General features: G+C 40.1%; 2 protein-coding genes across 5 annotated transcripts; both read left to right on the forward strand.

Annotated features, from left to right (window-relative positions):
* The first annotated feature begins 2,733 nt into the window (after positions 1 to 2,733).
* ECPAS (Ecm29 proteasome adaptor and scaffold) lies at positions 2,734 to 109,552 on the forward strand. 4 transcript variants are annotated; one of them, XM_047829460.1, is made up of 50 exons: positions 2,759 to 3,026; positions 10,986 to 11,089; positions 28,497 to 28,627; positions 34,588 to 34,704; positions 36,403 to 36,521; positions 38,151 to 38,300; positions 41,412 to 41,580; positions 44,468 to 44,607; positions 48,329 to 48,410; positions 50,576 to 50,695; positions 53,674 to 53,759; positions 54,009 to 54,087; positions 55,885 to 55,934; positions 56,929 to 56,995; positions 57,088 to 57,210; positions 59,257 to 59,360; positions 59,997 to 60,120; positions 61,097 to 61,177; positions 62,411 to 62,633; positions 63,028 to 63,119; positions 65,921 to 66,055; positions 66,822 to 66,984; positions 67,439 to 67,611; positions 69,219 to 69,320; positions 72,715 to 72,838; positions 78,287 to 78,432; positions 78,843 to 78,897; positions 79,720 to 79,834; positions 80,535 to 80,603; positions 83,847 to 83,964; positions 84,248 to 84,415; positions 87,164 to 87,243; positions 87,845 to 87,950; positions 88,711 to 88,758; positions 89,819 to 89,940; positions 91,813 to 91,963; positions 92,902 to 92,967; positions 94,361 to 94,450; positions 95,529 to 95,595; positions 96,415 to 96,506; positions 96,587 to 96,653; positions 96,890 to 97,081; positions 97,678 to 97,886; positions 98,694 to 98,737; positions 98,834 to 99,026; positions 102,503 to 102,641; positions 104,595 to 104,700; positions 105,150 to 105,238; positions 107,879 to 107,950; positions 109,269 to 109,552. In XM_047829460.1, the coding sequence occupies exons 2-50, from the start codon at positions 11,068 to 11,070 to the stop codon at positions 109,406 to 109,408; spliced, it is 5,520 nt and encodes a 1,839-aa protein (XP_047685416.1). In that variant the 5' UTR covers positions 2,759 to 3,026; positions 10,986 to 11,067; the 3' UTR covers positions 109,409 to 109,552. The 4 variants fall into 4 exon arrangements, with proteins under 4 accessions (XP_047685417.1, XP_047685416.1, XP_047685415.1 ...); XM_047829461.1 differs by lacking the exon at positions 10,986 to 11,089 and having other exon boundaries at positions 2,734 to 3,026; XM_047829459.1 differs by lacking the exons at positions 2,759 to 3,026; positions 10,986 to 11,089 and adding an exon at positions 3,255 to 3,645.
* Positions 109,553 to 125,288: 15,736 nt separating this feature from the next.
* On the forward strand, positions 125,289 to 127,980 carry LOC125150470 (olfactory receptor 2K2). Its single transcript, XM_047830419.1, has 2 exons — positions 125,289 to 125,399; positions 126,306 to 127,980. The coding sequence occupies exon 2, from the start codon at positions 126,311 to 126,313 to the stop codon at positions 127,286 to 127,288; it is 978 nt and encodes a 325-aa protein (XP_047686375.1). The 5' UTR covers positions 125,289 to 125,399; positions 126,306 to 126,310; the 3' UTR covers positions 127,289 to 127,980.
* The last annotated feature ends 16,199 nt before the right edge of the window (positions 127,981 to 144,179 follow it).

The raw sequence follows: 144,179 nt of genomic DNA on the forward strand, positions 1-144,179 counted from the left end.
CTCAAGGCCACTATTCAAAACCAAAGTGTGTAATAAGAATATGAAGCTATTTAGTGGGGAAAAGAAACTACAACTAGTATGAAGGGGGAAAGCAACTATGAAAAAGCTTAGAGACTTTTTATTTATTTATTTATTTATTTATTTATTTATTTATTTATTTATTTATGGGAAAAGCTTATAGCTTTAAACTCTAGTGATTAGAAGCAGCATTGTAAATTGCTATAAAGTACTGTATATAATGAGATGTTAAAGGTGTCTTTTTTTGCCTAACAATCCTATCTCTACATATTTCTGTCTCTCTATATAACATGTGACTTAGCTTATACATGTATAAGAATTTTTTATGGTAGTATTTGCTTGCAATAGTAACAAAAATTGTTGACAACCTAAATGCTCGTCAGTAGGGGAATGATTAAATATTGTCATGTACTCATCATGCAGCCGTTTAAAAGAATGAAGTAGGGGCACCTGGGTGGCTCAGTCGGTTAAGCATCTGACTTCACTCAGGTCGTGGTCTCGCAGTTTGTGAGTTTGAGCCCTGCATCTGGCTCCCACTGCTTGGGATTCTCTCTCTCTCCCTCTTTCTCTCTCAAAATAAATAAATAAACTTAAAAAAATAAAAGAATGAGGTAGTTCTTTTTTAAAAAATTGTTTTAACATTTATTTTCAAGAGACAGGGAAAGACAGAGTGCAAGTGGAGGAGGGGTAGAGAGAGGGGGAGACACAGAATCCTAAGCAGGCTCCAGGCTCAGAGCTCAGAGCCCGATGTGGGGCTCAAACCCACCAACCATGAGATCATGACCTGAGCTAAAGTCAGACGCCCAACCAACTGAGCTATCCAGGCACCCCAAGAAGAAGGTAGTTCTGAACAGACCATAGTGGTGAAGAATGATTCCCACTGCCTAGGTTCAAATTCCCACTCTACCCCTTTCTAGTTTGTGGCATTTTAGATTTGTTCCTCCATGATCTGGTGTCATTAAAAATCCCTACTTCATAAGATTGTTGTGAGAACTAAGTGAATTCAACCACGTAACCCCCCCATGTTTATTATTGAGAGAGTGAGGGGGGAAAGCAGGCTCCATACTGACAGCAGTGAGCCCCATGCAGGGCTCAAACTCACAAACCGTGAGATCGTGACCTGAGCTGAAGTTGGTTGCTCAACTGAATGAGCCACCCAGGCACCCCAACCATGTAAAACACTTTAAAACAGTGCCTGGCACAATTAGTATTAGCTATTATTGTCATTACTGGTATGGAAAAATACCTGTGATATTTTGTTTGGTGAAAAGAAAGTTACATAATAGTGTATGTAGTAGGATTCCATTTTTGTTAAAATAAACATAAATCTGTGATTTGCACGTGTGGACTTTAAAAATTTCTACATAGAACTTATGAGATGCTAGTTTTGTCTATAAGTTAAAATTGCCTAGCAAACTTTTTTTAAAAACTTATATTCTATGGGGTTTTTTTTTGTTGGTTTTAGAAGAATCTATTTGAAGTTATGAGACGTCAACATTTCTCCAAACCAATCCTCAGTGCAGCTACTTTATATATTCATAGTCGGAAAGTTTGGGTGCATCAAACAGGATTCTTTCCAGGGAGTAGGATGAGGGGATGGTGGACAGTGAGATGGGGGACAGCCTTTATTTTATACACTTCCATATTGTAGTCTTGGCAAATAGTTTGTTATGCAGTGACTTTGTGCCAACATCGAACTAAAGAGCCAAAATGTCCTCAAAAAAGGAATTGGTTAATTTAACGTGCTATGAGGTCATTAATAAAAAAAGAGTGGTGATGTAGACCTTTTTGAATTAACATGGAAGATTGTGTGTGTGTGGGGAAACTGATGCAGAACTTCATTGTTGAGTATGAGCCTATCTCTTTCCTAGTCGCTTTTGAGGGTGTAGATATGTGGCCCCAGAGCACTCGCGCCCAACTGTACCTGTTAACCACATTTTTCTCTGGGGAGAAAATGGTGGGAGAGGAAGGGATGTGCAAGAGGAAGGCCCTTCACTTTTAATTTTGTGACATTCTGAATCATTTGAAATGTTCCCAAAGATCATGTATAATTTCCTTATTAAAGCAATAAAGGAAATAGATGTCTTTAATGTCGTGTAAGTACCTTGTACTTGCCTCAGTACAAGATGTACTTGCCCACATCTGGAATGACATATAGTCATTTTTCAAGACAGTAACCAGGGCTTTATAGATTTCTTTTAGGAATAGACGCAATTTCAATCTATTTAGGGTCTTGATTTCTTCCTTTTATACAAAAAAAAAAAAAAAAAAAAGGGATCTGATCTTGTACCTAATTTGTTGTGACAGTGCCACCACTTAAAGTACAGCAATTATGCAATCCCTTAATTTGAATTGCATTTTGCGAGTGTTTTTCACGTACACGACCTCACGGACCAACTTAAGCCGTCAAGTTAAAATCGGCATATTGAAAATAAATCACTCGGGCTACCTAAAAGAACGTAGGTATTACAAATAAAAAAAAAAGTTCATGTAAGCATATATACTTGAATTTGAACTTTAAACATATAGGTTCATGTAACTTTTGGTAGGGCTTCACGGCTTTCCTTCACTCGGCCGTCCTAGTTCTGAGAGGATCGAAAAAGTACACTTTCTCACTGCCTTTTAGTGAGAAGTGGAGCCGGGGGAGCCGGGTCCCGGGCGCTCCACGCGCCGGGGCCGAGAAGTTCGCGGGAGGCGCAGGGCGGGGCTTCCTCCCGCCGACTCGGAGCCCGGCTCTACTTCTCCGAGTCCACGTCTCTTCCTCTGGACAGACGTGTTTCTTCAGGTCGGGACCGGCCAACGTGACAGCCGCAGACCTTTCAAAAGGGAGCTTGGGCCCCGCCTCGAGGATCTCCCCCGGCCCCGGCAGCGCGGGCCAGCCGGTCAGGCCCTTCCCGGACTGCGGCGCGCGGCCCCTCGGGCCCGAGCCCGCCGCCGCCTCGCCTCCGGGCGCCCACCTCGCGGCGCCGCGCGCAGCATCCCCGGCATGGAGACCGGCTCGGATTCAGGTCAGAGGCCCGCGCGTCCGTGCCGAGCCACGGCCGCCGCAGGCTGCTACGGCGCGGCGGGGCGGCTAGGCCGGGCCGCCCGCGCAGGCCGCCGCGTGCCGGGTCCGCGCGGGGAGCGCTCGCGGGGCGGGCGGCGGCAGGTGGGCAGGACGAGCCGCGAGCGAGCGAGCGAGCGCGGGCGGGCGGGCGCGCGAGGGGCCCGGCGGGGGGGCCGCTGGGAGGATGGCTCAGCTCTTTCTAAATATAAAACCGGCGTGAGTTGGGCGAGCGCGGCGCGGAGCCGCAGAGCCGCCGGGCGGGCCGGGCGCACCGGGACTCGGCCGACAGACGGCGGCGGCTCCGCAGAGGCGCGAGGCGGTGGGAGCGCCCGAGTCGCGAGCTCGCGGGGGACCGCGAGATCGACGCGTGCTGCGAGGAGGACGCAGGAGGCGGCGGCAGGCGGGCCTCGTGGGCGCAGCGCGGCCCGCGCCGAGCGACCGGAGGCGGCTCCCGGCCCCTGCCGCACCGCGAGCGGCTAGCCCCCCGCGCCTCGCGTCCGCGCCCTCCCGCTTCGGCCCCTCCCTCCCTCCCTGGCGCAACATGGCTGCGGCCGCCGCCTCCGCCTCCCAGGACGAGCTGAGTAAGTGCCACCGCGAGCCCGCGGCCGCGAGTCGGAGCCGGCGCTGCGCAGGGCCGGGGGCGGCGGCCGGGGCCGGGCGGGCAGGCCGGGGCGCGCTGCCTCCCGCCGGGTGCCGGGTTGGGTGGGCGGGCGGCGGCCGCGGGGGGCTGGGGCGCTCGGGCCTGGCGGGCGGGCGGGGCGCCGGCCGCCGGCGCTTGTAGGCCTCAGGTTTGCACCGTCACGTTGCGAAATTGAAACCGGAGCCCCGGGCGGAGCCACCTCTGCCCGCGATCCGCCCCGGCCCGGGGGTGGGGGCAGCCCAGCCCCCTGCTCGCGACGCTCGGGCGGGCGGACAGGCTGGGGGCCCAGGGTGGCGGGCAGTGTCGGCCCGTCCCGTCTGACCCCGCCGTGGCCCCGAGTCCCAACTGTTTGGGGAGTTCTAGAAATGTAGGTTTGGCGGGGAGGAAGGGAAGAAGGTGCCTTTCTGTGACACCTTAGAAATCAGCGGAAAGGTCAAGAATAGGCGGTGACCCTCAGGTGGAGCAGAAAGGACGGGAGGGCGGAGAGAGGGTCGCCGTGCTAGACGCAGGAGGAACCGCGGGGTGACAGCCGTTTCAGAAAGGAGAGCCAGCGCACACTCGACCGTAAACGGTGCAATTTTTCAGGGGCCGGCGATCTAGGTTCGGGGAGAGCTGTGGCCACCCTGAATCCCAGGCCGCCCCGCCCGCCGCCCGGGTTCACCTCGATGCTTTGTGGGAAGTGTAGTTCCAAGGCGCCGCAGGCCCACGCTGGGGTCATAAAAATTGAATTTTCCTAGAACATGTAAGATGATTTCTGATTGCGTTTGGGGGTGGTTAGATGAAATGCTTACGTTGAGCGTTTGTTTGTTTCCTCAGCGCTGCCCTTCAGTTCATGACAAAAACAAGAACGGTGTTACTTAGGGATGATGCGAGTTTTAAATGGAATGTACCATGGGCGAGGTGTCGCAAGCCTTGTGAAGTTTTTGTTGTTATAGTCCCTTCGGAATTTCCATCCGAAAGTAGTTATAAACATAATAATTTCTGTTTCTTTGGTGCTTGGCAGTTTGAAGCTACTTTTATATGTACGTGATCTCACTCTTGCCCTCATAACAACCTTGTGAAGTAGGTAGGTAGGAATTATCCTTGTTTTAAAGAGGAGACAGGTTTAGAGAGATTAAGTTGCTGCTTTGACATAAAACTGGTGTAGGCGGAGTAATGTTTGTTCATTTTGAAGTTGAAATACACAGTTGGTGTGACCCTGGGCGTGATGGAGAGTCTGAGTGGACAAGGTCTCCTGGTGTGTTCAGAGATAGACATGGTTTGAGTGACAGAGTTGATTGTTCCTCTGTCAATTCCAAGCTGGAGCACCCTTCCAGGCCTCCTGGGGAGATCAGGTCCCTGATTTTTTTTCTTCCATTTTTGTTGTTGTTGTTGTTGTTATTGTGGTAAAATACACATAACATAAAATTTACCATCATAACCACTTTTAAGTGTGCAGTTCAGTGGTGTTAAATACATTCATATTGTGCAACCATCACCACCGTCCATTTCCAGAATTCTTTTCAACTTGCATTACTGAAACTCTGTACCCACGGAACCTTAACTCCCTATCCCACCCCACCTTCCTCCAGCCCCTGGCAACCACCATCCTGCTGACTGTCTCTGTGATTTTGACCTCTCTAGGTATCTCATATAAGTGGAATCATACATGGTTTGTCTTTCTGTGACTGCCTTATTTCACTTGGCATAATGTTCTCAAAGTTCATCCATGTTGTAGTATGTGACAGTATTTTCTTCATTTTTAAGTTGAATGATACTCCATTGTGTACATATATCACATTCTCTCGTCCATTCACCTGTTGTTGGACACTGGGGTTGCTTGTACATCTTATCTGTTGTGAATAATGCTGCTATGAACATGGGTGTACAAGTATTTCTTTGAGATTATGCTTCCAATTCTTTTGGGCATTATATGCAGAGGTGGGATTGTTTGATCCTATGGTAATTCAATTTTTAAGTCTTTGAGGGACCACCATACTGTTTTCCACTGTGGTTGTATCATTTTACGTTCCTACCAACAGTGCGCAAGGGTTCCAGTTTTTCCACATCCTCACCAATGCTTGTTATTTTCTTCTGTATTTTTAAAAAAAAATTTTTTTTTCAACGTTTATTTATTTTTGGGACAGAGAGACAGAGCATGAACAGGCGAGGGGCAGAGAGAGAGGGAGACACAGAATCGGAAACAGGCTCCAGGCTCTGAGCCATCAGCCCAGAGCCCGACGCGGGGCTCGAACTCCCGGACCGCGAGATCGTGACCTGGCTGAAGTCGGACGCTTAACCGACTGCACCACCCAGGCGCCCCTTTTCTTCTGTATTTTTGAAAGTAGCCATTGCAATGGGTGTGAGGTGGTCTGTTTAAATTGTTATACTGCATGGTATCTGGGTTCCTGATGTACCACTAAACACTTAAAATCTGAATTACCATTTGGAATGGAGGACACAACTGGAAGAAGAATTGGGTATCATTCTGTATGGCTGATGTACATGTGTAGATGCACTGTGCTTCTGTATATTAGGTACCTGTTAAGGTGCTGGTAGTCCTTCTGGTTAAGGAACTTATGGTTTTAGCAGCTACTGGAAAAGTTAGGAGCAAATAATTCCAGTCCTTGCTTTTCCATTTTTGTGTTTGGTCACATCATCAATCATCAACCACAAATGTCTGTTGACTTGGTTTCTGTACTTCAGAAGAGATTAAATGCTTGGCAGCTGGTACCTTAGAATAATTTAACTTGAAATTAAATACATAAGTAAGTGGCTAAGAAGTTTCAAATAAGCCACTTTTAGTTTTAGAATGGCTATAATAAAAGAGATGGCTGATGGAAAGATGCTTTATAAGATTTTTTAAAAAGGAGCCAAGAATCTGAATATTTGCTGGTTATTATTTTTCAGTAGTAGATGAAAATAAAAGTGAACTATTGGATATCTGCATTATTTTTTCCCCTAATATTTTATTGTAAAAATCTTCAAAAATACAGAAAAGTTGAAAATAAGCATTTATATATTCACTACCTGGGTTCTGCATTTGATATTTTATTAGCTTTATCATGTATCTGTCCATCTTTCAATCCACCTTTACAATTTCACTTTATTTTTTATTAAAAAATTGTGGTAAAATACACATAACAAAACTTAATCATCTTTATACAGTTGAGTGGCATTAAGTACTCAATCCATCCTTTTTAGATGCATTTCAGAGTAAATTGGAGCTATTTGTAAACATCCCATTCAGTATTTCAGGACTAGCATTAAGTGCTTTGTGTATATTCTTTTATTTGTCAAAGTAATCCTAAGGGGTAGGCAAACTTATTATTGCTGTTTTATGTAATGGAAAACAGACTTTTTAGGTTCCCCAGGTCCTGCAGCAAATGAGTTGGAATTGAATCCCAGGTGTCTCAGACTCCAGTGTGCACTCAACCAGGCTTTAGGCTGTATTACCTCTGTGTACCATAGAGTGTTCATGTGGACAAAAAGATCTAGTCAGATGGGCTGCTAAAAATCTTAGCTGGATGTTACTATTACAATTATTTGACTACTGTTTAGCGTTGCTGTGGGGTGCAAAAGAAACACCACAGTCCACGAGTGGAATTATAATACTGCTGAGAAGAAGGAAGAATAACTGTAAACAACTATGTTAAGGACCAAAATGTATGCTTACATAATATAGATAATGCTAAAATAATGCTATCTGTGGCTCCTATGTCTGCTATTTAGAGATGTATGGCTGGTAACAGTGGGTTTCTATAGATTTCAAATCAGCATTTTCTGTTTTTGTATTTGAGGTGACATGCGTGCCATAAATTTAAATTAAATCTACAGGTGCTTTCAGTTGTATCTGCCACCGCACTTTGCAGGAGCTCCTGAGAAGCAGAACTGTTAGGTTTCTCTTTCATTTCATTTTTATTGATTGATTGGTTGATGAGTATCATTGACACATGAAAGGTAAGCAGGACAGTCTTGGGCTGGGATATCTTAGAATCTGTTATCCTTTCACAAATATCATGTAATTGTCACTTTGAGTCAGGTGATTGTAAAGCTTAATGTTTACCAAAAGCTTACCATGTGTTCTAGTCACTTTGTACATATTAAATGAATCCTTGCAGCAACCCTGTGAGTTTAGTCCTATTATTGTCTCAGTGGTGGAACTTCCTTCATGTTACAGAGTTAGGACTTCAATTCAGATTCTCTGATTCCTGTTTATATGTTAATTCCGACTGACTGCTGTATTACCATCTCTGAAAGGGAGAATATACAGTTTATAACAAGAGCAACATGTCCCCCCCTCCCCCACATCTTAATAGTCTCTGGAAGAAATCTGCTGTAGTGTATAAAATGTGGTAGTATTCTGATGTTTATTGAATAGCAATAGTAGATTTTTGGGTGAGATGCAACCACGGAGAACAGTTCTGATTGTTAAAGAGAGTTCTGAAATCTAGATTGTAAATTACTTGAGATCATAGTCTGTAATTTTTTTCTTTATATTCAGGGTGCTATAACTGTTTGGAATGAAATGAAATTCAGTGCAGAGCATGTGGGCTAGTTTTTCTTCTAATATCCTCTGTCAGTTCATGGAAAAGTTGACATTGTAGTTATATTGCAGGAGTGGATAGGGAGACTTCTGATAGAAGGAAGGAAGCATTTGTGACTTTTCACCTGGTCAGCAGTTGAGGGGTTTCATATTCTGGGCTTCATAATTATAGGGCATCCTTAGAATCTGATCTTCATTGGGATAAAGACAACTCAAGGAGTAATGGCCTGTAATCTTAAGGCACACTGACACTATTCAATTTGACCATTTGACATAACCATGGGGCACTTCACTTGCAAAAGTTGGCCAGATAATCAACATGTCAGATACCTTCTGAGAGAAGCTCTGCCAGTGCCAGGAATCCTAGTGGCTTTTAGAGGATGAGATGTGGGAAGCTGTCTGTGTAGGTGAACGTGATTCTGTGGTCATACTGAAATAGCCCTAGAGACAGCCATCCATGCAGCTGAGCTGATCTTTGTAAATCAAACCTGTATGTTTTAAATTTTGGTTACTTAGTCACATATGAAAAGTTAAAGTGAAAATAATGATATTTCTATTTTTTATCAACTTCTAATTCTTAATTTTCACCCCATTCTGTTTTGAATTAAGCTTTCAATAAACTAATATTTAATAAAGGCCAGTGTCAGTGAGAATAGTTGGCACTGGGACATTCGAACTTGTTCAGAAGATAGATGTTAAAATTGTAGGCACTTCCAGGGTGCTCAGATGGTCTGATCCAAGTTTCTGGTCTCTGGTTTCAGGCCTGGCCAGTCTCTGCCTTGATGCTTGTCATCTTATGTGGCTTGTTTTCCCCACACATTTTCCAGTTAAATAAGACTTTAAAAATTGACCAACTTCTGGTCTTGTCCTCATAGGGCTTATAATTCAGTGTAGAGACAGGTTTATATATGAATATAAATAACTCATATGAGGCATAATATGAAAAATGCCTAACACAGTTCTTTGGAAATTTCAAGTGAGAATAGCATTCCAAGTTAAGAGAAAAATAGATTAAGCTAAGACACAGAGGTTAGAAAATGTTGTGCATTTTCAGAGAAAGTGTGAGTGAGTCTGATGTACTGGAGTAGGCGTGCTATGGCTGTGTGAGGTGCTGGGAAAAGAGATAAAATTTGTAGTTTGATACTTGGCCCTTTTTACCTTTTATGTTCTTCTTACAATTTGGGATCTTGGAGAAATAATTTTACCTTTCTAGGTCTCAGTTTCCTTCTCATAAAATTGGGATAATAAGAAATACTCATAGTGTTGTTATGATTAACGTATGTGAAAATGCACTGTCTAAACAATTAAGCTATATATAAATTATTATTATTCAGGGGGGGTGCAGTAGGAGATGGAGCTGGGAAGATAGGTTGGGACCAGCTTGTGTGGGAATGCAAACATAACTAGTTTGGACTTTGTTCTGTAGACAGAAGAGGACCATCAAAGGCTTTTAAGCTGGAGTGTAACATGAGTAGATCTGTTTTATAAGGATAACAGGTGGCAGTGGCGTAACATTGATTGTAAGAATCCAGAGACCAAGAGCGCAAGACTAATTAGGAGGGTATCACCGTGGCCAAGTGAAGGAAACATAGGGTCTGAAGTGGGAGAGTGAAAGTGGATTTGGCAAGAAGGTGATATATCCTACAATCCCTAACGTAGGCAGAAATTATTGGCCAAGTAGATGAGCATTATTTAAGAGAGGGAGGAGTTAGAGATGATTCTAAGAATCTACTGGAGAGATTGCGGTGGAGTGGAGATTGTAGTATTTAGACAGATGTAGGGAGGTGGAAGTGGAGAAAAGAGAACAGGTTTGTGTTCAACAGAGTATTTGTTGAGTGAGTAAGTTGAGTTACTGGGGCGCCCATGTTATGTTGTTTGGGGAGACAGTTTTCAACAGTAACAAAACATCTGGTGTTGGAGTCAGAGATGGTTTTGAATCCTGGCTCTCCTGCATTCGATTAATGTCCTTGAACAGAGGACCTAACTTCTGGGCTTTGGTTTTCTCATCTGTAAAATGGGTTAATAACAAAATCTATTTCACAGAGTTGTTATAAGAGGGGGAAGAGATAATACATGTTAAGAACTGGGCATAGTGCTAGGCATGTGGATTCCTGTGTATAGGAACTTAGGTTCTGAAGCTTGGTAGAGTGTGGGGGTGATGGTAGAGTCATGGGAATGGACACATTGTCCTGAGGACAGCTGTCTGGTGCTATAAGCAGGGGTGAGAAGAAGACAAAGAAGAACCAGGGAAGGGGATCAGGAGTGCTGAGAGAGGGCAGAGGTTCCCAGGGTTATGAATATTAACCACTTACATCCTCAGTTGTAATGTACTAATAATGTGTACCTACTAATACTCATCTTGTAAAAATGTTATATAATTACACTTTCTTCTAATTTTAATGTAAGGCTTTGTATGCTGATGATTTATATGTATATGTACACATATACATATATAATAAAATAAATGTTGTATTGGTATTCCAGTTTTTTTAGTCTTCTGTGAATAATTACCAGTGTATTTTTTTTAAGTATTCGCCTATTACTTCTATACAATAAATTTTGTTTGTGGACATATTCCTTACTCCTTCTCCAATTTGATAATCACTGTAATTTTTTTCCTCCTCATTTTGAATTTACAAAGCAGGGCATCAAATTAGATCTTAGCATAGAAATGAAAAGTGCTTTTTTGTTTTCTTAATGGTAGCTGTGAGTATAAATCTTTTAATTGTTTTCTTTCCTGGTGTTCTAAATAATAGATTCTTTATACAATTGCATGTGTACGAGTGGATGAACGTACCACTGGTGATCCAGAGGATTTTTGTCAAGACTGGATAAACCATGTATCACATTGATTGTAGAGGTTAGTAGTTCCTTAGTTCCTTAGGATGTGTGCATTTTTTTGTAGTAGCATTTAAAAATGCATAGGTTATCAAGTAGCATTTTCCTGCCAAGATCTTCATGGGTTTTTCTCCTTTTCTAGCTATCTTAAGAGAGTTGGTGAAATTCATGTTAGTTTATATATTCCTGAAGCCTCTATTCTCTGTCATTGCACAAACATAAATTTAAAAAATCAGCAAGAGAGAGAAAAAAGATAAAACTTGAAGACATTGCTTAGCTGTGTGTACAAGGAAAAATCTATATGAGTGTTCGTTTACAAGTGGTATTGTCTGCCACAGCCACAAAAGATGATTTTACACGCTGCAGGAATATTATCCTGGAGTTAATTGTTTTATTTGTAAAAAAAAAAAAAAAAAAAAAAAAGGCGTTAAAAATGGCATCATGATAGTAATTGGATATTCCTAATTCTGCCTTTTTGACATCTACTGTGATAGAAAAGCCACTTAATTCTACTTCATTCTGAGGCTGAATCCGTACGGTGTCAGTGTCCTTCTTGGATGATATTGGATAGTCCTTTGATTGAAACTCTATATGTTCACATTGCAACTCTCTGATCTCATGAGCTCAATATCCAGTGAGTACGTGGGATTTTGTGGCTTCAACTCAGAGTTCATTTTGTTGCTGTCTTCTATTGCATTCCCCTTCCCCCAGTGCATTCTGTTTTTCAGTATGTATATTGCTGATGATGTGTATGATGCCTGAATTCATTTAGGTGGAATTTTGAGGGATAGAATGAATGGAATATTTTATAAATCAAAGTTCAACTTCAGAGTAAACTTTGGTTTATTTTTGCTATCTTCGTTCCATTTTAGAGAAATGGAAAATTGGGAGGTTGGAGGAATTGTAGAAGAGAAATGGGGACATTGTTCATTTGCTTCTAGATTCTTTCTCTGTCAGTGTTTTTGGGCCCATGACAGATGTGTTAATGAAATTAATGATCTACTGAAGGCAAGCAGTATACCACAAATGCTGGAATTTAAATAGTGACTTAAATAAGGAATATTCTAGTGTTTACACATCCAAATGAGCATTATCCTAAGTAATTAGCTGCTTTGGGTGGATCTTCACTGTCACATATTTGACTTTTATGTAGTTTGACCTCTTGCATAGTATATTGTCTCCTCTAAGCTGGCTTTCATAAGCTGAACTAATCTTTCTGTTCATCAGTTTACTAACACTGATTTCTAAGTGGACACCTGCCAGCTGCTGTTTCTGGGGGAAAGGACTTCCTTGGGAGGTGGGAGTGGTTGTGGAACTTAGTGCATCTAGAATCTGACACTTATTCATTAAATCTAGGTAATAGATGGCTTCTGTCTCATCACTTGGCCCAACCCTGCCAAGCTAACCTAGTCACTTCTTCCTTCCCTCCCTCCCTCTGTGTGTGTGTGTGTGTGTGTGTGTGTGTGTGTGTGTGTGTGTGTGTAGGGGGTAGTAGAATGTGTATGTGAGAGCAAGAGGGGGTGGCCTTGCTTTGGGCTATGCTGGGTTAAAGTAGCCTGACGTCATATGCAGGTGGCTAGGACCTCTGAAGTGGCAGGAGAAGGAAGACTCCTTTTCCCTTTCCTGCTCAGAATGTAGTCCATAGTGCATCCTGGTGCAAGGCTTTCAATATTGCACTATCTGCCTGGGCCCTGGGGGGTAAGACTGGTGGACTAGGGGACAGGAAGATGGTCTGTCTGATTGCCTTAGTTTGGGGGTAAGGGGTACCAGCAGGGACTGTGTCAGCAGCAACCTTTTGCTCTGAACCTTGTTGCTTGCAGAGATTTACATCTGTCACCCCTTGGGGCTGCCCTGGCTGGATAGGAGGCAACTCTTGCAGCAGCCATGATGGAATGGGTCCTCTCCCCACCACCCGACCTTTATTGGTGTTTACTACTGGACTTCCTGACGTTCTGCTTTTAATTTAAAAAATTTTTAAGTTTATTTACTTATTTTGAGGCGGGGAGGGGCAGAGAGAGTGACAGAGAGGAATCCCAAGCAGGCTTCGCACTGCCCAACATGGAACTTGGACTCACCAACCATGAGAGCATGACCTGAGCCCAAATCAAGAGTCGGACACTTAACAGACTGAGTCACCCGGGTGCTCCCTGACATTCTCCTTTTAAGTACGTTTGCATTTAATATGTTTTTTTAAAGGTAGAGAATGAGGGCAAACATATTTTTAAAAACTTAGGAGTAGAGATCAAAATTGAAAGCATTACTTCTTGCTGGCCTCATTTGGATTTGGTCAAGTATTAGAGTGGCATTTAGTGAATCAAAATGGCATATAGAAATTAATAGATGATGTGGACTTTATCAGTTAGTATTTGGTTAGATTTATACTTCACAGGATTGATCTACCTGAAAAGATTATTACATATAAAATCTAGATGGCAGTTAGGCTTTCCTTCCTCATCATAGTTTTATTTTTTTATTTTTTATTTTTTTATTTTTTTCAATATATGAAGTTTATTGTCAAATTGGTTTCCATACAACACCCAGTGCTCATCCCAAAAGGTGCCCTCCTCAATACCCATCACCCACCCTCCCCTCCCTCCCACCCCCCATCAACCCTCAGTTTGTTCTCAGTTTTTAAGAGTCTCTTATGCTTTGACTCTCTCCCACTCTAACCTCCTTTTTTTTCCCCCTTCCCCTCCCCCATGGTCTTCTGTTAAGTTTCTCAGGATCCACATAAGAGTGAAAACATATGGTATCTGTCTTTCTCTGTATGGCTTATTTCACTTAGCATAACACTTTCCAGTTCCATCCGTGTTGCTACAAAGGGCCATATTTCATTCTTTCTCATTGCCACGTAGTACTCCATTGTGTATATAAACCACAATTTCTTTTTTTTTTTTTAATTGTTTTTAACATTTTATTTATTTTTGAGACAGGGAGAGACAGAGCATGAACAAGGGAGGGTCAGAGAGAGGGAGACACAGAATCTGAAACAGGCTCCAGGCTCTGAGCTGTCAGCACAGAGCCCAATGCAGGGCTCGAACTCACGGACTGTGAGATCATGACCTGAGCTGAAGTCGGCCGCTTAACCCACTGAGCCACCCAGGCGCCCCAAACCACAATTTCTTTATCCATTCATCAGTTGATGGACATTTAGGCTCTTTCCATAATTTGGCTATTGTTGAGAGTGTTGCTATAAACATTGGGGTACAAGTGTCCCTATGCATCAGTACTCCTGTATCCCTTGGGTAAATTCCTAGCAGTGCTATTGCTGGGTCATAGGGTAGGTCTATTTTTAATGCTTTGAGGAACCTCCACACTGCTTTCCAGAGCGGCTGCACCAATTTGCATTCCCACCAACAGTGCAAGAGGGTTCCCGTTTCTCCACATCCTCTCCAGCATCTATAGTCTCCTGATTTGTTCATTTTGGCCACTCTGACTGGCGTGAGATGATATCTGAGTGTGGTTTTGATTTGTATTTCCCTGTCCTCATCGTAGTTTTAGTCTCAGACTCCTAACTGCAGAAGCCGTCAAAGTCCAGAGGTGGTCATCCTTCCTTCACTACCGCATCCCCCTGCCCCATCACATCCTATTTTTGTACATGTCCTATACTTAAGCTTTTCTTAGCTGTTAGGGTCCCATTTCTGAAAATGATTATTTTGGTTCCACTCATGTAAGCTTGGACGTGAAAACTACCTGTTTTCACTGGTTTATATACACGCATGTGTGTGCACACGTACACACACACACACACACACACACACACACCACACAATCCACTTTCGCAAGCATTTCAGTAATTTAAGTTAACTCTAGAAGATGTGAGTCATGGGGAAAGGCCTTGCTGTAGAGTGCTGGACTTCCTGTTCTTTCACTGGTCCTTCCTCCCTCTCCATCTTTTTCTCTTTTCCCCTCTTCCTCTCCTCTCTGTAGTAACTACTACATCATTCCTGATTTGGAGCAGACCAGTGCTGCCACACAATCAGACCTTCTGGAATTTACCCCACCTTTCTTTTTTTTCTTTTTTCTTTTGGTAACCTTAAGCACTTGTTGTTGTATTAAAATACATATAGTCCCCTTTTCCAGAAATTCTGATGTCAGATACTATAAATTGCTGCCAATCCCCTCCTTTCTCTTGCTAGACATTAAATGTATAAACTTCTAAATGACTTTTTTAATGCATGAGGAATTAATATTTCATGCATTCAACAGGTATTTGAGCAATTACTCTCTGCAAGGGCCTGAATTAAGTGCCGGTACACCAAGAAAGTTAGGTCACAGTTTCTCAACCTGAGGAGTTCTATAGAAGGACAGAGTGTATGAGTGGGTAGTCAGGTGGAATCAGATTGAAATCACACCTAGAAGAACTGCTTAGAGAAGATTGGGCAGTTACATAATGTATAGCAAAAGACAGTGAGTGCCAGGAGAGATGTAGAAGAGGTCTGTGAGAGTTTGTAGGGCCCAAATGGTACGTACAAGTTGTGGAGCATGGAATATTTGAGCTGGACCTTGAATGGGAGGATTTGGCTGTGTGGAGATGGAGAGGTAGGAGAGGTTGGGAGAGTATTCCTGATTGGGGGACTTGGTTGACCAAATAATTGGGCAGGAAAACATGGCGCACTTAAACGATTGCAATTTGGGTGGCTGTTGGGGAGTAATGGGGTACATGGTTGAGAAGGTTCTTTTGGGGCTAGATTGGCCCACTCTTAGAAAGGACTCCCTCTCTGATCTAATTATTCACACTAGGCTTGTGCTAGCTGCTAATTTTTTTAATGTGCTTTTATGAAGGAAGTACTTCTTCCTTGTCCCCCATTGCCCCTTTGACAAAGACCTTCCATTTGTATTTGGACCCAGTTGTAAGCTGGCTTAAGCAAAACCAGGGTTCTTACTATAAGGAATCAGGGAGTTTTGTGGAAGTAAGAGGAGCCTTCAAGAACTAGAAATCATCCACTTCTTCCAGCTGCTGTCTGTGCCTCTGTGACCATTCTTTCTTCAGACCAGACTTCTGATTTTGTGTTCCAAAGGATAGGCTAAAGATGCCCATGCCATATCCACTGGCTTATTCTCATAGGTCCAAGCACTCAAGGGTGGCTTGACTTTCTGGTGCCAATTCTGAATTGCTGCGGAAGGTATGAATTGAGCCAGACCCATGTCTAGTAAGCCTTTGTATCATTTCCATCCACTTTCTCTGCTTCATCAGTGCTGCAATTTAACATGCAGGCATGAGCATTGTGTTTGGAGTTGGACTGGCTTGGAGTTTGAGCCCTAGCCCTGCCACTTACTACAGTTCTGATCAACATTCTTTTTTTTTTTTGTAAATATTTTAAAATATTTTTAAAAAAATTTATGTGTTTATTTTGAGAGAAAGAGAGCATGTGCATGCAAGGGGGGGGGGAGGGGGAGGGAGTGGGCAGAGAGAGAGAGGGAGAACTTGAGAATCCCAGGCAGACTGTGCTGAGTGTTGAGCTGGATGTGGGGCTCGAACTCACTGTGAGATCATGACCTGATCCGAAATCAAGAGTTGGACACTTAACTGACTGAGCGACTCAGGTGCTGCGATCAACATTCTTTTTTTTTTTTTTTAAATTTTTTTTTTTCAACGTTTATTTATTTTTGGGACAGAGAGAGATAGAGCAAGAACGGGGGAGGGGCAGAGAGAGAGGGAGACACAGAATCAGAAACAGGCTCCAGGCTCTGAGCCATCAGCCCAGAGCCCGACGCGGGGCTTGAACTCACGGACCGCGAGATCGTGACCTGGCTGAAGTCGGACGCTCAACGGACTGCGCCACCCAGGCGCCCCTGCGATCAACATTCTTAATAAATATTAGACTGTTTCTTCATTTGTAAGTTGGAACTAATACTCCCTTCACTAAATGGTATTTTAGAGGGAGGTACTGCATTCTAGTGTGTTCTTGCAGGGTAAAGATCTCTTGAGGTTCAGCTTACGATTCTTCGTCTTATTAGATTGATGATGATGACCTTTGGCAAATCAGATCCAGAGCCTGTTTTTTTAATTATAAATGCAGACAACAGTTGTCCACCTCACAGTGTTTTTTGAGGCTCAAAAGGCCATGTGAAACTGTTTTGTGACTGTGCGGATATATATGTATTAATCAGAAGAAAATAAATACTATTAGGAAGGATATTTCCTTGTGATATTATTCCATTATAGTTTAGTATATTTCTGTGGTAACTTGACAGCTCTTTCTCAAAATATCTTATAGCTGTAGAGTATTAATTGATTTTTGGTGCAGTAGGCAGTGGTCTAGGTATTTTCAGATTTCCATTTCAGTCACAGCTTCCGCTAACCCAATTTATGATTTATAATTTAAAATTTACTTTCACATTCAGAAAAAATAATGTTCTTTATAGAAAACGTAAGCAACTTTAAAAACATTCCTAAACCTGTTACCCTGAAATAACTGTTTTCTCTTTCTGGTTCATACAAGTAATTCATGCTCATGAAGTAAGATAGTAATGACATAAAATTAAGCCAAAAAAGAATCCTCTGAAATTCCACCACATGGAGATAACCATTACCTTAAATTTAGTAACTTTTAGTAACTTTTCCTATTCTTTTTGATGGTATATGCTTGCTTTGCATACTTTGTAAGGAATGTTTTGACGTTCAAGTTGTTATGAAAAGATGATACATCTGAGGAAACAGATGTATTGCTGTTTTTTTTTTTTTTACTTTTTTTCTTTAACTGATGATGTAAGTGACAAACCAGTATTTACCTTTTCTAATCCGATGGAAAAGTTGCCTTTCTTCCTTAACTCAGAAGCCAAAGTTGCATTTTTTGGCGTAATCCAGAGAATGAGTGATTTGTGTAGATAGATTTGTCAGGAATAATTAACACGGTTTCAGAAATATCAGTGGCTACTGGTGGATAACATTGAAGTGAAGTCCTTGAACCTTTACTGGTTATTACTGTTTTGGGTGGGGGTAGAAGGAAGGAAGGGCCCTTTTCTTTGTCTTTACATAGAGAAATGAAAGGCAGGTGAATAATATGGATTAAAGAATTATTTAATGAAGAGTAAATCAGTATATTTATTTTTTCCTATGTGAATGGAATAGTAGACATAAACTAAGCTGGAAATTGTTTTTTGTTTTGGGATTGAAGAATTTCAGTGTTTTTGAAATTATTTTTTCAAAATAAGTTTTTTTTAGAAAGACTTTTTTTTATTTTTATTTTTAGCAGATTTAGGTTTAGGTTTCTCCTCCTCTGAGAAGAAAGCACAGAGATTTCCCACATAAGCCCTTGGCTCCCATCCCTCCCCCACAATTACGCAAATTACACGGCCTCCCCCATCACCATCACTCAACCAGCATGGTGCATTTTTGAACCAAGGATAAACTACATTGATACATAATCACTTGAAGTCCATGGTTTATATTACAGTTCACTCTTGGTGTCCTGTATTCTGTGTGTTTGGACATATAGCCATGATTTTAATACCATTTCTTTTTGGCACTGAAAAATATTGTTTGTACCAGTTTACTTATCCACTCACCTACTGAAGGACATCTTGGTTGGGGCTACTCACCTACTGAAGAGCTTTTAAGTGTTAGCAGTTATGAATAAAGCTGCTGTAAACATCCCTGTCCAGGTCTTTGTATGGACATAAGTTTGCAGCTCCTTTGGGTAAATACCAAGGAGTGCAATTGCTGGATCATATGGTAAGACTATGTTTAGTTTTTGTTGTTTATTTATTTATTTTGAGAGAGAATGCATGCATGCAGGTGGGGGAGGGGCAGAGAGAGAATCGTTAAGTGTGGTGCCTCACACCTGGCTCGATCTCACAACCTCTAGATTATGACCTGAGCTGATATCAAGAGTTAGATGCTTAACCAACTGAGCCACCAGGCACCCGGGACTGTTAGTTAGTTAGTTAGTTAGTTAGTTAGTTAGTTAGTTAGTTAAGTTAGTTAAAAAAAATTTTTTTGGGGCGCCTGGGTGGCGCAGTCGGTTAAGCGTCCGACTTCAGCCAGGTCACGATCTCGCGGTCCGTGAGTTCGAGCCCCGCGTCGGGCTCTGGGCTGATGGCTCAGAGCCTGGAGCCTGTTTCTGATTCTGTGTTTCCCTCTCTCTCTGCCCCTCCCCCGTTCATGCTCTGTCTCTCTCTGTCCCAAAAATAAATAAACATTGAAAAAAAAAAAAAAATTTAAAAAAAAAAAAAAAATTTTTTTTAAGGTTTATTCATTTTTCAAAGACAGAGACAGAGTGTGAGCAGGGGAGGGGCAGAGAGAGAGGGAGACACAGAATCTGAAGCAAGCTCCTGGCTCTGAGCTGTCAGCACAGAGCTCGATGCAAGTCTTGAACTCATGGACGACGAGATCAGGACTTGAGCTGAAGTTGACCTTTAACCGATTGAGTCACCCAGGCGCCCTGGACTGTTATTTTTATAAGGAGCCTCCAAACTGTCTTCCAAAGTGACTGAGCCATTTTGCATTCCCACCAGTAAATGTTCTTATTTTCATTTTTCCATATTCTTTAAGGTGCATTTTAAGCTTTAAAATTCTGGTGTTCCTTGTGCTTATCTTTCCCCCAGAGAGTTTTTCTCCAGGGCGGTGATACACAAAGTATGGTCTGAGGGTGGGAGAATTATTTTTTGCAAATAGGGAACTGTGGAAGAATGTAAATTAATTATCATTGTTATTTTACTTAACATTTCTTATCCTAGTAAGATAGGATGAAGGAAGAGTGTTCCTTATTTTTTTCTGACTGGTGACAGTTTGCAGCTGGCTTACTTTGAGCAGAACTTCCTTAGGGTTTGTTACCCTGGAGTAGAATTGCTAGAAATTTGTTTTCAGAGATTGTATGGGTGTACACCCCATCAACAGTGAACTCAAGTATCTCTTGGTTTGTTTCCAGGTTTTGCCAACAATTGGTAGTTAGATTGGTAGTTAGATTTGCAGAGTTTTCTGATGTGAAAAATACGATACTGTATCTTACTGTGTTAATTTTGCATACTTCTGACAAGTGTAATTGAACATCTTTATATGTGTTGTTTAGTCTATGGGTCTCATCTCTGAATGGCTTGCTTATATCCTTTTTTATTTGAAAAATTTGGATTAATTTGCTTTTTCTTGATTTGCATGTTTCATTCTGTATTCAAGTCCTTTTCATTTAAAAACATCATTATTGGGGCGCCTGGGTGGCGCAGTCGGTTGGGCGTCCGACTTCAGCCAGGTCACGATCTCGCGGTCCGTGAGTTCGAGCCCCGCTTCGGGCTCTGGGCTGATGGCACAGAGCCTGGAGCCTGTTTCTGATTCTGTGTCTCCCTCTCTCTCTGCCCCTCCCCCGTTCATGCTCTGTCTCTCTCTGTCCCAAAAATAAATAAATGTTGAAAAAAATAAAAATAAAAACATCATTATTTATAATGTATCTTTTTATTTTATGGTGTGTTTTCTGATATTTTAAAATCTTAACCGATTAGTCTTTTATGTTTTGTGTGTGAGTTTTAATTTTCCCTTCTCAGTTTTATTTTAAAATCTTTAAAATCCTGGGGCACCTGGGTGGCCCGGTCGGTTAAGTATCCGACGTTGGTTCAGGTCATGAGCTCATGGTTCAGGAGTTTGAGTCTCCAGTAGGACTCTGTGCTGACAGCTCAGAGCCTGGAGCTTGCTTCGGATTCTGTGTCTCCCTGTCTCTCTGCCTCTCCCCCACTCATGCTCTGTCTGTCACTCTCTCACAAAAATAAACAAACATTAAAAAAAATTAAAAATCTTTAAGATCATACTTTGTACATATGTCATTAATCTACCTGCAAGGGATTTTTAGGTTATTTCTTTTCTGTATAGGTAGACAATTTTTTTCCAGTTTTCATTTGACTAGTTTGCTTTTTCTTTCCCTAGTTCTTTAGATGCAATACTCAGTTTTCTCCTTATTTTTATATACTGCCTATCATTTCCTTTTTTGGATTCTCTTTCCTTTATCCTTAAATGCTATTGTCTTTTAAAAAATCTTTTTGTTTAAGGTTTATTTATTTTGAGAGAGTGTGAGCGAGAGGGACATGGGCAGAGGGAGAGGGAGACAGAGAATCCCAAGCAGGCTCCACAAGCGGGCTCCACACTGTAGGTGCAGAGCCTGATGTGGGGCTTGAACTTGTGAACTGTGAGATCATGACCTGAACCAAAGTTGGACATTTAACAGACTGAGCCACTCAGGTGCCCCTAAATGCTGTTTTCTTGAGCAATCTGTCTCTGACTTTCTATTATGTTCTTTCAGCATGCAACTAGCATATCCAAGTGTGGTAATCCTGTGCTACATCCTTGCCTTTTCCTTCTTAACTCTGTTTTTCCATGGCCACTAAGCTCTGACACAGACTGAGGTTTCGGTAAATATTTGAAAGGGTGCGTGACTGATCTAGCCAGAGTAGTTAGTGCTTCACAGTGGAAATGGGAGGGTACTGGGCCTTGAAAGAGGAGAGAATTTAGATGAGCTGGGAGAAAGAGGAAGGGTGAATTGCACCTTGACACATTTGGTATTAGCTTTTGATTCATAGTGTTGAGCTTTCTCTAGTGTTTTTTTTCTTTCTTTTTTTTTTAGAGAGAAACAGGGCTCGTGTGTGAGTGGGGGAGGGAAAGAGGGAGAGACAATCTTAAGTAGGCTCCACACTTGCTGAGCATGGAGCCTGACGTGGAGCTTGACCCCATGACCTCAGGATTATGACCTGAATTGAAATCAAGAGTTGGTTGCTCAACCGAGGGAACCACTCAGGCGCCCCTTTCTCGTGTTGCTTTTTGACCTTTGAATTTGTACATTGTTCCATATTGTCTTGACTACCACTTGAATGAGACAAAGTCTCATGATCTTTTGGTGATGCTCTTAAACAGGGCTCCCTGTGTATGATGTAGTATATGTAGCATAGGTCCTTTTAGAAAATGGGACTATTGTTGCAGACAGTTGCACAGTGTAGGCAAGGTTTTTTCGACCGAAGGTCAGAAGACCTCATTCTAGTTCTTGTGCTGCTGCTAATTACCTCTGTGAACTTGGGTGAGTCCCTAAAACCCACTGTTTTTTATGCTAGTCTTTCAGTCCTCTCCAGCTGTGAATTCAGTAGAAATCTTTCTTTGTAGTACACGTTTCAGGGTGATAGTTTCGTGGGTGTTTATAATAATTCATTAAACTGTACACTTACATTTTGTGCATTTTTGTAAGTGTTTAATTTACATTGAAAAAGATTTTAAAAACCCACAGAAAGGGGGCACCTGGGTGGCTCCGTTGGTTGAGCGTCCAACTTCGGCTCAGGTCATGATCTCACGGTTCCTGAGTCTGAGCTCCGCATCGGGCTTGCTGCTGTCAGCACAGAACCCGCTTGGGATCCTCTGTCCCCCGCTCTCTCTGCCCCTCCTCTGACTGTTCTCTTTCTCTCTCTCAAACATAAAACTAAAACCTTAAAAAAAACACACACAAAAAGACTAGGTTTCAAAAAAAAGAAAGACTAGATTTCTTACATCCATGTGCTACCCCCCGCCCCCCAAAAATTCAAGCTCGATTAAAGACTTGAATGAAAAAAGCAAAATCATAAGGCCAGGAAGAAAACATAGATAAATATATGTGTCAGAGGTCTCCAAGGCCACCCCAGCTTCAGTGATTTGTTAGGAAAATTCACAGGACTCAGCATATATTTGTATTCATGTTTAAGATTTATTACAGTGAAAGGACACAAAGCAAAATCAGCAAAGGGAAAAGGCACATGGAGCAAAGTCCAGAGGAAACCAGGTACAGGCTTCCAACAGCCTTTTCTGGGGAGCCCCAAAGGATGTGCTTAACTCCCTCTAGCAATGAGTTGTGACAACATGTGTGACATGTTGTCCACCAGGGATGCTCTTTAGAGACTCTGTGCTGAGGGTTTGTATTTATTGTTTATGTATATATGTGTGTATGTAATGTATTTATGTATTTTTGTTTTATTTTTTTAATTTATTTATTTTTTCAACGTTTATTTATTTTTGGGACAGAGAGAGACAGAGCATGAACGGGCGAGGGGCAGAGAGAGAGGGAGACACAGAATTGGAAACAGGCTCCAGGCTCTGAGCCATCAGCCCAGAGCCCGACGCGGGGCTCGAACTCCCGGACCGTGAGATCGTGACCTGGCTGAAGTCGGACGCTTAACTGACTGCGCCACCCAGGCGCCCCTGTATTTTTGTTTTATATAAACTCCTTGCTACACATGGGGCTCGAACTCACAACCCCGAGATCCAGAGTTGTATGTTCTACTGACAGGCATCTAGGCACCCCTCAGTGCCGAGAGCTTTTAATCAGTGCTGGGTCATGTTGGCATCTTCTGCCTAACACGTACCAAAATTCCAGATTTCAAGAAAGAAAGCAGGTGTTTGGCATAAACCGTATTGTTTGTGTGAAGGGTTTAGGCACAGTGAACCACTCTTATCCGTTCTAGGAATGGAGGGAACTGTCCTGAAACCCATTTCCAAATGCTCAGTCAAGGGCCAGCCTGGCAGGCAGGCATTTCTAAGGATAGCAGTCTCAGGCCTGCTAACACTTTTCTGCAGAATATACTATTTTTTATAATCTTGGAGTAAAAAAGGCATTTCTAAGTATGACTAGAAGCTCCAAAGCCATAAAAGGAAGGAAAGGTAAATTTATATTTAAGAACCTAGATATGAAAAGCAAGTGCTATAGAGTCACAGGCATACTAGGAGAAAAGTATTTATGATGTGTGGGAGAATGGAGGAGATTTTTTCCCCAATATATAAAAGCTTTTACAAGTCATCAACTCAAAAGAATAATGAGTAATTTGCTGAAGAAGATATTTCAAAAGACCAATAAATATTTGAAAAGATACTTTACCTTAGTGATAAAATAGGTATGAATTAAGACAACAGAGTGATCTTTTTTCATCTACCATATACAGCTAAGATTGACTACTTATAATCTTTGTAAAGTTGATTACTTAGTATAGGAGTGAGCATAGGGAAATTGCAACTTACATACGTTGCTGGTGGTATAAATTAGCACAAAATTTTCTTTTTAAATTGTTTTAAATTTTATTTCAAGTATAGTTAATGTACAGTGTTATATTAATTTCAGGTGTACAATATAGCAATTCAACACTTCTTTTTAAAAAAATTTTTTTAATGTTTATTTATTTTTGAGACAGAGAGAGAGACAGAGTATGAACGGAGGAGGGTCAGAGAGAGAGGGAGACACAGAATCTGAAACAGGCTCCAGTCTCTGAGCTGTCAGCACAGAGCCCGACGCGGGGCTCGAACTCACTGGCCGTGAGATCATGACCTGAGCCGAAGTCGGACACTCAACCAACTGAGCCACTCAGGCGCCCTGCAGTTCAACACTTCTATACATTAGTCAGTAGCACAGGGTATTTTTCCAAAATCTGTTAAACCTGACGACACTCCTACCCTTTGACTTAGCAGTTCTGTTGCTAATGTTTTAGCTTACTGAAACCTGTGCAAGTGCACAGATGTATGGGTAGGAATGTTCTCTGGAGTATTGTTTGTGGTACTATAAGGCTGGTAATCGCACAAATAGAGTGTTAGTTAATTACATTACTGTATCTATAGACATAGTTGCCATGTAGCCATTATCAATTAGATTTTTATTTAGTGCTACAGAAAGATAAAGTTTTATACATATCCAAACATTTTAGTGTTCTTTGGTATTTAAAACCTGACCTGAATGGATTTATGGTTCCTTATAATCTTTGATTATCCTACTGAGTATGAGTGTGTGTTTTATTACAGAATATGAATGTATTTGGTTGTAGGTGCTGCTCTAGAACCCACTGGATGGGTAGGGTTATTTGAAATACAGTATATACACTATGTCACTATATATCATTCTAAAATCTGAAAAGTTCTGAGACATATATTGCTCCAAAGGTTTCTAATAAAGGATTTGTGTTAATCAAAAGGAAAAAAAAGAGGGCAAACTGTAAAATACTGTATGCCATATTCCAGTTTTTAGGTTAAAATAACACGAGTGTATGAACAGGAAATACTAGTGCATAAGCTGTTCTCCACATTTAACAGTGATTATCTGAGGTTATTGCAGTTCTTTAATTTCTTCATAAGTGAAAACAATTTGGATGAGTTTGTGTACAATATGTAATGTAACTGGAGAGGATGGAACTTGCTTCTGACTTGGAAGTAGTGTTTGTCTTACCTCAGATACTGTTGTGGTGACCTGAAGGATCTCATTTCCTGCAACTAAAAACTGAGTCTGTGTGAAAGATGAATTTAAGTTTTGGATTCCTTTTGAATTTTCAGAACTTTTGTTTACAATCCTTCTTGTTTCTGAATAGACACTTTTTGGGTCCCAGGCCTAATTTACTTTCTTGAGGTTGTTTCCAGGGTTGAGGGTAAGGGCACAGAGTTCACATTCTTTCTGTGCCTCTAAAAACAGGATTCAGGGACCATACTATTGCTAAACCTTTACTTTTTATTTTGTTAACTTTGACAGGTTGATAAATTTAGTTCTTGATTATATCAGCACTTATTTACGTTTCTTTTCATAAAGCTTGAACATGATTAATTCCCTTTTATTTAAAGTGTGGTGTGTAGCTACAGATGACATACAGGTGTTAACACCGATCCCAAAGGCTGTAGGAGGCTGTTACTCTTCCTCAGGTGCACTTGGCCTGTGTTGGAGGGACCCCACATGATGTTTGGGGCTGTTTTTGGCATTCCCACGTTGCCATCATAAGTAATTTTATTGCATTTAGGAAGCTCCATTTTATATTCTAGTGAGGAAGAGAGAGAAGTTTAAGGCACTATACTGGGAATACATAGGAAGAAACCAAATGGTTATGTGAAAAATGAAGGAGACCAGATATCACTTGGTTTTTTAAGCCTTTGTTTGGTCCAGATTCTCCAGGTCAGTTTGTTAGGAAGAATTGAACTTTCTGCCTTCTTCCACAGAACAGTTTTTCCGCAGTTTCTGTAGCTAAACTCTGCGGGCAGTTTCTTCTGACCCTGGTCTGTAAGGTGCCAGGCAGAGCCTCCTGTAACTGGCACAAATATGCGGAGTGAGCTCCCTGTTCCTACAAACTCCTTTCACTGCATAGAATCATCTGGTCTGCTTATATTTCACAGTCATCCTGCCTGCTTTTCCTTGCTTCCTTCTTCCTTATTCTTTTCTTCCTTTGTTAGTCATTTTAAAAGCTAAACTTGAGACTTATTTGGATTTCACCACTTTTCCCCATTAATGTCCTCTTTCTGTTCCAGGATTGTACCCAGGGACCACACTGTTTAGTTGTCCTGTCTCCCCAGTCTCCTCTGGTCTGTGACAGTTTCTTAGGCTTTCCTTGTTTTTCATGATCTTGAAAGTCTTGTGCAGTACTGGCCGGGTGTCCTATAGAAGGTTTTCCAACTTGGGTTTTTCTGTTGTTTTACTGATAATTAGATGGAGAGTTTGGGTTTTTGAAAAAACATCACAGAGGTGAAATGCCTTTCATGTCACATCATATCAGGGATTGTGATATCCATGTGACATCACTCATGTTAACTTTCATCACTCAGTTAAGGTAATATTTATCAAGTGTTTCCACTGTAATTTTCCTCTTTCCTTATTCTGTTCTTTGGAAGCAAGTCACTAAATCTATTCTACCCTCTCAAAGAGGGTGGAGGCAGATATTAAGCTGTACCTCCGGCAGGGGGAAGTATCTACACATAAATTGTTTGGTATTATTTTATAAGAAAGTCATGTTTCTTTTCCTCAGTGAATTTAATCATTTAATCATTTATATCATATGGATTCACGTACATTTAATTTATGCTTTGGGTTTAATACAATACTGTGTTACTTATTTTGTTCCTCAAATTATTCAGCCTTGGCCATATTGGAACTCTTTTGGGGTGGTTCCTATAGACCTTTGATATGTTCCAGGCCTCGTTTTCTTCCTAATGTTACAAGATACTTCAGGTTCATCATGCTTTTTTTCACTGCTCCAGCCTTGGAATTAGCCATTTTTTCAAAGAGCCTGGTTCCTTTTTTTGAAGAATGGTGTTTAAAAACCAAGATTTGGGTGCAAGGTGTGCTTGCTGCTGCCAGGGTGTCATTGCCTCTAGGTTCTGTGTGTGTGTGTGTGTGTGTGTGTGTGTGTGTGTGTGTGTTTAAAAAAATTATTATGGAAAATTTCAAACATATGCAAAAATATAAATTCTTAGTATCTATCATTCAGCTTGTACAGTTATCAGTTAGTGGCCAATCTTGGACAATCTTGGTTTCATTTATATGGCTTCTCCTCATTTTCCTCACTCCTCGGCCCCCAATTATTATTTTTTATGAGTACTAAAATGAGGCTGTTACTTTATTTATTTTTGTATTAAGGTATACAACATGATTTGATATACATGTACATGTGAAATGATTATTGGAATTAACATATCTTCTCATGTAGTTACGTGTGTGTGTGTGTGTGTGTGTGTGTGTGTGGTGAGAACATCTGAAATTTCTTTCTTAGCCAATTTCCAGTATGCCCCTGGTTATTTCAAGTAAATCCTGTCAACTATGTTATTTTATCTGGATGTTTCAGTCTTGATATCTGAAAAAATAAGGACTCTCTTAAATAAAAATTTTAAATTGAGGTATAATACAGTAGAAAGTATGAAATTGTAGAGCGTGGTGAATTTTTATCAATGTATATATTTCTGTAACCATCACCCGGAATGAGATGCAGGACATTTCTAGCCCCCTAGAAGTCCCCTTAATCACCACTGGTAATTTTTAGAAGAACCTTTAAAAACAAACATAAACCACATTCCCATTATTATACCTAAAAAATTAACAGTTAATTCCTTAAAATTAGATATCCAGTCGTTTGCAGTTGGTAGGTTCCCCTGTCACTATTCCTCCTCCACCTTGTACTGTACTGGTTACTTGTTCAGTACTTTGTCACAGCCTGGGTTTTTCTGAGAGCGTCCCCTTGGTATTTTTTTTTTTTAACGTGTTTCTCTCACAGTGACTTTCATGGTTGCAAATGGTCTCTCACATTCTGGTTAGGTAATGCCAACACAATAATGGGCAGTGGTGCTGTCTTTGGAGAAACTGCATCATCAGTAAGATGGTTTCTCCAAATATATATTATCCCTGGTATCTGATTAAAGTTCTCCTGTTTCCCTCTGCTGGCTAACTCTAGAACATTTCTTCAAAAGTTTTGTATTTCTGTAGAAAGAAGGAGTAACTTTGTATATAGGAGAGACTTTTGTTATTCTTGGCTTTGTTTTTCCTCCTTCTAGAGGTTAAATGACCGGGGACAGTTGTAAGAAAGTATAATTAGCTGGTAAACCTTTTTAGTGCTTCCCAGCTGGGTCAGAGTCATCTACCTACTAGTTGTGATTAATTATGACTGAAGGATCCTCCAGTACAGAAAAAGGATTAAGCTATGAAAATACTTAGTTTTGGTTGTGTTTGTTTTGTTAAGTTCTTCTTTTTTTCTTCTTATAGATCAGCTTGAACGGGTCTTTTTACGACTTGGCCATGCTGAAACAGATGAACAGTTACAGAATATTATATCTAAATTCCTTCCTCCTGTTTTGCTCAAGCTGTCCAGCACCCAAGAAGGAGTACGTAAAAAGGTATGCATGTTGGGACAGTGGTGGGAATTACATGATGGGTAAATGGTACATATAGGAAGTGAGTTTTCTGTTCCCATTATTGAAATCTAGGTTCATGATCCAAATCTGGCCTTTCAAGATGGAAAGTAAGTCTGGGACCAGCTTACGTGATTTAAAATAGCTTTTGTATGCTAAGCACAGCTGAATTTAGTTTCACCTGTACACTGGCATGAGTGCAGTGAAATAATTGAGATAATTATTCTAAAATATGTGGGGGCTTGATCTAAAATCCATTGTCTTGATTCCAGTATGAAAGGGGGGAATGGGCCAAAATTGTTCTTTAATCAGTGGCTAACTGTGAATAAAACCTTCATTAAAATTAAGCAAAATAGTTGTTTTAAACACCAAGATATTGTTGTGTAGCTCCTGTTTTAGGATTCTGTAAAGTATTGTTACCAAAAGTTGGGTAGCCATCATAGCAAGATTTTCTTTCTTTCTTTCTTTCTTTCTTTCTTTCTTTCTTTCTTTCTTTCTTTTTTTTTTTTTAAGATTTTAATTTTTAAGTAATCTGCACACCCAGTGTGGGGCTTGAATTTACAATCCTGAGATCAAGAGTCATATGCTGTACTGACTGAGCCAGCCAGGCACCCCTCAAGATTTTTTTAACCTAAATGTTCTACAGGGAACATTTGCCCCCTTCATTTTTAAAATAGTTCAGTCTTCTGGTGTATGTATGCTAGACCTTCAGGTCTTTGAGCTGTCATTGGGTTTCATCCCTTGGGCCGCTCTGATTGATTGGCAATGGGTTCTTGGAGGTCTGCCCTAAGAGGGATTCTGAGACCCAATTTGGGTTCATTGGAGAAAGAGTATCTTTAAGAATGTCTGTTATGTTTGCAGGAAGGAATAGGGCATTCTTGTCATGTATTTGACATGCCTGTTGTTAACACTGCCTTGCTGAGATAAATATGTATTTGATCCTGTCACTGTCCTATTTAAAACTCTTCTGTGGCCTTCTGTTACCCTCAGCATAGCAAGGTATGATAAAAGGCACTTCATGAGTTGGTTTCTGCTTTCTTATTTAGCTCCATCAGTCTCGTTATTCATTTGGCAAATCCTTACCAGGTGCCTTCTACCGTATATGCCAAGTGTTAGGGACATAGTGAATGAAAGAAACATGTAGTTGGGAAGACCAGCATTAAACAGGCAAGGGGCGCCTGGGTGATGCATCTGAATTTGGCTCAGGTCATGATCTCACTGTTCATGGGTTTGAGTCCCATATCGGACTCTGTTGACAGCCTGGAGCCTGTTTCAGATTCCGTGTCTCCCTCTCTCTCTGCCCCTCCCTGCTCATGTGCGCGCTTGCTCTCTCTCTCTCTCTCTCTCTCTCTCTCTCTCTCTCTCGCTTTCAAAAATAAACATCAAAAAAAAAAAGTAAAAAAAAACAAAACAAAAACAGGCAAGTAGTAACTAGTTATAAATTGCAATAAATGCCAAGGTAGAAAAGGGTTCTGGGGTGCCAGAGTAGCTCAGTTGAGCATCTGACTTCGGCTCAGGTCATTATCTCACGGTTCTTGGGTTTGAGCCCCACCTCAGGCTCTGTACTGACAGCTCAGAGCCTGAAGCCTGCCATATCTCCCTCTCTCTCTGCCCCTCCCCAACTCATGCTCTGTCTCTCTGTCTCTGTCTCTTTCTCTTAACATTAAAAAAATACTAAAAAAAAAAAAGAAAAGCATTCTATGAAAGAATATGTTTGAGGACTTGATTTAAACAGAATATGGGGCATTAGGAAGGGCTGTGTGGTGTGTAGCCAGACAGAGAGATGGGGAGACCGTTGAAGACATGAAGGCCCTGTGCAGGCATTCTGAGTGGGAACAGAGTATGACGCCTTCAGGGAGCTGAGGACCACCCGCTGCATCTAATGTTAGGAGTGATAGGAGGTCAGGCACTGGGGAGAGGAAACAGTGATTCCAGTGGGCAGCGATTTGAAAGTTCATGTATAAATAATTTTAATATGTGAAATTTTGTGATTGATGAAAACTTGTATTGACTTTCAGTTGTGTAATTTTGGGATTCCTTTCTATGTTTTGTGGTGCACATTCGATTCAACCAGGATATCCTGCAAGGTAGCTGGTAATTTGTGGATAAACTGAATGAAAGAGAAATTAAAGTTTTAGATTTCTAGTGACATGTCCTTAGAGTACATTTGCTATTTTAAGGAAAATGAGTTTTGTTATGTAGGTTCTACTTTATAGCCAAATTTATGTTTAAACTCATTGGAATAGCTAAAGATTAAAGACTGACCATACCAAGTCCTGACAAGGTTGTACTGGAACTCTCACAGATTGCTGGTAGGAGTGTAAATGAGTATAACCACTTTGGGAAACTGTTTGGAAATATTCTGAAGCCGATCATATGCATACTCCATGACCAAGCATGGTCATAACAAGCAAGTTATATATAAACTCAGTCCGAAGTTTATATATAACAGCACTATGTATATATGTGCACTAAAAGCATATCTAAGAATGTTCATAGCAGCATTATTCATACTAGGCCAAATTGGAAATTATCTAATGTCTATCAGTAGGAGAGTAGATAAATTATGGTGTTTTCTTTCTTTTTAAAAAACATTTTTTTAAATGTTTATTTATTTTTGAGACAGAGACAGATCATGAGTGGGGGGAGGGACAGGCAGAGAGGAGAAACAGAATCCAAAGCAGGCTCCAGGCTCTGTGCTGTCAGCATAGAGCCCGACTCGGGGCTCAAACTCCCAGACTGTGAGATCATGACCTGAGCTGAAGTTGGACGCTCAACCGACTAGGCCACCCAGGCGCCGCTCTTTTTTTTTTTTTTTTTGGTTAATTTTTTTTAATGTTTATTTTTGAGAGAGACTGAGTGCGAGTGGGGGAGGGGTAGAGAAAGAGGGAGACACAGAATTCGAAGCTGGCTCCGGGCTCTGAGCTGTCAGCACCGAGCCCGATGCGGGGCTTGAACTCATGAACTGTGCAATCATGACCCGAGCTGAAGTCAGATGCTTAACTGACTGAGCTACCCGCGCACCCCTACTTGTGGTATTTTCTTACCAGAGCAATGAAGGTGAACTGCAGCTCTGAGCGACAACATGAGTGAATCTCATATATGGTATAGAATAAAGCATATTCAGACACATGGGTTCACCCTATGTGTTCCATTTACATAAATTTAAACATGGTGTTTGAAGTCAGGACAGTGGTTACTTTTGGGAAAGAGGGGTTGGTGAGTGGAGGGGCATGGGATACAGGGTTTTTATGCTTCTGGTGTGTTTAGTCTATGAAGTTGGGCCATGCCTACTCTTTGGGCCATGCCCTTTCAATTGTGCACTTTAGCCATATGTTATACTTTAGTTAAAAGTTATTAATGAATAAATGAATATAAATGAATGAGTAATAAGAATTGGTATGCACAGGACACTATATACCCAAGGCTAGTGATTCTGTAGGTTTACTGATAGGTTAACTGTTACCTAGTTGGCCTTGGGGAAGGACTGGCTCAGTTGTTTTTTTTTATTTTTATGGGTTTATAGAAGATTTCAGATAGTGGATAACTAAACAGGAAATTAACCAATATTTAAGATGATGATATTGTTAGAAGAAAACTAGTCATTAATTCATTTAAAGTAAAAAGAAAAGATAAAAAAAGAAAGTGCAGGGTGCCTGGGTGGCTCAGTCAGTTAAGCGTCTGACGTTGGCTCGGGTCATGACCTCATGGTTGGTGGGTTTAAGCCCCGCATCGGGCTCTCTGCTGTCAACTTGGAGCCTACCTCAGATCCTCTGTTTCCCTTTCTCTCTGTTGCTCCCTCTCTGTCTCTTTCTCTCAAGAATAAAATAAACATTAAAATTTTTTTGTAAAGAGTGTGTGATTGTGGACATGATTGTCTGTCACTAATAATGATTTCCCAAGAGTCCTTCTAGGAAACAGCCTAGATTAGATCGCCAGAAGAGGGCTATTGCTTTTAGGCTGCTTCCTCCTGTTTCTTTTCCTTGTTGGTTAGCTGTATCACAGGTCTGGACAGCTAGGAAGTTTGGATGAAATATGTGTGGTAATGCATGTTTCTAGGTCTCTGTAAGGTATCAGTGGTCCCAAGGATGTCTCGTGGAGACAGGCACTTTAGATGAATTGAGCTCAACTGCCAGTGTTGGGAGGGGTTAAACAGATGGGCTCTGGAGTCACATCCTGACTGTGCCACTTAGTGGCTCAGTATCTCCTTGGACAGGTTACTTCAGTTCCCTGAGCTTCGGCTTCCTCACCTGTGAAATGGGAATGACAATACCACTTCTCTGGTTGTTGTGAGAATCAGATGGGAAATGCAGAGTGCTGTGCACAAGTGTGTTCTGTGTAGAAACTGCTTGATGAATGTCTCGTATTTCATTATTGTCATTCATTAAACGGACATAGATTATAGATTTGTTGTCATTTTTTAAATATAATTTTTAAAAAATGTTTATTTTTGAGAGGGAGAGACAGACTGCGAGCAGGGGAGGGGCAGAGAGAGAGGGAGACAGAATTTGAAGCAGGCTCCAGGCTCAGAGCTGTCAGCACAGAGCCTGATGTGGGACTTCGACCCATGAACTGTGAGATCATGACCTGAGCCGAAACCAGATGCTTAACCAACTGAGTCACCCAGGTGCCCTGATTTGTTGTTTTTCTTAAAATTCATATTTCATTATTGCTCTAGATTCATTGGAACTTTTGTTGCTGCTGGGAGAAGTCCTACAACTCCCTTTAATACTTGCCTTGAGGCTGGAGCACAAATTTCAGAAATGATGGAGAGTAGTGTGGGCCTGGTCCTCCAGAATAGATACCTTAACTCTTTGAGTCTTTCTTAGGTGAGACTTTCTAAAAATGTTATTTTTCAGTGCTTAGTTTCTTCTCTCTTAGCAAGATAATTTCATTGTTAGAGTAAGATCGGGGCCATTTGACTCAAGCCTCTTTTTTTTTTTGCTTTCCACCCACAGGGACTATTGACTTGCAGACTTCTCTTTCTGCTCTTTCCCCACTTGAAGGACAGAAAGCTTGTTATTACTTAAAGCTCTTTAGTAGAATCAGATGATCTTCAGAATAAAGTAAAAGTTCTCTATCTAGCATTTTACCTGAGTCGTTTTATAATCTAGGCCCTACTTTTATCCTCATCAATCTGCATGTTAGATTGTGTTACATTCTTTTGGACCTCTGTTCTTCTTGTAACTGATTCTCTTCTTGGAAATTCATCTGGTTGTCAGCATTTAGTGTTCCTGTGACTTCCTCTCTAAGTCCTCCTTGATTTGGCAGAGTTTTTCTTTTCAGGAAACTCACAGTATCTTGTCTATTTCTCTTTTTGTCATGTTCACAGTGTATGTCAGTCCATTTGACTGCTGTAACAGAATACCACAGACTGGGTGACTTAAACAGCACTTTATTTCTCCCAGTTCTGGAGGCTGTGAGTCTGAGGTCAGGGTGCCAGCAGGTCCGTCTCCTTGTGGAGGGACCTTCCTGGTTGACAGAGGCAGCCTCCTTGCTGCATGCTCAAGAGGGGAAGAAAGAGAGAGGACTCTAATCCCTTCATCCCCTTGTTAGGACACCAATCTCATTGCGGGGGACCCCACCCCCATGATGTTAGCTAACTCTAAGTACCTCCTAAAACCAGAAAACTGGGGATTAGGGCTTCAACAGATGAGTTTTGGGGAGACACAAATGTTCAGTCTGTGGTGTAGGGTGTTACAGTCATTTATTTGCAGGTCTTTTGGGGAATAGTGCCTCAGTATAGGCTCAGCTGGGATCCCAGCCTTGGGGGGCACAGCATTTTGGAACAGGACCTTGATATTGTAAATTCCCTTTCTGGAATGTTACATTTATGTCTTTTAAAAGAACAAAGTAGCTGCTATTCATCAAATTAAGTAATGTTGGAAAAATGAATTTGTTTCAAAGGTATCAATAATTTTGATTCATATCTTTCTGTATCTTAGGTAATGGAACTGTTGGTCCATCTGAATAAGCGTATAAAAAGCCGCCCCAAAATACAGCTCCCGGTAGAGACACTATTGGTTCAATACCAGGACCCGGCTGCAGTTTCCTTTGTCACAGTGAGTGTTCTTTTGGAATGTTGTCTGATGTAAGTTTTCTCTCCTAACACTTACTAGATGCCATCACTATATTGGCAAGTTTAGAACCTCACCTTAGACTAATTCTAAATGGAATATGCGATGTTTTCCTTTAGATGACACACTGTTTTTCCACTGAAATGGTAGGAATAGGATAAGGCATGGTCATTTCCATGGGGCAAAGGAAGGTTGGTGAAATGACTTGTCAGGTATGCTGGTATATAAAGGAATGATTGGATTTTTTTTTTTTAATGTTTCTATTTATTTTTGAGACAGAGAGAGACAGAGCATGAACGGGGGAGGGTCACAGAGAGAGGGAGACACAGAATCTGAAACAGGCTCCAGGCTCTGAGCTGTCAGCACAGAGCCTGACGCGGGGCTCGAACTCACGTACTGTGAGATCATGACCTGAGCCGAAGTCGGACACTCAACCGACCAAGCCACCCAGGCGCCCCAGGAATGATTGGATTCTTAGCAGAAGCTTGTGTGAGACCAGTCTGAATAGAGAGAAGAAAGGGTTATGTAGCATAGGCATGAATAAATGATAATAGAAGAAGGAAACGAAAGGGTAAATGGCAAGGATAGGAAGCTGAATTTTTAAAAATTCTGTTTCTGATATGTTCAGAAAGGTATCCTTTTTAAAAGTGAAGTAAACTGAGCCTGGTAAGAAATACTCCTATTAAATTGTTGTCTTCATGAAAAGTAAATGTATAAGAGTGTGGATGCCATGTGATGTCAGATGATCTCTTCCTGGCCTTGTTGTTTCTAGCTTTGAGGCAGAATCTATTGGGTCTTATCTAACATCTGGATTCCAAACCTTGGGAGCCATGTACTCGTCCAGACATCTTTCTGTGCCTACTCTGTACATACTGCTTCATTACAGATGTCCCTTTCTTTAAGTAGATAGGAACATTAGGTACCAATAAAACTGCCAAAGAGAATGTCTTCAAAGGAATAACCTTATGAAGCCTCCTTCATAAAGTGAAGACTCCTTCAGAAAAGCAAATCTTTAATTATGCGTGGATCCAGATACGCATTTATAAGTTTGCTTACAGTGAGGCATTCATACAGATTATAGTAATACAGACATACCCACAGCACTCAGTTTGCCTTGGTTCATCATTCATTGGTCAGTTGTCCGGGTGAGGAACCAGAGCACTGCCATGTACTGAGGAGGCTGTAGTAACTGACCAGTTGGGAAACAACAGCCTAGGATTTCACAGTTGGTCTCCTCTTAGCTTCAAAGGATTAATGCTAATGTGTAGCCTGTAGGTTCAGATTGGCCAAATGCTTACTTTTCCTTTTCAGCGAACATTGCATATTTGAGTGCTTTATTCCCCCCACCCCGCCAACTTTATTGAGGCATAATTGACAAATAAAATTTTATGTATTTAAGGTGAAAAAATGGAATGTTTGATAGATGTATGCATGAGTACTTTCGATTAGGTCATGCTCCCTCACGTGAAGCACATCTTAAAGCAAGCATTTTGACTAAATAGGGCTGGAATTCTTCCTGAAATATACTGGTTGATCAAGCTGTAATAAACACGTGGTAAATGTATGCAGAGAGAATGTAATTTCTCTGTTATGACAGAACTCCCTAAGTTATCAACCGTGTGTTTTCTTTGAAATCCCAGAGTATTTCCTTCACACTCACCTGCTTTTCTCTCATTGCATTAGAATTTTACTATAATTTATGTTAAGATGGGCTATCCTCGCCTGCCAGTGGAAAAACAATGTGAACTGGCCCCCACGCTTCTTACTGCCATGGAAGGGAAGCCTCAGCCACAGCAGGATAGGTACGGTCTCCTCAGTTATCTTACCTCTCACCTGCATGAGTCTACAGCTACCTTTCAAAAAAACAAAGTCGCATGTTTTGTTTTACTTGGGCTAATGTGAAGGCTTGAGCTCTTTCAGGTGACAAATAATTGAATTTCCTGTGTTATTTAATTGTTACTGTTTTGGTAATTATAAAATTTCTTGATGTGAGCATATTGAAAATGTGCAGAACTAACAACGTGTTTCTCAATCTAAATGCATTTATTTTGTTAATTATTTTGAAGAAGCTAATTTCACGTGATTGCACAAATTAGTTATAAAGTGCTTTTCATCAAAACATTTTGGAGGGTATGACATCTTAGAGCAGTTTTCTTAAGGAACAGATCACTTGTTTATATTAATATGGGAATTGGAGGGGTGAAAAGGTTTAGATAACACACTTAGTGTCCAGGTTTGGCTCAGAGTTCTGTAGGGTAGCCTGGTTGTAGTGAGCATCGTCAGGAAGAGCACAGAACTGTGGAGGAAAGATGGAGTTAAGTGGTGGTTTTACTTTACTTTTTAGAGTGTGTATATTTTTAAAAGAGAAACTGTAATCCACGTATTTACAAATACAACTGATAAACAGTGCAAGCACTCTTTGAAGTTTTCATGTGTTTTTTTTTTTTTTTAATTTTTTTTTTTCAACGTTTATTTATTTTTGGGACAGAGAGAGACAGAGCATGAACGGGGGAGGGGCAGAGAGAGAGGGAGACACAGAATCAGAAACAGGCTCCAGGCTCTGAGCCATCAGCCCAGAGCCCGACCCGGGGCTCGAACTCCCGGACCGCGAGATCGTGACCTGGCTGAAGTCGGACGCTTAACCGACTGCGCCACCCAGGCGCCCCCATGTGTTTTTAAGAATAGCAAAAGGTGTAATGAAAGAATTACGGAAGGCGTGTTACATAAATTCACACAGTGGACGTTTATTCAAAATATTAAACCATTGCTTTTTATATTTTTAGCTTTAAAATAACTTTTTTTTTTTTTAAATTTTTTTTCTTTTTTTTTAAATTTTTTTTCAACGTTTTTATTTATTTTTGGGACAGAGAGAGACAGAGCATGAACGGGGGAGGGGCAGAGAGAGAGGGAGACACAGAATCGGAAACAGGCTCCAGGCTCCGAGCCATCAGCCCAGAGCCTGACGCGGGGCTCGAACTCCCGGACCGCGAGATCGTGACCTGGCTGAAGTCGGACGCTTAACCGACTGCGCCACCCAGGCGCCCCAAAATAACTTTAATTAACTATGGAAAAGAAAAAAAATATTGAGGGAACATGTTGTAAGTTGAACTACCTAAAGTTTAATAGAAAACTCTTTTGGTAACTTCAGATACTAACACTGAGGTCATATTTTGTACATTTGTTTCTGGTGTTTTTGGTGATGAGCCAGGTTGGCTAAATGGCAGTCTTTGCCCAGTATACTGAAGTTTCAGTAGCAGAACAAGCTAGGCTAGCCCCTGGGTTTAGGACTTTGTAAATTGGTGGTGTTGAAAATGCATGGCCCTTGCTACACTTGCCACTTTATGTTATATGTTTTTTGTTTTGTCTGTTATTTGCATGTTATAAAAACCTTATTTTTAAAGTAGTTGCAATAAATGTAATTGTTTTTTCAGCTTAATGCATCTTTTAATACCAACCCTTTTTCACATGAAATACCCTGTTGAATCATCAAAATCAGCTTCTCCGTTTAATCTTGCTGAGAAACCAAAGACTGTGCAGCTGCTTTTGGACTTCATGCTAGATGTCCTTCTGATGCCTTACGGGTAGGTTAAGAAATCAAAACAAAGCAGCCTTATTAGTAACTGCTTTTACTGTGTGGAGTGAAGTACTCTTTTAAATGATTCACCTTTTGCTTGAAATTGGATATGTCTCAGATTTTCATGTTTGCTGCAGCCCTGACCTCTGCTAAACCCCAGCTCCGCTGCTCATTGACCTCACAGGTGTGGACCTGCTGTAACCATTTCGGGCTCAACCTGTCCAAGCTGAAATCAGTTTTTCCCCATAAAAATAGATCCTTTTCTTTAATTGCCATCAGTGCTGTGATGGTTCTCATAGCTGAGTCGGTATAGTTATAAATTGCCTCCAGCTTTCCTTTTCCTTTTAGCTAATACCAGTCCCATAATTCCCCCTCTGTGCTCCCTGATGCATCCTGGAACCGCTCTCACCGCTGCCTGCTGCCATCTACTTTCGTCTCTGTTCAGCTCTTGTCACGACTTTCTCACCAGCTGCTCTTCTTCAAAACTGTCTACACTGCCAGAAAGGTCCCTGATTTTTATGCGCGCCTCTTACCAGTCACACCTTAAAGTCCTTGGGCTATCGTTTTCCAGTCGTTACTACTCATGCATTTGATGCGCTCTTATGTGTCCTTGCCTTTCGTGTTTTAAGACAGTACAGTTCTCTCTGCTTAGAATGCTTGCCCATCAAAAAAGCAGGGAAGAAGGAAAGAAAGAAAAAGAAAACAACAGCCAAAAAAACTGCTTTGAAAAAGCACCTCAAACTAGCTTAGACGTCAGCAGTGTGTGTCTCTGGCATGAATTTCTTTCCCTGGGCAGAGGATGCCATTTTCCGTGTCCTTAATGACACTCACATCCATCTGTATCACCACTTTGTGTATTTATCACACTGCTGACACGTCTGTCTTCCCTAATGGATTGGGACTTGTTAAAGCCAAGAGCTGTTTTACCTAGCTCTGGTCCCTGGCACAGTGGCCCAGGTTGTGATCAGCTTCTGGCCTAATTATTTTCTTGCTTCCAGAGATATTGATCTAGAATGCTGCTTTTCTTGTCTCTTCGCTGATCAAGAGTAGAACATATACTATAAGCTTACCGTGCAGAGCCCCATATCAGCTGTCCCTCCATCCAGACACAAGAGGGTTCGTGCTGTACGATTTCCTTCCTTTCCAGTTTACTTCCTTCCCACCCCTCTTGTTTGGTGGCTTTATTTTTCAGACCTTGAAACACTTCCACTACCTCTATCTAGTACCTGTCATACCATTTCTTATTTTTCGGTGGTTTCTTTGCCCTGTGATATCATGTCAAACGCTGTTATATGTGTTATTATCTCAGCTTGCTCCAGATGGCAGGGACTCAACCTCACACCTCTTGGTATGCTTCTGACTTGTGCTTAGGATGATGTTTTGCGTAATGTTAGCTGTTTGGTAATTATTGATTAATTTACTGACCACCACCAGTCTTGCTTATAACTTAGAAATAAATGAAAACCTCCTTTTTATAATTGTTAAATCAGGAGGCAGCCAGAATTGGCAGGTGATGATGGCTTTGGTAAATAAACTCTGAAATCCAAATTTAACTTAGGCACATGATGTACTCAATCCAGTTTTTCTTACCAAATCCAAATTTAACTTTGGCACATAATGTACTCAATCCAGTTTTTCTTACCAGTGAGAATTTGCCTTATTTTTATAAAAATATTAAAGTGGTTCCTTAACAGGTTTTTTTTTGTTTTGTTTTGTTTTTTATTTAAAAGAAATTTTTTTTTTTTAACGTTTATTTGTTTTTGAGACAGAGAGAGACAGAGCATGAATGGGGGAGGGGCAGAGAGAGGGAGACACAGAATCTGAAACAGGCTCCAGGCTCTGAGCTGTCAGCACAGAGCCCAACGTGGGGCTCGAACTCACAGACCGTGAGATCATGACCTGAGCCAAAGTCGGCCGCTCAACCGACTAAGCCACCCAGGCGCCCTGTTTTTTTTTTTTTTTTTTTAGTAGATGGATTTAGGAATTGAATGGATATAGCAAGTAAATAATATAGAATAATTTACTATACCATCAGGATCCAAGTGTTTAATTTCTATTACAGCGAGTATTTCATTAAAAAAATTTTTTTTTAAGTTTATTTATTTATTTTGAGAGAGACAGAGATAACACAAGTCAGGGAAGGGCAGCTAGAGAGGGAGAGAGAGAATCCCAAGCAGGCTTCGTGCTGCCAGCACAGAGCACGATGTGAGGCTCAAATCCACAAAGCCATGAGGCCATGTCCTGAGCCAAAACCAAGAGTTGGACATGCAACCTACTGAAGCCATCCAGGTGCCCCAACAGCGAGTATTTCATTTTAATGTTCAGTCATAATAAGTCAGCATAGAACTTTAGAGTTTGGAAGGGACTTGAATTAAATTTTTTTTTTCAAAAATTTCATTTCCTAGATGAGGACTACCAGTTTAACTGGATCAAAAATAATTTACCAGAAATCTTATGTTTAATCTATAGAAGCCAAAAATGGAAATAGGATGGTAAATTAATAAGTAGCTACAAAGGGCTTTGAACATACAATGGGAAAAGCTAATTGTTATGACTTTTCCTCTTTGGGTTCTTTTGAATTTTTTTTTCCTTTTTGGGGTGTTATGTGTTTGGAGTGTATGTGTTGGAGGTTTCAGTGGGTTTTCTAATGCAGGGATATAAGGAGAATTGGAGGTGGATTGCAACTTAACAAAAATGGGACTGACTAAAAATGTTCTGTGCTTTGGATATAGAATAATAATTTTTTTTTTTTTTAGGCCCTTCTTGCAGTCAGCTAACCTTTCTCTGTTATTGTTCAACCAGAAACTCAAAATGCAGTGGGCCCATAGTGGCTCTTGAATAGTTGTATTTATAGATTGAGAGCAAAATATTTATACTCATTGTTGGTAACTGTAATAGTTCATTTGTAACAAAGTTGAACAGATGGACTCTTAACAGTTAATTTGTTAAAGATGTAAATAGGTTTTTTAGACACCTTTAGAATTTTTCTTTATGATGAAATTGTAACTTCAAGTATTCTAGAAAAATTCTCTGGGAGAAAAGTATATAACTGATTGTATTAAATATGCATGTGTGTGTATGTGTTTTAAGAAGGAGGTTAAATTTGTTTCCTTTTCAGATATGTGTTAAATGAATCCCAGAGTCGCCAAAATTCATCTTCAGGACAGAGTTCTTCTTCAAATAGTGGGGGAGGTTCTGGAATACCACAGCCTCCTCCAGGAATGAGTTTTTATGCAGCTAAGCGAGTTATTGGTGATAACCCGTGGACACCTGAACAGTTGGAACAGGTATCGTACACTGCTTGTTCATAATGGAACCTCCCCCTGTGTACCAGCCCCTATGAAGTCCATGGAAGCATGTGTAACATAATTCCCACGTATTCAGGCTCTCTAATGAAATATGTTTGCAAGGACCGATTGATATAATGTGCTCTCTTCATGGTGTCAGTTATTTGTTAAAGTCCCAAGGGAAGGGAGGAGTGGGAAGCGCTCTTCAGTTTTTCTAACATTGTGTACATAGTTCAGGGGTAAAATACAGCCCCCTTAGAGACTATGTCTCACTTCTTTCATTTTAGCTTTTAATTATAGGTTTAATAATCATCTAGCTATTTTGGTGAAGTTAAAATACAATTTATCTCAGGTTATTCAGCTTTTTAGGGCTGTACCTTTTGTGTAAACTGAAGAACTCCTATACTCATATGTGACAATATGGGGGAAAAGCATGACTCCCTTTTATATTTCTTCCTGGGAATTTAAAAATTGGCATTAAGAATTTTATTCTGGATTTAAACAGGACACAGATGTTCTCTGAGCAGCTTTTAAAAAAGACTGGTGCTCTCCAGAGAAGTTGCCTCACTGTGTCTGTGCCCTCAGGCACCTCAGGGAAGAACAGATGAGATCAGTATGTAATTATTTTGGAATTCAAGCAACATGGGTTAGTCTTCCAATCCTTCCTTTATCTCTCCATGGCAGTCTAAATGATTTGATCTTTTTCTTTTTGGGAATGTAACTGACCACTGATCAAAACAGTGTTCCCCAGGAGAGGGAAAAAGGCAAGCGGGGCATTCCTGCCACTCACAGATTTATAGAATGATTTGTTCAGTGAGGGTTATGTTTGAGTAGATTTACTTCTTCATGTGTTATAGATCTTTTTTTCCCTCCTCAAACCAGGATGTAAGTAAGAAAGAAAGGTAAATAGTAGTAGAGGCTACTCTTTTTTGAGTGTGATCTATGTGACAGGCACTGTGCTGAGCACTTTGAATACATTGTCTCATTTAATCCTTACGGCGACCCAGAGAGGTAAAGAAATTGTTCCATTCTGTAAAAGGAACTGAGGTTTTGAGATGTACAATGGTCTCACTTCTAGCTCTAGGCTTTGACTCTAGGTCTTTCTGAGGGCTAAAGCTCTAAATGCTGGCGAGTAGTTGTTACCATTAAATTGTAATATCGTGTCAGTAATTATTTGCTGATTTCTAAGGGCCTATGTTTTTTGTCAATTTTATACTTTGGTGTTGAAGTGAACCATTTCATTTCAAAGATGAAATAAAATTTTGTTTTTATTTCAATAAAAATGGTTTTTATTTTTTCTAATGATGAAGTCATGATAATGTAAAGATTCAAACAGTACAGAACATTATAAAGACAAATTAGAAATAACCTGGAATCCTGCCACCCTAGTTTATAATTTTTTTTTTAAACATTTATTCATGAGAGAGAGAGAAAGAGAGAGAGAGAGAGACAGAGCATGAGTTGGGGAGGGGCAGAGAGAGAAGGAGACACAGAATTCAAAGCAGGTTCCAGGCTCTCAGCTGTCAGCACAGAGCCCAATGCGGGGCTCGAACCCATGAACCATGAGATCATGACCTGGTCTCAAGTCAGAAACTTAATCAACTGAGCCGCCCGGGCGTTCCCCCTAGTTTGTCATTCTTACAACCTACTGTGTGTGTGTGTGTGTTTGTGTGTGTGTGTGTATACACTATTACAGTTTTACACAATACATTTTTATATTACATTGTACATTTATATATAATATATGGTTTGTAGTTTACTTTTTTCATTTAACAGCATATCAGGTTTTTTTAAAAAGTCATCTTTTTAAATGTTTATGTAAAGTTTAGTTATGTGTAAACCACATAAGGTTTTAACTAGTCTCCTATTGATGGGCATTAGTATTGTTTTCAGTTTTCTTTGCACATTTTTTTGTTTATATCTTTGTGTAGTTAATTTCCATAATTGTTTTTCTATGGCTTAAGTGTTTGAGTGCTTTCTGTTGTAGCTCTTATTATAAGTAGGTTGTGTTGAACAAGGGGAAGGAAGGCAAGCGTTTTATGATCTGTTTATATATCTTTTTAAATTGAACCCATTGTCATTTCATAATTATAAACTGTATCAATCTTGATTCATATACATAATAACTATTATGTAACTGGCTTTTAGGTAAAGACAGTTTTACTCTTCAGGCACATGTGTCCTAAATAGAATTTTTATGAAATTCGTAGCTCCTTCACATTGCATGAAATTCAAATTAGAATCCCTCTTCAGTCTGTTTTTCATTTGAGCCATTCAATTACATTGAATAGTGTTTGGTTAGAATTTCACTTGCCTTCATTAGAGTGTGTTTGAAATCCTTTTGTTTTCAGTATGTAAGAATATTGAGGACAGAATGAATATGTTAACAATAGAGTGGAACTCTGTGGAATGTGGTTTAGTTCTTTTTGAAATGTCAAAACAATCCATGGAGCACTTTATTCATAATGTTCCACTCTCTTACCTGCAGGCTCCAAATTTGGACTTCAGTTCAAGGCTTTATCATTCTAGAGAGACTGTAACCTAAGTAGGAAGGCTGTGTATCATAATGGTCTTCGAGTTGGAGAGACTTGGGTTTGAATCTTGTTTTCATCACTTACTATGTGTCTAAATTCTTAAGCCTTGCCTCAGTTCCCTCATCAGAAAAATGGGTATAATATTGCTTATCTCATAGATTGTGAAGGGTTAAATGAAATCGTGAATATATATCATATACAGTCCCTGACACGATGTAAGCCTAAACAGGAGCTGCTCCTGTTGTTACTGTTGATCCTTGGTATATGACCATACTGATCTGTTAAACAGTATTTTTGGTTGGGGGTCTTTGTTTCTTTGATCACTGTTTCTCCTTCCCTTCATTTATCTGCAGTGCAAATTGGGTATAGTGAAATTCATAGAAGCTGAGCAGGTGCCTGAACTTGAAGCTGTTCTCCACCTGGTGATTGCTTCTAGTGACACACGTCACAGTGTAGCGACAGCAGCGGACCTAGAATTGAAAAGCAAGCAAAGGTAAACTACATCTCTTTTCACCTTTAAAAGATGAAAAGAGGCTATATTTCTAAAAGCTCACTGAGCACAGATTTCTTCTTTCAGGATTCTGTAATGAGACCTTTGATTTAGGAGATTATGAAATATACTTAATTTTTAATAAAGACAGTTTGCCCAAGAGCAGGATTCTGTATAAGACAAAGAAGAGAAGCTGTTTGGAGATGCAGTTTAAAACTGGAATGGATTAGAAATATTACCATAAGAAATGAGACCTTTGGCGGCTAGGTAAATTGACTTAAAATAATTAATGTTAAGAAAAATGCCAAAACCCAGAAATTACTCATTTTTGACTCTTCCTTTGTGTGAAACCAATTGAGATTGCTTTTAATAAAGGATATGTACATATTAGGATTAATATGGTAAAAATCAGGTCCTGTGAAAAGTGGTGCTGAATAGATCTTAATTCACATGTGAAGAAATACAAATACTAAAAGGCTCATAGAAAATTAAAAAAAAATTTTTTTAATGTTTATTTTTGAGAGAGAGAGAGAGAGAGAGAGAGACAGAGTGTGAATGGCGGAGGGGCAGAGAGAGAGGGAGACACAGAATCTGAAGCAGGCTTCAGGCTCTGCGCTGCCAGCACAGAGCCCATTGTGGGGCTCGAACAGACTGTGAGATCATGACCCTAGCTGAAGTTGGATGCCCAACTGACTAAGCCACTCAGGTGCCCCTCATAGGAAATATTTTGTATGAGAAATCAAATCTGCAAAATAAAACACTGGTGCACCAATTTGTACCCATTGGTAAATAAAATTGTGTAATAGTTGAAACTCCATTTAGTTTCTGTTGAAACTGCTATTTTTATATTCTGTTGATTGGCATTATAAGCTAAAATAATTTTTGGAAAGCAGTTTGAAGTATGCAGTGAATCATAAAAATATTTATAATCTTTTATGTAAATCTTCTGGGAATTTATCCTAAGAGAGTCATTCAAAAGAAGAAAAATATATTTAGAAAAATGTTATAGATTTGCTCATTATACCATTTCCTACAATTGTAAGAAAAATGGAAACAAATTATTTTCGCTATAGGGAAATAGTTAAGTAAATTAACTCTGTGTATCTATGTGGAATATTATATATCTGCCGAAATAATTATAAAAGTAATAAAGCAACATGGAAATTGCTCCCAAGGAATGGCAAATGAATAAAGCAGAAGACAAAATAATGTGTGTACTGATTTAAAAAATGAGATGTGTGAAGACTGAAAAATGACATGAAAAATTGAAGTTACTTGGTTGAAAAAACCAAATTATGGAATAATTATTAAATTTGTTTCAATGCTTAATGTAATAACATGCTAAATAACAGTGGAACGCATATTGTAGTTTTCCCTTTTCAAAGAAACCAATACAAATAGGTATTACAGAATAAGGAAGTTAACTTCTTTGTGTCTTTGATAATATGGTTCCATTTCAGTAAGTAAGCTGCATGTATGGTGATGGTTGGGAACAGCTCACTGCTACAGGGCAGGGGAGGTGGCATATAGGAGGAGTGGATTCTTACGCAGTTAGTTACTTCTGGTCATGCCTCTCACTGATTGAGTATGGAGGACTCTCATAACCTCGCCAGATCTTGGGCTCTGTAAATAAGAAAGTTGGCCAGAACTGTACTTTGATATTCCCTCCCCAGGTCTGAAATTCCTTCGTGCTGCTTGTAACTGCCTTTTCCTTTCAAAGACTTTTGGTTTTGAAGTATCAGAAAATCTTTCTTTAAAACTTCTCATTGTGTTTGAACTGGCCCCAATCTTTACACCATGTAGTGGATTGGATTGTTGGAAATAAAAATGTGGTCTAGAAGTATCCTAATTAGTTTTGGCTTTGTCTATTAAAACAAGTGTCCATTTTTTCAGAAAGAATAGTATGAGATTTTTAAGAGACAAAAAGTAAGTTGAGAACAATATGTAGATATTTTCCCATTTTGTTAAAGAAAAATCCTGAAGTATCTCTCCATGTGATCCATCTATCTATTGATCTGTTTATTTCCCTACCTGCCTGCTGTACCCACCCACCCATTTTACATGCATAGAAAAGAAGTCTAGGAAAAGATACACCAAAATTAGTGGTTACTGAAAGGGAATAGAGAGGGATATGGTACCGATTATACATTTCTATACATTTTTGAATTTTCACATCAAACATGTGTTTATACATTTCTAAAACTATAAAGATGGCAAAAGGAAAATATAAGATACAGTAAAAATTATCCTTATTAAAGTGTTTAGTTTGTTTTACTGTTAAGTTTTACTTCATTTTACTAATGTGTGTGTGTTTTGTCAAAATATACCTGATGTATTTATAGAAGGGAAACAGAGGTAGAGCTTGAGGATTAGTTAGTAGCAATTGGCTGAGGAAAGATGGAGGTGAATAATAACTAAAATAGAATCATGGACCGTCTTCAAGGATAGTGGAAGAGGCAGATTGATAAACTATGAAAGAAGAGGCGGATAAGAAAAACCGTCAAAGCAGCATCTAAACTGTGTTTACACAGATACAGTATAGCTTGAAGCAGAACCAATGTCAAAAGACAGAGAGAAGACAGTATTGTTAAATCTCACTGATACGTGAAATGCAGGATTGCAGTGTTGCTAGGTTTGTAAAATGACTGGGAGGGGCTGCTGCAGAGGGCAGGTGCCCACCACCAATCAACGCTATATTCTAATTCACCTGCTGGTGGAGCTCACTAAGGAACAAGTCTCAGTGACTAATGGCAGCATGACTGCTGTATAGAATTAGATGATAAAGCTGCAAATATGTGCTGATAGATAAGAGAGGGAGGCTAGGAATCTCAGTGACACAATTTAAGAGAAATGGGAGGGGCTTCTTAGGGTGTGGGTTTAATGGATAAATTTTTTTGTCGCTTTCCTTGTCACTTTTGAATTTCCAAATGGTTAAACAGATGCTTGGCTCAGGGCTCTTTGAACAAGCGTAGTATAGCTCTGCTCTGTCAGAACTGCTCCATGGCATTGGCCTTGAGAGTGAAATGCAGTCCATTTTTTCTTGTGTGGTGTCAAATTGGACTGTGGATATAATGATTTTTTGAGTCAGGATGGGATAAGTGACTTACTGTATTTTTTTAAAGTTTATTTATTTAATGTTTATTTTTGAGAGAGAGAGACAGTGCATGAGCAGGGGAGGGGCAGAGAGACAGGGAGACACAGAATCTGTAGCAGGCTCCAGGCTCTGAGCCATCAGCACAGAGCCCGACACAGGGCTCAAACTCATGAACTGCGAGATCATGACCTGAGCCAAAGTTGGATACTTAACTGACTGAGCCATCCAGGCGCCTCAGTTTATTTATTTATTTTTGAGAGGGGCGGGGTGGGGGGGGAGGCGCAGAGAGAAAGGGAGAAACAGAATCTCAAGCAGGTTCCACGCTCTCTGCACAAAGCCCGATGTGGGGCTCGATCCCACGAACTGTGGGATCTTGACCTGAGCTGGAATACAGAGCTGGACACTCAAGCGACTGAACCACCCAGGTGCCCATACTTAATGTATTTCTGTTTAAAAACTAATTTTGATCTAAATTAATCCCTTTCCTTTTCTTCTACAATGTCAGTTGCCCAGTTCATTTGTGTATTTCTAACATTTCCTTTGGTAACAAATATTGGGGCTGTGTGTTTTTTGAGATAATTGAAGTGGGAGAAAAATAATTTTAACAAGCTGTGTTGAAACCTTCTGTAGCTTGATTGACTGGAATAATCCTGCCATCATTAATAAGATGTACAAGGTATACCTTGGAGATATACCACTGAAGACGAAAGAGGTAGGTTGTTTTGATTTATTCTCACATCATAATAAAAAACATTTGGTTGATAGGAGCTCCATATATTTGAATTTTTTCTCCGTAGTTATTTTGATTTAAGCCGAACCTGTACTGTAGGAAATATAGGAGGAAATTTTAAGCCATGCTAGTCTGGGTGGATTAAAATTTTCTGGTAACTTAGTTTATTTGATCTGGTAGTTTCAATTCCTGTGCTTAAATAATGATGATACACTGTGTAGATTAGGGATCCACACCTGTTTTCTGTAAATTATTTAGGCTTTGCTGGCCATGTGGTTCTGAGGCAGCAACTATTTAACTTTGCCCTAACATGGAAGCAGCCATAGGCAGCACATAACAGAAGGAGCATGGCTGTGTGCCAGTATATCTTTATGGGTACTGAAATTTGAATTTCATATAATATTCGTATATTATAAAATATTATTCTTTTGATTTTTAAAGAATCATTTGAAAACATAAACATATTCTTCACTCATATCAAGACAGATGGTGGGCCAGATTTGGCCATAGGCTCTAGTTTGTTGACCTCTAGTCTAGAATCTGGAACAATATGTGGGTTCTTCTGAAGCCTCAAATTAAGGCGTTTGCTTAATGACCTAAGTTCTGTTTGGTTCACTGTGTTTAAAAGTGTTCTCAAGTCCATATCCAGACATACAAGGTTTATTGTTTGTTTGTTTGCTTGTCTGCTTTTTAAGCCATAAATAGTTATTTTAAAAGTCATACCATTTCCAGTTAGGTTAAATTGAGTGTCATGTAGCAGAAAGAACAATGAATTGGGAACTGGGAGCTCCCTGTCACTCTGGGTTCTGGTCCTGAGTGGCTGCACATAAATGTTGTACTGGGGAGGAGGAATTTGGCTAATTACAGAGCTTTTCTTGGCTCATATTCTTCATGTGGAACATGAAAGGGTTGGATTAAATCTGTGGTGTTTAGAATGTGGTCCATGCACCCTTGTTGGGTCATAGGGAGACTTTTTTTTTTTTTTTTAAACCATGTTGATATTTATACTGATGGTGCTAAAACAATGATGGGTGTCACTGCTGGGGTCTTAGCACAGACCAGAACTGTGTCACTAAATAGCGCTAGTAGTTATTCTGCTCTTTATCGTCAGCACTCATGGTTAAAAAAAAAAAGAATAAAACTCAGCTTTACTTAAGAATATCTTTGATGAAGCAGTAAAACTTATTTTACCTGTAGACAGGGCAACTATGTGGTTATTGAGATGGTATTTGGCAGATATGTTCTCCAAAATGAAGAAATGAGGCTTCAAGAACAGTTAATATAGTTTATTGCCAGTGGTAAAAGTTGAACTTTCAAGCAAAAGTTAGAATTTAGGGAAACTTGAATCCCATCACAATGAGCCTGACTGCTTGTTAGTACCTACAGATTTTTCTGATGAGACTGGTGGTGATATTAACGTGTGATTTTTAAAAATGCTTTATAATGAGATGTTTGCTTAACTCAGTGAGCCACTATTTTCCAAATGACCGGTGATGTTATAGAAGTGTTAAAAGGTTATAGCTCAGTGGAATTTAGTATGACACAATATGCAAAAGTTCAGTGATAATGGTTTCAAATCCAGATTTTAACCTTTAAGGTGCTGTTGTTTATTAAGTTTTGGCATAGTATCAAAGAATATCTACAATTACCTGAAAAGGCTAAAATCATCCCAAGTTTTCCAACCATGTATCTTTTTTGAAACTGGGTTTTTTTTTTTTTTAAATGTAATTTAACCAAAATAACATAACCACAATAGATTGAATGTAGAAGATAAAAGAATCCAACTCTCTTCTATTAAGGTGGACAATCAAGATATTTATAGAAAAACATGAAACAATGTCAGTACAGTTTTTTGTCTGGGAAAATATAGTTAATTTTCTAAAAAATATGTTATTAAAATATATGATAGGTTTATTAATATAATTTTAAGTGAATATGTAAAAATTCTCAGTTTAGTTTTTAATGTAGCATATGGTGATATGTGTTCCAATATAAGCAAAAACTCTGTGTGTTCAGTAGTTTGTAAGAGTGTAAAGTGATCTTGAAACAAAAGTTTGAGAGACTACTGATTTAGATGATCTCTCATGACTTTTTCAGCACACAGTAATTTTGAAATGCTGAGTTATAATTAAACATCTTTTGAACAGGGAGCAGTTCTGAAGCCAGAGCTGAAGAGGGACCCAGTCAGTACAAGGGTCAAGTTGAAGATTGTCCCCCATCTCCTTCGTTCTAGACAAGCTGCAGAAACGTTCCCTGCTAACATTCAGGTAATTTGTTCTTTCCAGAGAAAAATGGCCTGTTTACAACTTTTATGTCTGTTTAATTAGAGAAAGAAATGCATTAATGGATATTTAGGAGATGCATTGACGTATTAACAAGATTAATGAGAATCCATCTTTTTTTTCTATCTTAAGTGTAACTGCAGAAATGATTTAAAAAATTTTTGTTGTCGAGTGTGTACTATATATAGTTAACATCCAACTTAAATGTATGGTGACTGTCCTTTCAAACTAATGTTTTTCTGAGTTGCTCTTCTCCAAAAATGTGTTTTTTTTTTTGTCTTCTTTTTCTGTCTTCTTTTCCCTTCCCTTCCCTTCCCTTCCCTTCCCTTCCCTTCCCTTCCCTTCCCTTTCCTTCCCTCTCCTTTTCTCCTTTTCTCCTTTTCTCCTTTTCTTTTCTTTTTTCTTTTCTTAAGCTTACCTATTTATTTTGAGAGAAAGAGAGAATCCCAAGCAGGCTGTGCATTGTCAGCACAGAACCTGACGTAGGGCTTGAACCCATGAACCGTGAGATCATGACCTGAGCTGAAATCAAGATTGAACACTTAACTGACTAAGCCACTCATGTGCTCCAAACATGTTTTTAAGTGAACAAGTTTCTACCAGTCAGTTAAGTGGAAAAGAACCCCATGTGATGACAATGGCCAAATCCTCTTGATTCTGCCTTCTTAATGTCTTTATCTCCCTATATTTAATGCTGGTGTTAATTGAGACTGTCCTTTCTTATTTTGGTTATTCCAGTAATCTCCTATCTTGTTTCCCTTCCTCATGCCCACAGCCATTCTGTTTTCTCTGTTGCCACCAGGGCTTTTGCTGCATTGGAAATCCTTATACTCTCTTTTGATGTGGGATGAGTCCCTCTGCAAAAGCTCTTACCTTTTATCTAAGTAGTGACCAGCAGAGCTCAGGAGTAGAGAGATTTGGGTATAATTTTGTCATTAGTTATTTGCTTTTGAGCTTAAATCAGTGTCAGAGCTTTTCCTGTTTTTCTAAAAAAATTTTTTTTCCACCCTAATTCCACCCTAAATTTCCACCCGAAATTTTTTTCCCACTAGCAGTGACTAGTTCTCATTCAATTATCAGGTTCCTAGTGACCGCTGAAAAGTTAGCAGTTCTTTATCTTCCGGTATCCTCTCTTGCCCCCCACCCCCACCTTACCCTGTACCTTAAGCTCCAACAAAAATTGTTCCTCTTGAAATATACTGTTTTCATGGCTCTGTCTCTGCTCAGAATGTTCCCTTTACCTGGCAGAGCTCCTCTTCCCCCTTTAGCTTGGTAAACATCTACTCATGTTTCAGGATGCACTCCAGTGCGCTACCTCCCGTCTGAAAAATGTTCCCATTTCCTGCCACCCTTCTCTTTCAGTCCCAGAATGAGAACACTCTCCTTCATGTTCACTGTATGGTGGACATAGACTTCTTAGCATCTCTCCCTCTTAAAGCCTATTTTGTATCAGTGGCTGCTTCCTCCTCTTAGATGATAAAACTTGTATTCTCCATATCTGGCACTCTAAGATTTGAGTAACTTTAAAGTATTGTTTTGTGTCTCCTTAAACATAAAATTATCACGGAGCTTCTTTCATTTCTTTTTCATGATTGGTGTTTTATAATTGGTATTCCCAAGCACTGTTTCCCAGACAGCGTCTTGATAATTTTGGTTCAGAATATTTGGTTGTAGTAACACCATGTTACATAATAAGCAGCTAGAATTTTGTGACAGAGTATTCATAGATATCCTGTAGGTGTATAATTTATTTGTAGTTATTTAGTGTTTTCAAAATAAATCTAGCCGAAACTTTGTATATTCAAAGACAAACTCCTTGTTCATCGCACACATTCTTTGTTACATTCCTGTTTTTAATGATTGCATATTACTGTTCTACATAATTGGCCCTGCCCACCCCCTCCACCTTTCAGTCATAGAATCCTTCAAGGTATCATTTAGATGAGCCTCTTCTTTCCTGATACCAGTGCCTTTAATTAGTCATATGTTACCTCATCTTGATTTTGAACGTAGCATAATGCTTTGCATATAATGTAAGCACCATGAATTTTATTTTTTCTGACAAAACATTAGTGTTGATTATTCCTTTTGCTTCTTTCATTTTACCATATTACTCTATATAATATAGCATTATCAGATAAATTTTCTAAAAGTCTTTTCCAAAAAGTAGCATGTGATTATATATTGTCCTATATCATTTTTAATGTATGTACATTTTGACCCCTCAACACGATCGAGTGCCTCGGGAGCGATGCTGCCCTCTTTGTATCTCACAAACCTTGCATAGTGTCGGTTACCCATTAGAGGCTCAGTCCTGTTCTGTGTTCAGTCACATGTCGTTGTTAAGTAAGATCAGAATACTACTAGAAGTTTTAGAAACCAGTGTAAGGAGATTTTTTTTTTTAAGTGTAAGACTATCCCATAAAAAGTAGAAATTTGGGAAATTTAGATTTCTTTGAGCCTTCTGGATGCTACACAAAACTCACGTACTGTGTGCTCTTTTGCCACCTAGACATGACTACACAATACATGGAGCACCTATGTCCCGACTGTCCGCTTGTAGAATGCTTTAATCTTGGTGTTTTCTGTGAAGTTTTTATATAATCTGTTCAGAATGACTGCATGTAATTGAGGAACTTAATACACCCAAAGTGGTTTTATCTGATAGTGTCCCCTGTGTGGTACAGAGTGGCAGAGAGGGGGCCCGCTGTGAGCTCTGTTGCTTTCTGGTGGTAGAGCCACAAGTTTTGCAGACTTGTAAGGTCAACCTTTGTGTTTGTACTTCATGGACTACTGACTGGAGCCACTGATTGGCTGGCTTCCTATGGTGGTCAGCTAAAATGATTATAATCATTAATTTTGAAGAATGAGGGGTGGTGCGCAAGATCTGCCGTTGAAGCCTAATATTTGAAAATAGTAAATTGCTGCTATTAATTGGTATTGTCATTGTCCCTTTCTTGTAGGTGGTGTATGACGGACTTTTTGGTACAAATACAAATTCAAAATTGAGAACGTTATCCTTGCAGTTTGTGCATCACATTTGTATAACGTAAGTTTTTTCAACTATTTGACTGTAAGATTTCAAACTGTTGGAATGATCAGATGTTTCAAGTATTTCTTTCCTATCCAGAAAGAAATCCATGTTTGCTCATCTTAAAAAAAAAAAAAAATTGTAGGTTTCAATAGATTATTTTAATTTATTTCAGTTGTGTCTCATTATTTGAAGTAATCATCTGAAAAGATAAATAATAACGAGATTTTTATCTTGCTTTGTGTATGTGTGCTATTTTTTTTAAAGTTGTCCAGAAATCAAGATTAAGCCCCTAGGTCCAATGCTTTTGAATGGCCTGACCAAGCTAATCAATGAATATAAAGAAGTAAGTGACTTGTCTTTTACATATTGTTAACAGCTTCTATTTTAGAATGTTATCCACCTTTCTGGTCTACATGTTGGTTTAGTTAGTTACAGTTTGCTGTTGTTCCATCATTTCTAGCATTTTTACTTGAAGTGGTACAAATTTCAGAAATTACTGCCACCTTTTGCTTTTTTTTTTTTTTTTTTTGGAACTAAGTGTTAAAAAAATTGATATGAATTTTGAGAGGTCTTATCTTTTTTAAAGCATTTGCACTTTATTCTGCTTTTAGGCACTATGCAAAAATGGAATGGAAAGAATTAAATTTTATTTTATGATTTGTTTTCATGTGGATGTTTATTTGGATTTGCTTAGATTCAGAAATAGTGTTAATTCTTAAGGGCTGAGCTTTCACCTATTCACAATTCTGTAACAACATGCATTCAGTAAGTTTTTGATTCCTTAAGCTCAGTGAGATGAGGCTTCCTTGAAACCAAGTGTTTTGAATCCTGTTTGTCCTGGCTGTGTCCCTCGTGCCATGCCGTCTTCATTAGTTCAGGTGAATTTGCTAAAGAAAGTAAGATTTAAGAACTCTAGTTAGCGTTATTTTCCTAAGTCTGAGCTACACACAAATGCATGTTTGCAGTGGTATAGTCACTAAGATCCTGGCATTTGGAGTTAGAATTGAGTTTGAATCCTAGTTTTGTCCTTTGATGAGTGGCTTAAAGTCTTTGGAGCTCTGCTCTTGATTGGAAAAATAATACCTCTTCATTGGATTATTGTGAAGATTAAAGGAGATCACACACCATTATCGACGCACTGAATGCACATTAACAGGTATTATTAGTGAAAAGTCATTCTTTGGTGTGCAGTTGTGTTTTGGGGGCTTGGCTCTCCTGTCTTTTATTGAATAGTATTTGTGTGGTTTTTGAGGCCTAAGGAACCTTCCAGGTTATTTTTATGGCATGGATAGTCAGATGCTTGGGATCGTTGGTAGAAATAAAAGTGCTTTTGGGTTTTTAGGGGAGAATTTGTATATTTAAAAATAGATTAGAGAGGCCAGGTAAAACCACAGGGCCCCGATCCTTGTACTTGGAGATGACACCTGCCTGTCTTCCCAACAGATGACTCCTTAAGAGTGTCCATTTAGGTGCAGAAGAGTGAGCCCTATGCTAATTGTATAAACTTCAGCTCACAGAGGGGTTACTTTGTTTTGAGGCATCAGACTATTGGCTTTCATAAAATTTCATAAAAATTCTGTCTGTCTGAGGAGGGAACCTCACTCTCTTGATGACTGTGATCCCTTTAATTTTTTATAATGGAAGATATGAGAGGAAGCTGTTTGTTATGCCGACTTGTAGGTAATTGTTCTTCGCTTAGCTTATCACAGTTTTGGGTTAGAGATGGAGGACCTTAGTATGTGACCAGTGGTGAATTTTCTGCTAAGTTCAGCTGTTTTCCCAGTGTGTTGAAGGTGAATTTTGGTGTTTGCAGGTTACATAGTGTTGCAAATACCCTGAACTTAGCACAACTAAGAGAAACCTTTCATTTATGACATCTGCATTTCCTTTTGGAGTGAGTTGGGGATGCAAAGTTTCATTTTTGTTTTTCCTTTTCCTTTTAGTAGTGTGATGATTCTGGGTTTGGATTTTTTTGTTGGTTTGTTTTGTTCAGATGTTAATATCTTGTAGTTAGGCAGAGTGAGACCAGGTTTAACAAGGAGTAAAATAATGCATGTAATTGCAGCAAAAATGTTTTGCTGTTTACTGTATTTTTTGTTTTGTCTGTTTTTTGTTCTTTTTTTTTCTTCTTAATTTCAAGGACCCTAAGCTACTGTCAATGGCATATTCAGCTGTTGGAAAACTCTCCAGGTGAGTAAACTCTTCTTCAGTGAGAGATATCCTGTTGGCAAACTAAGAGAAATTATGTGGCATTTAATAATAGATGGAGAATAATTTTTTTTTCTGATTTTGAAAGGAAATGTATTTAAGCCATAGGTTGTTTAGAAATGTTTTCCTTGTAGTAGGAAAATGATGTGAGATGTTTCAATTTACATTTGAAGGTATGTTTCCATATTAAATGGTAGTCTTGAAATGATATTTTGAACTGGATTGTGTCATGATGGGTTACTTTTTCTTGCACCCTGGAGACATTTGATTGATCTTAAGTGTTCTTGTGGCTTCTTTATTACCAGTCTTTATAATCCCAGTCATCAAGGTTTATCTCTTTGACTCTCTTTTCTGATAGTACTATATTATGATTCTGGGTGGCCCTGTTTCCAAAGGTGGATTTTTTCTTTTTTTCCTGCTTAGTATGATTTCCTTTTTCTACTTCCTCCTGGTTTCCTCTTCCTTCACTATATTTCAAAGCAGGGAGATAGAGGTACAGCACCCTCAGTAGCACCATATGGTGCTTCTGTCCATGGTACAGGTTTTGTACTGGCCCATGTAGATTGGGTCTTGCTCTTCTGTACTGTGCAGGGAAAGGATCTTTGGGGCTCAGAAAAAAGCCACCCTAGATCCCCCGATACCGCACTTGTCCGATAGCCTTTAGTTTAAATAGCAGTTTAGTCTTAATTGTGTTTTTTTTTCCTATTAAAATCAGAAATGCTAACTGAATGCATGGAATATTGTAAAGGGAATATCTGGACAGTATGTATTTAAATCATGGTTACTTGGATTAGAGGGCTGAAGAATTAAATATTTGCTTTAAAAAGTATTTGGCTCTTTGGGGGAGGTAATCTAATGATGCTGACATTGTGTTCAGAGATGAAAATGCAATTCAAGAAAATTTTCATTTAGTTGCATTTTCTTGCAACCTTGTGGAAATGTATGATCATAACAATGGTCTTATATTCTCTTACAGTCGAATGCCCCATTTATTCACTAAGGATATAGCTCTTGTGCAGCAGCTTTTTGAAGCCCTGTGTAAGGTAGGGAAACACCTGGCAAGTTTATGCTTTCCATTTGGATGCTGACCTGGACACCTGACAGGAGGGAAATGCTATTTTTATCATACTTATAGGAAGAGCCTGAGACTCGGCTTGCTATTCAAGAAGCGTTATCTATGATGGTTGGAGCTTACAGTACTTTGGAGGGAGCACAGCGAACTCTCATGGAGGCACTTGTGGCTTCATACTTAATAAAGGTAGGTCCAGCTATGTGAACTGGAGAGGTTGGCAATATAGACATTTTACATTTTTAAGAACAAAATTTGAATTGCTTTTCTCCTTAACTATCTTGACAAGTAAGAAGAATATTTGCTTTCATTTGGGCTGTGCTTTATGATTGATTTTTTTTATTAAAAAATTTTTTTTTAATGTTTATTTTATTTTTGAGAGAGAGAGAGAGAGAGACAGAGCGTGAGTGGGGTAGGGGTAGAGAGAGGAGACATAGGATGGGGAGCAGGCTCCAGGCTTTGAGCTGTCAGCACAGAGCCTGACATGGGGCTTAAACTCATGAACTGTGAGATCACAACCTGAGCCGAAGTCGGCACTTGATTGACTGAGCTACCCAGGGGCCCCTATGGTTGATTTTTGATACTTTGTGATGGGAATATGATTTTAGGGAAGAGGGAGTGGTGATATTCACAGAGAGAGGCTTTATGTTTAAAGCCTTTCATGTTGGGAAACTGTTCTTAATGTTGTGTTTTCCCAAGTTGGAAGTCTTTTGTCTTACCTGGTAGTTGAACCCTACAGTCCACTGGCTAAGCCGGAGAGAAAGACAAATTTTATACATTATAATGAGTGTGTAGGAAGTAAGCCAGTACCATCATACATACTCTTCTTCCTTCTAGACTTTATTTGGCTGTCATGGTTGTTTGTAGAGAATTTTGAGTTATCTATATGTACTCAATATGTACATGCAACATGTATATGCAATATATATTATACAATAAAAAATAATATGTATTTGCTGTGGTCAGTTCTTTGTCCTCCATTTCTAGGAGTAGAAAGGGAGATTAGAAGAGGGAATGATGTCAAAAAGTCTTAGTGTGATTAATATGTTGTGTCCTACTGAAATGTGGCTGGCATATTTAATATATTCATATCGAGGGAATTACTGAAGGTTCAGAAAGGTATCTGGTTTCTATTGAAATATGACAGGATTATTATATACACTTAAGAAAATTACTGTATGTAGAGTTCCATTGTCAGATGCTCTTGTACATGGTTCATAGTCATATATTGTGGACAAAGAAGTGCAGGCTTTTTGGAAACTCATTAGAATACTTAAGACTTTCCCTAGGTAACCTTACAAGGATGCATGATGCTTGTATAATGCATGTGGGTGCTGGTTGTACCTACACGGATAAAATCATGTAACAGTATTACTACAGCAAAGCTAATTTATATTCTTAGACTACACTGAAAGCAACCAGACTGTAGGCTGAATCATACGAACTAGTCCTTAATATCATTGCTGTTTATTGTAGCTCAAGGAATGATAAAGAGCAAGATAGACCTGAATGTAGGACAGTATCTGTTTCTTACTATCGCTCTCCTCTCACGATGTTAGGTTTGTGACTAAGAGAAGGACCTGGGGCGGGGGAAGTGCATGAGAATAAGGCTTTTCAGAATAAAGATTCTTCAACTGCTTCTCCGGTTGAACTTTGTATTCATAGATACTTAATCTATTTAAGTTCATTGCATATGTTTACGTAGTTGAAACTGCTTTGGAGTCTGTTTTAACTAGAGCTAATCTGAAAAATTTGGACATATTTTGCTCCAAATTTGTAGAGATTCCAAGTAACCTCTGTTTGTGTTCGCTGCAGAATGTCTTAATTTCATTCATGTGACTAACAGTTTGAGAATTGGGGAAGCAGGGGTGATGGCCAGAAACTGCAGTGACCTTGGTCCCAAAGTTGGGCTGAGGATGTGCACGTACAGAGAGATTCTCTGGCTATGTATGGTCTTGGTGGGTCTTCCTGCTTTACTTGGAGGGTCCTTTTAGATCATAAAAGTACTTTTTAAGTGATGTCACTTTCCAAAGCTTCTAAACAACTTGATTAAAGATTTTCAACACATGATTTGTCTTTATTTATTTAGACATACTTCCTAAAATAGCAGTTTTAATTTTGATTGTTTACAATTAAGATGACTTACCTTGACTAGAATGAATTGTTGCTAATTGAGTTCTTCTTTTTTTAAAATCCGTATGTGTTTGTGTGTACATGAATTCATGTGTCAAATAGCCTGAAGTTCAAGTTCGACAGGTGGCTGTGAAATTTGCTAGCACGGTGTTTCCCTCAGATCATATACCGTCCAGATATTTGCTCTTACTAGCTGCAGGAGATCCGTAAGTTTCAAAAGGTGTTAATTTGAATTTGGGTTCATTTAAAATTATTTGAAAATTACTAAAATTTATATTGTTTTTAACGTTGGTCTATGGAATTTAGAAGCAATTTATTAAAGAGTTAAAAATATGGCCCTTGATATGATAGAGACCTGTAGTTATACCCTATCTTGTTTATTTCTGGGCAAGCCACATAACTGTTCAAATCTCAAGATATTTCCAAAGAGAAGTAATTTCTTTTTTTAAAATTTTTTTTTTCAACATTTATTTATTTTTGGGACAGAGAGAGACAGAGCATGAACGGGGGAGGGGCAGAGAGAGAGGGAGACACACAATCAGAAACAGGCTCCAGGCTCTGAGCCATCAGCCCAGAGCCTGACGCGGGGCTCGAACTCACGGACTGCGAGATCGTGACCTGGCTGAAGTCGGACGCTTAACCGACTGCGCCACCCAGGCGCCCCCAAAGAGAAGTAATTTCTTGCAGTGTATTTTATGACTTTTTTCTTAGATAGCCGAGAACGTATTTAAGACATTTTCTCAGAACCCCAGCTGTCAAATAAAATTGCTGTTCTTAATCATCAAATGATCATTTTGCCATTATTGAAATTAATTTTTTATTTTTATTTGTCTTTCTGAAAGACGAGAAGAAGTTCATGGAGAGGCACAGCGAGTATTAAGATGTCTTCCTGGTAGAAACAGAAAAGAAAATGCTTCTAAGCAGATGCCTTCTTTCCCAGAAATGGTGTATTATATTCAAGAAAAGGTATGGCATTTAACTTGAGAAAATTAGCGTGGGTCATATAATGAATGATAAAAATAAACGCATTTTTAGGTGACATATTTGAAATGTCATTGCTAAATGTTGAATAGTAGTAAGGTTTTTAACAATGTTAATATTTACAGTAGAGGAAGAGAATACAAAATGAAGAAAATGTAATTCTCAAAATTGATTTGTTTTGCCCCATTCTGAATTACTTATAATTCCTTATATGCTCTTTAACATTCTGGCTAGGTTTAAAAATTTTCCCCTTGGTATGACATTCTTAAACATAGGTCTCCTTTTTTATTTTTTGAGAGAATTATTTAGGAACCATAAGTTTAAGAATACTCCAGGAAATAGGTCAGATTTTTTCCACTCTGATCATAGGAGGGCATCACATCTGCTTTTGCAAACCTCCCATGTGTGCGCAGTTCTCTCTGCTGGTGGATCAGACAGAGTGTTGGCTATCGTGACCCCCCAGTCCTGATCCTGGCCCTCTTTTTACATCAGTGTTTCTTTGAGTATGCTGGTAGTCCTAGCTTTCTGCTCAGACAGATATCTTAAGGGAGTTGGAGGTCAGGACTAGGTAGCCATAATTCTCTATAGCACAGTCACATTTGTGGTCAGAAGATGCTTTTGTGCACATATTTTCCTCTTGCTCCATTAGTAATGAAAATAACGGGCCTGCAGTGGCCCGAGGTGACTGTTAATAGATGCCTGGAGCAGTTTATTCTTTTTAAACAAGCAGTAAACACGCCAGGAGAAAAGGAGAGAAAAGCCAGGAAAAAAAGCACCACACCTGTCATTTAGGGTTTGAGGGACATGTGCAGTCAGCATGATTGATGGAAAAATGCTGTGACTAGAAAAAAACTGTAGCAAACAATAATGTAGTTAGAAATACAATTGTGTTTGAATTGAGGAGGGGCACATGTGCTCCATTTTTTAGTAATAGTGTTTGTTTTTGGCTTATTTTTATCAGGCTTCCCATCGAATGAAAACTCCAGCCAAGTACATGACTGGGACCACTGTCCTTCCGTTTAACCCAGCGGCCTTTGGAGAGGTGGGACTGGGATAGGTTTCCATTTCTCTCTCTCTACACATTCTGAAAGATCATGTCACACCCAAAGAGATGTCCGAACTTTTTTGTGTTCTACATAAACCCATATTGTGATGTCATTGTTTTTCACCAGGTTGTTTATTAGCAAAAAAGCGTTTGGTAATTGGTATTATTTGTTTGTTTATTTATTTATTTATTTATTTATTTAAGTTTTTAAAAAGTTTATTTATTTTGAGAGAGAGAGTGAGAACGGGGGAGGGGCAGAGAGAGGGGGAGAGAAAGAATCCCAGGCAGGCTCCGTGCTATTGGTACATAGAGCCCGATGTGGGGCTTGATCTCATAAACCGTGAGATCATGACCTGAACCAAAATCAAAAGAGTTACGATGCTTAACTGACTGAGCCACCCAGGTGCCCCTTGGTAATTGGTATTATTTTAATTCATGGTGGAGTCTTTAAGTATATTTAGCTCAGTGAGATTCTCTTTGTGGAGGAACTGGGTGCTCTGCATTGATTATTGTTGTTATTTTCAGCAAATTATTACAGCAAATTAGATTTGAATTTAAAGCCAACAATATGCCGAGGTTGTTTGGGTTATCTATTTAGGTCATTGACTTGCACTAATTAAACAACAGGAGGTAATCTTGTTCAGAGTGAGTAAGAATACCCACGGTGGAATTGTCACCTGTCCTATTTTAGCTCTCAAGGGAAGAACTTCCAGAGGACTCCTTGTTAGCCAGTTTGTATCACAAGTTTTTGTGGTGTTGTCTCTACTCTTTGGTAGATGGTACGAACCCATATTCTCAAATTCTTACGTTGGTAGAGGTTAAATACAACTGGAGTTCTACAGGAATAGATGATTTGCCCCAGGTTTCTGCTCACTCTCTCTCTCTCTCTCTCTCCCCCTTTCTCTCTCTGTCTCCCCCCCCACCTCTTTTAAAAAATAACGATTTTGTTGTAATTGTTTAGACTTTAAAAAAGTTGAGTTTGCATTTTAACTCCATTAAACTCCACTAAAAACACTCTTTGGATTTATAAAAGCTTGTTATGTAAACTGTGCTGCATTACTGTAGTTTCAGTTAACTTACTGAGTCATGTTTTCCAGCTTTTGTGAGGATTGTCGAATAGCTTTATGAGGGAGGGTGGGGAAATGAAGCTAGGAAAGTGTCCTTTTGCAGCACACCCTCCCACACTGACTTCTTGAGGAGCTTGACTGCTTTTCCTCCTTCTGCTTTCAGATCGTCCTGTACTTGCGCACGTGCCTAGCGCACAGTGCGGGAGTGGTGCCCACCTCCCAGAGTTTGGCCGATATGCAAGATCACGCCCCAGCCATTGGACGCTACATACGGACTCTGATGTCAGGTAGCCAGGCGACATCCTCATCATCTTCCAAGAGTGGAGAGACCAACCCTGTTCAGATCTACATTGGCCTGCTTCAGCAGCTGCTGGCAGGTGTTGGAGGTAGGTGGTTGTGCGGCTGAGGACAGATGGTAAAGCACTTAGGCAAAAATCTAATCTTAACTCTCTTCACTCCTGTACCTGAACATTAGTCTTTGTTTCTTTTCTAAACTTACTTGATTCATCCTGGATGCACTGTTACTCCTTCAGAAAGAAATGCTAACAATAGATAATGTTTTTTACTTTGGAAGTGGGTATGTAGAATGGTATATCTTTTTATAGGTATTTAGTCTGTAAACTTGCTGTATTGAATCACATACTGGATTTAAGTTGATTTTTGTTTTGTAGAACTGGGAGATGCCTTCCAAAGCAGGGGCCTTATACTTAAAAGGAATTTAGTGAACCCTGTGTGTTTACCACTTTTCTTGAAGCTAAAACAGAATTCTGTCTCAATTAGGTTTGCCAGTCATGTACTGTCTACTGGAAGCTGTCTCTGTGTATCCAGAAAAACTGGCTGCCAAATTTGTAGACAAAACAGAATGGATAAAGGTACATCTTATGCATGTACATTTCTCTTTGATTCTGTATATTTTTCACTGTAGTCTTAGGATTTTGTCTTCCTGCTAGTGTTGCTATGACCATTCCTACCTTTGGGCCATTTTGAAAACTCTCCTACCAAACACTTCCTGGGAAGCATGTTAGGTTAGTGTATCTCAATGATCCATCTAGATGAGAGTGAGAGATGAATTGAGAATCATATAGATAAAAAAAAATTATGTTTTTCTGTTTTAAAAGTTAAAAAAAATAGATTTGTAGTTTAAATAAAAAATATGTGGGGCACCTGGGTGGGTCAGTCGATTAAGCGTCTGACTCTTGATTTCAGCTTAGGTCATGATCTCAAGGTTCATGGGTTCAAGCCCTGCGTCAGGCTTCACGCTGACAGCACAGAGACTTCTTGGGATTCTCTCTCTTCCTCTCTCCCCCCACCGTCCCCTCTCTCTTTCGTTCTCACTCTTACTCTCAAAATAAACTTAAAAAAAAAAAAACTGGTTGCCTTATGATAGTGGAATAATAGATCATTTAAAAAAATATGTAAACTGTCTCCTTTCTGTAACTGTCTCCTACTTACCCAAATCTCCCTATTTCCTGCCCCTTCCCCTCTCACCTGACATACATAGGTCATCACTTACTTATATATGGTGTACTTTCTCGAGTATACTTACACACATACACACAGATAAAAGTAAGCATTTTTAAGTTATTTCCTTCTTTTACACAAAAGGTGCATAGTTTTCACACTGTTTTATTGTTGTTGTTGTTTCACGTTTTTTAAAAATTTCACACCATGTTGTATCTTACTTCTTTCGCTTAAAGTTAAAATGTGTAGGCACTCCTGTGGAACTACAGAGAGGATATTGTCTTTAATGGCTTCATTTTTTCCATTATATAAATGTGCCATAATTTATTCTAGAGCCCCACTGATGGTCAGTTAGGGTGCTTCCAGTTTGCTGCAGTGAACAGTCTATCATTTTGAATATAAGGCAGTATATTTTTTAGATGGATTCCCTAGAAGTGGAATTGAGGACATAGGCTTAGCATTTTTGAGGGATACAAGCATCCTGCATATGAGCAGTACCAGTTTACACTCCCACCAGCCATGTAGGAGAGTGTTCTTGTCCCATGCTCACACCAAAAGCATTGCCAGGTTTAACAAAGAAAAATTCAAGATGCTCAGTTAAATTTGAATTGCACTGCAAAGTGAAACATTGTTTTTAGTACAGGTATGGCTCATACAGTTTCATATACCTCTTGTGCCACCTAATGCAGTTCTTTTTGGAAAATGGAACTTGAGTTATGGTAAAATGTACAGATTATCTCTTAGTGTGAAAGCATGAATGTAATATACCAAGAGGTGTGAGTTTTGCACTTTTCTGGAAAATCTGGTCTCATGAAATCGCTTCTGGCTTAAAAGGTTTTTTTTATTCCTTGTGAATATTTGCTGATTGTAAAATGATGTCAGAGTTTCTGACTTTTGATCATGTAGATCAGGGGTCATTAAGCTGTGGTTCATGTACCAGATCTGGCCTGCCTCCTGTTCTTGTATGGCCTGCAAGCTTAGAATGGTTTTCATATGTCAGTTTAAAAAAATTTTTTTTAAAAAATTTTTAACGTTTATTTATCTTTGAGACAGCGAGAGACAGAGCATGAACAGGGGAGGGTCAGAGAGAGGAGGAGACACAGAATCTGAAACAGGCTCCAGGCTCTGAGCTGTCAGCACAGAGCCTGACATGGGGCCCAAACTCATGGACTGCGAGATCATGACCTGAGTCGAAGTCGGACGCCCAACCAACTGAGCCACCCAGGCGTCCCTAAAAAAATTTTTTTATGTTTATTTATTTTTGAGAGAGAAAGTGCGAGTGGGGGAGGGGCAGAGAGAGAGGGAGATACAGAATCCGAAACAGGCTCCAGGTTCTGAGCTGTCAGCACAGAGCCTGACGCGGGGCTCGAACCCATGAGTGTGAGATCATGACCTGAGTCGAAGTCGGACGCTCAACTGACTGAGCCACCCAGGCGTCCCTTCGTATTTTAATTTTTTTTAAATTATTTTTTTAGAGAGAGAGAACGTGTATGAGCAGGCAGGGGAGGGGCAGAGAGAGATAATTTTAAGCAGGCTCTACACTCAGCATGGACCCAACACCGGGGCTCTACCTCATGACCCTGGGATCATGACCTGAGTCAAAATCAAGAGTGAGAGGCTCAACCGACTCAGCCACCCAGGCACCTCAGTTTTTAATTTTTAAATAGTTGGAAAAAAAAAAGATGAATAACATTTTCTGATACATGAGAATTATAGAGTCCATAAAGTTTTACTGGAACACATATATACCCTTTCATTTATCTGTTGCCTGTGGCTGCTTTTGTGCTACAGTGGCAGAATAGAGTTGTTGCAACACAGATCATAGGTCCCACAAAGCCTAGTTGGCCCTTTACAGAAAACATTTGTTGATCTCTGCTTTAATTTTTTTTATTTAAGTAATCTCTACACTCATGATGTTCGAACTCATGACCTGGAGATCAAGAGTTGGATGCTCCTCTGGCTGAGCCAGCCAGGCACCCTGACCTCTGTTTTAGATCATCTGTGTATTAATTCTTTGTGTTTTATATTTTTGATGAAAAGGCATAGGACATTTTGATATATAATTCAGCTTTTTAAAATAATAGCCTATTGTGTTATTTTCTTGCAGATACCAATAGATTGAATATATCGTATTATTAATTTTAAATGTCAGATGTTGTCAGTAGGAAGATGATTGCATATGATGTATATATTTGTTTCTTACACCACTCAGAGTCTGATGAATAGCAGTAAAGAAGAGATGCGTGAACTGGCAGCATTGTTTTATTCTGTGGTGGTGTCTACAGTGTCTGGAAATGAGTTGAAGTCAATGATAGAACAGCTTATAAAGACTACAAAAGACAATCATGTATGTTACCAGTTTTGTCTTTATTCTTTTTTGGGGGAGATGGCAGAGCTTTCCAAAAGCATCTGTTTTTAGGTTTCGTCTTCTCATTTCTAAAAGGAACTTTTATGATTGTGAAGAGTGAGATAGATGATAGATAATACATTGATTAATTCATTCTGTGCAACAACTTTGAGTACCTTGTGTCTGATTTAGGTGCTGAATTTTAGGTGCTGGGAATTCAGTAAATACATGAGGATCCCTAGTACTATAGGTGCTCAGAAATGTTAGTTCCTTTTTCTTTCCCTATCTACTGGTGCCTCTCATTGTGCCTTTTCTATCAGAAAGCATGTGCTTGCAAACATTCAGACCTCAACTTTGTGTTTAGAGGTTTTAGCAGTTAGAAATAGTATCTGCTCATTGTATTTTGTTGGCAGTAGGGAGAAGTTAGGCTTAAAGATTGTGGTAATGTAGTTATGTAAGTGCTCTAAGCTAGAAGAATGTATGGGTGCTACAGGGGGGCCTGCAGGAGAGCCCCTTCACACCGACATGGAGTGGGTGTAGGATTAGGGAATTACTTGAAGTGAGTCAAGACCCAGCTTGCCTTCTTAGAATTCTTGAGTGTTAGAAACCCCAGATTCATTAGTATTCGGTCGAATCTCAAATGATCACTTTGTTGTCTGGCTTTATGTTTTATTGGAGATGACTGTAAGAAACATAGTTATTTCGGTGCATTCTTGCATGTGTGAGAGAGTGACAGACACGTATGCTGTTGTGTGGTTAAATTCAGAGCCCAGAGATACAACACGGATCCTTGCTTGCATTGGGGTTCACAGTAGGAAGATATTTGGCTAAGAAGAAAATGAGAATGGCCGAACAACAAGACCTGGAGACAAATGCCGATTTCCTGCCTGACCAGGAGGAGCTCATTCAGAGTGCCACCGAAACGATAGGTAATGAATACGCTCATACTGACTTGGATGTTGCAGTGTCTGAATTAGGTTAAAATTTAATACAGCATTTTAGTTTCTTTTTGCAGCATTGCATTTTAAAGGCACAAGCCTTTTCACAATACCTTACTTAGTGTTAGATAAATTCTGTGTTTTTAATAGCAATGAAAGTACTCTAGTTTTTCTGTATATTTTTTCCTATACATAGGTTTCAGTATGACGGAGGTGATATTTCCTCATGGGAAAAACCTTAAACATTTACCAGAGTACAGTGCTGTCTACCTAATTTCTATGTTGTTTTGTTACTGAGTAAATGCTAACAAATTATCAACTAGAGGGAAATGCAGACTTTGATTTGTTGTGCTCTCTTTAAAACAATCTCAAGTACCTTGCTGCTTGCCCTGGATCCCAAGAGCAAAAGTGTATTCTTCTCAGTTTTGTCTCAATGTGCTTTCAGGCTCGTTTTTGGACAGTACGTCGCCCCTCCTGGCAATTGCTGCCTGTACAGCCCTGGGTGAAATTGGCAGAAACGGTCCCCTCCCAATCCCCAGTGAGGGATCTGGCTTCACCAAATTGCATCTTGTAGAAAGCTTACTGAATAGAATACCCTCCAGTAAAGAAACAAATAAGGCAAGTTTCTTTTTTTTCCCTTCCTTTCTGAAATTCTTTCTATTTGTAGATACATAAATGAGCAAAAACACAGTTGTAATGAGGATAGAGGGCCATGCAGCTGGAGGAAGGATTTAATATAAAAGAGAATGATACAGGAAGTCTAGGTGACTGTTTAATTTTGAGTTAAGGGTGGTTTTGTTCAGCCTTTCTGCATGCACCATTTGGCCAAGCTGCTCCAATGTAGGCCCATACCTGTTAGGATTTGGGTAAAGAATTAAGTGCATCAGGTAGTTCTTTTGTCCTGCAAACAATGGATAATAAAGTGTTAAATAGTTTGTAAAGTGTTAAATAGTTTTATCACGTTTGTAATTTTAGAACAACTCTAAATCTTAATCTCTGACAGCCGATTTGGTTTTAAGAAATCTGGGCATTAGTAAGAGGGTTGAGTAATATCTGAGGAGAGGGACTTTTATCATTTTTAAGTTTCAGATAAACATTTTCATAAAGTTAAAAACATTATATTTGTGATCAGAGTACCTCAGTGTTGAAGTATAATATGATTTAATGAGCAGATAAATCAACTTTCTACAAATTTAATAGACACATAAGCTTATTCTTTTTAAGTTTATTTATTTTGAGAGAGAGAGAGAGAGAGAGAGAGAGAGAGAATGAGTGGGGGAGGGGCAGTGAGGGAAGGAGAGAGAGAATCCCAAGCAGGTTCTGCAGTGTCAGCACAGAGCCTAATTTGGGGCTTGATCTCCCCCATTGTGAGATCAAGACCTGAGCTGAAATCAAGAGTCAGATGCTTAACTGACTGAGCCACCCAGGCACCCTTTTTATTCTTTTTTTTTAGAGAGAGAAAGCACAAACAGGAGAGAGAGAGAGAGAGAATGAATCTTAAGCAGGCGCCATGTTCAGCACAGAGCCTGATGCGGGGCTCAATCCTGTGGTCCTGGGATCATGACCTGAGCTGAAATCAAGAGTCAGATGCTCAACTGACTGAGCTACCCAGGCACTCCCATAATCTGATTCTTGATCTGGACACCGTTTAAAACTTCCTGAGAATGTCACAGTGTAGTTTTTGTTAGCTGTTATTAACTAATTAGTGATTATCAACCCTTGGTGAGCACTTATAATGTGTCAGGTGTGTGCTTGAGTGATTCGCATACATTAATTAATTGAATTCTCTGAAAGGTCTAGTGAAGTAGGTACAGTTGTCATCTCTGTTTTCCCAGATGAGGAAATAGAATCACAGAGAGGTGGAGTATCTTGCCTAAGGTTACATATCTGTAAAGGCTGCTAATATGGTCAAGCTGTGAGTTGATCTTAGGTCACCCAGGCCCAGAAACCTACATTTATAGACAGTTTGAAGGATAATAAACCTACTTAGAGGCTTTCTTCTTTCTTCTTTTGCAGCCACGGACCCTTAATGAACTCAGTTTTATGTCTTTCTACCTCCAGTGTCTTATAAACATAATTATGTAAAATTGGATACTTTTAAGAAGAAACTTGCGTGTATAAGTGCTTTAGCCAGCCTACTCCTCCCTGTCCTCTCATTTTGGAAACACTGTTCTCTGATAAAGCTGTTATGTACTTTGTTTAAAAAAATTTTTCTGTTCTTTTAGATGAAAGAACGAGCAATCCAAACACTGGGTTATTTTCCAGTTGGGGATGGAGATTTTCCTCACCAGAAGCTCCTCTTGCAAGGTCTGATGGACTCTGTGGAGGTATTTATATTGCTATCTGATTGTTATTCAGAAAAAGGCATTTTTTTTTTTAAGCTGGAGTTTTGTATGCTATGAGATTTTAAATTAAACTTTTATTCATTTATTCACCAAGTACTTATTGAGTACAAACCAGCCTTGGGCTTACCACTTCGGTAGGCATAGCATTGACTAAATCACCTATGTGGGAAAATCCTCTCCTCATAATTATTGAGTAAAGCCCAGTGCATTGTGGGTAGAAAAGGACACTTAACGCAGTGAACTAGATGTGGGAATTGGATGCTGGTATTCCAGTTGCTCTTGAGTTGGATGGCCTAGCTTCTGTCTTCTGGATAAATTTCTAGGGTAGTTGGGAAGACCAACAAATGGGCAGCTGCTAGGCCTGTGTCATGAATCTTAACAAGACCTGATATGGACCCTCATCTAGGCTTGATTCTCGTCACTTACTCACATTTTTGTACACCAGACTCTTTGTCCTTCTTTGCTCTGAGCTTTTGAAAGACTAATACTTCCTTTCTTGGGTTGCGCTGAGCCCCTTGAAAGCCATCAAACTAGAGTAGATTCTTCATTTATTGGGCTCTCATGATTCTCCAAACTTTGTCTTCACAGCATTTATCACAGTTTCTAATTGCCCACTAGACTGAGGCAAAGTCTATTTTGATCCCCATTATGAAACAAGTGCCTGGCAGTGTGATTGGTAGTAGTAGGACCTCAATAAATGAACAAAGAGACATTTGCATAGAAGCCAGTAGACTCACAAAGGAGGGTATGAGTACTTCTGTTTGGGAGACTTATGTTAGGGTTTTGGAGGTGAGGTTCCTTTTGGGCCTGGAAGGATGGCAGGTAGACAGGAAGCTGATTGGGGTGAGGACTAAGGCCACTGAGTGACAGAGCCAGTGTTAGGATCCAGGTCTCTGGAATCATAATCCGGTATTTTTTTTGAATTTTTTTAATGATTATTTATTTTTGAGAGAGACAGAGCATGAGCGGGAATGGGGCAGAGAGAGAGGGAGACACAGAATCTGAAGTAGGCTCCAGGCTCTGAGCTATCAGCACAGAGCCCACTGCAGGGCTCAAACTCTGGAATGGCGAGATCATGACCTGAGCTGAATTCGGAGGCTTACCTGCCTGAGCTACCCGGGTGCCCCAATAATCCAGTATTTTTAATGTGAATTTTTTTGAGTATGAAATATACCCACATTAGGTTCTCCCTGGTGTCATTGACATTGTAACCTCTTGGGGAAAAGCTTACAGTGTCTGCTTTCTTACCTTTTTTTCTTTTTAAAAAATTCATGCGAGAGATGGATTTCCTCTAGTTTGATTGATTTTTGAGAGAAAGGGAGCATAAGTGTGGGAGAGGAGCAGAGAGAGAGAGGGAGAGAGAATCTTAAGCAGACTCCACGCTGTCATGGAGCCTGATGCAGGGTTTGATCTCATGATAGTGAGATCATGCATGACCTAAGCCGAAATCAAGAGTCGGACACTCAACTGACTCAGCCACCCAGGCGCCTCTCTTCTAGTTTTATTTAGATAAATGAAGGTTTGTTTGGATTATTAACTTGTTACTGAAGTTATTTTTTAAGAGTGTAGAAGGACAGAGATAATACGAAACGCTAGAAACATGATGGAGAGATTAAAGTTTAAGAATAGTGAGAAAGGGGTCGCTGTATGGCTCAGTGGGTTAAGCGTCCAACTCTTAATTTTGGCTCAGATAGTGATCTCATGGGTTGTGAAACTGAGCCCTGCACCAGGCTCTGCACTGACGATGCAAAGCCTGCTTGGGATTCTCTCTCCCTCTTTCTGCCTCTCCCCAACTCACGCTCTGTCTCTCTCAAATATAAATAAACATTAAAAAATACATTTAAATATCCCAGAAATAAAGGATCATGAGATGAGATAAAAACAGGTACATGGGGATTCATTATATTAGTATTATCTTTACTTCTGTGAGAGACGGAGACAGAATCTGAAGCAGGCTCCAGGCTCTGTGCTGTCACCACAGAGTCCATAGTGGGGCTCAAACTCATAAACTGTGAGATCATGACCTGAGCCGAAGTCAGACACTTAACTGACTGAGCCAGCCAGGCACCCCTATTTCTGGAATATTTAAAGTAAAGTCTGGGTATCCTATCATTCATAAATGGAGTTAAGGAATTTTGTTTTTGTTTATAATGCCAGTTATGTTGTTAGTAACAATGGGAAAAACGTGTGATAAAGGGTACATAAAATGAATCCTTACTATGGGATCCCCTGTGTTGAGATACCTTTTCTCTGCTTAGAATTGCCAAAGCGGCTTTTGGCCAGGAAAGCTGTACAACTGAAGTCCTGAAATTCTTTTTCCTCAGAGTCGGAAGCTCTCAGCTCTTGACACCCCACCGAGACCAGAGTATTTAGTTGATTGAGCTTAGGAATGGCTACCCTGGTCTGTGTGCCGAGTTCTCCCAAAGGTCGCTATTTCCATGCTCCTCACGGGGACCCTCTGTTCTTCATTCTCTTCTTAGTCCCCACATTCTTAGCTCTTTTCCAGTTTACAGTAAACAGAAAAATGCTGAAGGGAGCTAAGACAGGCCCAATTCCATGTTGTCAGTGCAGTGATTCATGCTTGTGAAATGTGTCAAAATTTCTAAACCAAATTAAAAAAATTTGAGTCTATACTGTATAGAATTGTTTTAATGTTTGATTTTTGAAACAGTTTCAAACTTACAGTGCAGTGTAAGAATGATATAAAGAACTCCCATATACCCTTCATCTAGATACACCAAAATTTCACATTTTATCGCATTTGCTTTATCATTCTTTTTTTTTCTGAACCACTGGAGAGTAACTTGCAGACACCATGTAATTCAGGAGTGCAAAGAGGGAGGTGCTAATGAATTAATACATTGTAATGGCCGCTGTTTGTAGTGCAGTTACTGCACATGAGGATCCTCTGGAAACCTTAAACATATTACCGTCATTCCCTCCTCGCAGCCTGATGAGGCAGGTGATGGTCTTATGCCCGCATTACACACAAAGTTGAGACTCAGAGTTTAAATATGCCTGTGTGGCTAGTGAGAGACAGATTAGAATTTGCCCCGAGATCTGTGTGGTTTCACAGTCCGTGCCCTTTTCTCCAAAGTTACTGGTATCACTCTTCCAGCAGTTAAAAATCCCTGCTTAGTGGTTCTCTGCTGAGGGTGAAGAGTGCAGTGTGGTGTTGAGGTCATTCTCTACATTCTCTGTTCCCTCCCCTCCCCAGCCCTCCCCTGTGAGCCACCAGGTTAGGTGAGAGCAATCCAGTAAAAAGCGTAAACGCAAAGCATGTTGACAGGGTTGATACCAAACAGCCTTTGTGTGGAGATAGACGTCTTTGGGAAATGTTCTCGCTGATTTGCGGCTTTTGTTTCCTTCCATGCAGGCCAAGCAGATAGAGCTGCAGTTCACGATCGGGGAGGCCATCACCAGTGCTGCCGTAGGAACGAGCTCTGTGGCTGCCCGCGATGCCTGGCTGGTGACTGAAGAGGAGTATACTCCCCCTGCTGGTACGGTACCTGCAGCTCATCCCTTCAGAATCCAGGAACCCTTTCTGTTCTTGTTTGCACATTTGAAGCAAAAGAAAAAATGTATGCGTTCCATTTTAACTTTTTATAAAAATATTTATATCATTTTGGTTCAGTCAAGAAAAATAGTTGGTTAAAGGAGAGTGAACACAAAATGAACAAGAACTTCTTTGTTTAGTCCTTTGGCAAGCAAAGGAATTCGCTATGTTGTACCTTCAAGCTTAGGCTCTTTTCTGGAGGGTTGGGGTATTTAGCCAGTTTCAGAAGTCGCAACACAGTTACATTGCCAAGCTGTGTGTCCCTTAATCTTTTATCACATAATGAAACCTCAGGGTCTTCTGTTGGTGTTCCATGTACCTCTGCCTGGAGGGTCACTGGCTTTCAGTGACTATGCAGGAGAGGGAGGGTGTGGTTTCCGACTATGTGTCATAGATACTATGGTTTCATACGTCTTGTGGTTCGATTTCAGTTTGGAATTGAAAATGAATTCTGTTTCAGATACTGAACTATATTTTTAGTCATAAAAACAAAAGAAAAGTCACCTGATGTTTTATATGTTATCTTCTCAGTTAAGGAAATGGTAGTGTTTTCATGGTAATTGTTGCATTATGAATTGTATTTTATCATGAATACACTAGTTTTGCATTTTGCATTTTTGCATACTTCCGTGTTCACCTGTTTGTTAACCACCATAAAGAAATGTAAAGGGAATGGAAAGATATACTTTCACTTGCTATCTAATTAGGAGAGCTATAACTTGACAGAAGCTGATAGGGCTAATTCTCTGAGGCTTCTCTCAATGGGTATGAGGCCAGGTAAGGAGGATTGTCTATAAAGGGGAGAAGATACTAAAGGAAGGGAAGTGACCATTGTTAACAGGCAACCAGACTGGAAGTAGAAACTCGGAGTTTGCACATGAGGGGTGATGTTGGAGGCTTGAGAGTAGTGAGGGCTCATGACGCGGAAGAGCAGATCTGCTGTAAAAGCCATGTTTCTGAGTCCATGGATTTCTCTGTAGTGACTTAAGCAAATGAAGATTAATAGAGAGGTACCTATGCCCGTCTTCAGACTTACAAACTTCCTATGTCTCATGCTCTTCTTGGAAGAATTTGTTCTTTGGTTGGCTTGGCTCTTTGCTCATCCAAAAGAGTCTCAGTTAAATTGTCCATCAAGTGTTAAGGTTTGCTCCATCTTTGTGTGTTTAGGGAAAGGAGAGCATAAAATCCTGTGAAGTGGGTAATGATGACTTTTCGACCTGAATTTTGATCATGCATGTTTGTCATTCTCCTCTGAGTGCTACTCAGCTTTTTTGATGTCTTTTGTTGTAGTGTACTGATCTTGCTTTGAATAGAAGATACAGTACTGGAGAAGCTACTTAGGGCCTAGGTCTTAGCCATCTTAGCATCTCAAGCATGTAACACAGTACCTGGCACAGTGTGGGAATCTAATCAGAGCTTGTTTACTTGGTGATTGCAGCTGCTTAGGTGGCAGACCTACAGATAGCTGGAATTGTGGTTTTGGGAAGGTAAAGGAGAGATTGTATTTGCCTCTGAGACCTAGATTTATTTATTGAATGAGAGAGAGAATGCATGGGGGAGGGGCAGAAGGAAGGGGAGAGAGTGGATTCCAAGCAGGCTCGACGTGCAGCACAGATCCCAATGCACAGTGCAGAGCCCGATGCAGGGCTCGATCTCATGACTGTGAGGTCATGGATGAGCTGAGCTGAAATTGCGAGTCAGACACTTAACCAACTGAGCCGCCATGCAGGCATCCCTGAGAACTAGATTTATGTGACCAGTGAGGAATTAATAGCACCTGCCTCTGTCTTTTTTTTTTTAATGTTTATTTATTTTTGAGAGAGAGAGAGACAGAGAGACAGAGTGCAAGGAGGGGAAGAGCAGAGAGAGGGGGAAACACAGAATCGGAAGCAGGCTCCAAGCTCTGAGCTGTCAGCATGGAGCCCAATGCAGGGCTTGAACCCATGAACCATGAGATCATGACCTAAACCGAAGTCGGACGCTCAACCACCCGAGCCACTCAGGCGCCCCTGCACCTGCTTCTTTCTGTATCTGAATTCCTATGAAGAGGGGGATGTCCCCTAATAGAGCTCTACCTTTTTCAGGCCTTTTGTTGGCTTTGTGGGAGTCCTATTCTGGCTTTTTTTTTCCCCCCTTAGGAATGTTATCATTCTAGGGTCGTCTTCTAACCATTTCCTTCTTTCTGAAATCTTGTCTTACCTGTATTCTCCTTTCTTTTTGGTCTGGTTGGGTTGCATTTTCACCCAGGCCTTTACCATATCCCCAGCACTTTCTTGGAATATTTTTCACCTAGGTTTTGCAAGACTGTGTTTGCCTGTGTTTCTTCCTTACCTCTGACCTCTTCTCGTTGTCCTTCACTGGTCTTGTTCCTGCATACTCCTCACTGTGCTGGGATGTCCCAGTTCACTCACTCCAGTATATGTTGATGGCCCCCAAATGGATATCTCATCCTAGAACCATTGTGTTGTACTCCAGAACTATATTTCCATTAGATGTGTCCATACACAGGTCCCCTAGGCTCCACTGTAGCTAGATGCCTGACTCTGAAATCACCTCTTCCTCCTGTTGGCTTCCCAAGCCGTTTGCCCTCTTTATTTCCCAAAACTATTCTCTCTTTAGTCCCTATCTCAATTAAAAGTAACACTGTTTCTATCCAGTTTCCTGGGTAGCTGAAAATCCTGCTCTTACAGAGCTTTATATTAAGTGGGGAGTTGGCAAAAAGCAAATAAGAGAAACACACAACATGCTAAATGGTGACAAGTGCTATGGAGGGAAGTATAGCAGAGAAAGTGATAGATAAAATTTGGGTAGGAATTGAGAGTGCACGGGGCACCTGCTCTCAGGGAGGTGTCATTAAAGTGAAGACCTGAAACAGAAGAGCATTGGAGGCAGAAGGAGTAGCAATTGCAAGCAAGGCCCTGAAGCATGAGTATGTTTGAGGTCAGTGGGACCGGAGTAGAGTGTGTGAGGGAACGGGGAGTAAGAGATAACATAGAGGGGCTTTGTAGGCTACCGTGGGGGTCTTAATAGGAAGCGGTTATAGGAGGGCCATGGTCTGACTACATTTTAAAAGGGTCATTTTGGGGCACCTGGGTGGCTCAAGTCGGTTAAGCATCCAAGTTCAGCTCAGGTCATAAAACTGCGGTTTGTGAGTTCAAGCCCCACGTCAGGCTCTGTGCTGGCAGCGCAGAGCCTGGATTCTGCTTTGGATTCTGTCTCCCGTCTCTCTCTCTCACTTTCTCCTCCCCTCCTCACACTCAGGCTCTCTCTCTCAAAAATAAACAAACATTAAAAGTAAATAAATAAATAAGTCAGTCACTCACTCATTCACACACTCACTCAGTCACTCAGTCATTTGTATTTTGTTGAAAGTAGTCTGGAGCATGGGGCGCCTGGGTGGCGCAGTCGGTTAAGCGTCCGACTTCAGCCAGGTCACGATCTTGCGGTCCGTGAGTTCAAGCCCCGCGTCAGGCTCTGGGCTGATGGCTCAGAGCCTGGAGCCTGTTTCCGATTCTGTGTCTCCCTCTTTCTCTGCCCCTCCCCCGTTCATGCTCTGTCTCTCTCTGTCCCAAAAATAAATAAACGTTGAAAAAAAAAAATTAAAAAAAAAAAAAAAGAAAGTAGTCTGGAGCAGGGCCAGGGCAGAGCAAGGAGAATAGTTAGGAGGCTCTGGCAGTATTCCAGGTGAGAGAGGATGGGGACTTTACTGGGATGGATGTGAAGAGTGAGAGGAGTCAGGGATGACCTCGGAGGTTTTGATGCGAGTAGCTGAAAGAATGGAATTGCCATTGGGGTGCCTGGGTGGCGCAGTCGGTTAAGCGTCCGACTTCAGCCAGGTCACGATCTCGCGGTCCGTGAGTTTGAGCCCCGCGTCGGGCTCTGGGCTGATGGCTCAGAGCCTGGAGCCTGTTTCCGATTCTGTGTCTCCCTCTCTCTCGGCCCCTCCCCCGTTCATGCTCTGTCTCTCTCTGTCCCAAAAATAAATAAACGTTGAAAAAAAAAAATTAAAAAAAAAAAAAAGAATGGAATTGCCATTTAACTAAGATGGGGGGCTGTGGGAGATACAGACGTGGTGGGTGCAGGGAGAAATCTGCTTTTCTGACTCTTCTTCTCACTCCTCCCTCTCAGTGTTGGAATGCCCCAACGCCCCCATAGGTGAGTTGTAACCAGTATCTTCATGGACATATCTGGAAGTCAGTTGGATATATGAGTATGGCATTTTGAGGAGTCACAGTTTGGAAAATATTTGGGAGTATCATGTAAAGATAGTTTTTAAAGCCATGTGTTATGTGTAATCGCTGAGGGGTAAGTAGAAAGGAGAAGAGATCCAACAGCCAAGCCCTGGGGTCCCCAGAGTTCCGAGTTTCAGTAGATGAGGAGAATTCAGGGAAAGACACTGAGAAGAAGTGGCCTGAAGTAGGGGGCCCTGGAAGGGAAGTGAAGAAAATCTATGTAGAGGGGAGGGAAAGGACTGGGATGGGGATCAGCCAGGTCTCACACTGCTGAGAGATCAATTAAGATGAACACTGACAAGTGATCATTGAACTTAGCAACAGGATGGTAATTGGTGACTTTTATAAGTAATTTCTGTGGAGTGGAGAAGGTAAAAGCCTGATTTGGAGTGGGTTCAAAAAAAGAGGAGAGAAAAGCTTAGACTATTGAGTATAGACAACTACTTGAAAGGTTTTAATGAAAAGCAGTGATTCTTGACTGTAAGAGGGAGATTTTACCCCGTGGGGGACATTTGGTAATGTCTGGACACTGGACAGGGCGGGTGCGGCTGGTCTCTAGAGAGGGGAGGCCAGCAAGCTGCTGAACATGCTGCAGTGCACAGAATGGGCCTGCAACACACTTGCTGGCCAGAAATGTCCAAGGACTTTGAAGTAATAAAGGAGAAGAAAAAAAGGCACGAGTAGCTAGAGGAGGAAAGTCAAGTCTGAAGAGTTTTGTTTGTGTGTCAGTTTTTAGATGGGAGATGGAAAAGATGTGGTAGAGAAGGAAAAATTGCTAAGACCAGAGAGAGTAGGGATAATTTTTGTTTAAATTGGCTTAATTTTTTAAGAGAAGGTTTAGGTTCACAGCAAAATTAAGAGGAAGATACAGAAATTTTCCATATGCCCCCTGCCCCCTACACCTACATAGCCTCCCCCGTAGTAGGAATAAGTTTTCGTTCTAGGGAGCTAAAGTTACGAGAGTACCTTTGAAGGTTTATTTAGCTTATGTTGGGTTCTGAAGTAGATGATTACCAAAATTCTTTCAACAACTTAAACACCTTAGTCATTCAGATATTTATATGTTATAAGCTTCTTGTGTTGAATAAATATTAAACTTTAATTTTTCAGGAAACTCTAATTATTTTAATTACTTCTATCATTCCTTTTTTTCCCCTCAGGAGCCAAAGTGAATGATGTGGTCCCCTGGGTGTTGGATGTGATTTTAAATAAACATATTGTCAGCCCCAACCCACACGTGAGGCAAGCGGCCTGCATCTGGCTCCTTTCCCTTGTGAGGAAGCTAAGTACCCATAAAGAAGTGAAGGTAAGCCATGCTATACATGTGCTCAGCACCTTTGGAAATTGTTTATGAAATATTTATAATTGAAAGGTGGTAGGAAGAAAAGTGTATGAAGGGGAGGGCCACAAACTGATAACAAATATTTTGAAATAAGCTGTACATGAAAGATGACAGCCTGATCTATATCAGCTAGAAGATGATTCTGAACTTGAAGGTATAAAGTCAAATGGTAAGGATAGGGAGGCTGAGAAGTGGTCCAGCCTTCAAGTAATTTGGCTGCCTTCAGAGACCAGAGCATAACATAATAGGTAATGTGGCTGCCTGGGGTTGGAAGACTCGAACAAGGTGTTGTGTACGCTGAGAAAAGATTCTTACCCTCCCTTATCTACCAAGAGGTAGAGTTTGTGTTCTAAACTCCTTTTTTCTTCTTTCAGTCTCACCTGAAGGAAATTCAGAGTGCATTTGTTTCCGTTTTGTCAGAAAATGATGGTAGGTTATTGGTAAATATTTGATTGCCAAACTTCAGTAAACTTGTATTTTAAATTTTGAAAAAAATCTAGATTAACGAGCATAAAAGAGGGACAAAGGAAAGTCGATTCTTATTGACTGATTTGATTAATCAGATCATGTGCTTCAGTTTTGCATTTAAAAATGGAGCTGAGGCCTTGGGGCACCTGGCAGGCTCAGTCAGTAGAGCATGCAACTCTGGGTCTTGGGGTTGTGAGTTGATACCCTATGTGTGGCATAGAGTTTATTTAAAATAAAAAAAAATTAAAATAAAAATGGAGCTGAGGCCTCAGTGATAGTACTTATAAACAATCGCTTTCTTTTACTTCTGATTCCTTTCCATTTTGTGATGTAAGCCAGGGGAGGGTGAACGTGTTAGACATTGAAATAAGTAGCTCTGTTTTAGAAATTGTTTCAATATAATAGGGTCTCGTATTGACTTTTCATTTAAAAAACATTGGACGTGGATGTGTTGAAATCCCATGAGGCTGTTGTACTTCGCATGAGTATGCCTTGTAGCACCCTGATCCTCTCTCACGGTGCCTGCATGCCTAGGCCCAGCAGTGTGGACTTGGCTTGTGAATTGACTCTTGTGAATGTAGTTCTCCTTTACAGGGACTTTTTTGGTGCCATGTCCCCTGAGATGATTTAGTATGTTTTAACAAAATAAGCAGATTGATGATGTTTTCATATCTTTACTTTGATATTATTTTGGATTTCTGTTACAGCTTTTTAAAAAATCTAGTGATGGCCAGAAGACAAATTTCTCTTAAAGTAATACTATTCTGTCTGACTTGTGTGCAGAACTTAGCCAAGATGTTGCCTCAAAAGGTCTTGGGTTGGTGTATGAACTGGGCAATGAACAAGATCAACAGGAATTGGTTTCAACACTTGTAGAGACACTCATGACTGGCAAAAGGTACAGTGAACTTGAACATTTCACATTTAAACATGTACAGCAAATTTTGCACATACTGAGAATATGCAGTGGAAGAAGGAAACGTCAGCTTTTGGTGTTCCTGTTTATTAAGCTCTTGTAGATTGCACGTCAGCGATTGTTCTGCAGTGGAGAGTGGTTTAATTACTCAGTGTATCCTGTTTAGACAGTAAAGTGAAAGAAACCAAACTACTGTTCAGAAACATGCCAGTAGGTTGGGCTTTGAAAGTTGAATGCTCTCGGACAATCAAAGCATCGGATTACAAAAATACCATAATTGCTGTTGACTAAATGAACATGAAGATGTGGAGAGGAAGCTTGCATGTCTTTCGTAGCTTGATCTGTGAAGAGGATGAGAGGGGCGATCATTCTTGTAATTGGGTCACTGCTTTATGTTGCCTTCCTTACAGGGAGGATAGTTTTTAATGGGTGACCACATTTAATGCAGTTTAACTTGACGTGGGATGTCTTTTATGTCTCTTTGTTCATCCTAGAGTTCATTTTACAAAATTCTTAGGCTTATTGGAAAGGATTTAGGTGACTTTTACATCTTGCACATGGTAGATTCATGCTGTGGAATTTGATGTTATCAGTTGATAAAGGAAATGAATCAGTTGAATGAAAAAATTTCATTGGTATGAAAAAATTGAGGCTAATTTCAAGTCTTATTGTTCTGCTTTAGAGCGAAACATGAAGTTTCTGGAGAGACAGTGGTATTTCAAGGGGGAAGCCTTGGCAAAACACCCGATGGGTAAGTGTGCCAAATGCATTGATTGTTCATCATAAACACCTTTAGTCTTGTCAATAGAGCGCTCACAACGCTGATTCCCACCTTCCTAGGAAATGTTGTATGTTAATGGAAGAAGAAAACGTCTGTGGAGAAAGTGTAGTGTCTCAGCTTGAGGTTCTTGGGAAACAGACTGTGAGGTGGAGGTTTGTCTGCTGGAACCTGAAATGAAGAGTGCCCCAGCCTTATCACCTGGGGGAGCAACGAGGCCGGAGAGAGGGTTGGTGGCCCAAGGAGGAGCTGACCTGCTGCTAATACTTAAGCAGATCCTGAGCTCTGGAGATGGGCTGGGCTGGCCCTTCAGAGCTGTCCTGCTTTGAGGGGCCAGGCCTTTACATCCTCTCATTAGACTTTAAATCCCCTCGGTGACTAGGCATCAGTGGTGGGCCTCTCTGGAGAAGGACCTGACCTTGTACTGAGGGCAGTTCTGTTAGCTCCCGGGCGGCTGAGTCCTGAGGAGGGGTCTGGCAGCACAGCTTGGCATCCACTGCATTTCGTTTTTTGGGGGGAACAACTCTCCTTGGTATTGTGGGGTCTACCAAGTTAGCATTTCAGATTAGTTCCTAGAGCTTTACCCTCTTTTTGTCTTATCATTATTTCATTGTGGTTATGCTGCTGCTTTTCCTCAGAAAACCCTCAGGTCAGACTGCTCGGCTGGGCCTTGCTGTGACATCACACAGAGCCCTGTTTCAGTGTTGTCTACAACACCAGAAACCAGTTGTTTGTTCTGTCCTTGACTTTCTCCCATAGCTCACTGTTTCCACATTGAAAGTAATTTGTTTTTTTTAAGTTTATTTACCTTGAGAGAGTGAGTGAGCACTATCAGGGGAGGGGCAGAGAGGGAGAGACAGAATCCCAAGCAGGCTCTGCACTGTCAGCACAGAGCCTGACTTGGGACTCAGTCTCACAACCAGCGAGATCATGACCTGAGCCGAGATCAAGAGTCGGAAGCTAACCAAGGCACCCAGACACCCCTTGAAAGTTATTTTTGTTCCACTTACCCTCCCTGTAGACTTTTTTCTGAAAAAGTGCTCTTTTCACAGAGTAACACAAATAATCGGGTCTTTGAGTAAATATTACTTGTTCAGAGGAAAGTTAACAAGACTCAAAAGAAGTTATCAAGATTGGGGTGCTGCAGTACTACAATTTGTATGGAATCTCAGAAGACCTTGCATAGCCAAAGCAGTCTTGAAAAAGAAAAGCAAAGCTGGAGGCATCACAATTCTAGACTTCAAGTTATAGTATAAAGTTGTAGTCATCAAAACAGTACGGTACTGGCACGAAAATAGACACATAGATCAATGAAACAGAATAGAAAGTCCAGAAACCCATAATTATGTAGTCAGTTAATCTTTGACAAAGCAGGAAAACATATCCAGTGGAAAAAGACAATCTCTTCAACAAACGGTGTTAAGAAAACTGGACCACTTTCTTACACCGGACAGAAAAATAAAGTCAAAATGGGTTAAAGTCATAAATGTGAGACCTGAAACAATAAAAATCCTGGAAGAAAACACAGGCAGTGACCTTTTTTTTTTTTTAATTTTTTTTTTCAACGTTTATTTATTTTTGGGACAGAGAGAGACAGAGCATGAACGGGGGAGGGGCAGAGAGAGGGAGACACAGAATCGGAAACAGGCTCCAGGCTCTGAGCCATCAGCCCAGAGCCTGACGCGGGGCTCGAACTCACGGACCGCGAGATCGTGACCTGGCTGAAGTCAGATGCTTAACCGACTCCGCCACCAAGGCGCCCCTGCAGTGACCTTTTTGACATCAGCTGTAGCAATTTCTTTCTAGATATGTCTGCTGAGGCAAGAGAATCAAAAGCAAAAATAAACTATTGGGACTATATTGAAATAAACAATTTCTACACAGCAGAGGAAGCAGTCAACAAAACTAAAAGGAACCCGTAGAATGGGAGAAGATACTTGGTAAATGACATATATGATAAAGGGTTAGTATCCAACATGTATAAAGAACTGATAACACCCAAAAACCAAATAATCCAATTAAAAGATGTGAATAGACATTTCTCTGAAGAAGACATACACAGATGGTCAACAGACACGTGAAGAGATGCTCAACGCCACTAATCATCAGGGAAATGCAAATCAGAACTAAAATGAGATACCATCTCATACCTGTCAAAATGGCTAAAATCAACAACACAAGAAACAGCAGTGCTGGCAAGGATGTGGAGAATAAGAAACCCTCGTGCACCATTGGTGGGAATGCAAAATAGTGCAGCCACTGGAGAACAGTATGGAGGTTCCTCAAAAAGTTAAAAATAGAATTATGGTCCAGCAATTACATTCCTAGGTATTTACCAAAGAATACAAAAATACTAATGCAAAGGGATGCATGCACTCCTATGTTTATAGCAGCACTATATACAATAGCCAAGATAGGGAAGCAGCCCAAGTGTCCGCTGAGGTAGATGAATGGATAAAGAAGATGTGGCATATATATACAATGGAATATTATTCAGCTGTAAAAAAGAATGAAATCTTGCCATTTGTAGTGAAATGGATGGAGCTGAAGAGTATAATGCTAAATGAAATAAGTTAGAGAAAGATACCATGTGATTTCATTTATATGTGGAATTTAAGAAACAAAGCAAAGATCATAGTGGGAAAAAAGAGAGGAAAACCAAAAAACAGACTCTTAACTCTAGAGAGCAGACTGATGTTTACCAGAGGGGAGTTGGGTGGGGTGACGGGTGAAATAAGTGATGGGCTCAAGGGGCGCACTGGCTGTGATGAGCACAGGGTGTTGTATGGAACTGTTGACTCACTATATTATTGCACATAACACTCACTGTGTGTTAACTAACGGGAATTAAAAAAAAAACTTTAAAAAAAGATGGGCTGCTGTAGCTTAGAAAAGGCTTAGGGATGATAGAAGTTGTCTTTAAGTCTCTTTCATGATTCTGAGAGATTGGTGCACAATATAACGAAGAGTTACCCGCCTCCTGAGGTGGTGAGGTCTCCGCCCCCATGGGAGTCACAGGGGTCTTCAGGTCATTTATCTGGCATTGTCGATAATTGAACCAGGTGACTTGTATATTCCTCTCACCCTGGTTCTCTGCCTCAGTGGTGATGAGATTGAAAACAATTTTAAAATGTCCTAATATTGGTGAAGTAACTTTTACTGGGCTGAAGGCAGAGAAATACATTATCGTATGCTTTGTGTTTGTTTGTTTCCAAGCCAGGGCCTTTCTACTTACAAGGAGCTTTGTTCTCTGGCAAGTGATCTTAGTCAGCCAGATCTGGTGTATAAATTTATGAATTTAGCCAACCATCACGCAATGTGGAACTCTAGGAAGGTAAGTTCCTATCACTGGATGGTTTTTACTTTTTACTTCCAAAACCAAACCTGCTACGTTGGCAGGAAGTGGCAATTGATATGCAGTGTATTTTGTAAGAATCTGGGATGAGAGAGAGCCAGGCCACCACCCAGGCTCATTGGTAAAGCTGGGACACCAATAAATCAGGCTGTATTCAGGGACAAGTTTGGGAGGGGTAATTTTGTGATCTTTATATATTTAGTGTATTAATATTTTACCACAGTAGATGTATCTGAGTCACTTCATCTTTTTATTTTTCTAGGGTGCTGCTTTTGGTTTTAATGTGATTGCCACCAGAGCTGGAGAGCAGCTGGCTCCTTTTCTGCCTCAGCTAGTTCCTCGTCTTTATCGTTATCAGTTTGATCCCAACCTGGGCATTCGACAGGCCATGACAAGTATTTGGAATGCATTGGTCACTGACAAATCAACGGCAAGTATCTGTGAACCCTTGTCTAAGATTGCCCAGTGCTCATCTTTCTTTCTACTTTGTATGCTTGTTTATTTTTTTTTATTTTTATTTTCTTTCAATATATGAAGATTATTGTCAAATTGGTTTCCATACAGCACCCAGTGCTCATCCCAAAAGGTGCCCTCCTCAATACCCATCACCCACCCTCCCCTCCCTCCCACCCCCCATCAACCCTCAGTTTGTTCTCAGTTTTTAAGAGTGTCTTATGCTTTGACTCTCTCCCACTCTAACCTCCTTTTGTTTTTTTTCCTTCCCCTCCGCCATGGGTTTCTGTTAAGTTTCTCAGGATCCACATAAGAGTGAAACCATATGGTATCTGTCTTTCTCTGTATGGCTTATTTCACTTAGCATCACACTCTCCAGTTCCATCCATGTTGCTACAAAGGGCCATATTTCATTCTTTCTCATTGCCACGTAGTACTCCATTGCGTATATAAACCACAATTTCTTTATCCATTCATCAGTTGATGGATATTTGGGCTCTTTTCATAGTTTGGCTATTGTTGAGAGTGTTGCTATATACATTGGGGTACAAGTGTCCCTATGTTTGTATGCTTGTTTAAACAAATGAGCTTTCTTTCATCTTTCAATGTATCAAAGATGCTCGTGGCAACATTTATTACAGTCTTAAAAATGGAAACAATCTAAATGTCCATGGGGTGGCTGGCTAAGGAAATGGCAGTGTATTCACACAAATAGAACAGTGTGTAGGTACTGGTGATGCAGTAGAGAACAGGTCATAATAGTTCCTGCCTTCAAGGAGTTCACTTCATTGAGAAGATAGACAAGGAAACAGGCAAATGCCAAGTATGGTTTTCTCTCTTGTATTTCTGTTATCTGGCTGCTTCTCATACTCAGTTTCACTTTTAATTTTTTTTTTTACATTTATTTATTTTTGAGACAGAGAGAGACAGAGCATGAACGGGGGAGGGTCAGAGAAAGAGGGAGACACAGAATCTGAAACAGGCTCCAGGCTCTGAGCTGTCAGCACAGAGCCCGACGCGGGGCTCGAACTCACGGACCGTGAGATCATGACCTGAGCCGAAGTCGGACGCTTACTGACCAAACCACCCAGGCACCCCACAATTTCACTTTTAGATATTAGGATTTATCAGGGCTTGCCTCTGAGTACCTTTTACTCTCAACTTTATCTTCCTAAGTGAGCTCATCAGTTCCAGTGGATACAAATGTCATCTTTGTTGTGATGGTTCCCAATCTTACAATTTTGGCCCAGACACGACTTGCGTTTCTGACTTGCACATCCAAATGCCTTCTTGATGTCATCACTTGGATATTGTTTCAAGATACCTTAGACTTAAGAAGTCCAGAACAAGACTTAAAAAAACAAACTTTCCCCTCTCTTGTCAGCATTTATCCATTTACCCATGCCAAGAAACTTGGTATCATCTTGGTTTTTTGTCTGTCTTGCCCCTACACACAGTTGAATCCAGTAGCAAATTCTGCTGATTCTGCATCCAAAGTATCCCTTGAATCCATTCTCTTCTTTCCCTAATTCTTTCCTGATTAACAGGGTATCATCTTTCTCTTTTCTTTGCCTTCCTTCATTTAATAAGCAACCAATTAAAAAAAAATTGGATTGTGCCATTTTGGGTTAAGTCCTTTATTTAAAGTTAACTAAAGGAGTTAGTCCCTGCACATGTTGTGGCCTTTTCCTCTTCCTCAGTTTGGTATCAGGTTGAGTGTGCTCTTGTTCATGGTGATAGGCACTTGAGGATTCAGCTTTGAAGGCTCTAGGAGAGTATTTGGCATCCCTGGGTCAGTCAAGATCTAATAGGCCAGTTGGCTTTACAGATCTGAGTCCAAGGCACAGGCTGAGGCTCTTGAGATGTATCATCTCCTTATAAGCAAAAGGTGATATAGAATGTTTAGAGGTGGACATTGGAAGATGTCAGTTTGTTAAATCATAGGTGAGTTATTCACGTCTGTCTTGGATTTTTTATGGGTGAAGGAGGGTAACAAAACCTCTTCTACCTACAAGAGTAAAAGTGGAAAAGCCATAGTTTTGAGATTCTTTGGATCAGTATAAAAACTGAGTCTATCATCGGTTGGTTATTACCAAATATATCAAACAAAACAGGCATAAAAGATTGAACTCACCTTTCATTCTGAGCAGTCATAATCTGTCTTTATGTGCCAGACACTGTGCAAGTTACCAGGGAAGCGAAGACAAGTGAGACCCTGTCCCTGTCTTTGAGGTCTCAGTGTGATGAAGCAGCGTAGTTGTTTACAGTCTGATACGCCGTGCCTAACAAGGTGCTGTGGGAAGTCAGAGGAGAGTAGCTGGTCTTCTCTGCAAAGGTGATGCCTGATTTGAATCTTGAATGACAAGTAGGAATTAGCCAGGCAAGCAAGACATGGAAGGGGATTGTAGCGAGAGGTAGTATGTACTAAGGAATAAGGGTGAGATGGCACATGATACCTTTGGAGCTAGATCGGTCACAGAGGGCTTTGTATCCATGTCCCAGTGGCTGGACTTTATTCACGTACTAAGGAAAGCAAGAGAATCAAGTTTGCATTTTTGAATGATCGTTCTGGTAGCTGGCAACAAGCAGAGTGGGGAGAGACTTGTAGACTGAGAAGCCTAGAGACACTTAGGCTTGACCTTCAGGGATGTGGTCAGTATGGTTGAGAGGTTAATAATCTGTGGATGAATTTCACATTTTAAATCTTACCTTTTTCTTTCATTAGGTGGATAAATATTTGAAGGAAATTCTTCAAGATCTGGTTAAGAACCTTACCAGCAATATGTGGCGAGTTCGAGAATCTAGGTACCATTTTTTGGAAATATAAGACTAGTCAAATAGAAGTGACTTTTTTTTTTTCTTCAGGTTTCCAAGCTTTATACTTTTGCAAAAGGAATAAATTCATGTTACTAAAAAGCATATTTTTGGTTGGGTTAGACAATCTATGTTTAACTATTTAAAACTCAAAAAAAAACCTCTAGTTAGTGGTGTTTCTAACTTGTCTTAGTTTACAGAAGTATGACATTAAAGAAGATCACTTGTTAAATTGGCACTGTCAAGGCTTTGTAGGGCATCATTTATTTATGTATTTATATGATTTATTCAGTGCCTGCTGTGTCCTTTCACTTTGCTACCCATGTAGGGATACACTGGTAACTAAAAAGTGATGTATCCTCTCAAAGAGGCTGTATTATAGTTGTGGGACACAGACATTTGATGAGTGCAGATGTCACATGCCTGTGGTGTGTGCGGAACTAGGGAGAGAATAGGTATTGCTGTCCAGCAGTGAGGGGGTAGGAACTGGAAATACAGGTACAATCCCTATTCTTGTTTGGTAGGACTGTTTCATAGTAGAAGATTGAACTACCTTGATCTTATATTTTAAAACCAAATTGTTTCTTTTCAGCTGTTTAGCTCTGAATGATTTATTGAGAGGAAGACCCCTAGATGACATCATTGATAAACTTCCAGAAATTTGGGAAACTCTTTTCCGGGTACAAGATGATATCAAGGTATTATAGAAATAGTCTGCATTTATTCATGGAATAGGTGTAAATGGATTGTTAAAGTACATATGTTAGGTGTTTCACAACTCACTCCAGACAGTTTTAAGAGACTACAATTTCCTCCCGAAGTTTCAGTCTTGATGTGTCTGTGAAGTTACGAGAGTGGATATCCTTAGATCTAAATTGAATTGACTTAAAAAAAAAAAAAAAAAGTGGCTACAGTCTGACTTTCTTTCAATAGAGATTTAATGATGCTGTTGATTAGGATAAATAACAGTTTGGAAATAATCCAGACTACCTCTACTTGATCAGTTTTATAAATTGGATCAGTCACTCCCAAATAATGGGACTAATTCTCTTGAATTTTTCCTAAGTGATTCAAATTTTAAATACTTGGGATATCTCACCATTAGAATTAGGTACTTCAGTTTTACCTTTCTTTTTGCTTTATTCATTACAGACTTTTAAAAGTCTTCCAGAATCCTCACATAGATATCTATATGTTTGTGTTAATAATACATTTAGCTTCTAAACTGTTATAATAGCCAGGTTTTTGCAAGGTCACAATAGGTCCTTCCTAATTCAAGGAATATATGCTGTTATGTTCCTTGATGGACAAGGAGCCTAGTGAAACACTATTTTTACCTGGTATCGAAAGTAGGATTTTTCACTAATCTGTATAGAGTCGGGGGCAGTTAAGTACACATTGTGGGGTGGATGAGAATGAAACGAATCTGTATCATGCCATACTTTTCCTCATTTTTAGGAATCTGTACGGAAAGCTGCAGAACTAGCCCTGAAAACCCTAAGCAAGGTGAAAACTCCTATCTTATCTCGGGGATGAGGTGGGGCAGGGTTTTCTGAGACCAGGACAACAGTGACTTCTTTTTTGTCATATAAGTTGACATTGAGTTGCAGTGACATGAAGTAATTGGCTTCATGTTCTAGTTCACAGTTCTTAGAGTGAATGAGAAATTGGGTGCCATTATACTAGAATACTAGTAGTTGTGACAAAGTCTATGTCTGATCTCTTTCTGTGGTCAGCTTCTCTGGGCCTTTACATAAGATGTGACTTTCACTGGACCCTTGTAGATCAAGCAGCATCTATCTCGTCTCTTACTATTGCTATGGTTATGTGTTAATCTTCCTTGCATATTTACGAGGTTGCCAGGCTTTTTGAAATAAGTTTCTTACTTGAACTTGATTTTGTGGTATTTCAGGGACTTCTACATTCTAGCTATGTAAACCTTGCCATAGGTTACATGTAAGTAGTAAGTAGTAAAACCAGGTTTTAAATCCAGATGTTTCTATTTATTTATTTAATTTAGAGAGCATATGTGTGACTGAGCGGGGGAGGGTTAGAGAGAAAGGGAGAGAGAGAGAATCCCAAGCAGGCTCTGTGCTGTCTGCTGAGAGCCCAGTGCGAGGCTCAATCTCACAAACCCATGAGCTCATGACCTGAGCCGAGATCAAGAGTCGGACACTTAACCAACTGAGCCACCCAGGCGCCCCTAAAACAGGTATTTCTTATTTCTCATTTGTGTCCCTGACCACTGTGTTATGCTGCCACCCAAAGTTATTGATGATGATGATAATACCTTAAGCCTTCTGCAAAGTGCTTTCTTACACATTTTCTCATTTTATTTTCGACTGTTTCCTGTTGGCCTGAGAAAGCCAAAGCTTATAGAGTGGAAGCATTACCCAATTCCTTTTAGTTACTGGCAGACAGAGGACTCTTTCCTGTTTCTCCCCAAAGTATCATGGAAAGTTGATTAACTTACTCTTTTCTGTGGCTATGGGAAATATTTTGTTAGAGGAATGCTTTACTGGGTAAGAGGTCATTGTCACTAATTTCCACACTCTGTGTATGTGAGGTTTGTGTGAAAATGTGTGACCCTGCCAAAGGAGCAGCTGGCCAGAGAACCATCGCTGTCCTTCTGCCTTGCCTTCTGGACAAAGGAATGATGAGCCCTGTGACAGAAGTTCGAGCCCTCAGGTGTGAATCCGCTGATTAAATGAATATATTGGATTTACTTAGTTCCTAGCCATTCAGCAGAAATAGTGTGTCTCTGAATGTTAGATTCTTAGAGTATGGAGAAATGAGTTGAGGATAGCCTATTGAGGTGACCGAAGAACATTTGTGAAAAGTTGTGAGGTAGACCATTTTTGCAGAAACAGACATTCTCATGGGGACCTTGCTTTGGACCGGCATTCTGCCATTCTGCCTTGACCTTGAGTTAGGTATCTTACTGTGTTGCCATCAGCCTCTGCCCCCAGCAGGCACACATTTCTGTTATGTCACAGGTCCTTGGGAGTTATTGGTTATATCATTTAGTTAATATTTCGCAGATTACTAGCTTTAAAATAAACTGTACCACCTGCAACAATGAATTACTAAAAAAATGCACTCACATGTTTAGACATATATGGGTATTTTGTAAAATTCAATGGTGAACGATTCTAGTTTGTATTGTTTTTTTGTTTTTAAACTAGACTCCTATCTAGGAATTTTATCTGTCATTTTAGTTCAGTCTTAAAATTAGATCAAATTAATACTACCAGCATAGTACCATACTTATAGTAACTGTTTCATACTACTAATAATAAAATAGCTGAGGGGAGTTTTTTTTTTTTTTAAAGATTTTGCATGACAAAGGCAAGGGAATTATAAAATTAAGATATTACCATTTTGCTATTCTCTGTAAGATAATCTGCGGTAATGATCATTAGTAGCTTCTAACTCCACTGGTGAAAGGCTGATGGGAAACTTTAACTGAATGGTTAGGTCAACCAAACTTGAATCCACTGATAACTCTTCACAAAAAAAGACAAGCAATGAGGAGGGCACTTGTTGGGATGGGCACTGGGTGTTGTATATAAACCAATTTGACAATAAATTATATTAAAAAAAAAAAGACAAGCAGACATTACATGCATCCTGATGTGATGGAATAGGACATGTACACCACCACCTGTGAAAGATTTGTATTAAAAAAAAAAATTGAACCTGATGTAGCCTGCAGATCTGTACAGGGGACAGAGGAGCATGTTAAATGACACCATTGGAATACAATTGATGAGCACAGATTATAAAAAAAAGGGTAGGGACGATACTGTTAAAAAGGATTTGGGAAATGCAGTAAATTGCAATGGGTGGGTGGGCTCTGGATCCAATTCCAACAAACCAACTTTTTTTTTTTTTTTAAGTTTAATTATTTTGAGAGAGCAAGGGAGAGGCAGAGAGAGGGAGAGAGAATCCTAAGCAGGCTTTGCGTTATTAATGCAGAGCCAGATGTGGGGCTTGATCTCACAAACAATGAGATCATGACCTGAGCCAAGATCAAGAATTGGGACACTTAACTGACTGAGCCACTCAGGTACCCCAGCAACAAACCCAACTCTTAAATACACTTGTGAAACAGGGAAATTTGGATATCAGATTATGTGAAAAATATTATTAATATTTTCTAAGCTTGAAAATGGTATTTTGGTTGTAGTAAAAGATCCTTGTCTTTTAGGGACACATACTGAAGTTTAGTTAGGAGATACTTGAAAGTAATATGATGTTGGAGAGGGGAAGTGTGCTTGTGTGTATGGAGGAGGTATAAATGAAACAAAATTGGCCAAAAATTGCTGGTTGTTGAACCAGGTAGAGAATATGTAGGATTTCATTTACGATTCTTTTCTTCTTTCACATATGCTCAAAAATTTCTATAATAAAAAGGAAAAAGGTAGTGTTAGGACCAGACTCTAACCAGGTGAATGTATTCCTGAATGCAATAAACTACAGAATGTCCCCATGATTAGATTTGTAGAGCTTCTTGCTTTTGTTAAAAGGACTTAGGAGTTGTGTTCTGTGTGTCTGTAGCATTAACACCCTTGTGAAGATTAGCAAAAGTGCAGGAGCCATGTTGAAACCACATGCACCAAAACTCATCCCAGCTCTGTTGGAATCCTTAAGTGTGTTGGAACCCCAAGTTCTCAATTATTTGAGCCTCCGGGCTACAGACCAAGAAAAGGTGAGTTGACAACAAGACATGTTGGTCATGGTCAAGGAGGAAAAGCCTTGTTAAGGTCCTGAGTTCTGTCTGAGCAGTCTTTCTGGTGTTCCTAGACAAACTCCATGACTCAAATGATACCTTCATCACTCTTGAAATAACTCCTGTGACTACATGCAGTGTGTTTTTTGGAGGGGTGGGAGGGTGTATGAGGAGTGCTCATGTACTATTTTGTGAATTGGATGAAAGCTAGCACTTCCATTAAAAAATGGATTTATGTTTATATAACACAGTTTTTTGTACATGTTTCATTTTTTTTTTTTTTAAGGGGTGGGTTCCACACCTTCAGAGTCCTTCTGTGGACCACTCCTGCCCTTATAAGAACAGAGGATTTGTATCTAGACTTGGGCATAGTCCAAAATTATTCTGCTCTTCAGATATACTGTAGGTGCCTAGACTGATCAAAGTTTTTTAAAAATTGTAGGTGAAACATTTGCTGTGAAAAAATAATGCAGAAGGGTAGACAGTAATCCCCTAGGCGCCCCCTCTCCCTTGCTGGTATAGTATCACTTCCTGAGGGTACCCACTCTCAGTGGTTTCCTGGGTCTGTTTTGAAATTCCTTTGTAGTCATAGCCTACAAACACAAACAAGCACACGAATTTGAAAATAGACAATGAATGTTGTTCTACAACTTTCTTTTTGTTACTGACAATACACCATATCTGTAGATAGAGCTACTTCGTTCTTTTTAATGTGTGTGTCATATTTTATAGTGAGGTGATTGCAGATTTTTGTCAGATTATGCAGCATCAAAGGTTGTGCCTGTTCCTTTATATATTATTTTTTTGAAAATTTCCTCTAGAAACCAAGCCCTTTTATGGGTGGGTGTGTGTGTGTGTGTGTAGGGGTTCTTCTTAATTAATTGTATGTGCTGAGTGACTTGAATTTGTGTTCTCAGGCTGCGATGGATAGTGCTCGACTTAGTGCTGCCAAATCCTCTCCCATGATGGAAACAATCAACATGGTCAGTGCTTAATGTAATAGCAATGTTTGGCTACCTTAGAGTGTAATTTTTCAGTCTTCAGGGTCCATCAAGTGATGTAGAGATTTAAGGGGTGAGTCAAGCACCTATTGTGACTCTAGTTTTTTCTTAGTATAGTTTTTTCTTCTTCTTCTAGATTGCTAAATGGAATAAATCATTTTCTAAATACCAACGTCCATTAGTTCAGATTTGTGTTATATTAAAAGATCCCTCAAATGTGTATTTCTTTTGGCCTGCCTGTTTAGAAAGATTCAGATAGTTGTCTCTGCCTGAGCATTGTCCTTGGGAGGACCTAGGAAGGTGTAAGCTGGAGGTTCAGTAAAGGTAGGCGGCATGAAAGAGAGGGAAAGAGAAGTGAAGCAGTGCTGAAATGTTTTGGTCGTGGAAAGGGATTTGCAGAAAAGAGCTGCTTGGCACTGAGGTTCTAAATTCTAAAGGTCCTAGAGTCTGGGATTAGGGGTCACTAAAGTCTAGAGCCAGCTCTGCTATGCATACACTGGAGTGCTTAACTGACAAATTGTGAGCTACTGGAAGTTGTTTTGCTAAGCAGAGTGCAAGGCTGGACAAGAGAAGAAGATCTTCTTTAGTGCTTATGGGGGGACTATCACCAAATTTTGGTCTAAGGATATTATGTCTTAATTGGATTATTGAGGGGAAAAGAAATCTTAAATAAATAGAAACGGTTAGCAAATACCTTACAGATACGCTCATTTATAATAGAATGTGTGTCATTGCATTTTTAAAACATAGTATTTACCTAAGAAGTTGACTTTAATAAGATGGTTTGGTTGGGCAGGCGCCCTGAAGCCAATTCATGTGTTTTACACTGAACATGAATTGCGAAAGAGGAAGATAGAAATCCTTTCTTTTTGGGTAATCATGATTCATTTTCTCCTGTAGTAAGTAAATGTTTTTGTTATTTTTGTTTTGCTTTTATTTTTATTTTTTTAAACATTTATTATTTTTTTTAAAGTTTATTTATTTTGTGAGAGCCCCTGAGCCGGGGGAGGGGCAGAGAGAGGGAGAGAGAAAATCTCAAGCAGGCTCTGCCCTGTCAGTGCAGAGCCTGATGTGGGGGTCGATCTCACCAACAGCAAGATCATGACCTGAGCCGAGATCAAGAGCTGAACGCTCAACCGACGTAGCCACCTAGGTGCCTCTTGTTTTGTTTTTATTGTTGACCCACTGGTAAATGGTTTTTCTGCTTGTAGTACAGTGGTGGTTTTTATGTTGAAATCAGTGCAAAATCAAACCAGCAATTTTCAACTTCATGTCAAATCCAGCGGGTAACATATTTGACATGGCAGTTTTAATTGATGTGATATTGACTTCATCATTTTCTGAGGTTAACTTTGTGTTTATTCTTTTCCCAAAGTGCCTGCAGTATCTTGATGTGTCGGTGCTGGGTGAGCTAGTTCCTAGATTATGTGAATTGATCAGAAGTGGTGTGGGTCTCGGAACTAAGGTAAGTAAGTGTATTTTTTCACAAGAGGAATTTTCATCTTCATTAGTTTAGGCCACAAAAATGTAACAGCTATCATACTGAAATTTATAGTTCTCTGTAACACTTAATAATATCTTATATTAACTATTTTGTTTCTATGGTTGCACTAATAAGTTAAAACCTGTAACTCAGAATATAAAACATGTGCCTTATTCAGTAAATTGTATCTTGCTTTTTTTAGTGGAATCATTTCTGTTCCCTGGTTGCCATGTACATGCTCTCTGGGTCCTCATCATGATCAGTTATTAATGGAAATGCTTCTAGATGTCAAGGCACGGTGGTTTTAGGTGGTGATTGGTATTTTCACAGGGGCCAGCAGGTGTCTGGTTAGAAAAATGTCTTCCTGTTTAAGATCTTTCAAGGATCAGACCCAGTCCCCACACTTTCAAAACAAACAACTCAGATTTTTTTTTCTCCTGGCAAAAGTAATACTGCTTGCATTTAAAAATTTTACCATTTATAGATCAGGAGGAAGTTAAAGATTGTCCACTAAGTTTACATGCAGAGGTGATTGCTGTTAATGTTTCACAGTGTTTTCTTCCACTCTCTTTTCCGGGCCTGTGTCTTCTATAGCATCCTCTTTAATGACCATAGGGTACTCTGTTGTGTGGCTGTAGCATCATCTACTTCAGTCCCTCAAGGAACATCTGATTTCAGCCTTTTTGATATTAAACAAAGCACTGTGATGAATGTCTTTGGACACATCTGAAGCTATTTCCTTTGGTTAAATTCTTAGAACTGAAAATGTTAGAACCAGGGTGGCCAAGAGGACATGTTACCCCTCCTGAAAGACTGTACCAGTTTTCTTTCTTTCTTGCAATGTATGTGAGAACACACATCTTCCTACTGAAAGCCTTGAAAAAGATCTTTGCATTGCTAATTTAAAATAAGGACCTTCCTCTTTCCAGATTGAATCCTGCAGGGGCTGTTAGGCTTCATATATTTCTCATCTTTAAATCATTGACACCTAAGACAAAGGGTTTGAAAGAAAGAACATTGTGACCATCAAATTTAGACCTTTGCCTTTGTAACCCTGTAGGGAGGCTGTGCCAGTGTCATTGTGTCATTAACTACTCAGTGTCCCCAGGACCTAACACCTTACTCAGGTGAGTTTGTCAAAACCTTGTGTGGTGACATTTTGGTATGGCCATGTCTTGTGTGACAAGGTTTTTAAAAAAAATTATTCAGACACGCTTGTGATCTTCTGTATGGTTTTTCTCCCTTTGACCCCCCCTTTCTGCCTTTGTTTCTTTGTTTGCAACAAGGTGCAAGGATGATCAAGTTTAGTTGGTGTTCACTGTTTTATAAGTATTGGATCAATTCTTACTGGTATAAGGAGGTGAAAGTATCTGCCATTTTGTAGGATTTGTTTACCACTTACGTCTATTTTTTTTTTAAAGTTTGTTTATTTTGAGAGAGAGAGAGAGAGAGGGAGAGAACAGCAGGAGAGGGGCAGAGATAGAGGGAGAGAGAGAGACTCCTAAGCAGGCTCCACGTTGTCAGCATGGAGCCTGATGTGGGGCTGGAACTTATGAACCATGAGATCATGACCTGAGCTGAAATCAAGAGTCAGACGCTTAACTGACTAACCAAGGTGCCCCTTTTTATGCCTAATTTTATGTTAGCTTTTTTCTCTTCTTAGATTGCCTTCTACATGGGGCAAATGAACTTTATAGTACCTAGCTCTCATTTTTGCAACGTTTCCTACAGTATTCTAGACACAGATTGTTTAATTTTATATCAGGCAAAGGAAACAAGTGGATAGTACAATTGTAACATACTTGGGTTCCAAACTAGTGTGGAATAAATCAGATACTAATTACAGGATTAAGTTTGTTTTTGTCCTGGGAACAGAGCAGAACGTTTTTCCTTGTTGTTTCTGATAGGTAAATAAGTGTCATGTGTTTCTCCGTTACTTCTGATAGGTAAACTTATGAGTGCTTTGCTTAGTGGCCTGACAGATCGGAACAGTGTAATTCAGAAATCTTGTGCATTTGCCATGGGCCATTTAGTTCGGGTGAGTTGAATTTTGTATTTAATTAAGTAATTATACTTTGGTAATTATAAAGGAATAAATAGGGTTGCTTTCTCTCTCAGACTTCACGGGATAGCAGCACTGAGAAACTCCTACAGAAACTCAATGGCTGGTACATGGAGAAAGAAGGTACCTTTCTTTTCCTCTTCTCTACTATTTTTAACTTAGATGTTAGCAATCTAGGAACACAGTACAAATCAGGTCTTGCCCTCTGATATTATGCGCTTTGCTTAGGAACATTTCTGACTGGTTTTACGGATTTGTTTTGCCACGGTGCAAGCTGAGCTAGTAGTCTGTTGAGATCAGTCACCCTGACTGACAGCAGCAAGCATGATGAAGATTATGGTGTTTCTGCTCCTCTTTAGAACCCATCTACAAGATCTCTTGTGCTTTGACTGTTCATGCTATTGGACGATACAGCCCGGATGTATTGAAGAACCATGCCAAAGAAGTTCTGCCTTTGGCATTTTTGGGCATGCATGAAATTACTGATGAGGAGAAAGCAGAGAAGGAAGAGTGTAACTTATGGACTGAAGTGTGGCAGGAAAATGTACCTGGTTAGTAAACAGTGCCTGTGAATTAAACCTGTTTCTTAAAAACCACAGCTGGGGTTTTTACTCTTACTTTTCATCTATAAACTCTTGTAGTTACTTTCCCAGGACTTTAACATCATGTGTCCCATTTGGTTTTAAACCTGTCCAAATTGCTACGTTCTCAAGGTTGGCCCTCAGACCTCTTTGCTCTCTGCCCTCATTGCTGCCCACGTAACAGAACAGAACTCTGCCCAAGCAAAGTAGAGCTGTACCTATTTGAGTTGGGAGTGAATGGTGATTTTATGTTGCCTTAGTGTATTATTTCAGAGTAATGCTTCTTCATTCTGTACTTCACCTTCACGTGTACAAATGGATGGTGACCATTTGCATGACACCCTCCTGTGGGCATATTCAGGTTTATAAAGTCTTACTGTTATAAAGGTATATCACAACACTCCAACACTCCCCTCTTTCTCTTTCAGAGAGTGGTATGATGTAACTGTTGAGAACATTTATTGCTGATGGTCATTGCCTTTTTTTTTTTCAGACTTAGAAAAAAGTTGATTTTTTTTTTTTTTTGTCATTTAAAAGTTGCTCTAATTTTGCTTTTCATAACCTAGGTTCCTTTGGTGGCATTCGGTTATACCTGCAAGAGTTGATTACCATTACCCAGAAGGCTTTGCAGTCCCAGTCCTGGAAAATGAAAGCCCAGGGTGCAATTGCCATGGCATCAATTGCAAAACAGACCAGCTCCCTAGTACCTCCATATCTGGGAATGATACTGGCCGCGTTACTGCAAGGCCTGGCTGGAAGAACATGGGCAGGAAAGGTAAAGGAACCATTCATGCCCAGTTAAATTGAAGGTATCCTTAAAGGATTATGATTTCATCTTTCATTTTCCATAAAAATTAGAATCTGCTTTTGTGGGATGTCAGGTGGATTGTTTTATCTGAACCAGCTTTTCTAGCCAGTGGGAAGCTCTGTGTAAACTTGGCCTGATTAAATATGATGTTTCATGAAAGTGTAACCCACATGTTTTTGAATACTGCATAGTAATGCTGGAGATTGATTTTTATCTATCACGTTTAGCTTTCCAAGAGAAGTCTTAAATCACCTGGTTGGCTGTTTCATACCTGGTGACCTCGTGAACAGATCAGGATTTGGCACACGTGAAGTTGAGTAGAAAGCAAGCTGTGCCTAAACCTGGAGCTGAGGGTGCCCATCGGCGAGGCCTGTGAATTAGTCACTTCATACACATGGGTGATAGTAGATTACTTAGAGTGAACACTCAGCGGGGAACATGACATGTGGCAGCATGTAACAATCTACTTGCTGTGGTCACAGTCAGTGGCGGCCAACACAGTACTGTAGAAGAAGTGCTGGACTGGGACTTCTGTGATTGACCTTGGACAAGTCAGGTCTCTAGGCTTTCTAAAGTGGAGATGAAGACACTTGTCCTCCCTCTGTGGTTTGTAGTAAAACTCTGTGGATGTGCTTGTTAAATAGTAAAGTGTGTTAAAGATACTATGACTCTGGCTAAGTTATTAAATACTCCTCAGGTAATGCAGTCATCGTATATAGAATGTCAGTAACACACATGTGCTTAACAGTATTCCCTCATCTTTCAACCCTTTAGGAAGAGCTGTTGAAAGCCATTGCCTGTGTGGTGACAGCATGCAGGTAAATGTTCTTCCAGTGACGATGCCATTTCTTAAACAGAACTCGAGAGCTGCATTCCTTACTAACTGTCCTGATTCTTTTGTGTGGATCCTCTAGTGCACAGCTGGAAAAGCCTGTGCCCAATCAGCCCAGCACAAATGAAATTCTCCAGGCTGTTCTGAAGGAGTGTTGCAAAGAGAATCTTAAATATAAGATCGTAGCAATCAACTGTGCGGCGGATGTCTTAAAGGCCACCAAAGAAGACAGATTCCAGGAGTTTTCGGACATTGTCATACCTCTCATCAAGAAGGTAACCACCACCTGTAAACCCTTCTGGTTTATTTTATTTTATTTTATTTTATTTTATTTATTATTTATTATTTATTATTTATTTTTAAATTTATTTTTTAACATTTATTTATTATTGAGAGAAAGAATGTGACTAGCGGAGGGGCAGAGACAGAGAGAGAGGCACAGAATCCAGAGCAGGCTCCAGGCTCTGAGCTGTCATCACAGAGCCTGATGTGGGGCTCAAACCCACGAACTACGAGATCATGTCCTGAGCTGAAGTTGGACGCTTAACTGACTGGGCTACCCAGTTGCCCCCACTCTGGTCTAGTTTATAAAAACTAAATTTAAAAAGATTAACAAGAAAAATTTTTTAAATTTTGAAACTTAAAAACTTAAAAAATTTAAAAAGAAGGGAAAGAAAGGAAGATTTTCCACGCACCCTGTTTACATATTTTATTAGGATTAGTGTAACTGCAAATAGCAGAAAATCCCACAATATCATGGCCTCAAACAAGATAGATGCTTTTCTGTCACCTAGGAGCCTAGGCATTCTGGCTGATTATGCTGTGAGCTCTGCCTTCCCTACCGTGTGCAGGTGTAACTGCCTTCCAGGCGGGTGGTGGCAGAGGAGATGAGGAAATGATGCAGGATCCAAGTAGGCATGGCCATTCTTCTCTCAAGGAGAGTTCTTGGACACTTTGTGGCACTTTGACTTGTATTTCCTGGTACTTAGCTAGGTGGCCACACCTGGCTGCAACAGAGGCTAGGAAAGGTAGTCTTCTAGGCATCCATTTGCCCTTCATGGGAGAAGGGGAGAGTGTGTGTTTTATTTTGTTTTTTAAACAGAGCAGAAAGCAGTTTATTGCAGGGATTTCAGCCCGCAAGCTGAGAAACTCATGGCTATGGGAACAGTGAGTTGGCAGGAGTGAATGTTGGAGCGAATGGACAGTCTCTAACATAGTGGTGATGTGCTTTTGCCTTTTAAGTGTGTGCAGAAGCCATCCTAGTCATCCTAGAATGAAGACAGGGAGGTCAGTGTGTCACTGTTTTGTTGTTTTAATTTTTTAATGTTTTTAAAAAAAATTTTTTAACGTTTACTCATTTTTGACAGAGACAAAGTGTGAACGGGGGAGGGGCAGAGAGAGTGGGGGGCACAGGATCTGAAGCAGGCTCCAGGCTCCGAGCTGTCAGCTCAGAGCCCAATGCAGGGCTCGAACTCACAAACCCCGAGATCATGACCTGAGCTGAAGTTGGACACTTAACTGACTGAGCCACCCAGGCGCCCCAGTGTTTGTTTATTTCTGAGAGAGAGACAGAGTGAGAATGGGGGAGGGGTGGAGAGAGAGGGAAACACAGGATCTGAAGCAGGCTGCAGGCTCCAAGCCGTCAGCACACAGCCTGACACAGGGCTGGAACCCACAAGCCGTGAGATCATGTCCTGAGCTGAAGTCAGACACTTAATTGACTGAGCCACCCAGGCGCCCCCTCAGGGTATCTCTGTTATTTGTCTCTACTGTATATTGAGGGGACTTTGATAAAAAAGACTTAGGTGTCATTTGGAAAATGAAGTACTCATTTTTGGAGATTGGACACTGGTTCAGAGAGAAAAAAGTTACGGCTTATCATTTTTTTAAGAAACATGAAATGTTTTAATGTTTATTTATTTATTTATTTTTTCAACGTTTATTTATTTTTGGGACAGAGAGAGACAGAGCATGAACGGGGGAGGGGCAGAGAGAGAGGGAGACACAGAATCGGAAACAGGCTCCAGGCTCTGAGCCATCAGCCCAGAGCCTGACGCGGGGCTCGAACTCACGGACCGCGAGATCGTGACCTGGCTGAAGTCGGACGCTTAACCGACTGCGCCACCCAGGCGCCCCGAAACATGAAATGTTTTAAATAGGATTTGTATTTCTTGTGTTGCTGCTCATTGGTTTTCTTTTAACAAAAAGTAGTTTAGATAATTTCTGTTATATACTGATATATGGATATACATGGATTTAGGAGACTGTGTTTTAAATACATTATTTCACCAGCTAGCTGCATGAGTCACCTCTCAGCTTGTTTCCCTTTCTTATTAAGAAAGAGTTTGGAGGGGCGCCTGGGTGGCGCAGTCGGTTAAGCGTCCGACTTCAGCCAGGTCACGATCTCGCGGTCCGTGAGTTCGAGCCCCGCGTCGGGCTCTGGGCTGATGGCTCGGAGCCTGGAGCCTGCTTCCCATTCTGTGTCTCCCTCTCTCTCTGCCCCTCCCCCGTTCATGCTCTGTCTCTCTCTGTCCCAAAAATAAATAAACGTTGAAAAAAAAATTAAAAAAAAAAAAAAAAAAAAAAGAGTTTGGATTTAGATGATTACCAGGTTCTTCCATTTTTAATCCCATGACTCAAATGCAAATCTTTTTGTATTATGCTTAAAATACTACATATACAGGGGTGCCTAGGTGGCTCAGTCAGTTAAGCATCTGAGTCTTTTTCTTTTTTCTTTTTTGTTTTTAAGAGAGAGAGGGTGCAAGTGAGCGAGAGGCAGAAAAAGAGAGAAACTTATGAGGGACAGAGAGAAGTGGGGTTCACCCGAAGTAAGGCTTGAGCTTACCTGAAGGTGGGGATCATGCTCACCCAAAGTGGGGCTTGAACTCATGAACCGTGACATCATGACCTGAACCAGAGTCAGATGCTTAACTGACTGAGCCACCCAGGTGCCCTTTTTTGTTTTTTTGTTTTTTTTGTTTTTTTACAGTTTATTTGAGAGAGAGTATGTGAGCATGCGCACGCACGCAGGGGAGGGGCAGAGGGAGGGAGTGAGAGAATCCCAAGCAGGCTCCCTGCTGTCAGTGCAGAGCCCAGATAGGGAGCTTGATCTCATGACCGTGAGATCATGGCCTAACTGGAAATCAAGCGTTGGATGTTTAACTGACTGAGCCACCCAGGTGCCCCATGTGTCTCTCTCCTTTTTTTTTTTTAATCTTTTTTGTTTTTATGTTTCATATTATTTATTTTTGAGAGAGAGGGAGAGAGGGAGAGAGGGACAATGTGTGAGCAGGGGAGGGACAGAGAGAGAGGGAGACACAGAATCTGAAGCAGGCTCCAGGCTCTAAGCTGTCAGCACAGAGCCTGACGCAGGGCTTGAACTCATGAACCGTGAGATCATGACCTGAGCCAAAGTTGGAAGTCTGACTCTTGATCTCAGCTCAGGTCTTGATCTCAGGGTCGTGAGTTCAAGCCTGCATGCCCAGCGTGGAGCCTACATAAAAACAAACAAAGCTACATATACAGCATATTTTTCACCTTTTCTTACAGATTGCTTTAAAGGATTTTCCAAATTTATTACAGAGGTGTAGTATTTCTGTAACAAATTCTTTTTTCAAAAAGGAAGACTCATGATAGAGAATTTAGCATTTAATTCTCAGTTAACATTTCCTACTCTGGTACCCTGGTTGTTTTTGTAGTACACCTGTAACTCAGAAGGAAAAAAATTAAAATTTGCTTTCTTATATCCTAGAACTCACCTGAGAGCACTGGCATTCGGACAACCAAAAATGAAGATGAGAATGAGAAGGAGAAGGAGCTCCAGCTGGAATGTCTGCTAGGAGCCTTTGAGAGCCTGGGCAAAGCCTGGCCCCGGAACGTGGAGACCCAGCGTAAGCACTGGAATCTGCGTGTGAAGTGCTGTAACCAGAGGTTACTTGGTGGGAACGAGGATGTTCTGTATGGCAGTTGGTAGTTGTTGTTGCTTGCGGAGCCTGATTCATAGTAGGGATTCACTGTAAACTGTCCTCCTACCTCCGCAAACAGTCTCGTGGACACCCGTGTAAGGTCTGCGAGGGCTCCCGCCACGACACAGTAAGACACACTGGGCGTACTAAACAACGGAAATTACTTTTTCCCAGTCCTGGAGGCTGGAAGGCTGAGGTGTTGGCAGTGTGGGCTCTTCTGTACCCTCTCTCCTTGGCTTGTAAATGACCATCTGTGTCTGTGTCCTAACCTCTTCTTATAAGGACACCAGTCAGACTGGATTGAGGCCCACCCTAATGGCCCCTTTGAAGATCCTGTCTTTCAGTACAGTCACATTCTGAGGTACTTGGGGTTAGAACTTGAACTGATGAATTTGGGGGACACAATTCAGCCCATAACAATCATGACAAATTTTATGTATTTTGACCATAAAAAGAATTGTTACTCTTTATGGTGCTCTTTTCTGGGGAATCCATAGAATTTATTAGTGAGCTGTTTTCTTCAAAACTAACGGCCTTGTTACCAAATCTTCAATAAACAGGTGAAATCTGTATTTCACTGAGAAACTTGGAACTTTTTGAGAGATTTTTTAAATTGAATATATATTTCCAAAGGTTTAAGTAAAGAACCACTAAACCTTTGCTCTTGATTTAAGTTGCAGTTAGTTCAGAGGGCCTCTTGGGATGACACTGTACTCCTGAGTTTGCCTTATGCTGGTTCCTGCAGAGCACCCTGCTGAACATGTTAATAATCTTGGATACTGTATAGAATATTGTTGATTATTCAGGATTGCATATGTCTAAAATCAGACTTAAGATTGTCTTTGAGCCTTGGCTGTTCTTTGTGTGACCTTCATACAGCATATTTGCTATGTATTGGAAGAATTTTCCATAAGACAGAGATTTGTTAAGTAGTCTTATTTCTTCATCTTATGTTATGGGCTGCAGTGAAAATCCACTTCATTTGACACCATTTGGACTCCTAACTTTTGCTTGATAGATAGGAAAAATTAAAGTAGGGAATTCTATAAAAAAGATCCCACACAAAGCAGTACATTATAGTGTAGGGCAATGGAATGTACATTCATTTGCTAGTTATTGAGGAGAGGGCCAAGGTCTGAGAATTTAATTGTTCCACATTGGCTTCTTATGTACATTTTACTCATAATGTAGCATCTACAATTTCTGGTTTATGTTTGTTTATGGTGGAGAAAGAAATTATAGTCTATTAGGAAACAAGTCAGGTGCAGAATTCTTTTAGATTTTTATCCCCATGCATCTTTACATTTGTGAATCGTACTAAATTCGACAGCATTTAAAAATAACTACTTTGTTGAGTTTTATCCTCCTTTGCATCATTGAGCGTATTATTAATGATGTAATTATAACAAGTGCAGTTGGCATAACATGTTGGAATAAAGCATTGTTGTCTCTTGATAAGCCTATAATATGCAGGAGCTTGTGAGTGTCCAGAGAGGAGTTCCCTGCCTCCAGAGTTCTGCTTTCTTTGGCTGTGACTCAGGGTATTTTACAGGAAAAGGGAGTGTGGTTAAGATTCTCTGTTAGTTCCTTGGAGAAGGATATTGCCTTGAAAATGAACAGTTATGAGCAGTTACGTAGGACCCTGGATGGGGGGATGTCTCTGGTCTGGGAAATTTGGGAATTGGGCACAAAGTTACGCTGAAGTTTCTTGAGATTTCATGGCTTTAATTTAAAGGCATATGTTTTATTTTTTCCTCTTTCCTACCCTCCCTATCCTTGTGTGCTCCGGTTTCTGTCTGTCCCTCGTGTGTCCCTCTCTCACTGTGTGTCTTGTTCCTGCACTCTCTGTCTCGCTTTGTCTTGTTCTGTTTGCCCCAGGTTGTTACCGTCAGGAGCTGTGCAAGTTGATGTGTGAGCGGCTAAAACTCAGCACGTGGAAGGTGCAGCTCGGAGTCCTACAGTCGATGAATGCCTTTTTTCAGGGGTAATTCTGCTTCACACACAGTTTAGTCATTTATTTTGCCTCCCACATCCACTCAGCGTTTTAGATCTAATCAAGGAATTCTTTCACATTTCATTTTTTTTAATTTTTTTAACGTTTATTCATTTTTTGATAGAGACAGACAGAGTGTGAGTGGGGGAGGGGGCAGACAGACAGGGAGACACAGAATCCGAAGCAGCCTCCAGGCTCCGAATTGACAGCACAGAGCCTGATGCGGGGCTCGAACTCACAGACCGTAAGATCATGACCTGAGCTGAAGTCGGACGCCTAACCGACTGAGCCATCCAGGGGCCCCTGAATTCTTTCAAATTTTAAAACCAAATAGCTGAAGTGACATTGTAAAGTGATAACATGCAGATAGAAATTGTGCCAGAGAAATTTGGGGATGTTTCTTTAATAACTGGCACTTGTATCTTGCTTTTATTGTACAGATTAATGCTTTTGGAAGAAGAACATGCAGATCCTGAGGCTTTGGCTGAAATTCTTCTCGAAACTTGTAAATCAATCACATATTCTTTAGGTGAGTGTGGTGAGCTGATGTGGATATAAGGAGTCCTAACCTTAGAGCTCAGAGAGTGGAGCTTCAGATACTCCCTCCCTTGTGCAAGGAGCCTCATTCACAGAACAGCTGCTGTAATACTTCATGTACTTGACATGTGTCCCCAAACTGTGGCATGTTACTCTGGAACTAACCCCTAGGTTAGGAGAACCTTTGTGATAAGTATTTTTATTTAACTTTTATTTGGAAAGAATTTCAAACTTATAGAAAAGTTGCAGAAATAGTGCATATAATACGTGTGTATCCTTTACGCAAGGTCACCTGTTAATATTTTGTCCCATTTACTTCATCATTTGTACTTCTGTGTACCTATGTTTTTTCTTGAACCATTGGCGGTATGTTGCTGACATCGTGCCCTTTTACTCCTTAGTTTGCCACGTGTGCTCTTTGATGTAACACGTGCAGTTACCAGCTGTAGGGAGTGTAACACTGATGCAGTAAGTTTAGTCAGATTTTTACCATTCATATTCAGGGTTTCCAGTTGACTTTACTATGCTCTTTTTTTTGTCTTAATGTTCTTATTTATTTATTTTGAGAGTGAGAGAGAGAGAGCATGCGTGCATGTGTGCAAATGGGGCAGGGGCAGAAGGAGAGGGAGAGAGAATCCCAAGCAGGCTCCATGCTGTTAGTGCAGAGATTGATCCCACGAACTGTGAGATCATGACCTGAGCCAAAACCGAGTCTGATGCTTAACTGACTGAGCTGCCCAGGTGCCCTCAACAAAGTTCTTTCTCCCCTCCCATTAGTAAGGAGTCCAGTCCAAGATCATTTACTGAACTTGGCTGTCATGTCTTTTTAGTTTCCTTGAATCTGGAACACTTCCTCAGCCTTTCTTTATCTTACATGACATTGATAATTTTGAAGAAAAGTCTCCCCCCCCCCCCCCCCCCCCCCCCCCCCGTTTTTAAAACTAGAATGTTTATCACTTGGTGTTTCATGTTTACCGGTGACTAGATGCAGGTTATGAATTCCTGGCTGGGACACTCTGTGAGTGATGTATCCTCGCACTTCCAGAGGCACACAGTGTTCATCTGCCCTGATTGGTGATGTTAGTTTTGATCACCTCCTCAGGGTACTACTCACTTTTCTTTATTCTTTATTGTGTCATTACTCTTTTTCTCCCTTGTGTCTGATAAGCCCGTGGGAACACACTTTAAGACCATGCAGATAAACCACCCCTCTTCAAAATATCCTCTTTGGACTTAGCATGCATCAAGGGTTTTTCCCTGAACCAGTGTTTACGAGGATGATTTTCTACCTCGGGGCACTTCCTTCACGTTTACCATGTGGCCATCGGCATCCTCTTATAAACAAGATGCCACCTCTCCCTCTCTTTATTTATCTCATCAGTACGGATTTGTGGATTTCCTTTTCCCCCCATTGGTTTATAATTAATTATTTTCCTTAAGTAATTTTTTTACTCAGATGGTTCCAGATTTGGCTGGTGGAGGCTTCTTTAAGCTGACTCCTGGGTCTTACTGACAGGTTGCTAGCATCCTTTCAGGCACCTCTGTACTTTGTAGCAAAAAAAAGGATGTTATAAGCTCATCTTGTGCTTTCCTTGCCTCAGGCTTGGTTGTCTGTTAATTTTTTTGGTAGACGGGATCACCCTGAACTAGATGCTGTAAGACACCAGGGGCGCCTGGGTGGCGCAGTCGGTTAAGCGTCCGACTTCAGCCAGGTCACGATCTCGCGGTCCGTGAGTTCGAGCCCCGCATCGGGCTCTGGGCTGATGGCTCAGAGCCTGGAGCTTGTTTCTGATTCTGTGTCTCCCTCTCTCTCTGCCCCTCCCCTGTTCATGCTCTGTCTCTCTCTGTCCCAAAAATAAATTAAAAAAAAAAAAAGTTAAAAAAATAAATAAATAAATAAAATAGACACCAGGGAAGCATGTTTCAGTTGCAGTTCATGGAGGTAGAATGCTTTTGAATAAGAACTGGCAGCCAAGGGGCGCCGGGATGGCACAGTCAGTTAGACGTCTGACTCTGGATACTGGCTGAGGTCATGATCTCATGGTTTATTAGTTCAAGCCCTGAGTTGGGCTCTGCACTGATAGCGTGGAGCCTGCTTAGGATTCTCTCTCCCTCTCTTTCTGCCCCTCCCCCGCTTGCACGCACACAGGCTGTCTCTCTCTCTAAAATAAATAAATAAACATTAAAAAATGAAGAAAAAAAAAAAGGAACTGGCAGTGAAGACGCAGGTGTCCTTGATTGTCCTTAACCCTCTGGGTTACTAATGTTCTCTGATAAAATGAGGAACTCATCATGTAAACCTAAATACCTTTCTTAGGTGTCATGTGAAGACAACTCTTGAGATAGTGTCGTTTGATTTCTCATTTCTAAAACGGGTCCTTCAAATACTGGCATTGGTATATTTGGCTGACAGTTTGCTTTTTTTTTTTTAAAGTAAGAAATACGGACATGTAGCATATTTTAAGTATTTGATGATAATAAGCAAAAGGAAGCTTACTTAAGAACAGGTATATCTTTCTCTGAATTTATAATTTCTGAATATCTTTCTTCCAGTAACACTAATTTACTCTTGAAGGTTCTGTTTGTAAGGCATATAAAACAAATAACGTGAACTATCTGATTTTCTTCTTAGAAAATAAGACCTACTCATCTGTGAGAACGGAAGCTTTATCTGTGATAGAATTACTGCTTAAAAAACTTGAAGGTGAGCTCTTGATGGTTCTGATCAGAGGATCAGAAAGGCAGGATACTTTATGGCATATAGTTTAGGAATTTTTTTCTGTTTTTGTTTTTAATAAGTGTATAATCTAAAATACAAATTAATACATGTGCGTGTAAGTCAAATATACAAAGCTAAAACCTTTAAATTTTATTAAGTGTTTAAATTTGGTACTCTTTTATTTTATATACTTTTAATATATTATGAAGCCATAGCTATCTTGAGGGCTCTCTGTATATACACAAAGAAACAGTGACGCACTAGGGAGTGGAGTTGGGAAAATACTTTAACAGTTGAGTCATCAAATTTGATAGCAGTTTTCTTAATCCTATTTTTTCCCCGTTTTTCTTTTTTTTTCTTTTTTTTTAAACCTTTTATCAAGAAGCAGATGTCTTCTAAAGGTCTGTTGTATCAGTGGTAAAAGAAAACCACTAGCATTTTCTCCAGTGGGGTTTTTCAAAAGGAGGCCTCTTTTCTTTTTTCTCTTTTTTTTTTTTTCATTTTTCTAACCCCGTAGGTTAAGAATGGAGAAGATGGAACAGTTTTCTTGAGAGTCTTAAATATTTTCTATTTCTTCTCTCTCTCTGCCTAGCAATTAAAGCACCCCTCCTAGGATTCCATGAAGCAGGCCTTTTAGACTCAGTAATGCTACACATCTCATAATCTTGTTTTTCCTTGTTGAAATAAAAGAGCTAGGAACTTATTTACATTACTGAATTTTCATAGTCAGATGTGTAGAAATAAATTCTAGATGAGGAAAACGAGGCTAAACAGTGAAACAACTTGTTTGAAACCACGTCACTAGAAAGTGGCAGAACCTGATAGACAAGATTGAGGATCTGGTATACTTTCTGAGTTTCTAAAATTTCCAGTATGTGTATAGGTCTCTGGTGCCTTCAAGAAAGTCAGTCTGTTCAGACTGACTTTGTAATTGTGAAGTTTATTCAAGATTTTTTTACCGAGTGTGTTTTATAAAGAGGGCTTTTGTGTTAAGTGGCTTGTTACTGTGTGCTTTGCCTTGATTCTTCCTACTTCCTGCTTTCCTCCAGCATCCTTAGATCCTCTTTGTTCCACTAGTGTGTGTGTGGGGGGGAGAGGATGAAGTGCTCTGACATATTCTTGGGTTATTGTCAATAATTAGGTTTTGAGACTACTATTGAACCTGTTATCATATGTCAAACTGTCATCAGGGGGTTGCTTTGCATTTATTTGGGGGATACGCTCTGGGGAGGAAAAGCAGAAGGAACAGTTTGAGGGTTTTTTTGCTTGCTTGTTCTATAAAGATTCTTCTTTTTCCATTCAGAATCTAAACAGTGGGAAAGTTTGACATCAGAATGCAGAGTGCTCCTAATCGAGTCTTTAGCTACTATGGAGACGGACAGCAGACCTGAGCTGCAGGAGAAAGCATCATTACTGAAGAAAACACTTGAAAACCTGGAATAAATTAGAAGGGGAAGAAAGCAACAAGTGCCATGTTCATTGGGGGTTGAAATGGTGGTATTCTTTGAAAAACCAAGTGGGTAAAAGTAAAGATTAATCTGTAGCATGCATCATTCCTTGGCTGAAATAAAAAAAAAATGCCTTAAATTTTGTTCCTTATTAGCTTTATTTTACTTGATTTTTAAAAGTGTCTGGGCTGAGTGAGCTTAATGGGACCTTGGATGTTTGAGAGGTGGTCAGAGGTGAAACTGATGGAAATAGTTATGAAAAGAATTAAGGCTGTAATTAAAGGAATAGGCAGAGTTGCAGAGCAAGCTGGATAAGAATCTTGGAACTGCATCCAAATTAAATAAGGTTATTTCAGGAAGGGACTCTGTAATTCACTTATCTTAGCCCCCTTGCTTTACACCTGAAGAAATAAGCTAGCAGATGACTTAGCTTCTGATCTGAAGCCTGTGCCAAGGCTGGGGCCCAGGTGTTTGAAGACCTGCCCAGTATACTTCTTTTATAAGCTGCTGCCAATCAGTGCTACCCCTGGCCTGCCTAAGAAACTCCCAAGATGAGGTGTATACTATAGTCCTTGAACCAGAACTGAACCGACCCGTTATCTAAGTACTATTGGATTCTTGAATTCAGAGGCTGAACGTTGTCTCGTCATTTGTTTAGATGATCGGTTTTTAGAAAATGATTGGTTACCATCTTTATGGGCTGAGAGACTTTGCTCTCCATGTGATAATTCTGATCGCCCTTTTACAGGCATGTGAAAGGAGATTAGGACAGGATTGCTTGTTCTGTCTGTATCTGTAGTTTGCGTATTTTGCAAAAGCCAAAACCAACAACAAAATTGTGACTGCTCTGTTTTAGACCATTTATAATCTCAAAACTGTAAAGACAACTTAATAAATTGCCGCCCATTCTTATACTAACAGTATGACTCTAGAAATAGAAGGCAAGCGTCTTCATTAACCATTTGGGAATAACCTATCACTGAAAGTAAGCAATTGCAGCTAGGGTTTCTTTTGTTGTTGTTGTTCTGCTCATACCCCTGCCATAGGGTATAGGGTAAGGGGAAGAACCAAGTCTAACACAAGTGTTTATGGTAAACTGAGAACTCTAGCTCACCTTGGATTCCAAGCACAAAATTGGTGTTACAGTCAATACTGACCGCTTACTGACATTAACACCAGGTGGAAACTCCATGGTTGTTATTTTTGGTGGTCTCTATAGGCCATTGTATTGACTGTGACCCATAATAAAAGTAACTTCTTACATCTTGACCCAGAATTGTGTATGTGTGTATGAATCAATATAAAATCTTTAACCCAAATAAATGTTTTGTGAAATAATACACATACTCTTAACTATGTGTGATCTACTTTGATCCCTCCTCCCCCCCCCCCCCCGACCATTTTAGATTCTTTTCAGACCCACTAAATTCATTTCCTGTCTTACAAATGGGTTGCAATTCACAGTTTGAAAAACATAGCTGAAAATAGTACTTAGGCTTGGCTGGATGTACTGTTTTGGAGTTGCTTCCTATTTGGAAAGGGAGTCTACAAATGAAAATGTAGGTGTTTATTATTAAAACGTCCTCTTAGCTGATACTAAATACAATTGTGGGTTTGAGTAGCATTATGGATTGTAAGGAGCTTCTCATGGACTTCAACTTAAGAATGGCTTTTACTTGGCGGAAAATCAACTTTGGATATTTTTCAGAAGGCATATGGCCTCATAGAATTTGGTGTTTTTCCAGACCAGTATTTCCCCCTCTGCTAAGTGCCCTCTTTCATTTACAGGACCTGGGACATGCCTCTAAGGCAAGAATGCAGTACAGGTCGGCTGTTTTCAGAAAGAGTGTAAGGGCAAGAATTGTGCTCTCGGCCCATGTGGAGTGTTATACCTCATCAAATTGTATGCTTTTTAAACCTTTTGTTATTTACCGTTGGGAATTTCCCATGGTGCTGAGAGAGTGGTGCTGACACTTGAGCCTTTGCGCTCAGCGCTGTTTAGTTCATTTATTGTCGCTTTCTATAAGCACAGTTCCAATTTACACTCTTAATGCCTTCATCTCAACCAGCCAAGTCATTTGCACAACTAGTAATGTGAAATCATGGTCTCCCAGTGCAGCTCGTGTTGGGTGTGCACGGGTGCACATATCTCCTAAAAGGGTTACTAACTTAGTCTGTAATTGTGGGATGGTTCTGGTGAACAAATGGCAAAAGGACCCATGCATGGTTATGTCTTTGGCCCTCATTTTCCAAAGCTGTCTGGAACTGATTTTTTATTTTTTTCCCTGAGAACACTCAGTGCTACCGATCATACAAGTGGCTGTTTTAGAGTCTAATTACTGAATTCCTTATTCCTGGAATTAGGGCACTAGCTAGAGCTTCACAACTCTATTGATAACGTGAGAAGGAGGGACCTGAAGTTTGACCATTGGAAATCAAAACAATGAAAGTAGTATAAAATCGTGTTTTTGGTGATAAAGAGCGGCAGTTTCTTTAATTAATGTTTGTGTCCAATTTGCAACTGCTGGCGTGTCTGCCTGTGGCAGCGTACCTGCCAATAAAACTGACTGCCACCGAATCCCCATTGCTTTCCCCTTCCACCTTTTCCTTGTGTATGCACTAACAAGAAAAAAGAAAAAAGATGTGACCTTGTTGATCTGTGCTCTCGTAGCGGTTGCACTGTGTGAACACTGTTTGCCCTTTGCGGGGCGTCTCCACCGGCTGCCGCCACAATATATTCATGCTGCTTGTTAAGTACAGGGAGTTCTTTTGACATTGGCACTCATTGTAATGTACAAATGTTGTTAAATGGATGTATATGTAACAGATTTTTGTATTTTATATGCAAAGTCTTCATAGAATCCTTTGCAATTTGTGCTGAACTAGTTAAGCATGTGATAGTCTTATTTGAAAGGAAAACTCTCCCCATGCCCAAGAAGATAATACGTGGTAAATAAAAGCTGCATGATCAGTTCTTTTGAAGTAGTGCATTAATTTTTACTGGTTCTCGTGGAAAATAGTTCAACTTCCAGGGAATTGGCTAGTTACGTTTTAAAAACTGAAAAGGCTCCATTGCCTGCCATATCCTGAGCAACTTCTAAGCAGACATTTTTGGCTTAACTGGAAGTTCCAAGGCAAAGCAGAAATGCAGGCAGGATACCTGAAAAACTGCAGTCAAATACTTGGAGAAACATAATCACTGAAATAATTATTTTTTTGAGCAAGGTAATCTCAGATGAACACATAGAAGCAATAGACCAATCTTTTGACTAAGATTTTTTTTTTAATTTTTTAATGTTTATTTTGAGAGAGAGAGAGAGAGAGAGAGAGAGAGAGAGAGAGAGAGAATCCAAAGCAGGCTGCAGGCTCTGAGCTGTCAGCACAGAGCCTGATGCAGGGCTTGAACTCAAGAACCGCGAGATCATGAACTGAGCTGAGGTTGGACGCTTAAGCAACTGAGCTACCCAGGCGATCTTTGACCAAGATTAATGTACATAGTTGTGGACATAAAATGTCCAAAGTACAGGCACAGCCTACCCTAAACTGCCAAATAAATTTTTATGCTGTGGCAGATAGGCCTAAAAGGTGAGAGACCTTAATTTATCTGTAGTAGCAGCCAACAAGCCTAAGTCATTCCCCTCTGTTTCCTTTTCCCCTAAGTGCAAGTCCCAGATTGACTGATTGGATTAACAATTTGTTTTTAAAAAGAGGAATTTAAATCCTAATGTTACAAAAAACCTGGAAATAATCAAACTTCCCAACAAGGCTTTTTTAAAGAAATGACATTTCTTTTATATTTAAGAACTGTTGATAAAGCTGCCTTAAAAAGTTTAAAGGACAGGGGGCTCCTTGGTAGCTCAGTCGGTTAAACATCCCACTCTTGATTTTAGCCCAGGTCATGATCTCATAGTTTGTGGGTCTGAGCCTTGTATTGGGCTCTGTGCTGACCATGTGGAACCTACTTGGGATTCTCACTCTCCCTCTCTCTCTGCCCTTCCCCTGTTTATACTCTAAGTCTCCTTCTCTCTCTCTCTAAATAAACGTTAAAAAAAAAAGTGTAAAGGACAGGGAGAAAACAGGTAATGGTTGAAGGACACCTAGTTTTTGTTTGGATATTCCTGAAAAGAATATTTTAAAACCGATTTTGGGTGTTAGCAGTTAGATACATTATTCTGTTATGCTACTTTTGACTTCAGAACTATCTTCAAACACAAAATCCTTTCTAAATAATCATTTGAAGCAAATGTTTTTTGAGTATTTATTTCAGAACTATAAAGATTTCTACTGTTTCTAGCCCCCAAGATCCCCAGTGTGATAACTGGTCATTCAAGCTGTTGTTTCCTTAGATGCACCATTTTTTTTCTGGCTTCTTTCATGATTTTCTTTTTGGATTTCAGCACTTTGACTACGATGTGCCAAGATGTACTCTTCTATGTATCCTGTTTAAGATTTGCTTAGATTTTTGAATTTCTAAGTTTTGTGCTTCACCAAATTTGGGATATTTTGGTCAGTTTACTCAAAAGTTCTGTTTTTGTTTTGTGCCATATGCTCACTCCTCTCCTCCTGGGACTCCCAATGACAGCTATGTTAACTCATTTGATACTGCTGTACAGACCTCTGAGGCATTTAAAAAAATCTGTCCTGGGGCACCTGTGTGGCTCAGTTGATTGAGCTTGATTTCAGCTCAGGTCATGATCCCAGGGTCGTGGGATCGAGCCCCGCCTTGGGCTCTGCACTAAGTGTGGAGCCTGTCTAGGATTCTCACTCTCCCCCTGCCCTTCTCCCCCACCCCCCTGCTCACGCTCTCTCTCTCTCTCAAGCAAACAGAAAACCCCACAAAAACTCTCAAACGCTTCTGTCTTTAATTCACTCACTTTTTGTTTACTATATCCATTCTGGTATTAAAGACCATCCTGTGAAGTTTTATTTCAGCTCTTGTTTTCACTTTTAAATTTTGACTTCTTTTTCTAATATTTCCAATCTTTTCATTCATTAAGAACTTTTTTAAAGTTCACAAAGCATACCTATAATAACTGATTTTAAGTTCTTGTCTCAGTGTCATATCTGGGTCACCTCAGGTTTAGTTTCTGTTCATTGTCCCCTTTCCACCCCCTGCCACCCCACCTTTTCCTGGTTCTTCATATGCCCAATGTTCTGGGATTATAGCCTGGACGTTGTGAATGTGGTAGAAATTCTGGACTCTATTACATGTATTCCTCCCAACGAGATGCTTTTCTTTTAGCAGGCACTTAGCGGGCTTAGACTTAAAACTGCAAACTATCTTACCTTTGGTGGTGGCAGCCCAGATCTCAGTTCAGTTATTATTTATTGTTATGTTTCCTTCACAGCTGTCTGCAACCTGCCATGCAATGTGTGTGCTTTCAGAGGTCAGCCACAACTCGGGCAGAGCTTACACGTAGAATGGGGAACTTCCCCTGCTGCCTTGTTTTTTTCTTTTTCCGGAATTTCCCCTTCACTTTCTGTCTTGGGCTCTGCCTCCCTTAGGCCAGAAAGCAGTGTTTTTTAATGAGAACATCAGCCCTTCTTTGCTCTGTTTTGGCTGTGTTTCACTTTAGACAAAAGCCCAAAATCCAGGGAACTTAGCCTGTGTTGATCCCTTCCATGTTTTAGCTCTTTTCTAAAGTCTGCCTTTGTTGACTCCAGAACCAGTTTTGTGTTTTGTCCAGAGTTTAGTTGTTATATTATGTGGAAAGGTCAGTCTTCTGGAAAGTTTATAAATTACATTAAACTAAATAGACCCCGGGCGCCTGAGTGGCTCAATCGGTTGAGTATCCGACTTTGGCTCAGGTCATGATCTCCTAGTTTGGTCTGTGAGTTCGAGCCCTGCTTCGGGCTCTGTGCTGACAGCTCAGAGCCTGGAGCCTGCTTCAGATTCTGTGTCTCCCTCTCTCTTTCTGTTCCTCCTCCGCTCACGGTCTGTCTCTCTCAAAAATGAATAAATGTTAAAAATTAAAAACAACAACAACAAAAAGTAAATATACCCCCACCATGTGATCTGGCAGTCAAACGCCTTGGTATTTACCCACATGAATTGAAAATTTAGGTCCACACAAAAACCTGCACGTGGATGTTTATATCAGCTTTATTCATAAAAAATTTCCAAGAAAGACTTGGAAGTAATGAAGATATCCTTCTGTAGGTGAATGGAAAGTTAACTGGAATATCCAGACAATGGAATATTTATTATCTGGCATTAAGAAATGAGCTATCAAGCCATGAAGAGACTTGGAGGAACTTAAATGAGTATTACCAAGTTAAAGAGATCCGAAAAGGCTACATACTCTTATGATTCCAACTACATGACATCCTGGAAAAGGCAAAACTATGCAGACAGGAAAAAAGATCAGTGGTCGCCAGGGAGGAGTGTGGAAGAAAGGATGAATAAGACAGGATTTTTAGGGCAGTGAAACTATTCTGTATGATACTATGATGCTGGTGTAGGACGCCAGAGTGAATCCTAATGTACACCTGGAGTTTGGGTGATAACAATGTAGCTGAGGTTCATCGATTATAACAGATTATAACAAACGCGTTGGTGCCAAATGTTGACAGTGGGGGAGGTTGTGCGCGCTTGAGGGCAGACGACATACGGCGGCGAATCTTTGTACTTTCTGCTCAACTTTGCAGTGTGAACCTAACTAACACTGCTGTAAAAAATAAAGTTAAGAAATAAATTATTTTTTAGGTAAATCTAAAAAGATAGGACTTTATAGATTTGTTTTGGATTACAAAGGTAACAAATGCTTTTTGCACATATAACAAAACTAAAGATGAAAATAAAGATCACCTATCTGCAACTATTCAAAGATAGTATCTGTTAATATTTTAATGGCTACTCTTCTAGGAATAATAACAATGACAATTATTAATAAAAATAATAAAATGTTATTAATTTTTAACTTAATTTGTTTAATGTTCGGCTACTATTGACCTTCTGATGCTGCATTAGAAGGACGGTCCTCCGCTTCTGGACCTCGGTTGACTGTGGCCAACTGAAACAGTAAAAAAAAAAAAAAACGTGGTATGGGGCGCCTGGGTGGCTCAGTCAGGTGAGTTGACCCCCTTCACTCAGGTCTTGATCTCACAGTTCTGAGTTTGGGCCCCGCATCGGGCTCTGTGCTGACAGCTCAGAGCCTGGAGCCTACTTCTGATTTTGTGTCTCCCTCTCTCTCTGTCTCTCCCCCACATGCGCTCTGTCTCTCTCTGCCTCTCAAAAATAAAACTAATAAAAAAATTTTTTTTTAAATAAAGAAAAAAAAAAGAAACATGGCTCAGGGGAGGTAGGGGGAACACAGCCTGTCACAAACATTACCCTTAAATAGTCTGAATTCCTGACCCAGACATCCATGAGATAAAAGAAAATGGCTAAAGGCACTGTTTTTGTTACTTTGTTACGCAGTAAAAGGACTGATGGTTAAATTTTTATACCATGTTGGAAAATCATTTCACACCATCTACTAAAGGTGACTTAAGCATGTTCTGTCACTCCTAAGTATATATCTATCCTAAGTGTGCATATCATGTACCAAAATACATACACATGCAGGGTTATAACAACATTAATTGAAATAGCCAAAAAGTGGGGCCAATTCAAATATTTCACAATAGAACAAATAAAGTGTGTTGTGATTGTAAAATAGACTATTGAATACAGCAATGAAAATGGGCAAACTGTAGCCACACACATCAACATGGATCTTGTAAGCATATTGTGGAGGGAAGCCAATCATGCCATCTGGCACACTATATGATGGCACAAAATCAGCAGGTAATGTTCTGTGTGCACTTGAGAAGAATGTGTACATGTGCGTGTGCGTGTGTGTGTGTGTGTGTGTGTGTGTGGTTGGGTGGGGAGTTCTATAAATGGTATTAAGTGTAAGTGGCTTGTAGTGTTGTTCCAGTCTTCTCTCTCTTCTTGATAGGCTATCTAGTTGTTCTATCAATTGTTGAGAGCTGAGAGTATTAAAGTCTTCAATTATTATAGTTGAGTTGTCTACTTCTCCCTCTAATTCTGTCAGTTTCTGTTTCAAGTGTTTTGGGGGCTCTGTTTTTTAAGCACATGTATCTGTATTTACTACTGTTAAGTCTTCTTGATGGATTGACCCCTCTATCATTATTAAATACAGGCTATCCTTTCCTGTTCCTTTGCATGTCTCATATCGATTCCCCTCATGCCAGACTTGTTGCTGTTTTCTTTCTTTTTTTTTTTTTTAACGTTTATTTATTTTTGAGAGAGAGAATGAGACAGAGTGTGAGCAGGGGAGGGGTAGAGAGAAAGAGGGAAACCCAGAATCTGAAGCAGGCTCCAGGCTCTGAGCTGCCAGCACAGAGCCCGACATGGGGCTCGAACCCACAAACTGTGAGATCATGACCTGAGCTGAAGTCGGATGCTTAACCCCACTGAACCACCCAGGCGCCCCTCTGTTTTCTTTTTTAGTGACTTCCTGAACGATTCTGTAAAGTGTCAATTCTTTATTGTATGTGACCACGGAATGCTCTGCTCAGTTAGCTTAGCAGTCAGCTATTAATTGGACAGAGATCTCTTCAGATACCTTTCACCCAAAAGTTCTCTGTTCTGGTAGCTATTCCTATTCCTCTGTTCCCCAAAGCTCCATTACTCAAGACTGTTGTGTTTATATGACTATAACTGAAATTTTGGGATATTCCTGCTACTAGATATTTTTCATTGGTTATTACTCTGGATTCCTTTTAGTCTTCAGGGTTTCCAGGCTTTCTTCCTAATACTCTCTCCACTCTCCTGTCTTCCAGTTTTCCAAACCCTTCTCAGGAGCCAGGACTGAACTGTGCAATCCCATAACTTCATTTTTAAATAGAATAATTCAGTTATCTTTATCATAGCCTTTTCCCATTGGCATGAGCCAGGGCCCTGCTTTCTCAACAAAACAGCCCCATGGAGGTGGTTTTCTGAATAAAAGAACCACATAACCAGGAGATGAGATAATGCCACTCTTCTGAAAGGTAAAGTGGCTGGAGTCCGTTTTGCTATTAAACACTTTTTCTTTCGTTTGGTTTTGTGAGAAACGATTATGAAAGCCTCTTTCATGTCTACCATCTTTTGTAGAAACTCCTCCTGCTTCAATTTTGAAGGTATCACTTTGACACAGTGATTTTGTAGTTTGCCAGCCAAGAATTATTTTTTGTTCACTGATCAAAATAACACAGGTGAACTCTACATTTTGCATCAGGATTCATTTAGTTTACTGGTTATGGAACTACTGTTATAAACTTTTACTGTTTCCTTCATGTAAGTTCTCCACTGTTCTTGTTAGAGTCATCCTAAGATTTCTCACAATTTTAATATGATTGATAATGGCATCTTTTTCTGGTCAGTATATCTGCCAACTGGCCACAAGGAAATTACTGATTTTTCTTTATTTATCTGTTATTATGGCAGTTAAACTCTTTATTGATGGGGAACGGTTTTAATGGGTCCTCTTCTTTTTTCTTGCACTATATGCTAACTAACTTGGATGTAAAATTTAAAAAATAAAAATTAATGTAATTTTTATAATTATATAATTTAATTATAAAAACATACTTTTTATAGAAGTTAATAAAAATAAAAATTAAAAAATAAAAATTAATTAATAAAATTAAAATTAAAAATCACATAGTTTGGAAGTGATAATTTTATCTCCTTTCCTCCAATACCAGTGCCTGTTTTTTCTACTTAGTATCTAATTGTCAGTCTTCTAGCAAAATTATTGTTCCCTTGTTGCCTGCTGATGGAGAGACTTATTGTGAGCACTGACTTTTAGGAAAGTAAAGTTTCAAGCTGAATATTAAAACTGTGAAGTCACTAACTCTATGTTGTTTGCTGTGTTTTACAATCAAACAAGCCCATTGGGTGCAGAAGGTTTAACTATTGCAAGCTTATCATGAATGGGTCACTCCAGCCCATCATCCCCAAAATGTTATTCTACAACTTAATTAGTTCTATTGTTAATTCTTACATTAGTCTATTCGTTACTTCTTTTCCTAAGAAGGAAGAAAAAAATCTGCTTATTCATGTGGTATGACCAAGTTTTCCTGATCATCCTTTATCTGGAGAGTCCATTCGCCCTTGGTGATCCAGAGTATGGGAACTGTCATAAGGACACAGGAAACTGTGTGTGGGAACTGCGTACCTTGCAAAAAGAATGTGGTAATACATGTACCTGCGCTCCACACACAACTAAAGTAAACTACTCCCCTCCCCCCAACAAGATCTGGTTTATTGTGCCTTGGGAAGGTGGTTCTGAGGGTGACAGGTGCCACCCTGTCCCAGGGGAGGCCCCAAGGACCAGTTAAGGCTACTGGTGGGAGAAGTAGGGCAGGGACGTAGCCCCTGGAATGTGGCGAGGCTAGGCTGAGGCCTGGCATTGGTGGAAGGCCAGGACAAGGAAGGGCCCTTGCTGCCCAAGGTGGAAAGCACGGGGCTGGGCCCGGCTATGCCTACAGGAGGACGCGGGCACCCCAGGAAGTGGAACACAGGGTCACATGACACACAACATGAAATACAGGCACATGACTCATGAGTAGGCATGGAGACAGCGTGCACAGACTCACAGGCCTGAGAGACGCCCAACCTTGCTGGACGCATTGGCCCTATGGTGATACCATCCAGACTGCAGGGACACATGGAACACGCGGACTTGGTGGCCACAGGGGTAGTCCCAGGTCACAGAGTGTACTGGAGGAGAGGGACGTCCGGGCCGGTCTGGAGGTACCCGGGGGCAGGGCCCACGCAGCCTCACGGGGCTCGGTCTGCCGGCCATACCTTGTTGAGCAGCTTCCCCGTCTCCCCGTAAATGATGAACGCGATGTCCACGTCCAGGCTGACCCGGCGCACGGGGTGGAGGTGGGGGCAGCGCCCTTGCAGAATGCCTCGAGCCCCTCATTCCTCAGGCTCTGCGAGCCACACCTCCACGGTTCCGGTGTCCCTGCGCCTCCAGGCCCTGCCCTGGGGCTTGCTCACACACGCAGGTGTGGTCCTGAAGCCATTACTTGCACCTGTGCGAGCATGCGGGCTCAGCGGGTTCACGCCCCTCGGTACCAGCTGCGCCGGGAGGTCGTGAGGAAGAAGCCCGTGGCCTGATGGGGGTTCTGTTTTGGCACGGTGGCCGCGAAGCCCGCTGTGGCCCTTGCAGCCCTTGTTCCCCGCCCCCAGTCTCCCTGTCCCCGCGGCAGGCTCCTCTGTACTTGGCTTGGGAGAGGGCTTGATGGTGGACGCACTGCACTCTGATGGCCCCGCCGCGCCCGCACGTGGCTGCTGAGCCTCGGCGTGACGCCGCAGGTGGGCACCGAGGGATGCCAGCCCCGCGGCCTGTGGGGCCAGTCCGGGTTCCCCAGACCCCGCCCGCCGCTGCCGCCCAGGACTTTGCTCCAGGAACCGAGGGGCCACATGCAGCGCGAGACCCTCCAGAGCGAACTTTTGAAAAACGAATTTTTAATGGACTCTTTGAGGGTAAGTTTAAGATATTTTGCCCCTTGGACACTAACTACTGAAGTATTTTGCAACAAGGACGTTCTCTTACATAGCCACTAGGCAGTTATGAAGATCAGGAAATTTAACTCTGATACAATACTGTTATCTAATCTACAGCCTATAATAAAATTTCGTCTACTGACCTAGTAATATCCCTTAGAGCTATTTTTTCCCTGGTCTAATACTTGGTGCTGGGTCATGCATTGCATTCAGTTGTCATGTTTCTTTAATCTCCCTGAACATTTCTTAGCGCTTTTCCTTTGTTTGTTTCCTGACCTTGACAGTTCTGATAAGTATAGACTGGTTATTTTCAGAATGTGCCTTAATTTAAATTTGTCTGGTGTTCCCTCATGGTTTGATTTAGGTTATGTATTTTTTAATGTTTATTTATTTTTGAGGGTGGGGGAGGGCCAAGAGAGATAGGGTGGAGGTGGGGAGAGAATCCCAAGCAGGCTGCCAGCTATCAAACCAAGAGATCATGACCCGAGCCCAGATCAAAGAGTCTGTTGCTTAACTGAATGAGCCATGCAGGTGCCCCTGGGTTATGTATTTTTGAGAGCAAGCCCACAGAAGTGATGCTATGTCCGTCCTATCAGAAGGCACGTGGAGTCAGTTTGTCCGGTGGTTGGTGATGTTAAGGTGGCCGTCCTCCAGGTCTCCCTGCTGTAAAGCTATTATTATCTTGTTTTTGAAATTAATAAGTGGGATACTTTGACACCATGTAAATATCCTGTTTCTCATCGAACTTTTACCTCTGATAACTATGATGCTTCCATTTACCTGTGATCAATTTAACCTGCTCTAATCTATTACTACAACAACCTTTAATGTCTTTCTAATGACATCATTTTTTTATATTTATTTTTTTGGCATCCTCCTGTAAGAAAGAGTTTTTCTTCCTTTCAGAAGAACTCATGCATTCTTATTTTATTCTATGGATTATAATGTATTTTAACCATTATTTATTTTGATGCTCGAAATAATCTGTCCCAGATTTGGCCAATGGAAGTCTTATCAAGTGGGATTCTATGGTCTTTTGAAATATTCCTGTAATTCTTTGCATACTTCCTTATATTCTAGTGCAGTAAACTACTCCAGGCCAATTTTGTCCTTTTCTGGCTCCAGCCTTGGAAAGAGGAACTACATTTCCTTTTAGATGAGAACTGTATTTAGAAACCAAGATCTGAAAACTGGAGGCATCACAATTCCTGACTTCAAGCTGTATTACAAAGCTGTAATCATCAGGATAGTATGTTACTGGCACAAAAACATGTATGCAGATCAATGGAATAGAATAGAGAGCCCAGAAATGGACCCACGAATATATGGCCAACTGATCTTCAATAAAGCAGGAAAGAATATCCAAAAAAGACAGTCTCTTCATCAAATGGTGTTGGAAAAACTGGACAGCACCATGAAGAAGAATGAAACTGAACCACTTTCTTACTCCCTACATAAAAATAAAATGGATGAAAGGCCTAAATATAAGGTAGGAAACCATTAAAATCCTAGAGGAGAAAACAGGCAAACTCTTTGTGGCAGCAGCAACTTCTTACGAGTCGTGTCTCTGGAGGCAAGGGAAACGAAAGCAAAAATGAATTATTGGAACCTCATCAAGATAAAAAGGAAGGAAACAATCAGCAAAACTAAAAGGCAACTGACAGAATGGGTGAAGATATTTGCAAATGACATATCAGATAAAGGGTTAGTATCTAAAATCTGTAAAGAACTTATCAAACTCAACACCCTAAAAACAAATAATCCATTGAAGAAATGGGTGAAAGACATGACCAGACACTTTTCCAAAGAAATCATCCAGATGGCTAACAGATAAATGAAAAGATGCTCAACACCACTCATCATCAGGGTAATACGAATCAAAACCACAATGAGATACCACCTCACACCTCTCAGAATGGCTAAAATTAACAACTCAGGAAATAACAGTTGTTGGTGAGGATGCAGAGAAAGGGGAACACTTTTGCACCACTGGTGGGAATGCAAACTTGTGCAGCCACTCTGGAGAACAGTATGGAGTTTCCTCAAAAAACTTAAAAATAGAATTGCCCTGTGACCCAGCAACTGCACTACTAGGTATATATCCAAAGCATACAAAAATGCTGATTTGAAAGAGCACATGCACCCTAATGTTTATAGTGGTGCTATCAACAATAGCCAAAGTATGGAAAGACCCAAAATGTCCATCAACAGATGAATGGGTAAAGAAGATTATATATATATAATGGAATATTACTTTGCGATCAAAAAGAATGAAATCTTTCCATTCACAATAATGTAGATGGAACGATAGTATATTATGCTAAGTGAAATAAGTCAGTCAGAGAAAGACAAGTATTTCATTCATTCATATGTGGAATTTAAGAAACACGACAGATGAACATAGGGGAAGGGAAGAAAAAATAAGATAAAAACAGAGAGGCAAACCGTAAGAGACTCTTAAATATAGAGAACCAACAGGATTGCTGGAGGGGTGTGGGGTGGGGGTATGGGCTAAATGGGTGACGGGCATTAAGTAGGGCACTTGCTGGGATGAGCACTGGGTGTTATATGGACATGATGAACCACTAAATTCTATTCCTGAAACCATCATTATGCTATATGTTAACTAACTTGGATTAATTAAAATAAAAAAATAAAATTCACTAGATGTAGAAATAAAATAATTAGATTTATAAAAAATAATAAGATTTATTAAAAAAAAAAAAAGAAACTAAGATCTGGGTGCTAGGTGTGTCCATTGCTGCTGAGAGTTCATTGCTTAAAGGCCCTCTTCAATATGTATGCATTGAATAAAATTTGAAATTTCTGATCCCTTGTTGGGACAACTGTCTTAAAAGAGTAAACTTTGAAAACTAGGAGTAGTTCCACATATGAAAAAATGTGTATCTTAGAATTCTAGGGAGAACTTTTCTCTGTAGACTGTTAAATATTCTACACTGTAATCATTCAAGAAAAAAAAGATGTAGCAAGGTTGGACAGGGAAGAAGAGAAGACTTTGTTTTTATGAGTTCTTTGAAATTATTTTGGGAGAACTGTGGGTTCCTCTCGGTTTTTCAAAGTTTGATATAATTGGATCATTGGGACATTATCCCTCAAGGACCTGAAGTTTTAAATCTCTGTATATTATGGCTGCTGAACTTTAAATTGTTCAGGGACAACAGGTATTCCCCCAAAACAACAGATGATTTAAATTTATGTAGTATGTCACTTGCTATCCTTTGGCACTTTTAGCTATGGAGGTGACAGTCAATACTTTTGAAAGAAATGAACTGCAGTGTTGATTTTCATATAATATGTTTAACATTTTTAACATGGATACATTCATTCTTTTCTTGCACATAGCTAACCTCACATAGTAATCATAAAACAATATTTTATTTGGAGTTGGTGACAGGGAATTCAGATGCGAGGACCAATTTTTCCTGGCTACTATTTTTTAAAATATTTTTTTAATTTTTATTTTTAAGTGATTTCTGCAGTCAGTGTGGGGTTCAGACTCACAAGCCCAAGATCAAGAGTCACATGCTCCACTGACTGAGCCAGCCAGGCACTCCTCCTGACTACTATTTTTAAACGGTAGAAAAATATCAAGTTCCAGGCAACCGGGCTGATTTTTCATTCTAAAAAATAATTGTCTTTTTTTGCCAGTCTTAAGAGTAATACACACTCACACACAAAATTAAGTTTCTTTAAAATAATGTCTTACAATAATAAGATAAAATGTTTGTACCAAATTTGTTAAATATAAAACCTGGCAGAGAAGTTCCTAAGAAATAATCTGTTAACTAACAAACGAATAAGAACTATCTCTTGTGATGTAGGAAAAATGAAGCTCTTAAAAGGAAAAGCAAAAACTCTGCACGCTCAACAAGTCTCCGCAGAGGAAAGCCATACTGGTAGGCTTTCCCTAGAATGCTAATAGCATATTGAGCGTTAACTGATAATGTTTGAACCTACAATGCAACTACTTTGGGGACAGATGAGGAAAACAGAAAACAACGGCGGGCTTGATAATAGGCTAAGAAGGAGATACAGTGAAGCAGAAGTCACAGAGAATAATGTAATATAATGAAAACTATTTGAAAAACATTGCGCTCCTGTTCTAGGGGCATGGTATAAATAAGCTGTTGTCCCCAACATGATTATTTCCACCATCCCCCTGCATGCCAGGTTTTGAAACGTGGAGAACTGGGGGGCAAATGATAACATTGACGGAAACTGGGAAACCGAGAAGGAACACCAGTGATAAGAAAGTGAACAGTGAAACATTGTAAAGTGAGCCACATCATTGAGGAATTTGCCTATGAAAGAAAGAGCAAAGCCTATGGCAGTGCAAGGGAAACAGGACAAGGGAGGGAAGTTTTCAGAACAAGGATATCTGAAAATAGAAAGGAAAAAACTAGTGGGAAAAGGAACACAATTAAAGGTGAAAAAGAGCAATCTGTGCAGAAGGAAGGTAAGTTTTTGTCTTTTCTTTTTGTTAACGTGAAATGTGAAAAAAAAACCCAAAACATTCAGCATCTCGTTTATAATTAGATGATCTATAATATTCTTTTCCAAGAGATTTTAAGGTAGCTTAAAAAGGGAGTTCAGTTTCTGCATCTTCTAGATCTTCATGGGTTGTAATGTATAAGAAGAGTATTGCCTGGGTATAATTTTTTAGCACTATTTATATGCTCACAAAAGGTATGGGTCCCAGTAATGAATGACACTGTCCCGTGGATGTGTCAGTGTTTAAAGAAGGTGGGCTATTTTGTGTGACTTGTAAACTGGTTCTTAAGTATAATCAGAATGGGTACCTACAATGCTTTAAACAATGTCATCATTTCTGAAGTGTATTGACCTCCAAGCTATTTGCTGGAAAGGAAAGAGTTCATTTAGACTCAGAACTTCATAGGTGTTAGTTTAAAATTCATTTATTAGTTTCTTTCAGTATCCCTCCTCTTCTTTCAGTGAAGATCACTGCTAGTTTTTATTGTACAAGTGTGGTTTCTTTATCTCACTTATCTGGCTTACTTTTCTAATCCGTGCTCAGTTTATTCAGTGTTTTTTCATATTTTTTGGTCACACGGTACTTTCAAATCTACTGAAAAACTACTGCGTGCCGAGCAAGATAATAGGCTGAGATTCAGGTATTAAATATGTTTATCCTTCTTTTCAAATTTACTCTTTTCTAAATTTTGTTGTGGAAGAACCAACTTTTTATGTAGATCAAACCTGTCCCTCCCCGTTAGATCAAACGATAAGTCTTGTGATTTCTTGTGGTAAAATAGAATTGTGTTTATACTAGTGAATATAAGTTTGAGAAGTGTTCTCCTAACTAAATGAACATTATGCCTGATCCGTCTCTTTATGTCCTCAGATGAAATGAAGATTAATATTAGAATAACTACAGGTGCAAAAAAGGAGATGCAAGGAGAAAACCTCACCATTTGGAGCTTTTTTTTCCTGGAGGGTTTTTCTAGATACCCAAAGTTAGAGATTGTTCTCTTCGCCTTCAGTCTTGTGATGTATCTGATAACCCTCTTGGGCAACAGCACTCTTATTTTAGTCACTGTCCTAGAGTCACGCCTTCAAACCCCCATGTACTTATTCCTCGGAAATCTCTCTTTCATGGATATTTGTTACACGTCTGCTTCTATTCCCACGTTGCTGGTGAACTTGCTGTCATCCCAGAAAACCATTGTCTTTTCTGGGTGTGCTGTACAGATGTATCTGTCCCTTGCCATGGGCTCCACAGAGTGTGTGCTTCTGGCTGTGATGGCGTATGACCGCTACGTGGCCATTTGCAACTCACTGAGATACCCCGTCATCATGAACAGGCAGGTCTGTGTGCAGATGGCCGCTGTCTCCTGGGTGACGGGTTGTCTGACTGCCCTGCTGGAAACCACTTGCGCCCTGCAGATACCCCTCTGTGGGAATCTCATAGACCACTTCACGTGTGAAATTCTGGCCGTGCTGAAGTTAGCTTGTGCACATTCCTTGCTCATGGACGTGATCATGCTGGTGGTCAGCGTGCTCCTCCTGCCCATCCCAATGCTCTTAATTTGTATCTCTTATTTCTTCATCCTTTCCACTATCCTGAGAATCAGCTCAGCAGAAGGAAGAAACAAAGCTTTTTCTACCTGTGGTGCCCACTTGACGGTGGTGATCTTGTACTATGGGGCTGCCCTCTCCATGTACCTAAAGCCTTCTTCCTCAAGCTCCCAAGAAGTAGATAAAATCATTTCACTGCTTTATGGAGTGCTCACCCCTATGTTGAACCCCATAATTTACAGTTTAAGAAACAAAGAAGTCAAAGATGCCATGAAAAAACTATTGTATCGAACACATGAAAATCTCTGACTGGATGCCCGCAGTTTTATCAGAGGGGTGTGCTCCTGGCAGAGTTCCCCATAGAAATTCTAGACCGTACACTCACCCACAGAACACTGATTTGACCTTGAGCCCTATAATTTTACAGCTGTGAGGTATGTGTACACAGAAGTGACTGCCCGTGGACAATAGCAGGTCCCCGTTTGCATTTGGCAACATTTGCTGTCTCTTGTGTTTCACGGTTGGAGAAGTTTTAGGCTGCAGAGTCCTGACACATTGGCTCCTGAAAGAAATTTGGATAAATTTACTCAGTGAATGTTGGTGCCAGAAAAATTTTGGATATGTTCTCTGCCTTAAATCCTTTCTAGAAGGAGGTGGGACCATAGGGAAACAAACGAATAATAGAGATTGGCCTTGATTATGCAAACGAGAAAATTAAAGAAAAATTAAAAGGCTCGCTCACCATCACACAGTTGCAGAACTGGAACTACAACCCCATTATCCCTTCATCTTTGGAAACATGTTGGACCACAGTGTGGTGGCTCCCTAACTACCGTTCCTCATTCAGAACTCCTGATCAGAGCTTCTGACTTTCTGAGTAAGGCATCCAGTACTCATCTGCCAACCTTGATTTGCTCACCTGCCAACCTTGCCTTTCTAACCACATTGATATTTGTGTAAATTTTATCTGTTTCTTTGCCAGTATACCACGCATATGCTAAGCCTTTTTGTGTGTTTGTCTTCTTTCTTCTTTTTGGGTGATTGACTTCGGAAGGGCAGGGAAATCTATTCTATTGTACCTTTCGTGTTTACAGCGGTCATTCGGTAAACTAATAAATTTACCAGCTTTAAAGTAATCTGTTTGAGAAGTAAGTCCCCCTTGAGAAAATTAGGAAGAAACAATATAGGGCAATGAGGTATATTGCTTTATAAATAGCCAAAGATGACAGAGACAACATTTATATCCACGTTTGAGCTTTTATTTGTCTAAAAATATTGCTTGTTGAAAATGTGGACTCTAGGCCTCTACTCCCAGAATCTGATTCAGTAGCTCTGACGTGGGGTCCTGGTATTCTGCATTTATGATAGATCCCCGAGAAATTTTGATACAGATTTTGAGATGACCAGACTTTGGGAGACATTATTTCCAGCAAAAACTGATCATTCCAAAATAAATGTGGGATTAGTTCTCATTTCTTCCCTTTTTCCTTTTATTAAAGAATTAAAAATTTTTTTATGGTGTTTATTATTTTTTTTGAGAGAGAGAGATAGAGTGCGAGTGGGAGAGGGGCAGAGAGAGAGGGAAACACAGAATCTGAAGCAGGCTCCAGGCTGTGAGCTGTCAGCACAGAGTCCAATGTGGGACTTGAACTCACAAGCTGTGAAATCATAACCTGAGCTGAAGTCGACGCTCAATCAACTGAGCCACCCAGGTGCCCCTAAAAAAATTTTTTTTAATGTTTATTTTTGATATATAGAGAGAAACAAACCATGAGCCAGGAGGGGAGGGGCAGAGAGAAAGGGAGACACAGAATCTGAAGCAGGCTCTAGGCTGTCAGCACAGGGACCGATGCGGGACTAAAACCATGGACTGCAGATCATGACCTGACCTGAAGTGGGATGCTTAACTGACTGAGCCACCCAGGGGCCCCTACCTTTTTACCTTTTAATTTTGTTTTGCCTTTCATTGTTTGTGCCTCCATTGTACCTCCTCATTTGCCTACCTCCACTTCTAGAGTAGGGAAGGGGGGAGGGTTTTGAGTGGAGGAAGGTTAGCCCACTTGGTAAATTTTACCATATGAAAGACCCAAGAAGTTCTAGTATTGGATGTTGAGTTTGGATTATTTAACTCATACACCTTGAGATCTAGGGCTTTCGTGACATGTTTCTGGATGTGTAACCCCCATATAAAGACACTTGAAATAATCACCCAGCAAAATTCTAGTGATGCAGCAAGGGGACCAGCTTGATGCCAAAATTGCTAAGAGATGTTTGATAATGGAGGATGAAGACAAGCCCTGAGTAAATGGCTTTGGGGTAGTAGAGGAGAGCTGACCAGGAAGCTTTCATCCCTGATGTGATTATTCTTCTCTTTGGATACCTCAACCTTCACAACCAGATACCACATTCATTTCCTGGTAATTTCAGAGTCATTTTGAAGTGCCCTTCTGTGGGAGACTTCTATTAGAGTGGAGCTGGATTTCATGTTAGAGTAGAAGTAATGGCCTCCCAGAATTAGCTGTAGTCTGTGTAGTACCAAGTATAAACAGGAATAACCAAAGTTCTAGAAACAGCTGAAATCTTTTCTTCAAAGAGTGAATTATGAGAACTTTAAAGACACAGCAACTGAGTAACCTCTGTAATTAGTGATCAACTTTGATACAAGGAACTGAGCAAATTGACATGGAGACCAGAGTTTCAGAATGGGATATGGATCAGAATGGGATGCTGAAACAGATTAGAGATGATCCAGATGTCAGAAAAGGACCCACAAAGGGGCCCAGGCAAATATCTCTGTAACAGCTCTTGGCTCAGATATAAGAGATTAGGAGTTATGGTAGTCACAGCCATATGTTATGCAAAGTTGCTGTGAAAAACAAGTGAATATAAATATAAATGTGGTTTATATAATGTAGGCATATATATATCATATATCTATATGTCATATCTATATGTCATCTATATATCATATATCATATATATCACATATATATCATATATCATATATATTCCTATATATATATCACATATATATCATATATATTCCTATATATATCATATATACATCATATGTCATATCATATTTATATATATGCCTATATATGCCTATATTATAGGCAATCCTGAAGTTAATTATTGGTAACTTCAATAGGAGTGGTGCATTCCTTCACTTGGATTAGATTCCATCTCAACCAGTACTAACTACAATCATTACTTTTAGAGAGTCTCAGGTAAGGGATCCTTTTCAGGTATTATTAAAAAGAGGAGTAAGGTAAAAGTATGCCTGGCACATCATTTCCTGGATGATTGCATAACCAGATTTATGCTGGAGAAAAATATGATCATGTCACTTCCCTGCTTAAATCCTTTAGTGGCTTTTAATTACCCTAAAAAAACTTGAAATCCTTAAGATGATATTCAAGGGTTTTCTTAATATGATTGCCCACCATTTACATCCTTGGCTCTGGGAACACACAACTCCTTTTGGTTTCATGGAAGTGGTATCCTGTGTCTTGCTTCTTCTCTTATTAGGAACGCTTATCACAATTTGTAACTTGATCATAATTTGTGGGTTTGCTTTTTAATATCTATTTCACTGGTCTGTAGGTTCATTGAGGCAAAGGCTGTATCAGTTTCATCGGCTGTTGAATACCTAGGGCTTAGCACAAGGTCTGGCGCAGAGAAGACATTTTGTGCATACTTTTTGTGAAGGACCAGCTGTTCAGTGAACATATGTTGAATAAAAATATGCATGTAATAAACCTTTGATGGCTATTGAATTTGGTGCTTGATCATCCCTGAAGGTGTCTCTGGTGACCTCTAGGTGTCAAAGAAGGCTGATAATGGGGTTGGAGGGTAATTCATGAGTTGTATTTTAGACATGTTGAATTTGTCATTATTTTGAGATCTAGAAGTAGAAATATCAAGCAGTCAGTTGGGTATGCAGGTTGTAACTAATGAGAAAGATCAGCCTGGAGATACAAACTTGTGACATATTTGCACATATGTAATTAAGTGATGAACATGGTTGACGTGAACTTAGGGAGAGGGTATAGAGTGAGAAAATAGCCTAAGATGAAACTAGAGAAACACTAATATTTAAAGCCCATCAAATAGGAAAAGCCAACAAAGGGGGATTGAAAAGGAGCTAACTCTAAGTAGGAAGAGGGCAAAAACCAGGACACAGATTCCAGTTTTGATCAAGATGAAGTAAATGCATGCCATCTTGTTTCTCCCACTGAATGAAATTAAAAACTCTAAGCAGCCCAAATGTCCACTGACTGATGAATGGATAAAGAAGATGTGGTGTGTGTATATGTACACACACACACACACACACACACACACACACACACACACTGGAATACTATTCAGCCCAAAAAAAAGAATGAAATCTTGCCATTTGCAATGACACGGCTGGAGCTAACGAGTATAAATGCTAAGTGAAAGAAGTAGTCAGGGAAAGACAAATACTATACGATTTCACTCAGATGAAATTTAAAAAACCAAAGCATATGAGCAAAGGAAAAAGAGACACAAACCAAGAAACAGACTCTTAACTATAGACAACAAACTAATGATTACCAGAGGGGAGGTTGGTGGGGGGATGGGTGAAATAGGTGAGGGGGATTAAAGAGTGCACATGTGATGAGCACTGGGTGATGTATGGAAGTGTTGAATCACTATATTGTGCACCTGAAAAGAATATTGCACTGCATGTTAACTGTACTGGAATTAAAATAAATAACATACACACACATGCTCTAGACAGAATGTGTGGAGCAACTCTCTGAGGATTCTGGAAAATAAATGCTAGCAGGCAGACCTGGGAAGGGAACTACCTTGCAAGCTACCAACAAACGCATGGTGAATTTTTTGCCTCTCCTCTCCCTGCCCCGATATCTCTTGGCTTTGACTGCAGGGAAGGCTGAAACCCAAACCTGTGCACTGGGATCAGATAGAAAGATAGAAGAAAGAGCTCCAGGTGACATTCCCTTTTCTTTTTTGGTCTGGAAGAGAGAAATGGGACTCCTGTCCATCAGAGTGAAGTACATTCCCTGATGTTTTTCTGTTATCTCTTGCCCACATCCCCAGGCAGTCCTGTGGGGACAGTGGCGATACCAGCACTGGTGAATGGGCAGGCAGCTGAAATCCTTAGGAAACAGCACTTCTTGACCGGAGGGACTGTGGTCCCAAGAGCATGGGAGGACCTTATAGTTTCTCCTCTCTCTCTATCTTCTCACTGTTTGGTACCTGAAGCAGGGACTTTTAGCTTCCAGAACTGTAAGAAAGTAAATTTTTTCTGTTTAAGTTACCCAGTCTGTGGTCTTCTGTTATGGCAGCTTGCATAGACTAATAGGTGGCCCCTTCCTCCATCTCCAAAGCCAGCAAATGAATCAAGTCTTTCTCATATTGCATCACTCTGACCCTGCTTCTGTCATCATATCTCTTTCTTCAATTCTGTTCTGTCTCTTCCTCCCACTTTTAAAGGCCCTTGTGATTATACTGGGCTGAGGCAGATAAGCTCTCTGTTTGTTGTAAAGTCAGCTGATTAGCAACCTTAATTCCATCTGCAACCTTATCTCCTTCGCCAGTTTGTATACAACACATTTTCTTTATCCATTCATCCATCAATGGACAGGACATTTGGGTTTCTTCCACCTCTTGGCTATTGTGAATAATGCCTTTGTGAACATGGGTGTACAGATATCTCTTTGAGATCCTGCTTTCAATTCTTTTGGATATGTAACCATGAGTGAGATTGCTGGATCATATGATAATTCTATTTTAAATTTTTTTGAGGAAAACACGTACATTTTTTCCCAATTTCTCCACATCTTTGTCATCACATGTAATTTTCTGTTTTTCTTTTTTTTATACATTAACCGTCCTAATTGGTATAAGGCAATATTTCATTGTGGTTTTGACCTGCATTTCTTTAATGATTAGTGATGCTGAGCATCTTTTCATATAATTTTTGGACATTTGTATACTTTACAGAAATGTTTACTCAAATGTTTTGCTTATTTTATTTTACTGTCTCTATTATGTCCTTGATTAAATGGTAAGTTCTTTAACATGGTACCTTGGCTCTCTTAAAGTTCTTTTTTTCATTAGGCTTTAATTTTTTAGAGTAGTTTTAGGTTCCCAGTAGAGTTGAGGGGAAGGTACAGAGATTTCCCATACACTCCCTGCTCCTGTGCCCACAGCTTCCGCCATTATCAACACACCTCCACAGGAGGGGTACATTTGTTATTCAGTTGATGAACCTACGTTGACACATCACAATCACCCACAATTCATCATTTACAGTATGGTTTACTCATGGTGTTGTATATTCTGTGGGTGTGAACAAATATATAATGACCTGTAGCCATCATTATGGCTTCATATGGAGTATGAGACTTCATGGTATTTGCAATATATAAAATAGAGTGAATTTCTTAAGCTTGAGAGTAATACTACTCTTGGACCCTTTCATGAATACTTTAAACTGTCTCTACCTCTCAATATTTCACTCTTTCTCTTAAGTAGAGATTACTTTACTTTGAAGGTACTTCAAATTTCCCTTAGGAGAAACTTTCTAAGAAGAAAACTTCTCTTACTAATAAGTCTCAGTTGGATTTTCCCATGTTTGCTCTCAACCCCCTGCCTACCCAGGAGGCTGGGTCTCACGGTGTCTCATTTAACCTGTGTGCACTTCCAGAGCACCAGCGCCACTTGGGTTCTAAACTATAATGAGTCTTGACAAAGCACAGTTCCCTGCAGGGCAGTGAGAACCAGCCTGTGACTTGTACCCGTGTAGTGGGAATAGTGTCATGATGAAGAAGTGAAGTGCTGCAGAGAAAGAAAAGCATTATGACTATTTTGGTTAGGTAGGTTTTGTCAACAAAGGCATTCTTGCACCATTGAAGAGTTGAGCCAAGTAGCTGCTTGTCCCAAAGGGCCATGGGAACATCTCAGAGGGTGATGGAGAATACGGAATAAGAGAAGTGGAGTGGTGTGCATTCATTTTCCTGCCCACTGAGCAAAGAAGTACCTTCTCAGTGTAACCCTCTTCTTATCTTCTATTTCTTTTTTTTTTTTTAACATTTATTTATTTTTAAGAGACAGAGAGAGACAGAGCATGAGTGGGGGAGGGGCAGAGAGAGAGGGAGACACAGAATCCGAAGCAGGCTCCAGGCTCTAAGCTGTCAGCACAGAGCCCAATGTGGGGCTTGAACCCATGAATCATGAGATGATGATCTGAGCTGAAGTTGGACACTTAACTGGTTGAGCCACCCAGGCATCCCTTATCTTCTATTTCTGTACCTCAAATGGGCCTCGTGTTAACCAATACAACTTTTCTCTATTTTTTTTAACTTTCCCTATGTTTTCTCTTTTTTTTTAAGTAGTAAATAAGTCTTAGAGATTTAATGCACGGTATAAATATACACACCAATATTGGATTATAATCAAACTTGTTGAGAGACTAGAACTTAATTATGCCAACCACTAAAAAGAAATGATAATTATGTAATGTGATGGAGGTGCTAATTATCACTACAATGGCAATTGCTACCTTATAAAAATCTATCATATTAACATGTTGTACACCTTAAATTTATACAACATTGTAAGTCAAAAATGTTTCAATAAGAAAAAGGAAAGGCAATTTTAAGATAATAAACCAATACACACATCTATATATGTATAAGTAGATACATATATATATGTGTGTATATATATGTGTGTATAAATATAAATATAAATATAAATATGTATAAACTGAAAAACAAAGATTAGAGTCAACTATCTTCGGCTTCCATAAAATGGTTCCACTACTTGCCTGTGATGTGTTTAATGTTTTTCCAAGTCAAATCACTGAAAACAATTTTATAGAGTAACCCAGGAAGCAGAGCAATGATGTCATCAATTGAAAAGTTGTAGGGGTGCCTGGGTGGCACAGTCAGTTAAGTCAGGTCATGATCTCACAGTTTGAGTTTGAGCCCCGTGCTGGGCTCTGTGCTGACAGCTCAGAGCCTGGAGCCTGCTTTGGATTCTGTCTCCTTCTCTCTCTGCCCCTCCCCACTTGTGCTCTCTCTGTGTCTCAAAAACAAATAAATGAAAAGTTATTAAACCTTTAGTTGCATTATATAATTATACAGGCATATCTTAAAGAATAGCTAACCCATTGGCAATGAAGACAGACTGTCATTTACCTGACTTCTATATTAGAACTGAATTCAGGGATGCCTGGGTGGCTTAGTCAGCTACGCATCCAACTCTTATTTTCGTTTCAGGTCATACACCCAGGGTTGTGGGATAGAGGCCCATGTTGGGCTCCACGCTGGGCGTGGAGCCTGCTGAAGATTCTCTTTCTCCCTCTCTCTCTCCCCTCTCCCCTGCTTTCATGCATTCTCTCAAAACAAAACAAAAACTGAGTTCAATTTACCGTTTCTAATATTATTGAGAGAGCTTATTAGAACATAAGACTTTGATGACAGAGACCCAAATCTTTTTTTTCCCCCAGAGTTTGCTAGTCAAACATGAATTCTTTTTCATACTTCTATAAATTCCTAACCTTTTTAGTCTTAAAAAAACCAAAAAGCCACAAACTAAAGTATGAAATTCGTAAGTTCCATTGTAATTATTAGTCTCAGCCTCCCCCATCAACATTTAGCTCAACTATGTATTTAATCTTCCTTTTTTCTTCACTCACCTGTATCTTTCAAAATCTCCCAGCATTCAAAAAGACAGTCTTCTCCCTGATTAACAGTGCACAAAACTCTCACAAATTGCCTACTTTTTTCCCCTACAGTTTTATTCTATTAATTTGGGTTTACTTATATATTATATTGTAAAACATTTTTTTTAAGTTTATTTATTTTGAGAGAGAGAAGGAGTGTGTGCGTGCAAGTTGGGGAGGGGCAGACAGAGAGGGAGAGAGAGAGAATCCTAAGCAGAGCCTGACATAGGCTTGATCCCACAAACCGTGAGATCATGATCTGAGCTGAAATCAACAGTTGGGCGCTTAGCTGACTGAGCCACCCAGGTGCCACTATAAAACATTTAAAATCAGCCTTTTCATTGGTATTTTGTTAACTAATTTAGAAGAAGTTCAAGTCCTGATGCCTTCTGTATGTATGGTAGGAGCACCAAAACACACCACAAAATATATTTTGTATTAGACATGGCTTTTTCAGTGAAGTAGAGCAGCTGCGCTCATCCAGTTAAACAAGTGGCCAATGGTGAACTGTAGAGTGAGGGGAGTCAAGGATCCAAAATAATCACATTCCAAATAATTAGTGAGATAGGAATATGTACGTTCCAAATGCCTATGTTTTATGAAAGTGTGTTACTGACAAAGGAGAACTAAAATAATTACTATTATTATTGAATTTATTTATCTTGAGAGAGAATAGAACACATAAGGAGGGAGGGGCAGAGAGAGCAGGAGAGAGAGAATCCCAAGCAGGCTCTGCACTGTCAATGAAGAGCACAGCTCAGGGCTCAAACTCACAAACTGTGAGATCATGATCTGAGCTGAAAGCAAGAGTCGGACGCTTAACCGACTGAGCCACCCAGGCACCCAAGAACTAGCAACAATTACTAAAAGGACAAAGCGGCTAATTCTAGACGTTGGCTATACCTCTTGGCTGTATGTGTGCGTTCTCATCTGTTACTCCTCATCCATGTCCTTACCGGAACTGCTACAGTGGGAGGGATCTATAGGTCTTCCATTTTTGCCAGAGCAGGCTACAGCTCTAAAGTGCATGCCTTTTCCACATTCTTTGACATCTCCTCTTACCCAAAATCCTCGTTGAGACTCCCTTCTGCCTTCTGGAAGAATGCAATCTCACCAGTTTCCCTAAGGTTGAGATAGAAATACATCACAAACGCAGAGTTCCATTTCCACAAAAAGGTATAGGTCAGAGCCTTGGCATTTCTCCTTCTTCTCACCTTCTCCCTCTTCCCTGTGGGCTGTCGCCATGGACTTAGGGCTGTTTCACAGTTCGTGGAGCAGGATTGTCAACTTGGACCACGCTGTGAAGTTGCAGTCATCTCCACAGTGCATTCTCGCACAAGGGGAGGCATGCCATTTGTCTGCTTGAGGCATTCTGTCATTTCTGCTGACTGGGTATCATCAGAGATGCAGGACACCAAAATTCTTGGGACTCTTGAAATCTGACATCAGTTTCACAAGGCTGAAATCAAGATGTCAGCAAGGCTGGTTCTTACTGGAGGGTAGGGAGAATCAAGTATCTCACCTTTTCCAGCTTCTAGAGGCCACCTACATCCTTCACCGCTATGCCCTGGCTCCAGCTTCAAAGCCCACAGTGTAGTAGCAGCACACCTCCACCTCTCTGTCCCTCGACACATCATAAAAGAAGACTGTTTCCCTGACAGAATGTGAATAGTAGCATAGTGCCCAGAACAAATTAAGGCTGTGGGTCAAGAGCTATGCCTTCAACATCTGTTGATTTATTTTTATTTTTATTTTTTTAAATGTTTGTCTATTTTTGAGAGAGAGAGAGAGAGAGACAGAGAGAGAGAGAGAGAGAAGGAGTGGGGGAAGGGCAAGGAGAGAGGAATACAGAGGATCCAAAGTGGGCTCTGCACTGACAGCAGAGATCCCAATGTGGGGCTCGAACTCACAAATGGTGAGGTCATGATCTCAGCCAAAGTTGGAGGCTTAACTGACTGAGCCACCCAGGCGCCCCAATGTCTGTTAGCTCTCGAGAACATGTACCATTTACTCTAATTATCCAAGCAGTCCTGGGAGGCTCCGTCCACTATCACATTGCCTACCAGCTGTGCTTCAAGGAGAGGAATTTTAGTAGTTCATCAAAATTCTTTTTAATTTCCTTTCTAGCATGTGCTGTCTTTCAGCCACAGGCAATAGTTAGCTCGATGGAATTTACGTCTGGAGAACAACATTCCAATGTAAGAGAGACATTGATAAACAGGGACTATGTCGTATTTTATGCACATACTTCCCGAGTACATTTTCCTTGAAAAATTATTTTGTCTTTTTTTGCATAGTCAATGAATAAATACATTCTTGTGAAAACCATTAAAGCACAATGATTTATCAGGCTGCTCCTTTGGATATATCCACAGTTCATCCCACTCTCACCACCAGGGTTAATTCTTCTAATCAGACCTTTCTTATTCTTATTCAGTACTGTGGCAGTACTCAAACTTTATTGTGCTTAAGTATTACCTGGAAAGCAAGTAGTGAGCAAGCAGCTTGATTCCTCAGCCCTACTCTAGAGATTCTGATTCAGTAGGTTTGGGGGGGAAGTGAGAATATGTTTTTCTGATTAAATCTTAAATGATGTTGACGTTGCTGATCCACAGACCACATTTTGAAAGGCACTGCTATTGGCATATGGTATAGAAGTATAGAAATATTTAGTATAATTTTGTGTATATGGTGTTATGCAAATATTACACTGTTTATAATTTGCTTTTAAAAATTAATGTATCTTGGAAACAGCATCATGGCAAGAATATGGGTCTACCACGCTCTTTTAAGCTCCTACAGAGTATCTTATATTTCCTTCTGTTTCATTAGGTGCTTACTATAATTTGTTAGGATTTCCTTTCTTGTACAAGAATTTGTGTTGATACTTGTCTGTTTAACGTTTGGTTTTTAATGTTCTTTTTATTAACTGAAACACAAGCACTAGCCAGAGGATGTATATCTTCTCTAAGTATAGTCACACTTTAACTATTGTATTTCATCTTTTAAAGAAATCTTTCCTCAGAGACTCCTAACTTGCTAAAGTCTTTCCTGGTCATTCTCTAGACTTGGTATAGAACTGTGATCTCTATCAGTAATCTGTGGTCTCTATCAGTAATCTGGGATTGCTTTTGCTTCTGACTTGAGCTGTGTTCCCCAGTTCCTGATTTGATATTTTCCTCTCGCCTCTTCCCAAACTGCCTTGTTTTGTTAGTTCAATAGCTCTCCAGAAAAGGGTGCATGAGTGGTAATTTTTTTGTGACTTTGAATGTCTGGACATATCTTTGTTCTGTTGATGGTTTGGCTGGCTATAGAATTCTCAATATTTTGAAATTTCTTAATGATGTGTCTTTGTATGGATTTTTTTTTTCAGCCACAGTTTGGGTACTGCTTGGAAACTTTCAATCTGAAATCTGATTGATTTCAGATATATATCTACATATATACATACTGTGATGATTTCCTTCTCTTTATTTTCTGGACTTTTAGTATTATGTTGGAACTTCTGGATTGGTACTCTAATGGGCTAATCTCTTGTCTTTCTTTGTGTTTTTGCTCTATCCACTGGGAGATTTTTGTAACTTCATCTTCCAACTTTTTTGTTTAGTTTTTCCTAGTTTTGACCTTGTTTTTACTTTCCAAGAGCTATTTTTATTCTTTGAATGATTTTTTAAATTTTTTATGCATAAAATTTATTGTCAAATTGGCTTCCATACAACACCCAGTGCTCATCCCAACAAGTGCCCTCCTCAGTGCCCATCACCCACTTTCCCTTCTCCCCCACCCACCCTGAGTTTGTTGTCTGTATTTAAGAGTCTCTTGTGGTTTGCTTCCCTCCCTCTCTGTACCTATTTTTTTCCCCTTTCCTTCCCCCATGGCCGTCTGTTAAGTGTCTCAAGATCCACATATGAGTGAAAACATATGATATCTGTCCTTCTCTGACTGACTTATTTCACTCAGCATAATAACTTCCAGTTCCATCCACATTGCTGCAAATGTGGATGATTTGCATTTCATCCACATGATTTCATCTGAATGATTTTTATACACTACAACTTCTTTATCCACTTATTTGTCAATGGACACCTAGGTTGTTTCAACATCTTGGCTGTCATAAATAAATAATACTGCCATGAACATGAGGGTGCAGATATCTCTTTGACATAATGTTTTAGTTTCCTTTGGATACATTCACAGAAGTGGGGTTACTGGATCATATGGTAGTTCTATTTTTATATTTTTGAGGAACCTCTATATCATTTTCCATAGTGGCTGCACTAATTTATATTCCCACCAACAGTATACAGGGTTCCCTTTTCTACACATCCTCACCAGCACTGTGCCTTGTCTTTTTGATGCTAGCCATCTTAGTAGATGTGAGGTGATATTTCATTCTGGTTCTGAATTAATTTCCCTGACGATTAGTGATGTTGAGCACCTTTTGAGGTACTTCTGTTGGTTATTTGTATGTCTTCTTTGCAAAGATACCTATTCAGATCCTCTGCCCATTTTTAAATTAGACTGTTTTTGCTATTGAATTGTGAGTTCTTTGTATATTTTTGAAATTAACCTCTTATATATAATTTGCAGATGTTTTCTACCATTCCACAGGTTGTCTTTTCATTTTGTTGATGGTTTCCTTTGCTGTGCAGAAGCCTTTTATATTAGATTTTGATTTATATATTTCAAAGCTGTGTAGTTAAATCTATAAAATATCATGACTGTTGTGTCTTTTTGATATATTGAAATGTGCTTGCACAGTTATTAATATGCAATAGTCCTCCTGGGTTACTCTAATAATTTTCATCTTGTATTTATTTCAATATTAATATTGTTATGGTTGGTTTTCCTCTAAGCATTCTCTTGATATACCGTTTCTCATCCCTTTATTTCAACATTGTCTTGTTATTTGAAGCCCATCTTTTAAATAGTTGAGTTTAATTTTAACCTCCTCAATCTGTGAGTCTGTCCTCTAAAATGAATTTTACTTATTAATATTTATTGTTATTTTATATTTAAGCCTGTTTGTACCCCTTATTTATTTGCTCATTCTTACTATTCTTTTGTATTATTTTTTACTTCGCTCCCCACCCCCATTCTATTGTTTGTTGAATTGATGATTTCTTTTTTTTTTTCCTGCTAGTGTATTAGAAGAAATAATGCCATACACTCATTTAAACTTATATTTTCTAACAATGTCTATAAGTTAATACCTACATCTGTAGGGGCTCCTGGGTGGCTCAGTTGATTGAGCATCTGACTTTGGCTCAGGTCATGATCTGGCGGTCTGCCCCTCCCCTGCTTGCACTTTGTGTCTCTGAAATAAATAAAAGGTTAAAAAAATTAAAAAAAAAACCCTACATCTGTAGAAGTTAGGTACTGTTATAATGATGTTTTGTAATATGCTATCCCCCAGATAAACCCAAATAATAGCAGTCTTTTTCACCATTCATGCATCTATGTGGTGGCTGAGGTTCAGCTGATATAGGCTGGGTGTGGTGACATAGCTGTGCTACTCACGGTGGCTCGGTTGATTGGTTGGAATACCTGTGCTCCATGTGTCTGTCATCCTCTCCTTGGAACAGCAGGCTGGGGCATGTCTTAATAGCAATAGTGTAGGCACAAGAGGGTAAGCTTAACTCTGAAAGCCCGTTTTAAGTCTCTGGTTGAGTCATAGCTGCTAACATGTCACATGTTCTAGCACACGGTGAATAGATAAGGATATATACTCCAAGGCATTATGAGGGCATTGCAAAATTACATGATAAGGAATGTGGATGTGTGATCCCATTACTAAGGAGAGAGAGAACAGAGTAAGGATCCAGTCTACTAGGACGTTCTTCCCTTTAACAAGATGACCTTTAAAAAAATTTGTACAGTCCCTCTTTTTTTCCTCCCTACCATCTTCTATGTATGTATTTGAGATTTTTGTTATTTGATATTGCTGTTATTTTTAATTTAAAAAATGTATACTTATTGAGACAGGGATATCCAGGGTGCTGCATGGATCTGAGTTCTGGCAGTGGCTGCTATGATGCACTGATCAGAGTCTCCATCAGGAAAGAGGGACTCTCAGCTGTGAGGATATTGCCCCCATCCAGACTGTTCTCAACTCTCAGACACTGTCAGGGATTGCCTTGACCGAAGAAGGTGCCTTGCCAAGGCCATGCCCTCTTCACAGGTGGTCCCATCCAATGACTGTTGAGTATGTTGAGTATGAGGATATCAAAGTCTGGCCCTTTTGCTCCAGTTTAGGGTGGTCCTCAAGGGTCATCCAACTTTTGGAACTCCTTGGAGAATCAGCTAGGGCTTCTTCTTTTTTTTTTTTTTTAATATGAAATTTATTGTCAGATTGGTTTCCATACAACACCCAGTGCTCTCACCTAAGGCTTCTATTGCAATACATTGTATCACTGCACAGTTTCTGCCTAATCTTGCTCCCTTACCCTCCTTTCTCTTCCTGAAGTGTTGATTCTCAGAGCACTCCCAATTAAGCTTGTTTACATGCTAGTTCCTATTTCAGATAACTTACCTGGGAACCCATCCCTGAGAGTTGACGTGGGTGGTCCCCCAAACCTAAACCAGATCAAAACAAAAGACACATGCTGGGATAAGATCCTGGAGCAGAACCACACATTACCTGGTTGGCAAAGAGAACTGTTACTGGTGGTAGCGGGAGCACCATGAGACCCTGACAAAAATAAGCAGTATAATTGTGAAAAAATCTACTGTTGGGCAATTGGGACAGTGGATCAGTGGAAGGTAATGTGTTAGCAGGTACAATGTGTAAAGCAGATGGTAAAAATGAGAGAAAAAGCAACTATAAGTATAATAATATTGAATGTTTATTGCTAAACTCAATTGAAACTTGGAAAAAGATAATGAAAAGTTAAGAAAGAGCAATTAGAAATTACAAGCTAAATGTGAAAGTCAAAGGGCCTACTTGGTATCATATGCAAATGTTCTCATGTCCTATGGCTGGAAAGCAGAGAAAACAAAGGACCAGGGTCATGAGATTAATTGTGAGTAGATGAGCCCTAAACCAAGGTATATCTGCAATGTCAAGGTTGGGAAACAATAGGACCCTGCCATCTTGGATGGGGACAGTGATATTAATGCATCCTAAAAATCTTGAATCCTCCAGATTTTTCTGAGTCTTTGAGCCTGAAGAAGTGACCCACTTTCTTATAAGGGCTAGAATTCCTTCCTTGCTTGAAGATGATGCAAAGGCACCTCTCCCTTACCCCCATCAGGATGTACACCTGTCTCCCTTCCTGGCCCAAAGCCAAATCTCCCTTCCTGGGATTAAGTTATAATATCACCCAGGAGGGGATGTACTAGATCTGAAAGACAGGAAAAGAACACAACCTCAAAGGAGCCGTAGTATTTAGCTAGCATGTTTCAGCAAAAGCTGGGAGAAACATGGGGTTGGGTTTTGAGGGTCCCTGATCAAGAGGAGAGGAACAGGATTTAAGGTAGAGGAAAGGAGAGTGTGTCAATTTGAGAGCACTCTGTCAGGAATAGGATGTATATAAATAATATATAAATGTTTCACATATGAATATTTTTTGTGTTTTCATGTAACATAACTTTTCTTCAATTGAATACAGACCTCCATCATTTTCAGTCACTGCATGGTGTTCTATTATGAGGCTGTGTCATAATTTTAATATTGTTTTGTGTGTCTCTGAATGAACACTGCTTTTCCTTTTTTGAGTAATTACATTTTGTCCATTGGTCAAGCAGCAAATTTTGTCCTACCGTTCTGTTACTCAGTCTTGCCATATTGTTTGCACTTTGGATGTCATTCACTATTCTTGATCAGCTTTTCCCTCTCTCTTTGGAATTGCTTCACATTTGTTTACTTTAGTGGAACAAAAAGAATTCTCAGTGATGTTGCTTTTACTAAAGACTGTTCTGAAAATACAGCAGATTTTAATAAGTCTTATTTCCTCAAAACATGCAGACTCTTTTAATTAAGAATTTTGTGTTGGTCTGAAAACTGCAAAGTTCTTTCACTATTGTGCCTTGTGGTTTTGTGATATAGAGAATGTACACAAAAATAAGGATTAATTCTATGAAGACACATGGGTCTGCTCACCTGTTTGCCTCCACATTTTGGAAACCGGATAATCTAATAGGATAGTCAAGTGTGATTGGCTTCATCAAAATGTATTTCCAAAGCAGTACATGGAGGAAGTCTTTACATTGAACCTTTTGAAATGCCGTAATGGGAAAGAAGTGTACAAAATCTCTTAAATGGTCAACTTAAGGAGGATTGTATACAATAAACATATACATATATAATGGGGTCCTGATATTAACTTACAGTTGGTGTATAACTATGAGTGCTTTCCTTATTCTGTCAGGCTTAGACTTCTCTTCTCAAATAATTTAGGTTCTCTTGGTGTTTTTCTATCTAGTGGTCATGAGGAAGCTTAATTTGCATGACATATTTGAGGACATTGAGAT

This window comes from Prionailurus viverrinus, chromosome D4 (assembly GCF_022837055.1).
Source record: "Prionailurus viverrinus isolate Anna chromosome D4, UM_Priviv_1.0, whole genome shotgun sequence".
NCBI lineage: Eukaryota > Metazoa > Chordata > Mammalia > Carnivora > Felidae > Prionailurus > Prionailurus viverrinus.

Excerpts from the sequence above, each read along its gene's own strand:
- ECPAS (XM_047829459.1), top strand. The coding sequence starts at position 3,606 with ATGGCTGCGGCCGCCGCCTCCGCCTCCCAGGACGAGCTGA. Across the intron at positions 66,985-67,438 it reads GAGTGCCACCGAAACGATAG|GCTCGTTTTTGGACAGTACG; the intron begins GTAATGAATACG and ends ATGTGCTTTCAG. Across the intron at positions 89,941-91,812 it reads ACAGAAGTTCGAGCCCTCAG|CATTAACACCCTTGTGAAGA; the intron begins GTGTGAATCCGC and ends GTGTGTCTGTAG.
- LOC125150470 (XM_047830419.1), top strand. The coding sequence starts at position 126,311 with ATGAAGATTAATATTAGAATAACTACAGGTGCAAAAAAGGAGATGCAA.